Source organism: Amphibalanus amphitrite, unplaced genomic scaffold (assembly GCF_019059575.1).
Source record: "Amphibalanus amphitrite isolate SeventyFive unplaced genomic scaffold, NRLGWU_Aamphi_draft 000420F_arrow, whole genome shotgun sequence".
Taxonomy (NCBI): domain Eukaryota; kingdom Metazoa; phylum Arthropoda; class Thecostraca; order Balanomorpha; family Balanidae; genus Amphibalanus; species Amphibalanus amphitrite.
The window spans coordinates 110,418-251,685 of NW_024881914.1; the positions used below are offsets into that span (position 1 = coordinate 110,418).

Here is a 141,268-nt window from a genome sequence, read left to right on the forward strand (position 1 = left end):
TGCACAAGTCAGCTGGAGGTACCCCCTCGAAATTTCGCACGTACAAGGCTCACCCTCTCGCTCGCTCCGTTAGTCGCCACAAAAGGCGTTATACTGGTTTTAGTGCTTTCGTGACATGCTACGACGCCGTCAGTGGTAGTTGACACCTACTATGGATAGCCGGTAGGACGCCTAGTAGTAGTAGTAGTTTATTAAAGAGCCATCCACAAGACAAGTGGCTATTATGGCCTTCACGTCAATAAAATCGGATCATAACATGCAGGGTAAAATACACACTCACGATGTTACACAACCTAAAATATACATATAGCTCAGGATAAAAAAAAAAAACACCACCTGCACGGCATCATGATAAAAAACGCGTTCATTACGTGTCTCGTCTCGAGAGTAGGTGGGCCTTCAGGGCTCGCCTGAACCGCGGACCTCGCTGGTTCCGCACCGACATGGGCAGATCGTTCATGAGGTGGGGCGAGCGGTATACAAACCGTCGCCGGCCCGCCTCCGAGCGGATGGGTGGCACGTGCAGGAGATCGTCCTGTCTGGTGTGCCGGACATGGCCATGATGGTCCCGGCTGAGGCAGACCTGACGGGCAATGCATTCGGGCTGGCTAGAGGCCTAATGGTTGACCTGACCTGACCTGACCCGATCTGGCCTAAATGCATGAAGAAATCATCTGTGATCAAAACTAACATCAGATATTTGTGATCAGCACCCCGAAAAACCCGATAACAGCTTCACTTTACGCAGCGCTAGCAGGTCCCGATTTTCCCGACTTTTGGAATATTGACCTGACCTGGAAGGTCAACCAATGAAGTAGGACCTTAAAATTGGGTATCATCGGCTTCCTCTCGTCACGGGCAACACCCTCGTTTTTTCCGCGAAGCTCTAGCTCGATCAGGGGCCGAACGGCAGGGGGTCCGACCGACCCCCTCCCCCTACCTACACATTAGAAGCTGGAAAACGCTGCACACATTCGAGGGCTAATATTGTCAATATTGACTACCGCAAAAAGTAAAAGCGGCCAACTTAGCCATTTTCGAAGATATCGGGCTAAAATGTTTGACAGTGGGTCATCGGTTCGGTATGTGTTCAATCACATGCTCCATTTCCCTTTTTTCAGCACAAATGTAAGTTTTGAAGACCATCACTGATCACAGTAGCAAATGCTTCGAAAGATGGATAGTAGGCAACATATCCTGAATTTGCCGTGCTGCATGGGAAGTAGTGTTGATGAAAAAGGGGTTTTTGGTTCAGATTATTGTGGGTGCAGAATACATTGTCTGCACCCACTGGATAAATATTGTGGGTGCAGCTGCACCCTTGCACCCATGGTTCCTACGCTTATGAGAAGCGTGGTGCAAAGATGGAACCGTCCCGCGCCGGCACAGTCTACCATTCAGGCGGCAACGGCCGGCGCCGGCCGCCGAGCCGCTCCGACAGGAATGTTTGACTTTATACCGCTATTACTAGAAAAGTTGTCGACCGATTTACCTATTTCTTGCACGGGAGGATTTGCAATTCGATTCTAGACAGATACTGAAAGTTTAACGTTAATATAATAATTATGGCGTGAGTTATTGGCGATAAACAGGTGGGGTTAGCGAAATCGGCCCCTTCCACCGCCCGTGCTACGTTGCACTACTTGTTGCTATATCATCCAAAGTCATCGTTGGCCCACTCTAATTTTCTCAGCACCTGTGCCCCACGTGTAGTGGAAGACAATATCTAAATTTGAGCAAAATCGAAGTGTACCCATTTTTCACAAATTACATTTTAAGAAATTAATTCAAAATAAAATAAATTCAAAATCACCAAAAAATGTAAAAATTGTCAAATTTTACTGGCATTACTCCTTATGTACACGTTTCAGTTTGTTTGAAATTAATAACTTCAAAAATGTTGAAGCTATAGATCTTTCAAGATTGCAATACACGTCCAATTCTGCTCAAAAAGCAGAAGTTTAGCGACTTGTATCTCTGTAGCTCGATGGCATAAGACAAAATCCTTTCACTCTCAGAGGTTTCACCCAATAGCCAATAAGTATACCAAGTTTGAACAAAATCGCAGAGGTGGCCGATTTTGGCTGTCCCGGTTGACATGGAATGCCCCTATTGCATCTGTGTTCGATTTCAAACGCGAGCGTGACCATTCGAACGGCTTGCCCTAGACGACCGTTCGAGATAGAAGAAATGCCAAACAAGGCAATTTTGTATACCTACCGTAAGTGCGAAATCTGATAATTTTATGACCTGTGAGCTGTGACTTTTAAGTGATTAACTCCTTAGTCCTTATATGTGTGGAACAGACAATAATTTAGATGAGTTATATTTATTCTAACGGGCGCTTCATGCCGGGCAATCCAACAATTAGCAACAATGCATAGCTGTGTTCGAATACATGGTTCCCAACATAAAAACGGCTTTCGGTGCCAACTACGAACACTTGTTTACTACTGTTGATAACAAATTACACTTGTTTTATTGTCACTTTATTTAGATGCGGCATTGATATTGCGCTGTCAGTCCCCTCTAAGCTTACGACAGAGTTAGATGCGGGTGAGCCCATTAATTAATTGCCGTATCGAGATCCCGTATCAGCTCTGATGACGAAAGTCTGGGGTGGCCTCACCCTGTAGCTCGCCTGTCGCTGATTGGGCCGATTGTGCCGCATCGCTTGCTTCTTATGGTTCACCGGCGGCACTTCATCGCACCATGAAAGACGCAACACTCAACAGACCAGCAGAAAAACACCGTGTCTGAGAGTGGGGCTAAACAATTTATATGATCGTGTTCTGCTCACAAGTAGCTAGCATATTTTATCGAAATTGAACAATCCAACATGACGATAATTTTTCGATGCACTATTTGCGACATTTGAAAAGCTCACCCTCCGTGACTTGAGCAGCATATTGCTTGTAGTCCTTAATGAGCTGCGCCACATAAACATTATCCACAAGCATATCGTGCTCAATGGCTCCTAAATAATTTACGCTCTTGCTATAACATCCAAGGGAACTCCGAATCGTCCTCTAGGTAAGAAATGCATTAGATGCACCTGGTCCCGTGGAGCGCATGAAAAGCACATCGCTTATGACGTTGGCTGGGCCCTTTGTTTTCAATCCCGTCTCGTTCTGTCTGTCCTGTGTCCTGTCCTGTCTGTCCTGTGTCTGTGTGTCCGTCCGTCTGGCCGTCTGTCTGTCCAGTCTGTCCGTCCTGTCCTGTCCGGCCGACTCTCTCGGTATTTATGTGTTCACGCGTGACCGCTCCTGCGATCCGGGCCGTCTGTATACACGCGGTATGTTCGCCTCCGGTGGCCCGGCTGCCGGCTGCGGTGGGTCCACATCACTCAGATGGTGTCATGTCACGGCTGATGTGGCCGGAAACCATCAGTTTCGGCGTCACTTCTGTGAGCCGGCCGATAGAACGCAGTTAGTAGCGCATTGAACTCTGCTTAACAATGGTTTGCAATGAAGTTCATGGGTGAATTTAATGTGATTATTTTATGTTTGAATTTGATGTATTTATACGTTTGAATTTGATGTTTTACATAAGTGTATAGCATGCCAGGCCATGTTACATGTTACCATGTTAGTCCATGTTACATACATTTGTGAAAAAGCCACGAACTACCTACTAGCTTGCCACGGGATACCTAAAAAACATTCCCGCATTGGACACCCACAGCTCTGGCCCTGAACCCCAATGGTCTCCCAAGGTCCCCGCGCTGAGAGGGGCGGAGCCGTTCCCACAGGGGCGCGACCCGACCGGCTAATGGGGTCCGTGTTTATATTGGAGCCCAGCCGCGACCGCTTGGGCGCAAAAAGCGATATGATTATAGCTTCTGGAGAAGTACGGGTGTAATCAAAAACGCGTCGGCGCCTCGGCGGGAGGCAGACGCGGTAATCAAAATGAACCGTACCTGGCGTGCGCCGGGTTCGTCTGTTCGACAGCCATCAGCGAAAGCAGTGTTTGGTGCGATCGGCATGATTTGATGACGCATTCGATCGTGAGTTGTCAGGGCGTAGCGACAAACTCGGGACGGATATCAGCGAAACGTGCACCGTGTTGCTGGAAAGGCACACGTGGCATTATGTGCTGATTGGAATAGAGTTGGCATTTGTGGGTGGTCCGTCGCTGTTACACGTTTCCGTTAGCTCATGCAGTTTAGAAACTTCCTTGCTGTGCCGCTTCCAGCAACCACTCCATCCCATCGCCCCGGTCCACATTGGTGACCCGGCGCGCGGCGCACTTTGATCCCTTTCCATCCCCCGGGGGATGGGGTCGGGGTCGGGGTCACATCCGGCGGAGCAGTGGCGGCCATTCGCCGCTGTCGGCGCGTCAAGTGTTTGTTTTCGGCCGGTGGCATGCTATCTCACTTGACCCCTCAGTGTGGCGCCGCCGGGGCGCGTTTGCTTATTTCACGGCTGGCTGTTTTGCACGCCGCTCTGGCGTGCGCAGGAGACGGAGAACAGGACGACTGGGTCTGCAGCAGCGAGGTGCCACGTGATGGCGCACTAACGGTGATTGATTTTTAATTGCCGAGGGCCGCATGCCTAATCCATAGTCTCACCATTGCTCGGTGGTCTGAGGAGGATGTCAGGCTGGGCTACAGCATGAGAACAGCCCGGTGGTCACCGCGGGACCATGTCTCTTTGCTGCTCAAAGTACTTTTCTTTTTCGTGGTATCTGCAGTTAGCATAAAATGTGCAAGGTTGGTTTTAGTAGCATGGCCGTTTTCGTGGACTGAAGACTGCGCCAGGTGGTTTTCTCATCGGCTGCTGTGCGCAGGCTGTGGTCTGCGTTGGGATGTTTTATAATTTACCACGCTGGCAGGCCCACTCGCAACCTGCACATTACATAAAGGAACTGAATTTTCTCCTTGAAGTTTGCAAACTTTGAGCTATATGCATGAAAATTGTCACCACTACAGCGGACTCCCTTGGCAGGGCTGCTTTTTCTGTTCAGTTTTGCAGCAAATTGCTGCGTCGTTGCATATTGCGTTGAATATCGTTTGCGGTTTTCGAGCATGATTTCTAACAAAAATGTTGATTCCTGGGCTTCACATGCCGGTGTTAACATTTTAAGCGTTCACATTATTACACCATAATACCCTTACGATGGAAATATTTCGATTTTACTTGCGTTCGATTATTAATATCGCGGACACATTGATTGAACACTATCACTGCTCCACCAGCACTATCAACAGACTTCCCCTGAGCCTCAATCTCTAACTTGTCCCGTTTCTCCTTCCACAGCTGATGAAGCCGCTGATGGAGCGAAAGCGGCGCGCCCGGATGAACCTCTGCATTGAGGAGATCCGGGACCTGATCTCGGGTCAACTGAGCGGCCCGGGACCGCGCGCGCCCAGGGACGACGATCTCGTCTCGCGCATGGACAAGGCGGAGGTGCTGGAGCTGGCCGTGAAGCACATTCACAAGCAACTGATGTAAGTCGGAAGTTCGGGACGCCTGGGTGGGGCAGTTTCCCACGGCGCGCGCGTGCCAGATTGGACTTACACGGGGTGTCGGTGGTGCTGTGGAACAAACGTGTGGGTCGCCGGGTTTGTTATTCTCAGCGGGAGTGACGCGGTGTTGGGCTGGAAGTGAAGTTGTTGCATGGTTGGCTGATCTCTGCAGGGAAATGTACTGCGGTCGGCGGCGGTTTCCCACGTTTTACCAACGGCCGCGCAGCACAAGTGGAGGTCAATTCGGCCACCTGTTCGTAGGAATTGGTAGTATCTTTTCGGAATATTTATCTCAAGGTTGTTGGGTCATGTTTATTGGGAATTGAGCGCTGGACGCTGATAACCAGTCCCTGCAGCGTCAGAACTCAATGTTCTTAAATAATGCAGCTGACGAAGAGACATGTCATTTGACTTGTCGCTACCGGACATTTGTGTGAAGCAGCAATCTTGGGTATCACCGGTTGCAGAGTGTAGACCACTCCATGAGGTCGATACTGATATTTTGGACTCCACATTTCGGCAAATCCTGGCGGATTTCAAAATAGTAGGTCCTCATGTCTCCTTTTCAAAGTGCAGCCGATTTTGAACGGCTTAGCGGCCGAATCAAGACGACTTATAAATAACAGTCGTCTTCTAACCGCCGACGAACGCGTATCCTCTGTCCTCACGCACGGGCTGTTACCAACGGCCGGTCACGCTCCCTTCCGCCCGTTCCCACTGTAGCCGTTGGCTTGAACCCACCGTCCCACGCCTGCCCTGGGTTAGAGCCCATCACAGTCCCATACCACCCGTGACGTGTCACGTGACCGCGGCGCCGCCGCGTTGACGTGACGCCGAGGTGATGACGCCCCGGTTACCGGTGTCATCACCCCGGCGCAACCGTCATCAGGCGTCAGCGCCGCCGGTCCGTCGCTACATGTGGGAACGCCCGGCGGCATTCCGGTGGACGAGAGCGCCCGTTCCCATGGCGAGGTGGCGAGGCCACCGGACCGCCGGACCACGCGGTTCCGGCGGCGGCGCGTGCACAGTCAAATGGTCCCGAGACCGAGGGCAGAGGTTCCGGTAGCCTGGGGGCAAGAGCTGAGAGCAGAGCCGTGGGCGCTGGCAGAGCCCCGCGAAAGGCGACAAAGGTCCGAGAGCTGGGAAGAGCAAGCGGGAAGAGGCCCGGAAAATTGAGATAGGGCGCACGGCCGAGGGTGAGCAGGACTGAAGCCTGTGAATGGCGCCCTGAGGAGAACCCGCCGGCAGATGAGCAGATTAGTGGGGCCGTCGGACGTTTGAGTGGCTTCCGTCCCTCAACACTGAGCAGCCCGGCTGGACCCATGTGGCAGGTCCCCAGGGCTGGGTTCCATGAGCGGGCTCCTGCTGGGAAGGCCATCACTACCGTGATTGATACTAGAAATAGATGTTGTCTTCTTGGGTCTGAAAATTGCATTCCAAACTTGTTATTGATAATATTCAATTTTAAAAGCTGAACCTTTCATTCAGCCATTCACTGAAGCAATGCGGGGATCGCGGTCTTCATTCACTGCCGATGGGAATGTGTCAACGCCCATTTTGTGGTGCATAGCTGAGTGCTGACAACGGGGCGTCACCCTACTACATCAACTGACTATGTGCAGTTGCACACTGCACATTGGTGGAGCGGATGGGAACGAAACAATGAGTGGAATCTAGAGGGACACGGTCATGGATTGCAGTCGGACAGAGTTCAGAGACACGAACACTGTTGGAAGGAAAGTCACAGTCGAGACATCGCTGCTCGATCCGCCCTGTGACTGTCATCGTGACAGTCTGCGATATGACAGTCCGCCACTGTGACAGCCAGATATGACAGTCGGCCACTGTGACAGCCAGAGATATGACAGTCGGCCACTGTGACAGCCATGGCAATGTGACAGTCCGCCACTGTCACAGCCAGATGCCCCCGGTGGGCGGGGCGGCAGAGCGTGACGAGACACCGAGCTCGCCCGTGGGAACGGGAAATGGCACCGCCCGGCACGTCCACCGCCGCCCACATCGCTACACTGATCGGGAGGGGATGTATTTTTATTGATTATATTTGCAAATGAGGTGGGCATTAATTTAAATACCTAGCAGATGACATGGATCGGAACAATGCGCATATAAGTGATAAACGATGACTAGGTATTCTCAATGACACATATCATTCAAAAACCGCCGATGATCGCTGATTTAAAACATTTGGTAACTTCCCGATGTGATTCCCTGTAAGACTACCGGCTCAGTTTCCGGAATCCGTTGTGGCCTTTCGTTCTCTTCCCATCCACGTGGTGTCCGCCACTAACCGCCGCGCCGGCCCGGCCAGTCCCCGGTGAGAGCGCTACCACGGCCCGGGCCTAATTGGTCGCAGATACGGCCATCACGACTCTGTACTGCCGCTAATGAGATTAGCGCAAAAACCTACGCCCGTTCAGCGCGATAGCCGGTGTCAGCAGGAGCGGTGGCCGTCCGGTGGGCGGCGTTATGATAGGGGAAAGGAGATAAGCAGGGTTCATAAGCTGTGCAGGCTCATGACGGGAAATGGAGACGTTTCTGGTTTTCCTAGAAAAATGGATTTTAATGGATTTTGAAGCCGTCCTGAGCAGCTGTATGTAAGGATCATATCGTAATGTGGATTATCAGTGAAGTCCTTTCACGTTTACTTGGATTCATTTTAAGATTCCTTTTTCGCATTTTCGGAAAAATGGTGGAAGTATTCTGGGAAGATACAGCGCCGGCTGGAACACGAGCCATGACCTCGTGTTGCTGTCCATTTCTATGGAGAAATTGAGAAATTCTTCCGTTTAACTCAAAATCTACGTAATGTGCCGATCTCCCTTTTCTTTTATGACCTTCGGCGATTTCTTTGTACTTAGGCACAATGGCTTCATTGATAACAGGTATTAATGGAACGCGAAGACTCCAAGAAATCCGTCAGTCCCACCGTCCCGTGTTGAGCAATATCGCTCGAACGGGGAACAGAGCCCACCGCGCGGTGCGGGCCGGTCCAGGGTAGCGCATTGTCTCCTGTTCGGCCTGTGTTCTGCAATTGATCCACAGTATCCCTGCGTAAAAATGCTCTACCGACGGCAGCACTGATCAACACCGATGCCGCCCGTTCACAGGGGTCCAGTGATGCGGTGTGCGGTTTTTAAACACAGCTGAGGCCAAAGTTATTTAGGAGTTTGTTCGACAACGGCACCGGAAAAATGTCGCCCGCTGTCGGTTGGGATCCCTGGGAACGGTGGCTGACGGCGCGGGAGCGTCTGCAGACTGCTGAAATGTCCTTGCCGACATGACAGCAGCGCTCACCTGCATGGGATCGTGCGGCGCCAGACACCCGAGCGCGGACCGGGGGCCGTCTTTAGAGCCTTCAGGCGCCCTTGCTGGCGAGAGGTGCTGGTAGCGCGCGGGGTGCTCCGCGCGCCTCTCTTCTGGGTCGTTATTTGCAGCGATTCTGGCGTTTTTCGCTGCAACACACCGGCTCCTGACCACCCATATTTTCGCTCTGCTTGCTTGCCGTAAATCGCCATGTCCCCGAAGGTGTACCATAAATATTGCACCGGCCCCTGGGCCTGCCGCTGCCCCAAAGTTGCGGCTCGAATCGTCCGAATCTCGGCACATGCCCTGCGGATTCCGCCGACGTTTCATTACCACGATTAGAGCCTGCAGTTTTGTGCAGTAAATGCACATTATCATTCAGCCCGTAAAGTCAGCTACTGCAGCGTGCCTCTTGAGGCGAAACCTCCGGCAGAAACCACGTGATAATGACCCCTATGGCTTCCACCGCGCCTTCCGTGCCGCATAGCTTACTCGTGAGAACGGGCGGGTGAATCGTTTGAATGTTAAACGTTCAACGACTAAATTATGTGGCGTGCTACGGTGGATTTGAAAGCTTCTGGGTTACGCGCTATACCCACGTGTTGTTTTTTGGTAGTTATTTTTGTTAAGTTTTCGTGCGGGGCTGGTGTACTATAGCGGTAATTTTGATATACGTGCTCATATCGCGTGCTTTCATGCGAAATTCATCTAGATGCCGCGATTTCCTTTGTTGGCTTCTGAGGTAACGGCGGAAACACTCTGATCAAGAAACTCGACTTGTCCCCTTGGCTGTCTATTACTTTGACTGGTGTCTCCGTATGATTTTCGCCATCACACCTGTCAAAAGATATCTGAATCGATCATCAGATCAGGCGACACCGTGATTGATTTACAGTCATTTGGTCACACTCGGCTTTGATTTTCCGCCGTGTAAGCCTCTGAAAGTTCCTGGAAAAATATCCCAAAATATGAGCCGGCATGTTGCGTGCTCCTTGTCATGAAATGGACCGAAAAACGTGTGCACCCGGAGAATAGAGCTCACATACGCCACGGATCGGCTTCAACGAAGTACACACGTGTTATGCCCAACATTTTGAGCAATAGTGATATGAATGCCGAGATTTCATTGTCAGTAGCGGAAATCGAAATATGTCAACTCATTTCCTTGCAGGGCACGATCTGTGCCGTTAAGGGTTCCCAATTCCCCACTTGCGTATGAATATCCCAGTAGACCAGTCGAATCAGATGCGTGCACAGGCAAACCAATATATTCCTGCCCGGGGCCGGGATAATTCAATAAATGTCACCGAGGTTTTTTAGCGAAAACTCCGAGGGCCGTTAGGCCCGAGGTGCTTTTCGCTAAAAAAGCGAGGTGACATTTATTGAATTCCCGGCCTTAGGGCTGGAAGGTGTTTCCCATACCTGCCAAAAAGCTCACAACTATAATTGATAGCGACGTCAGCAGCCGTGTGGTTCAACGCGTTTAACCACACCCCTTGAACCACACGGCTGGCAATATTAAAGCACTGCATTAAACTTTGAAAAGTGTGGTACAGTGCACGTGCCATTAAAATGCCTGGATGTCTCGATTTAATCATGCAATGTAGCAGGTATGGGAAAACAACTAACCCACTTCCAGCCGTCAGTAGTTTTCGCCTCATTTCCACCGCTTTTCATATTTCGCGACACAATTTTCGCTGTCACCATCCCAGTCATTTTAGATAACATCACAGTGAACTGACGACACTCGAGACTGTTTCGTGACGTTGCATCAGAGGCTCTGACGTAGGAGCGCCCACGTCCTGAAAAGACCAAAATGCCCTTGACAGTTGACACCATGAAGCTTGTTTCGAATGTTGGTCGATTCAGATGTGACCCATTGGGATTCCTATTTGCTTATCGTGATCCAGCTCGAATTACATTGGCTGGCCCGTCATCTGTCCAGCAATCTCCTATGTTCACCGCGTTCTCACTGGCTCGTCTCTCCTCAGGTCGAGCCGGCGCCCGGACCCCTACACGGAGGTGAAGATGTTTCACCAGGGCTACATGTCGGCGCGCGCCGTCATCAATGATTACCTGCAGTCCAGCCAGGAGACCGACCCGGCCGTCCTGCACCGTCTCAACTCACACCTGGACCGGCTGGTGGCCGGGCCGACGATGGCCCCGCTGGCGGCGCCGCTGCGCGTGCTGCCTCCCGTACCTGCTCCGCTGGCTCCGCCCCTGGTCGGACCGCTCGCCGCTCCGCCGCCGCGGCCGCCCGTCCCTCCTCCCGCCGCTGCTGCCGCCGCTGCTGCCGATACGAGCTCCTCGTCGAGCGGTAGTGACCAGGAGGAGCCAGCCGGGCCGTCCGACGGGCCCATCAACCTCTCCAAGTCGGCGTCGGCATCGGCGTTCCGCCCGGTCGTCAGCAAGGCGGCGGCCGCTGCCGATCCCAACTCCTGGAGGCCCTGGTGATTGTGCGCGATCGACGCGACATCTGACGGGCCAACACGAGCGCAGCCTGTCGGAGTTCGGGTGAAACGGCGTCGGCTGTTGGCGAGACATGATCTCACCGTCTTGGGCGTTTGTGTGTGCGTTTGAGACAGGTTAATGCTGTAAGTGTGTGTCTGTGTGCGCCATGGGTCGCGATTAGCTTAATGTGTGCTCAAAATAGAGACATGAGTGCTCAGGCGCTTTCGCGTCTCAACAACAAATCAAATGTCTTCCATTTGCATGATTCGCTCGCAAACACAGTGTTCTGATCAAATGAACACGCGAGTTCTGAATCTCGTCTTTAACGTGTGACCTGCCTACCGATCTGACCGTAGTCACGTGAGCGCTTGTATACGGGGTAGCACGTTGTTTGGTCGTAGTCACTGCATATTTGGGTAGCAACGTAGCCTGGTTTAGGGGAGATTCGCGTAGAAAGAGCAGTGCCGAGCGTCTCGCCGCACTCCCTCGCGCAGGGCTCCAATCTTCAGAGAATTCCAGTGTGGCGCCCGAGTCTCCGTCTGCCCCGGTGCGCCGGTGAGCTCGGGTTGGCCGGTCTTTCATTGTAGCGTGATATCCAGATGGCTGCCGAGTCGGGTCACAGTGGAACATCGGTGGAAAATACACTCGAGTTCAGCAAACGGCGCTGTTTGAACACACGGTACAAAGAGCCACTGGCGTTCGGCCATAGATTGGTGTGTCAGATCAAACGCCCTTCCTGCGGCGAGGCGTGCCCGCCGGCAGAGAGGCTGGTCAGGCGTGCAGTGACGTCACGGGCTGAGTAAACGCCGCGCGAGCTTCAAAGGACGGCTGGTGTCGGCGCGTGTCACTGTGGTCTGTGGGTGCTTTCAACTGCGCCTTGAGCTATGATGTAAATGAGTTTCTATATAATACTGGGAATATCGCACGGAGGCCACATGGTCGATACTTAGAATATCAGCCTTAGCCGAGCAGCAGAAGTGCAAGAGATCAAAACAATGCCGACTAGTTTCTGTAATGGCTCGGTGAGGAGCCAGGCCACACCTATCCGCAGAACGATTCACAATCCGACGGTCACTGGATCCGATTCTGATACAAATGTGCGATTCTTGCTAAGGTGATATTCCAGTTGCACACTTAGTTGTTTCGTTAGTTCACCAGAAACCACGTAACGCGCGCGCCCCACCATCTCTCATCACTTGGCAGTCGCACACGAGTATGAGCTGTATTCTCGTGATGCCTCTGTTCACCGGCCGCCGCCGACGACTATTTGCGGTCAGCACGTGCTGTTTGGATTGCACTAGAATTTTGTGCACCGTGTACACGCTCGTAGGCGATACGGCGTATCTGGCGCGGGCCGCGCCAACATATGTCGACGATACGGGGTAGCTGCACCAGCAGAGGCAGCGAGAACACTGGGACAGGGAAACGGTGACGTGTAGGCAGTTATTTTTTTCTTTGTGCAGAACGGAGCACGGAGCGGAATAAGATTCGCAATGAAAGTGTCACCAGTATATGCAAATTGCAAATTACCTACGCTTACCGTCTCAATTCTCATCTGCAGTAAGCGGTAATTGCATTCTTCCGGCTAATTCTTGTTGGTGTGAGAGGAGGGGAGGTGTCCGAGCCGGACACCCCTGCATTTCTAATGGACAACATCTACACAACATATTTGCATCAATTTTTTCCGGTTCGATAGAATAAGATATGTTACAACATTTCCGCTTAGATGATATGATTCACGTGTACGGACACATTGATTCCATTTAAAGGGACCCTCCCACCTTCAAAAAAGTTAATGAATTGGCATGAAAGTGATGTCGCTCGGTTCAGAAAGAGCAAAAATGAATATCTACCAAATTTCATCGAAAAATATTCACCGGTTTTCAAGATATTAGACTTTTACTATTGTTTACTTTTTGGGATCTCCGCTGTTCCTAGCGACTTTATTTGAAAGTGCGGCATTTGTTGCGCGCAAAGCAGCATATACCATCGCGTGCTGCCAAACGTTTTAGTAAAAGATTTAAAAATCGTTAGATCTCCGCTGACGTCACAAATTCTAAGGGGGCATACCAATGCATTAGCCCCTTAGAATCCGAAAACTGCAAGTTTGAAATTCCATATCTCCGAATTAAAGCATTTTTCGATGTTGTGAATGCCCAAACCGGTATTTTCAGGCCATGGCCACCAATTTGGCTATCTCAACTCAAAACTTATGTTAAGGTGGGAGGGTCCCTTTAATTTACGGGTTATGAGACCAAAGCATGTTTTTGCATTTGGTAGTTGACTCAGAAGTGGAACGGTCCATATTAAGGCTCCTCTATGCATTGCAATTTGCAAAGGCCCATACAAGGAATGCAATTTGTTCCAGAGATCTCACTCTCAGATCTGACATCATTCAATAGGCTTACAGGGTCTGCTACAGGTCCAGTCGGAATTGGGTCGAAGTTTGAGCATTGGATTTGTTTCGTTCGACAGGCCAAGATGCCGTTTGTAGCCATCATTGGTCCTAATGTTTTCCAAACAGCGAGATGAGGGCGATTCTCTCAGTAAACTATCGCGTGGCGACAGTTTCCTGCACATCTTCTGAACCTCTGCCTACCGTCTGCCTCCCCCGGCCTTCTGTCGGACACCCAGCAGCCGTGCGGGTGTTTCTGTCCGCATCTGACCTCCCTGCGGTCATCGTACTCCATTCCTCTCGAGCCGGGGCGACGCCAGCCGCGTCGGCCTCTCTGCCGACGGCGGGTTAATTTTATCCGCCGAGCTGCGGTGTGGGGCAGCGGCAGCCAACTGCCGCCCAGTCGCCGCCCCGTCAATTGGCGTCCGATAGTTGCTTCCTTGCCCCGCCGGCGGTACCGCGACGCGCGGACGCTCCGACGCGACGGTAACGACGCGTCGGTTCCGACGCGGCGGTGGCGACGGTGTTCGGCGGTAGTGACCGACGACGCGTCGGCCGTGACGGGCGGACGCGTGGGCCAGAACGGACACTGCTATCCGACGCGTCGGTGGAGAAAGTGTGAGGAGAGGAGTGGCTGGCAGCGACCTGAAAGTCCGTAGCGGATTGGTGGTTCTAGTGTCGTGATGTTGAGCTAAGCGTGATGCAGATGCTGACGTGAGAAGTGTCTACTTTTCGACATTTAGCGTGCCGCATGGTGACAGAGTGACAAGTACGGGCGACAGAGTGACGAATTGTGACAGGACGACCGGAGTAGCCATCCATTACTGAAGTCGCCAGGAGAATGACTGCAGTGCCACCGTCTGGCAAAGTTTGACGCTAAAGAGTTTGTTAATTAGACGTTATCGCCACAAACTTTGGCAATAAGACGTAAACAGCCATCGCAATGCTGAGATCGTCGAAAATCAGCAAGGCCTTCTCGAATAAGAATCGATGACGGCATTGATTACCGTATCAGTAACCCTTCGGTAACGGATTTCGTGACCCTATTGGAAACCATTTCGGAGGTCCCATCGGCGGCCGCTCCGGTGACATAGCCGTCCTACGACTGGTGACCTGTGGTGACCTCAGCGGTGACCTGCGGTGACCTCAGCAGTGACCTCAGCGGTCCGCCCACCTCTCCACCATGACCGTGTCCTACCAGAACGAGGTGGCGTCCTCCACCAGCGGCGGGTTCACGCGTCTCCTCCTCAAGTGGCGCGGCTCGCTCTACAAGCTCATCTACCGCGAGCTGGCGCTGTTCTGTCTGGCCTACGCGGCCGTCAGTTTGGTCTACTTCAAACTGCTCACCGAGGACCAGCAGCGGTCAGTGTGCTGGGGATACGGGTGGCTTTGGGAGGGTAGAGGCATGACTTCGGGCCCCATGGCAGATTTCAGATTTTTGGTACCAGGGGACGGTGAGTGTCGAATGGCTGGGGTCGTGTGTGTCTCATCACACTGTAAGATAGGTACGGATCTGGGTTCGTTGTTTGGCTGTTGAACTTTCATGAACTTTGTTTGCAATGGCATGATGCACATGCAAAAAGAATAAACGTGCAGCCACTCGCAGGCATCTGAGATTGAACTTGATTTAGTGTAAAAGGCAATACAACCTTTTTTACTTAACTGAACATGACAGCAAACTGTATAAAAGCTTCGGTCAATTTTGATGATTTAGAAGCGAATACTTCATGAAACGGTCATACTTCAGATAAATCTCAGGTACCGCGAATCAAATAAAGTTTATGTGGGCTGTGAACTCGGCTGCTGTTCCATGAGTTGCGCGCCATTCTATCCTAAATCCCGCCTCTTTCATTAAGTACATGTACGAAAATAACTGCCTCAATGTAAGGAAGTCAGCTCTGCCAAGCCTGAGAGGAACATTTCTTTGAGAAGATGAATGACTCTCAGTTCGGGGCTAGAGTAAAACATCTTTAATGAGCGGGAAACAGCTCGGACAGGGGAAATGGAAAAGGCCGCTTAAAGCATGCTGACAAGGGATGCTTTGTCAAAGGACAGAACTTTGGCTCTGGGAACCGAGACGGGGAATAGAGCGCCCTTGGCCTGAGGAAGAGAGCAGACTTGAACACTATTCTCTTAAAATTATTTACGTCCTTTTTACTGTTCGCCTGTTCTTCAACCATTACCTGGCGACCTGATAAGTGAACAATGAACAATGAACATGCATCTTTGGCTCACGTGTTTCCGTCTATAATGTGATCATTTAAATTGGCATTTTATTCAAGATCACTTGTTCACTTTCTCAATATCGACTGACCAATTACTGGTAACCAGACAAACAACAGCTTGATTCAATTATCTTTGATTACAGCGTGAATAATTGCAACTTATTAACCAATAACTAGATCACTGCAGCCACAGTTGGAATGAAACCAATCAGCGTAAGTCTCAACATACAGAACAAAGCCCGAATTCAGAGTCGATTGGTGTCTGTTTAAGTCAAACTTCACTGCTATCTGAAATTGTGCTCACTATAATAGTCAATCACTAGGAATAGGATTCGAGTCGCACAGAGTTTAGTCATTATGTCACCCTATCTCTACAGCATATGATCGAAACAGGAACTGCCAAATGTATGAGTCCCCATTCATTCGACCAGCCTTTCGCTAATAAAAATTAAAATATAGAGTCAGATAGGGCAGATATATTTTGTGACTGTATGGACTGTAATGTGAGGGCATTTATCATGTCGCTGTTTTGAAAAACCAGCCTTGAATATGGTTGATATTGGAGACATCACCCTGCAAAGCCGTCTATTTAACAACACATCGCAAGTGGTTTTCTTCTCTCATATACCAATCTCTTATTACCAATATCTCATATACCGATAGCTTACGAAATGCGACTAAGAATGATGCAGTTATGCATATTGTTTTCAAAATATACTTCTCGTAGACATTTGTGTGAATTTTCATGAATGACAGCTTACGTGCAGCGTTTTTTCGAATCAGTAGAGTACAAAATTAATAAAAACGACTTTCGCTCCGTTTCAAAAACACACTCTTTAGTGGGAAGCTACATAACGAACAGCGCTCGGGAAACGGTAACCAACTCCACTTGTACTCATTAGGTACAGTTTATCTTTAGCACATCACTGAATAGGAAATAGCTGTCAGCGCCTTTCACACGCGCAAATGGGTGACCTTTGGCGGTTCAGCCCACAAATAATTATTAATTAGTAGCCCGCCAGCACAGTCAGGTCAGACCTTTGTCCGGACACAAATGGAGGACACCCTCCCCCCTCCCACCATGGTGACCCCTTACCTGTCCCATGGTTCGCCCTCTGTCGACCGTAACAATCACATACATGCGCCGGGGCGTGGGAAAACCAGCGAAAACGCCCCGATGCAAAGATCCCAGCCCGCTCGCGGGGTCGGGAGGGGAGGGGAGGGGTGGGGTGCACCGCGACCGGAACTCGTGAGGGGTCAGAGGTTGGCGTGTGCGGCCGGGTGGAGCCGTGCTCAGCACGTTCCCACGCACGAGCTGCAGCCCTCTGCACAGAGCTGTGTCACGTCACGGCACGGCCGCGGTCGGCGCCGCCTTTTTCCGGGGCGGCCGCGGCGCTCAGCTCGGGTGCAAGCAGAGGACCACGTGCGATTGTGGCGATAGCGCCGCCGCCGTGAGACGGCCCGATTGGGTCGGCTCAGCGCCGGTCATTTCACAGCAGGGAAAGCTCCTTCATGTGCCGGTACAGGCTGGTCATCACGCTCCGAACTCACGTCCTCTGCAGTACTTTTGCGGAAACCCAGGCCGCCGGTACCGTGGGAGGATCATGATCGTGTCGACAGCGAGGCCGTCCCGGTGCCATCCGGCGCCCGCACTTTTTGACAGCTCCGCGAGGCCGACCGACGGGCGGCACCAAGCCGCCGCGCACGGCTGCCTTGGTAGGAAGGATGCGCCCCAGGAAAGGCGTGCGATGCCGATCGCTAGATCAGCGGGTGTGCTCGGATTTTCCGCGTGCGCTATATGCGGCATCAGGGGTGCTTCTTTGACCCCAGAGATCACGATTGCTAGATGAGATATGATTTCGGAAAGGCGTCTTGACTCGTGGTGCATGATGACGACATTCAGGAAAAGTATCATGCCAGGCACCTGCTTCCGACAGGAGAAGTGGGAAGAATTGAGAACTTAAAATTACCCAGTGTCTGGACCTTTTGCCCGCGAACATGAGGCAGAGATGTGGGTATGTACATTTTCTTAAACGGAGGATTTATTTGTTTATGACACCACAGAGGCTGCTATACCCCTTAACGGCCTTTTGATCGCCGACAGAAGTGAAATGTCATGATGTATAGGGTTCTGAGCTGCCATTTTTTTTTTCTTCAGTACCCTTTGACTGAATTGACAGATTTTTGTCTCCGCTGTTGGTCTTGCAAATTTTTGCGAGTCTCAAAGTTATTTAATGAATTCATTTAACTGCGTCGCATGATTAGTTTAGTGCCACAACTTCGGGAAGCTGGCCCATCTCGCATGATATGAGTAAAACTTTTAATGGACAATACTTTCTGTCTAGTTAATAAAGAAGTTTTCACAGTTGCACGAAGCAGAAAGAAGTAAAGAAAATGCGCAATCATAACGCCAAATTTCCATTTATTTTAGAGTTCCAGCAAGGTGATATGAATAACCCTCTTATATAGGTACTCATTGCGAAAATTGTCTGCAGTGTGATTGAACATTTCACTTGCAGGCAACAAGTGACAAGCCACGAAAAATGCTACAATTATGCCAATCTATTTTGAGTTCATGTATGCATGCATTGCTCACCAAGCCTGACCTGCTATAAAAACAACACGCGGTGCCTCGTCCAACGCGGGCCGGTTGCAGTAGAGGTCTCGACACTCCTGTTTGCACAACGGAACTCCCATGGGAACGTGCTGCCGGCGCAGTACTTTTTGCCTATAGGTCGTCCGATTGCCCAAGCTGTATCACTTTCCGGTTTCAGCACCAAGGGTTCACTGCACCCCTCGTGATGTCGGCCGAATTTTATCGTGCTGCATTGATTGCGATGGCTACGAACGGCGATTTCCCATTTCAAGAATTGTGTTAATCGTGAAGACAAAATAATAATTTATGTAATACTTGGTACTGGTGCAATGGATCATGGATAAGAACACCGAATCGTGACGCATCCTTGATATAATTAATATCATAGATGTCGATGCTTGAAATCGAGAAAAGGCACAGCAATATGGTTGATCAAATAAAGAAAGCCTGTAAAAGAAATATATGCATTCACGTCACCCAACTTCGTGTCCCTCTGAAAACTCAGATATATCACCTATCAAACTTTCAGCTTGCCGTCTTACCATTCGGTACTGCAACGCTTGACCTATTGTAGTTAATAGTTATGCCTACTGTCGTGCGTATTGCTGACGTTGTCGAGCTGATTTCCACCGGCCCCGGGTCAGCGGTCAGCTGGCTGACCCGACCCCGACGAGCGGTGCACCCGCGGCGACCGGTCACGGTCGGTGCTGAGAGCCGCGAGCACGGGTTGGCAGCCGTCCAAAATAATTCACGCGTCCAGACAAAGCCATTATGAACACGAGGTAAATCACAGGCGGATCCAGATGGATTAAAAGTGGGCCAGATTCTATCAGCATGTTACTTCATTGATAAAGTTTAATAAAACCATTAATTTTGCCTTTCCTCTTGAAGAATTGAATTACCTTCTTTGTATGCAAGCAATTTTTTCAACCTCGGTCATGAGCGCACCTGGATGTTCATAGATGATTTATGTCCAAAACAATGTGGGGAGGAGAGAAACCCCACCTGGAGGAGAGAAAAACGCAACCTTACCTATCCTATAACCTTGAACATGAGGCCATTACAATTACGTATGTGTTGAATGGTCGATGGACGACGATTTGTCACTGATCAATATGTCAACCTAAATTCAATTAATTTTTAAACACTGAATCAGCCCACTTGGATCCGCCTTTAAATGCATGTAAATAAATAATATACGACAAAAATGAAATACCGTTCCACTCTGGAACGGACTGACCGTTCAGGATCCGAAGCTCCATGGAGGATGCTGGGACGAGCAGCCGTGAGTCAGTCCATGGTCTTCTTCCCCGGCGATCGACGCTCACAGTGTTTTCACTAATCTCACCCAACCAACTCACCCACCAAAACTCACTGCCAGTTCAATCACTCATCGGTTATGGTACTCACGAGTCTCCGATCCGAGCACAATGTCCTCAAGCTTGCACAAAATGTACCTTTATAACGACCGGAGCTCGTAATCGCGCACTGTGAGGCACAGACACTGCTGAAACTTCTTCCACTCACCAAAGCACATCGCGAGCAACACCGATCACCTAAAACCTCACCATCGCGTCGGCATGTCTTCACCACGAGAGGTTACACACAACACCCCCCGCAGGTCTACTGGAAGTTTACTGCGCACAAGCCCCTCTAGTTCGTCAGGTCGCCGGTAGGAGCAGTTCGTTGACAAATATAGCAATGTAAATTGTTTTTCTATCACAGTCAAATAATTCTACGAATAATTGCGTTATTCGTGCTTTTTTTAGATAAGGAATAGAGACGCTCTTGAGTCTCCGTCTGCTTTAGAGAATATCATGCAAAGGACCTAATTGTAAACAAACCAAGCTCCGCTTCTCATCTCCCGTCACCATGGAAACTCGTCGCCTACAGCCGAAGAGGTCAAAGGTGAGCCGGCGCGGGTGGGACTAAATGCTTACTTCGAAATCTAAGCTACGTTGCGGCATTGGCGGTTATGTGCGGCGTGTATGCCGCATTATTAGTAAGAGGCGACCACTAAATTAAAGACTCAAACGCTCCGACCGGTTCTCAATGAATAACACTGCATACCAAAAATGCCAACCGCTCTCGTCATAAGATATTCAGCTTTAAATAACTAGGTTATCTACATCATCATTTTGAACCAAATTAATACTTTCAACTTAACTCACTCATTCCTTCCTTTGTTGTCTCCAAACAGTCGTTCGATTGTCTGGAAATCGTATGCTAAATCCCGTACCTGTATGCGACTGGTGCATATAAAGGCCGATAAAAGAATTTGAATGGGCTCTGGCATGCGATTTCCTGGCTACCCAAAAAAGTCTGTTTCAGTCTTGCTATCAAAACATGACCTCGCCCGCACAGGGGGGGGGGGGGTGGATGCAACCCCCCTAAGGTTTTTCGCGAATAACTCGCTTAAAAAGCGGCTGATCGCGACGAAACTTTCAGTACCCTCGCATTGATCAATTCAACACCCATCCTGAAAATTTCATGACCCTGACCCAAATGACCTTTGACCTGTGACCTACTTTTCGAGACCATGTTTGGCCGGAACCGCGATTCAGCGTATGTCGGCTCGCATTAGCAGCGCGTTTGCAGTCTTTTCGTGGTTTCAAGCGTTCAAACATGTGATATGATGTTGCCCCCATGCATTAGGGTTGGTGTCAAGGTCACCTGAAGGTCAGGTCAGGTCATTGACCTTTGGTGACCTCGGTTCACTTTTTCGAGTTTGACATGTTTCTAGGTCAGTTTTTTCGAGCTGAATTCGAATTAAGCAACCACATGAACGTTAGTACAAAGTAGTTTTGGTGCCTTCGTAACATGTTACGAGGCTGTCAGAGGCGGTTGACACCTACTACAAATACCTGGCAGGACCTCTACTGGTTGACCTGACCTGACCTAACCCGACCTGGCCTAAATGAATGAAGACATCATCTGTGATCAAAACTAGCATGATATTCGTGATCAGCACCCCGAAAAACCCCATAGCAGCCACACTACGACGTTCTAACAGGTCCCAATTTTCCCGCCTTTTGGGTCATTGACCTGACCTGGAAGGTCAACCGATAACCTAGGACCTTAAAATTGGGTATCATCGGCTTTCTCTCGTCACGGGCAACACGCTCGTTTTTTCCGCGAAGCTCTAGCTTGATCAGGAGCGAAACGGCAAGGGGTTATACCTTATACGTTCGCGGCTGAGTATTAATTTGGTTCAAAACAATGATGTAGATAAGTTAGTTATTTAAATCTAAATATCCTATGACGAGAGCGATGGACATTTTTGGTATGCAGTGTTATCCATTGAAAACAGGTCGAAGCTATTGAATTTTTAATTTAGTGGTCGCCGCTTACTAATCATGCGGCATACACGCCGCACATAACCGCCAATGCCGCAACGCAGCTTAGATTTCGAAGTAAGCATTTAGTCTCACCCAGCCGGCGCGTGCGGCCGACGCGTCGCCCGGCGGCCGGCGAGCCTTTGACAATAAGGTCGATTTTACTGTGAATCGCAATGCATAGAACGGCGTGGGGTGAGGGCACTATCTCATGCAGCAGCAGCGGATTGGGTGAGCATGAAGTGCTGATTGTTTATGTGTGAGCATGCGGGGTGTGGATTGATGAATATATCTTTGATTTGTACGTAGGTCATGCATTCGGACTGCAAGGCCAATGACTTCTCGCAGTAGGAAAAGGCGATAGACGTTTCCTGTTTTATATTATTTCCTGTCAAGAACAATATGTGTAATTGTTTTTGACCAGCAAATTAGGTCCAACGTTATTAGACAAGTACGGGGAGCACGCGAATATAACTTAAAAGCCTCATTTTATACTTCACAGTCATGAAATAATTTCGTTTAAAGATGAGCTGCTAATTTGTGAAGTTGAAAGCTAATTAAATTCAAATTTAAATGCTGACAGAAGTAGCAAATATACCTCTGAAAGTTCCGGGGACCGGGGTAATTAATTTGAGATATAGAGCAGCCGTTTGACATCCTGATGTTCACAATTGAGGATCTAAGGGAAGGCATATTGAACCAAGCACAGTGAGGTGGTAAACAAGCCCTCCTTCCTGATATACTGACAGCCTATAACGGAGTCGCGACGTTCCGGCGCAAAGCTGCTGGATGCTGCAACGCTGGTATGAATGATAACTGTACCGATAAAATATGGCATATATCGATGAGATATGAAATCCAAAATGTTATAATGCCTACCTACGTATATGCTTAGCTGAGCCATGCATGAGAGCACCTTTACGCATGCATAAACGGCGCCTCCACTCATAATTATGAGCTTTGTAGTGATGAATAGAAAAATGGCCCCATGATTGCTATGAATGAAGGCACAAGTAATGGAGCCACGCCATGACATTTCGTCTATTTAAAAGGAGCCTACCAAGCGCTGTCGACAAGAAGATGCATGGCGGCTGCCTCCCCGTTTTAGCTCCGTCAAATCTCGCAAGTTTAATTAGAAGCAACCTGCCGAAGCTCATCTGAGCAGTCTTCGCTCGATCGGATCAATAGTGCTCAGGGCAGGCGGAACAGGCCCAAATATATATTTCTGCCCCGTTGGTAGGTAACTGAGCAACCAACGTACAGATACGGCACCGTAGGCTAAACGAGAGAGACGTTATTTGGCGCCTATTTACAGAGACGGAAATTGTCTCGGTGTATTCTTGGAACAATACTTCTGAAAGTGGATGTTTTTAGGAGCATCCCTGCAATAGTAGGTACGGTCGACGTTGAAAAAAACGTCTCGTTTAGCGGCATTCTGCCAGGTGGAAACTGAAATCCCTAAAAGAGACAGCTGCAGAGCAGAGACATGTAAAACTATAGGTCATTTTATAGACAGTGACATGAAGGAGTGAAAAAACTTCTCTACTTCTAGACCGCTAGAATTAACTTGTTCTCAAGCTTGTCATTTCTTTGTGAAATGAGGCTGCACTGCAGTGAGCGTAGTTGGTAAGCAGCGAAACTGAGTTAAGTTTACACCATTAATCTCACTGAGAGGGTAACGTGTTCAGGAATCTGAACACGTTACCCTCTCACCATTAGCCATTAGCCTACAAGCACGTCACCTTCACGAACAGCAGTTCACGAGTCTCGTGCCGCTCCCCGGAGACTCCCCGCTCCCCAGTCTTCACCTTGTCCCACATCTCCACACGGCACCGCTCTGAACCTGCCGCAGGAAATCGACTGTGACGACCGCACAACTGCCCCGCCCTGTCGCCCGGAACGAGCCCCCATGAGGAGCTGCGCTCTTAGTTTGACCTTATCTGTCCCGCGGGCCTGCCGGCCGCCGGCAGACCGACCCATCAGTCAGTCGGTGAACTGCGACGAGCTTCCGACGAGCTGCGGCGGCTCGGGGCTCGATTTAGCTGAGGGCCTATAGTGGAGCACAGGATCAGCCGCGCATGCTTAGTGTCCGCCCGAGAGATATACTGCAAATAGCTGAAATGGTGGTTTGTTGGTTGCCAATGCTGACGCATCTATATATTTTGGTTGCATGGGTTGAACGGTGCAACCTATAACATTTTAACCCTCGCCGGCCGAGGGGGGGCGGGTGCCGCCCCCCCCCCCATAGGGTTTTTTCGCGATAGCTCCGAACACGCTGGCGATAGAGAGCTGAAACTTGGCATACCTGATCTTTGATCCAAGCCGCATCTTTTGACACCAACCGCATTTTTGGGTCAGGTCAGGTCACTGACCTATGACGTCATAAGTGAACCTCTGCACGGTCTTCAGATGTCGCAACTTCGCAACGCCCTCACTGCCAGAGGAGATGTCACAGGGAAATGAAACTTGCAGGATCTAGTATCCATTATGAGTCTCACAACTTGTATATCTCGGATTTTTCCTAAAGGTCATATGAGGTCAGGTCATTTTCGTGACCTCACCATTATAAGTCAATGGGGAAAAATGAAAACTGCTATTCTGGCGCCGGGAACGATCTCCAACTATCTCAAGCACACAGAATCGTGATTTGATGCACTCCTTGCAAGGTTAGATGCGTCAATTTTGCAATGTTGACCTTGCGTGACGTCATTTATGACGTCATCAAGGTCATATGAGTTTTCGCCAATAACTCTTGATTAAATTGAGCTAGCGAGTCGAGAAAGCCACCAATGGACTCAGGAAGACCTGCTGAATCGAATGATATGCGACATGACCTCTTTCGACCAACTTCGTGACCTGGGGGTGCTGACCTGACCTTGACCTGAGGTCAACACCCCAAGTTGACCTGACCCGGACAAAAAGTATATCATTCGACGCGCCTGAGCGAGGCGAACACGATGCTGCCAAAATCGCGGCTCTGTGGCCGTTTTTTTGCGAAGTTATTCACCAAAAACTGAACCGTACCTTGGGGCACTTGACCTGACCTCAGAGGTCACCGGTTGACCTAGGACCTTAAAATCGGGTACCAATCTCTGCGTCTCGTAACGGCGCACACGCTCATTTTTTCCGCGACGCGCTAGCTCCACCAGGGGCGAAACGGCGAGGGGGGGTCGTACCCGCCCCCCCCCCCCCTCGGCCGGCGCGTATGTAGAAAACCAATAGGTCCGGCGAGGGTTAACATACCTATTTGCAGTAACATTTAGCTAAGAAGTTGCCTGGTAAAGGTCTGAACAATTTGAATCGGTGTCGATCTGATTTTTCCTTTATTGATATTTCTGAGTGCGTCAAAACTAAGCAATACGCAATACGCATGCCCTTGACAAAAAAAAAAAACTCCAAGCAGCCATCAGCGCAATTCAATAATACCATGAACAATGGAACATACAGAGGATACTCAGCTTATTGAAGTTCTGCATACATACACGTTGGAAAAAGGAACATGCAGAGATTGTTTGGACAGCTCTGAAGTAGAATAATCAATAAGCTCTTATTCTGAAACACTTCTGGCGTTTCTGGCAGCTTCAGATGGAGACGTCAATTTAGCCAAGAAAGTCTGACATGAGCTCTTCAGACGTCTTTTCAGAGCATAGACACAAGCTCGTTTCGATTCTTATCTCAATGGCCTCGTGAATCGTGATGCTAGCGCTATCTCTTGAAAAGTAACGATGCCCAATTAAAATGATTTCTTATTGTGAAAGAAATTGAAATGTATTGTACTTTTACGATTTAAAACCATTTGCTGTAGGTACTCCCTGCCCTGTATGTACACAAATACCATGAGGATGAAATGACTGCGGGCTCCTTTATACACCACGAACAGCTATCGTGACTCGTGTTTTCCGTTTTCTCCCGTCTCCCATAGCATCTCTGTAGCCCCTCCCCGTCTCCTCTGCCGCCAGGGTGTTTGAGCAGATCCGCGACTACTGCAACCAGTTCATCAGCCTCATCCCGCTGTCGTTCGTGCTCGGCTTCTACGTCACCTTCGTGGCCCAGCGCTGGTGGCAGCAGTACACGGCCATACCGTGGCCCGACAAGTAAGTGACGTCAGACGCCGTGATCACCTGATAATGACGTAATGATGCGCGCTGATGTGATGATGATAGCCGTGCTGATGTGATGATGAAGTGGAATAACCTGCGGCGCCGGCCGAGAGTGGCGTCTCAGCTGGGACGTCCCAGACCGGGGTTTGGGAGTGGCGTGTTATTATGTGGGAAATCTAACTGTTTGGACGTGCAGCGAGGTGGACTCGAAGTCAGATGGCCATGTGCCAATGGAAGCAATGCGAAGAGGCGGACTCTCGGGACATGCCGCTCGCTCGGATCGCATTATTCATTCAGGGGAAAGCCGGGGACATGTCTCGCCATGGGCTAGCTTGTTGGTTGCTTCTCAGCAAATTAGCTAATGAGACTAATTCCATTAGTGGCCCGATCGTGGGCCTCATGGGAGACGCAAAAATAGTTTTCGCTGGTGGGGACATACACACAGGGCTAGCTCAGTTGGGGATTTCTATAGGTATACAGAATATAGCATCCATATGATCCGGATATGATAAAAAAGATGTTGGTATTGTGACCGACGCACGGCTGCCAATGTAAAGACGAGAGCCTCAGAGACATCACTCACCACTATAGTTCGTTTTTCTTAAGTTTGCCCCTCACTGTAAACGTCTATTTGAACACAGCACGAGAATTGCTAGCTGAATTACTGAGAAAACTGGTTAGCGCACATTGTATTGTAGATATGAATAATATTTTCAAAAATAAGTTTTGAACACAGACGATTTAACGTTATGTTAAGCGCCGTGCAATTTATTTGTTAGTTCAGACATAATTCCTGAGAAATCGTCTATCCCTGTGGGGCTGTAGGTATTGGCAAATACGATTTACGAGTCTGTGAAATAGTAAATAAATTTGATGAAATTGATCGTCTGTGAAATCTTGTCAAATCAGTGTGCGCCAACCAGTTTTCTCAGTAATTCAGCTAGCAATTCTCGTGCAATGTTCAAAAAGACGTTTACAGTGAGGGGCAAACTTAAGAAAAACGAACTATAACACTGATGTAACGACCGGTCTGATAGTAAGGCCAAGTTCAGAGTTCAAGGTCGCTGGCTGTGACGTCACGAGGTGGGCGGAGCTTGGCCTGGGTCATGTCACGGTGCAGCCTGCAGGACGCGGACGGGGTGCAGTTACAGAGAGCACCGTCCGGTTACAGACTCCTTTCGCTCGTAGTTGAATGCAGTAAGGCTTCTGGTGAGGTGCCAAACGAAAGGTCACAGGCCGCGCTCTGTCACGAGGCTCGTTACAGAAATAGCGCCAGACGTTGCCGCAGCGGACGGGTGTTGAATAAAACAAAACACCATCATTCATTGTAATGCTTAGCTAACAATTGCCATTCACTATGATTCATTTATTCAGATGTTAAGTGACGAATAAGACGTGAGATAAACAGTAGCCCAGTTTTACTTCGGCACAGACGTTCAATGCTGAGTAATAGACGTTTCTCCTCTTTCGTCCCACGTTCCAACTTTCACAGCTGCTCCGGACACCCCTGGGCCCGCTCTGCCGCAGAATTCTGCACGCCATTGCGCTGTACGTGCGCGGAGCCGACGAGAACTCTCGGATGATCCGGCGGACGATGGTGCGGTACCTGAACCTGTCGCTGATCCTGCTGTTACGTTCCATCTCCTCGGCGGTGAAACGGCGGCTGCCCACCCTGGACCACCTGGTGGAGTCAGGTGAGAGAGGATAGACTGTCTGGTGAGTCAGACGAGGGAAGACCAAGAGATATACTTTCTGGTAGTCAGGCGAGAGGAAAGAGATCATTTGCTGAACGACATACGAACGTGAAAGAAGACTAGGGAGAGGAGACTCCCTAAGTACAGTATCAGATGACTATCGGGGCAGCTGGTGATTGGTGATTTTATGATGTCGGTTATGTGTTGTAACTGACGCCCGATTGTCGCATTGCTAGTTGAATGAATGATCACTGAGGAAAAGAAGTCATCTGATACATTGGCATTATTCACTCAGCGATATGTAATGGTAAGAAATTTATTTATCTGACTCAATGAAATCGTAAAAACGTCCAGTGTTTCTGATTCAAACTGGAATTATTTTTGACACCCTATGACTGTTTTGATAGAAATCGTTTGCACTGCTGCGTTCGATCACCTTTGCCCCAGGGTTGATCGCCCTCCGCTGGCCCGATTCACGACCGATATCCATGGGCCACCGCTTCCGCAATCTTCATTCTGCAACTTCCCACGACGCCCCGCTACTGCAGCTGGCACCGGCTCACACCGGACCAGAAATTAATGATGTTTTTACCTGTCTCGTCCGTCTTTTCTGGATGATGCTGTCGACGCCTTCTGTGAGCCCTGTCACCTCTGTGGTGGCCATGACAGGTCATGTGACGGGTGATGTGCGCACAAATTCACCCGGTGTGAATCAGTGCAAACGGACCATCAACCACCACACGTACTACGTCAGAGAAATCAGAACCAGTTTTGTGTGTGAACTCGGTCAAAATGTTGACTGAGACTGCGTGAGAAGCCGGGATCACGACCTATGATTGGGACATGTCATGGAGCGTGGGTGACCCGATTCAGGACTTGTTTCTCTGGGAACCCACTCCGTTGCAATACCGATATACCTAAAAAGAAAAATAAACAACGTGCTGCATACGAAGTTATAGAGCAAAGTAGATACTACTGGCCAACAGCTTTTGTTTGGAGGGGTAGCTGAAACCGAACACAAATAAGTTTAGGTTTCATCGTTGGTCAAAACGTGCAGGGACATATCCAATCAAAACGGCTTGCTACCTGATCCTGAAAGCTGAAACCATTTAGGAACCACCCACCTGCTCTGACAGGAAAATGATGAGCTTAAAATCCATTTAAAACCAGTGTAATATGACTCACTGCCTTGGACATTTTGGGCTTAAACCTGCATTCCGAAACCGGCATATTTCATTTGTTCCGCTCGGTAAATCAAAACTCACAGATCCGGACAGCTTTGGACGTCAGCCGTACCGGTGTGGTATACCATTCGTCACCTGGGCAGACGGTCTTATTATCCTCCATCATCCCCGGCGGCCTCGGCTTTCTCCGTTTTCGGTTCTCTGACGGACACCTCTCCTTTCTGCCCTTCCTGGTATTCACTGTCTGTCTGCCTCTCGGTGTCTCTGTCTTTGTCTGTGTCTTTGTCTGTTCATTTGTTTTTCGGCCTCTATTTTCTTTCTTTCTTTCTTTCTTTCTTTCTTTCTTTCTTTCTTTCTTTCTTTCTTTCTTTCTTTCTTTCTTTCTTTCTTTCTTTCTTTCTTTCTTTCTTTCTTTCTTTCTTTCTTTCTTTCTTTTATTTCTTTCTTCCTTTCTTCCTCTCTATATCTCTTTCTCCCTCTCTCTTTTCCCCTCTCTCCACCCAAGACTCACCACTCGAACATCTCCAGACCAACCTCACCCTCCCTCTCTGCAGGCTTCATGACGGCTCAGGAGCTGGAGGAATTCACCAGCGTACCGCGGAAGGAGTTCAACACGTACTGGATCCCGTGCTGCTGGTTCGTCTCCCTGCTGAGGGAGGCTCGCACCACCAATCACGTGGTCGACTCGATGGGACTCAAACTCATCGTCGAGGTGTGAGTCGCTTTGTGATGTCCATTGTGATGTCCATTGTGATGTCTAATGTCCATTGTGATGCAAGGCCATATATAGGTTGTGATGTCTTATTATGTTCACTGTGCTGCCTTTCATTACGATATATGTGGTGGTCACGAATAATGGCGGGGATACGAATTCACTCGGAGGTATTCATTGTGATGTTTTCTCACGGATAAGTCGCTCTACAATGTCCACTGTGGAATAACAATAAGCCGCTCTGTGCTGTCCCGTAGACCGTCCTCTGGTGACTTTGTCGTGGCTGCTTCAACCAGTTCAACGGATATCCGCCGCGTATAGCATTGGTGCTAAAGGTGCTAAATCACCCTTTTGGCTCCGCGTTCCGTTTGGTTTTCAGTTCGTGACTCACCCTCTGGCGCTCCTCGCTTTCCTTCGCTTTCAATAATCACATCTGTTTCTGTCTCTGAATGACCCCCAGTGTGCTCCCGCTCTCCCCACTCTGCAGTCCATCTATCGCTCTCTCCCTCCTCTGTCTCTGTTTGTTTGTCTCAATTTGCGGTTGTGTATGTTTGGATGCCAGTGACCTGAATGTGCTAATAGTGGAACACATGTGCCGTTCTTGTCGGGCAAACAAGCGGGACGAGCCGCGGAGATCTATTGAGATAGCCGTGGGCTTGACGACGCATTAGCAAGCCGCTTTTGAGATGGCTTTGAACATTCAAACGCTGTTAGACGAAAATGGGGAATGCAAGCTGTTGCGGAAACTTTACTTGCATCGCCGGAAACGTAATATGCTACGATGGGTACGAGATGGTATGGCATGGCTTTTCCGGTTAATCGGGAGCTGACTTTCAACACAATGGTTGGGATAGTGGATTGTTGCATTGTAAAACTCGGATGAAAATCGTCTTACATGGAACGTTTTTGAATCCAAATGTGGCTTCGTTTCAGACGTTTAACGAGTACCGTGCCAACTGCGGCTTGTTGTGGAGTTACGACTGGGTCAGCATTCCTCTGGTCTACACCCAGGTAAGCGGCTCAATCAGTTAGCCGTAGGGTCTCAATGAATGATAGCTATCCATCTCTTTTCCATTAATATTTGATTAATATGAGTATATTCAATCTCAGTGCGTTATGCTTAGGTAACTAAAGCCTGCGATCTGCTCTTGCCTTTCCATTTGGTACACTGGACCACTTCTGATCAAACATGCATGGTCTAACCACATATCGGTCTCCGTATAGGTGGTCACCATCGCCACATACACGTTCTTCGTGGCCTGCCTGGTGGGCCGCCAGCAGGAGATCATCCAGCTGGCCGACAGCGAGGGGAAGCCAGCCGTCCAGCTGGATCTCTACCTGCCGTTCTTCACCATCCTGCAGTTCCTCTTCTACATGGGCCTGCTGAAGGTGAGGAAGCAACAGCCCATGCGGCCCCGTCGGACTAAAAAGCCCGATTGAACGCTATGCCATCTGTCTAGCAGATTGTTGTCCAAAGTCCAACAACACGTCATATTGCTGATTAATGCCTGATGCTTTGTTGATTGCTTATAGATTCTGCGCCTACAAAGGTCGGGGAATGTCAGGGAAGCACTGAATTTAGGTCACTCCTTTCGGAGACGTTATTGTCGTTTCCAGGGATAACGAGGTTAAGTTCAAGTTTATGGGTCCGAGTTGAGCACTAACTCCAGTCTGGGGAGTTAATTGGAGCGTCAGGGCTGATGGATTCATGCTTGGTCCAGCGATGCTCTGGGCAATTTTGGGCTAAAAAAGATGACGTATTCAACAATGAACCGATGTAAATAAATATTTTTGTTTTTGACTAGGTTTGAGGTCTAGTCGTCTGGGAAGCTAGGATAATTGTAGCTAAAAATTCTAGCAAGGATTGACCATTTTTTCCGCCTAACTAAAAGTGTTAACAAGCCTGCACTTAATTCTTATATCTTACAACTGTTTGATCATGAACTTGTGTATAATAGAAATAGTCATTCAAATTCCTCCCTTTATGCATTCAACTTCTCATAAGCGGCATTCTCGGAGCGATCTCCGTTGGATGCCCGGCGGCCCTCGCGCTCCGCCCGTCAGAGCGAGTGACAGACGCTGTGACCGAGACGGTAACCGGAGCCCTCTCCCATTACACTTCCATTACCTGGCCGCGTGACCGGGGGTGACGTCTGGGTGACAGCGGGCTGTGTAACGGGGCACCTCTCCCGCGCGGCGCGTGGGCCCGCAGCTCCGGCTCAGGACGGGGTAGGGCTGTGCAATGTGCGCTGTGCACGCCTGTGCCTGCAGAGAAGCCTGCAGTGGGCGCGCCGTTGTGATTTGTACCGGGTTGGGTGTCGTGAGTGGTGTAGGTGTGTGGTATGACGTCGTTAGCCTTCTTGAGACCCGGTGCATGCTGCAGAGTTTCATGTGCGTGGAGGTAATAGGTTGCGTTGGGAGGTGTTGAGCTTAAAAACAACGACTGACATTCACACAGGCTTACTGTTTACAGCTCGCTTTGTGAAGTCATCTTCCACAATACAGACGTTTTGAGAATTGAGTTTTCTCACAACTTCATCGCAGGCCGTCAATGAAAGACACAGAGTCCGTGGTTTTCGTTGTTGATGTTTGTTGAATTTCAAACAAATGCTTTCGTATCTATTCCACCGATTCGCCTGAACCCTTTGTATTGATCATTTCTCATGACTCGCTGATGTATTCAAAGCAAACGATGCGAAATGAACCGGCAGTCAGACAATATGCCTAATTCTAGCCTACTTCACTTCAGTGATGGGAGCAGCTGCCATCTGTAAATCATATTTTCTTCGGCGCCTGGTGGGCAGAGAAGGACGTTCGTCGACGACTCAGCAAGTGCTCTCACTGGACAGAGAGCTGTCCGACTGGAACAGCTGATACAGCTGGCAGCTCGCCAGCAGACAAAGGGTGTTCCTGATTCAATATGCTCCGCTCGTGCCGTGTTGTGGTTGGCCGCAGTCGTGCTCCAGAAACACAGCGGAACTAAATCACCCGCGGCCTCGCTCGGTGGTCGATCGTGATCGAAAGGATTCGATTCCTCCGGGATAGTTTTGGTTCCATGTGTGATTAATTTTTAAGTTGATGCTAAGAAAATGCCACTTTCTTTTTAATACGCCATTTTTAACATTATTTCCATTTGGAAAATATTAAATCGGCCACAGCATTGGAGTGTAACGGGAAGCATTAAAGCTGCTTTCTGTTTCTGTTCCTAGATGGCGTTAGAGGTTGACGCCTGAAGGTAGGCTGTACCGCAAGGCATATAGCGAGTAACGCAACGCAGCATAAGCAGAGATCGGACGTCCATTCCCCTGGAACACATCGATACAGTAGCCATGTAATTGTTTTCGTTTGTGACTTTTCCCGTTTGCTCTAAACACACAAAGCATTACTTAGTCACTCATAAGAGCTGGCAGGTGTACGAACCAGATTCATTCCCAGATTACCTACCTACACAAGCCAGCGGCTGAATCATTTAGGACCCGGCACCTGTACCCCGGATGAGGAACAAGACCAAGGCCCCTTTTATTAATGAGTGTCACGAGCGAGGTCAGAGTGATGTTCTTTGGGCCGTGCATCAACGGCGCAGGGCAGCAATCGAAGTTAGCGAAGGCGGAAGGTTCGCTGTTGCGTCGCGAAGTTGAGCATGAGGTTGCGGAAAGGGCATGCTGCTAACTTGTGAATCTAATTAAGTCTTCTCTCGCTGACGGGAATAAGCTGAGATTATCACCAGACGGTATATTATTGAACAAAGTCATCAAATCAATCCTCATCTGAATAGCGCGTGGAAAGTATTTTGCACAGAGAAGCAGCGCGGCGGAAAAACAGCATCGGATTCCCTCTGGCTGCCACGTTGGGATCTGTTGTCAATAAACGGGCGATAAATCTTTCGTCATAGCTGTAAAGTTGGCTTTGTGAGGCCATTATAAGCGAAGCTGGCACAGAACGGTGTCGGTCTTACAAAGCTAAAACATCCCTTCACCACGATATATCGAGCCAGACTTCACCAATCACCAACACAAGGCTTCAGTATACATACTTTTACTTCAACTTCTCCAGCAGCCAAACAATTTTACAGGCAGTCACACAGTCATCAATCGACAGAGTTTCTTTGTGTTGGAATTTCAAGCTGATCATATTGCATTTGACAGTCCTGTATCGCATTTTTCAGGTTGCCGAGCAGTTAATCAATCCTTTCGGCGACGACGACGAAGATTTCGAACTCAACTGGATCATTGACAGACACGTCAAGGTGGGGACTGAGGATAGCTTTGACGATTTTACTCGAGCACATACCATTGCGTCATAAAGATCGCGACTTTACCTCCCCAGTAATGGCTAATCTTTCTAAGCCCAACTTTTCCCAAATATTTCTTGTGGAGAGACATTTGCAGCCGGAAACGGCGACTCAGCACGCGGTGTCTTTAGGTGCCAGCAGTGCGCCCTTTCTCTCGTCCTGTCCTCGATTCAAGCTCGCTCGGTGTACGCTGTGTCAGTTGCTGCAGTATTGGGGGAGCCCGGGGAGGGAGGGAGGGAGGGAGGGGAGGTCAGGTCCCGTGCCAACAGACGATCGCACCGCTATCGGCGACAGAGGGAGCGAGGGGAGGGGAGGGGAGAAGGGAGGGAGGGGAACTGTCGGTAGAGACAGCGGGGGCGGGGTCCGTGAACACGGGGGCGGGAGCTGTCACGGGGTGATAGGGGAGAGCCGGGACTGCCCGATATGTGGCCCTGGAACCACACTGGACTGTGTCATCAGATAGCGCCAGTTCCATTAGAGCCAACCATCATCCTACACACCTTTTGTGTTCGAATTTAGGACCTTTAAAACACAGCTGAGCAGCGGACCGGGCCAAACAACTTGACTTATCAGTCACACATACCGCGTCTCAAAAGTCAAATCTCCATACTCGGCGTGATTGCCGGTGACATTTGGACGGTCTCTGGAGGCTGGAAGTCGTCTGGAACAATCGCCTCCCAGCGAAACAATAGCAGGGGCGGTGCTGGTGTCCTACATTCCAGATGACTTCTTCGCTGGCGGCTTATCAACAATGGATATATGCAGATAATATACCACTGAAAATCAATCTTTATTTTTCTTCTCTGCATTATATTGTAGTTTTTGAAACCTCCGGGTCATTTGCATTTTGTTGTGCCTTCCTCCTAGTTCAAAGGCCCGTTCCATTTCTTCTTCCTCTTCTTATCGATAAGCTGAACTCCACTATACCTTTTATTCATTTCTACCTGCCTGTTCTTTTTCATAAGTCTCGGAATAAATTACTTAAAATTAAATTTGACAATCTTTTTGAGCATTTTAAGTTGAATTGGATGACACAATTTTGGCGTGATGTCTGTCGATTCCAATTGTTACTTATTGGTTCAGCTGTTTTCGATGCGTGCTTAGATTTGCATGATTAAAAAACTAAAAAGCTACTTTTATGACACCCAGAAGTTTACATGCCAGCTTCCTATAGTCAATTGCATGGCCTGGATTTAGAAATACATAACAGAAAACTTCAGCATTATTCAAGCCTGGTGTTTCGCTACCGGTAAATGCATGAAATGACTCGTTATATTGTCGCAGCCACCGTAAAACGATGTTAATGTATGCACTATGTACCGTGCGTTGGACTCCTGGATTGCATTCCAAAGACATTCCAGAGCTAGCTTCTGAATAATTATCACTATGTGTAAAATTGAGCGCGGTGGTGAAATGTCCAAATAAATTACTAGCAATGCTACATTTCTCAGGAACCCTTACTAGCAGGAAGGAGACGCACGCGCACACGCACGTATGTCACGCACTGTTACGTTTATGATCGTGAAGGAGGTTTCCCCATATGTTTTCACACGGTCCGAGTCGTGTTTGTCGCAGTGCTGGGCACGGAACACCCACCCAGCGGCGGCTCAGCGCTTGGACGGCATCCAGGCAGGAAACCGCCTGTTGAGACCCGAGACCGACGCCCATGGTTCTCTAAACAAAACAAAAACATGTGCGGAATGTCCCCACCCGCCCCGGTTTTGTCACCCCCTGTGCCGCTTCCCTCAAGGTCATGCCCAGCCCCCGGAGTCGGTTAAAGGTCAGGGGTCAACAAGGGCGGGTGCCAGAGGGTCCTCGCTATGGTGCTCGGCCTCCAAACGTTTGGGATGCTTGAGTCAGCTCTCACATGTTTGCAGAAAGGCCGTCTCAAAAGTCGCATATGACTGGTGTTTGTGGAAACGGTCTCCTGTCTAGCCAAAATTATTGTGACAAGAAGAGAAGAGCCTTTCTTCTATTTTATCAGTCGCATTAGTACCGTGTTTACTGTTTAGTGCTGAATTTAGTTGTATAATAATGTTTGAAATGTGACCGTGGATTGGATTTATTTCCTGGCCCTCACCACATTCGAAATATCACGCGAAGCGCCATAATTTCTCACCTATTGTCACCCGTTCCCATTTCCTCAGGTGTCGTACCTGATCGTGGACACACTCAACATCCGGCGGCCGCCGCTGGTGAAGGACATGTACTTTGACGACCCGGGACTCACGCTGCCCTACACGGAGGCATCCGTGCAGTACAAGATTCCCACCTACCGCGGCTCCGTGGACAATATGAAGTGAGTCAGCGCCCCCCCCCCCCCCCGACCGGCACAGCCCGGGAAGGAAGCGGGACACATGAGAGAGAATGTTAATGATGAGAGTTGTGTTTGTTCGGTGAGTTGGTATGCGCTATTTCACGAAGAGTCGGCAAAGCTAAGAAAGAAGTTTAGAAAAGTGGTTCAAGTTAGAGCTGCACGGGACAGTTTGTCCTGAATTCGTTCGTTAAATAACGCTGGAAATCAAATTACATAAATGCTGAGAGAGCAGAGTTTACGTGGATTTAAGTCAGTGATGAATGCTTTCTAATAGAGTTTTTTATTCAAATTTATTGGGTCCATCATGCTGATGTGCCATCGACTATCGAGCCATGTAGTATCCTTACCAAATCAAACGACCATTCACAGTTATTCTAGCGTTTGGACTTGATTTTTTTCACCTGTAGCCACTCCGTTAACCTACCAGATTTATCTGGTGAATATACAACTGATTGCACATTTCAAAAGTCACCCAGCATCCGGCACCGTCCGATGGCAGTCCCACGGTTATACCACAGGGGTTGGGCAGGAGTGGGGTTCCGGTCAGGGGCCGGGGGTGGGGTGTAGGTCCGGTCAGGGCCCGGTCCTCTCGTGGCCGGTACGGCTCTCACGACACGGCGAAAACGTGCCGCGGATTTTTGGTCGGCGCCGCCGCCGGTAGCCAGAGGACGCCAGGTCGGCCCGTGCAGCCGCTGCAGAGATGACCGCTCCCACGGCTCTCCCGTGCAGCGGCGCCGCGCCGATACTATCCCACGTGAACCCCGGCTTCTTTTTCCTGCAGCGGCCCCGTGCGCTGTTGTATGTGGAAGGAAGACATACAGCTTTCTAGACGAGAAATGAGCTGAAAGCTGTCAGACGGAAATGCTCACGATTTATTCGAGAAAACCAATCAGTATGCTTTGTGCAGAGATCAGAAGTAAAAGTTCGGCCAGAAGGCCACACAACATTTAGGACCGACGTGTAGTTCTAGTTTGACGACAGGATTCTACGCTTTTTATGCATACAATTCATGGCTTTATGACGGATGGTGGCTAAGACTCTTATAGGCACCTACCAATTCGTCGCCTATAAGTCAAATAACTATTCTGACAGCTCTCTTGTTCTAAAACATATTTTGCTTTATGTTACTTAACTTAGATACCGTTATAAGCCCTGCCCATGTCCTGTGTCCAGTTGTATTACCAATTTGTGTTCATTTTATCCTAAGCCGGATGAAATTGAGCAGCCGCTAGCCATGATCCCAAAGCTGGACGTGTTTTATAAATGTTTGTGTTCGTTGGATATTTTGCACTACACAACGAACAAAAACAGCACGTCAATTAGCAACACCTGCGTGGTGTAGATTAAATCTCGCTGCAAACTCAGGTGGACCACCTTTCTGATTGTCCGTTTTTCATTCCGCTGCTAATGAGAACAGTAATTTCCCTCCGACAGCAATGTTAACACACTTCTCAGATTTCGTCGCAGATTTTCCTCTCAGTGGAGCACGTGTGAGCACTGCGTGCTCGTGCTGGCATGCAGACCGCTGTGTTCTCCTCCCGCTGTTCCGATCTAGTTCCTAGAACACGAGTGCTCTATGTTCCACTTACATCACTCGCTAGGTAATTATATCAGGGATATTTCGTTGTATCTGTCTTGCACATGCGTTTGCAAACGGTTGGTGTTGTGGAGGAAGAAATTGAATAATGCTGCGTCTGCGTGGGTAGGTACTGAAACAGCCGGAAAGACCGTATTGGCTCACGCAGTTCCAATGTATCAACTTAATAAGTGTTTGTTGCTGGGAAATTCAGCTGCTGGGGTCGGACATTTCGTGAGCACCGCGTATCATTCGGCCTGGATTGATATGCTCGGAGTTTTTCAAAATTTATGTGTGAATTTATTTTTAACCTAGGGCTTAACACTCAGACATGCTAGTTGCTACGAAGACACTAACCTCCTTTGGGGGTCATGTGTAGCATGTACCTACGGCATCCACATACCCCTTTAATTCATTCCGCACCATAAATCTCAATGGTTTCTGCCGTCATTTTTATATCAACGCCGACGCCATGACAGACCAAGGCTGGCGATAACGTGGCAAATTAGCCGGCTGCCGCAGCACTGACAAGCTGAAATTCCTCCAAGCTAGCGTTTAGTGACGGGTCGGAGCTCCGGATCCGACTGGATAAATAATGTCAATCCATATCGCCGTCTGAATTTCATTGTCCGTTTTTGGAGTCGCCGACGAGGACAGGAGACCGAACCTCTGTCTGTCCACAGTTAATTTCCCAGCTCAGCTGCTGTTTAACATATGTATTTTAATGTATTGCAGGCTTGGGCTCATGAATACCATACGAGCTAGTAGCCGGTGACACTGTATTTTTGATTGTTGTCATGCAGAGCAGCATCTGCAAAATGTATTAAAATAAAAAACACTGAAACTCATTTGATCTAAAATAAATCTCACCTAAGACCTATTAATTCATTGATGTAATTGTCGGTTTTTCGATTCTCGCCTGTTGAGAACCAAGAGTGTCGTCTGAGTGAACGTCCGACTCAGACTTATAAGTCTGAGTGAAATGCTACTTATAAGTTGCATTTTATCACTAGATTAGGAACCATGAAATATGCTAATCAAATTTAATCTGCCGTACCACATAAAACAGCGCCTCAAATCGTGTGGCACATGATACGCTTTGCTGCACGCCATTATCCTATAGAATCAAATCAAGGATGCCGAAAGTACCGCCGAAAGATAAAGCTGGTGGGTGGGCTGTGCCATACTCCTTCATCACCCCAACATTACCGGCAAGCTAGCGCAAATTGTTTAGGGAGAGAATCTTCGGGTGGACTTTCTGACCAGGAAGAGGTCGCCAGTGGCACCCACCGGAAAGGCTGACGGGCTTCCCGACTGGGGCACGATTTGGCGCCGAGCCGCCACGGCTAACCTTTGAGCGGCGTCACCGTCGCTAAATTTCCGGGATATACGATTGGGAAGGAGCGCCGGCAGAAAATCCCAACGGCTCAGAGAAAATCCCCAATAGCCAGACCCACAGCGATACGCCTTCTCGCGTCACCGGAGAAGACCGTGGGCATTTACAGGAAGCCGTCTCCGGAGACAAGGGGCGATTTAAACAGCGCACGGAGACAAGGGCGGTCTCTGGAGGGACGGCGGTGTCTGGCTGCCGAGCCAGCGCATGTCAGGGCATTGCGCCTGTCCTGGGACCGGGCCGCGGTGCTGTTTGGGTTGGCCGTGGGAGGGACGCGCAGACCGTCTCCAAAGGCCGGCCGTGTCTGGCGGGCCGCTCGTACCCCCGCGGCCGTCCCCAACTTGGCCGGCTGGTGCATGACGGCACAGAATGACTCTTTAGCTCTTACTCTTGGCTGAAAGGGCAGGCAGTAATGCAGCCGGCATGCAGGCACTGTTAATTTATGTTCTTTTTTTTTACGTAAGCTTAGGTAATCTATCGCAGTAATGTTGCAGAAATACCTCGTTATCTCGCCAAGAGCCTTTTATAGGTATTGAATGCGTCTCAGTGAACGTCCCTCCCCTTCCTGTACAAATGTTCGTCGCTCTCCTGTGCCGCTCAAGATTACTTGCCGTTAACCGTCCCCCTCTCCCCTTTGCACAGGGTGCCGGTGAAAGAGCACACCATGGTGCTGCCGGAGATAAAAGAGGAGCAGGATGACGACGAGAGCGAACACTTTTTCGGCTCCACTTCGCTGGGCAGCATCGCCGCAGAGAACGGCCTCATCGACGGTAAATACCGGAAAACGGACAGAAGTCCGATGACAAAACGGTCGTGTTGATAGTGGATGGTTGAAAGACGTGCCTTATATAACTATATCCACAGAATGATACGCTAATCCAATGAGCAGGAATGAAAAGGAACCACAAATTAGATATTCTGTTTGTTTATGTTTCTTTTATGTTAGCCTAAATTGAAAGAATAAAGGAAAAAACTCACAACAACGAATTAATTAATGCGCGGTCTATACAAATAAACGCTGGCGCCGCTGCATGCACCAGCTTTCGAATATCGTGCTGGCAGACTTCAGCCATTCAATGTCCGTTGACCGTTCGTCTTTTGTCGAGCACGACCCAGTCCGATCACGACCCACAACAAACGCTCCTACACCGCAGTAGGTTACGAACAGGTTACATTCCGCCCGACGTAACAGCTTGGAGTGTCCACCATCGCCAAGTGCCTCTGCGGCGCTCGGAGTGCCCGTGACCCGGTCACGCTCGTAGCCGGGCTAATTTTCTGTCACCGCGCGCCGCGCCGCTCCGTTCACGAGACGCCGAGCGGCGCCGGCTGGTTTATTTTACTCCGGCGCTATTGACCGGGTGCCGGCCGTTTGTTCCGATCGCCGGCCGCGCTGACACGGGACGGCCACGGAGCGACTCGGTCAGCGTACGTGACCGGCGCTGACGTTCAGGTGTTCATTATCGCCTGTCGGCGGCAGACAGTGATGCAGGCGGTGATACGGACCAATGGGCGGCGACGGGCCGGGTCTGAACGGGCCGCCGCGCGGCGGTCGGCGCAAATCACGCCGGCCGATGTCGCTGGTGACGGGTGAAAAGGCGCCCGGACAGAGTACGAGCTCGTGACGCGCTAACTAGCTCCGTTCGTCCAGAGGCGCTGAAAGCTGACGCAATGCCAGGGTGTTCCCGCCGAGACGCCTTTCGTTGCGCTCGGTATATCCTGATCTACGGTATGGGACGCTCCAACTAGGCAAATCGATTACGGTTACAGTAATACGCTCTGAAGAGGGGAGCAAACGGATGAGCAGCTGTCCAGCCGACGTTCGTATAAATTGTTTTAAGGGTTATCTACTGGGAGAAAGGATTGGGCGATAACAATAATTCTGGAGAACATTTAGGACGCATAGACCCTGCGAACGTCTTATTTCGGAATATATTTGTGCGAGCCGCGGAGTCTGAAACCTTTTCAACCATGGGTGACATATGACACAAATCTTCATGGGAATCGTTGCTTGTCATTCGTTGATGAACTATATCCGTTAGCCCTGCTGGTGGGACCCCACTTGATCAGCCGATCAATGACTTGTAAAAAATCCTGTTAATATTTTAGCAAGCACATTCTGCTCGATTTCTGCAGGACTTAAGCATTAAGGATTTGAAGAGGTTGTTTTATCCCGTTTACTGAAATAAACGTTCACTTATGCGGTAGTTATCGATAAGACACCGTAAGACTTAGTGTCTTCTTTGTCATTACTAAATAAGCTAATTTTTGGAGCTTGGATACCTTAAAACGGAGTGTTGTGACCCAAAACGTTACAAAATCTCTATTTTATCTTTGTTTGTGACAAGAGTTGGGAATCTTTGATCACCTCTTTCCATCTATCCAGCCTGAACAGTGTTCCGCCTCCGTGCTCCCACCTACACCCGTGTCGACCCGCCGTCTGACCCGTGGTGACCTCCGGCAGGTCGTGACCCGCGCGTGGGCGCCATGAGTGTGCCCGACGAGGCACTGCTGGCCAGCAGAAACCACGCGTCACCGAACGGCGGCCGCGTCCGTCCCAAGAACCGATCCGAGTCCGCAGGTAGCTGTGGGTAAGACGAGCCACCCCGCCCTGACTTGCCCTGACCTCAACCCGTTCCGACCCAGGCACAACCACCCAACTAGTTATCGATGTGAAAACTTTGACGGCATTCTCCAGGTCGGTTGCTTTTAAAATCATTTCAGTCAATATATTGTTGATACCATGGTTTAACTAAAATAACCACTGCTGCTTTGACTTATTCAATGAGTTGTATAAGCATGAAGCTTCTGACTGAACTGTTGGAAAGCAAAAGCCCACAAATCAGTCGTATTGCGCATTCTTGCCCCCCTTTGAGGCCAGTCTCTCCGCAGCAGCTGCTCAGTTATTTTCGACTCGGCGGATATATTTGTGCTGCGAATTCGAGCCCCAGCCCAGCGTTCCGAACTTCCAAAGCATATCGCATTGCCAAACGGCTGTTTGCCGTCTAAACAGTGACATCCTGTGTTTCCTCAGATCAGTGTTCCGCCGACCACTGGATCACTCGAGCGCTGAGGCTACTCCGCAAGCTGACCGGACGGCCACCTGGCGGCCCAAACTAGACACTCAGTTTTCGGTGACGTCCAGCGGTGTCTCTGACGACGCGGCGCTGCGCCGCGCGGCCGACGGGGAGGGTGTCGTCACCCGACACCCTTCGCTGTCGTTCCCGACCCGGATGGACCGTCAGCTGCCGAAGCGCTCCTCGACCCACTCGGGTCACCTGATCCCGGCGCGGTGGCGGCGCAGGAAGAAGGCAGAGGTCATCTGGCACCCCTACGTGCCGCCTGCCACCAGCGACCAGAGCCTTACCGACAGCGTACGACCCGAGGTCACCTGCCTGATCTCTGAGCTCGACGAGCGACGCACGACTGACGCCTCTCCCCAGGGCAGCCAACATCGGTTCTCTGTGCCGAGTGTGTTTGTCCAGGCGCCCAGTTTCCGACGCGAGTCGCCGGGCGGCTCTCGGAGTCGCAAGACGTGGGCGGACGCAGCGCCTTTCAGCCGCTCCTGGGACGATCGGAACGGCTGCTGGACGGACCTGAGCCCCAGTCCGACGGAGCGCGTCCATGAGCCGACGCCGGCCGACCACAGCCCGGCGCTCACCGACCCCGGCCCCCTGTTCACCGATAGGGGACTGTCCGACCCGGGCCCGAGTCTGACGCGGTCCGGGTCTGCCGCCCAACTTCTGCACCACGTCCCGGTAGACCTAGACCCGTGCGACACGGACGGGGAGCTCTTCGCCTCGGCTCACCAGCTGGAGGACACCTCCTGCGCTGAGGCGTCTGATGAGGACCAGTTTCCTCTCCATCCTCTCCCAGCAGTCAGCAGCCTACCGGACTTTCAGCGAGTGGCTCAGTCGGGATCAGCCACCTCCAGTCTCGAGCGGAAGCACAGTCTGCCCGCCTCGGCCAACAAGCGCGTCCAGATCCTCGAGCCGAGTGAGGTCGAACAGCTGGCACACCGAGCGGTGGCGGCGACGGCGGCGACGGCGGCGACGTCAGCGACGAGCAATGAAACTCCGACGGCGTCTACAGGAACTCGGGACACCACGCTGGGCACGGCAGGGACGCAGGAGTCCCCAGGGACCTCAGGACGCAGGGAACCTCAGACACCTGAATCACCTGGAACATCAGAGCCCTTAGGAACGTCAAGACCCTCAGGAGCGTCGGTGTCAGGGTCATCGGGAACACGAGGTCCTTCAGAGAAGCCAGGCTCCTCTGGGGCGTTATGGTCATTAGGGGCACCGGGCACTTCAGAAATTCAAGGGCCCTCAGAAACATCAGGACACACAGGGGCCTCAGGGCCTTCGGGAGCGCCAGGACCCGCGGAGGCGCTAAGGCCCCCGAGGGCACAAGGTCCTTCAGGAGCACCAGGACCCCCGGGGGCACAAGGACCCTGCGGAGCGCCAGGGCCCCCTGTTCGGACGGCCAGTCTAGGCGCGGGGGAACCACCTGGACCACCGTCCGCCTCTGTCTCTCCCAGTCTTCGGAGGATCGAGGCGCAGCGGGGAACGCGGAGAAAGCGCCAGTAGAGACCCGACGGCTCGGGGCCGGGGTCGGACCGCCCACGCGGTTGTTTTGTGTGATATGCCGTCAGGGCTGTCCTCTAGTCAGCTGGGGTCCGGTGGACTCTCACCGGCGCCAGAGTCGTGGTGATAGACGAGACTAGCCTCCAGCTGGCCATGTCCAGTGGATAAACTGTGTGAGCGGTAGGAGTCAAAGGCTTGCTGTGCTTCATATATGCCTGCATGCGTTGCTACTTTTGTCTTTCAGTTGTATCCGTTCGCGCCCGATTCCGTGCATTGATATTATGAATTATCCGTTTTGAGTTTGGCGAAATGGTAGAATAAAAAGGAGACACTAGAAAATATAGGTAATACGTGACATAGTTAGTCCCGAAAGGCGGCTTCTTCATTCGTCGCGACCGGGCACGACGCGTGAAAGTGTGTGGAGAACGAGAAAGGAGAGCCCCGCATCGACTAGGCTCCATCTGTGTTGTCGCTATCATTATGGTGACGAAGTCATAGGACCTATATCGTAATGTCCGTTGCTGTGCATTTTGTAGCGCCATTTCATTATGAGGATGCCGACTCTATGAGGTACCTCAGCAGTCACCAATGTTTCAGAATATGTTCCGCACTGATTTTGACGCACCTAGTGATTGCAGTGAGGTGTGACCGAGTGTACACCAAAAAGGCTGATTATATACCAAATATACCGATTATCCGCCATAACCGCTGAATACACACCAAATATAGGTACCCCGTATTCACCAAAACCGCTGCGTTTACACCAACGATACCGAGTGTTCATCAGATAAATGAACAGCAGGGGCCAATTGCTAATACTACCGCCTAAATGAAACGATTGTCCGCGGTTCTGAAGTCACCATATATTAGCCATCACTCCTGGATAGTACAGTGGAAGCGTCCTTTTACTGCCGGCCCGTCGTCATCACATCGGGCTTGGTAACAGTGTGCCCAGTGACGACGCCTCACCGGTCGCAGCAGTATCGGGGCCGACAGCTGACCTCAGATCGTCTCAGTCACGATAGTGAGCCTCCCCTGGACGCCCATATGACCCGCTGACTGCACTCACATCCCCTGAATCCCAGCTCCAGACACGGAGAGGGGCAGCACCCGCCCCAGCTTAGGGTCACCCTTATTACCGGAGAGAGCAGCCGATACCATTCCGCTCTCTGTGACCACCTTACACGACTTGCATAAAACGGCTCCGAACAATATTGAAAATATACTGCCTGGCGACATCCGCGCAAGGCTGACTCGTCACCAAGCTGATACAAAACAGCTGAAAAACTCTGCCCTCTGTGCTCAGGGGACACTCCAGGACCCAGCCTGGACCGCCCCGCCCCATTCCATAGTACCTAGATGTGCGGCGTTCATCAGCCGTTGGCGTTTGCGGCTTCGATCTCCTTCCTGACGATGGCCTTGTACTCGTCAAAGCCACCCTCCAGTGCCTTCACAGTGCCGCCGGAGCAGACCCACAGCTCCTTGCAGACCATCCGGATCAGACGCTCGTCGTGGGAGACCAGGATCACGCCGCCCTGAGGGGGAGGAGGCGTCAGATGGGTATGGGGTACTGAGGTCACACCGTGTTATGTGTTTGTGGTGGGATGTGAGGGGGAGGGGACAGCGGGGCGTTAGTGGGTTTCTATGATTACGACGCCCTGTCTATGGTGGCGGCAATGAGAAGCGGGGGGAGAGAATGAGGTTCAGGGGGATAGTACGGGCACATACGTGTAGTATGGAAATAAGATAGAGAAAGCAATGGTTCATAAACACAACTACAAGCTCAGCATAAGAGAACTACAGCATAATATCGAATTCAGGAACTGGTTGAAGGACTAAGACAAACTGTCGCATGATCATAACAATGTGTTTATCAATGGATGGAAACCATTCGCCTCACAAGCAGCACCCAGTGCATAACTCACATTGAACCGGTTGATGGCGTGTCCGAGCGCCTCGATGGTCTCAATGTCCAGGTGGTTGGTAGGCTCGTCAAGGATGAAGAAGTTGGGCCGCGCCATGCAGATGGCTGCGAACGCCACTCTGGACTTCTGACCTCCCGACAGACTGCCCACCTGCGCGGAACAGAGCACGGAAGGAGTTAGCGGATGCGAACGCCATCCTAGACTTTCGACTTCCAGAGAAACTGCTAACCTGAACGGCACAGAACGGCGCAGGAACGGTCAGCTGTGACGAAAACAGAGACATACATAGGCGGAGTGAGCAGCTGCGCTGGAGCGAGGTGATGGCCTGAGGCTATGGACAGAGCCAGCCAGCCGCTCTCGACAAGTGGCGTATAATTGCGAAGACGTGTTCCGTGACATTTCAACGACAGGCGTAACACGGGCAAGATATACCGGACAACATAAAAGCGTGACATAAAACTATAAACATAAGGCATTGACGACTGAAACAATGTATGACATTACACTAGCTCGTGAAAACAGACCGCTGATCTCGGACCAAGCTTTGAGCTGTTTGAGATGTAGCTGAGAAGATTGGTCGCCCGATCCCGCACCGACCTCCTGCACCCCACACCTCGAATCCTGCACCCGCTAGCACCCAGTCAGGTCGGAGAGACAGGACGTTTGGTCCCGTACGTCTAGCTCACCTGTTGTGTGGCCAGGTCTCCGCTGACACCGAAGCTACCCAACTGCTGGCGGTACTCCTCGACGATGCGACCTGAGAATAGAGCCTTGCGTAGGTTAGATACATCAGAGCTTTGAAAAATGGCGTGGCGGATTGAAAATTACACAGGGATCTCACCCTTCCCAGTGAAATCTAGCATTGCTTGATGTACTCTCACACTTGGATATCATTCAAACTACACATTGCCAGCAGTAACCAATGTAGCGGTAACCCTGTAGCGGTAACCCTGTTAGAACAATGTTTTTTCACGGTCATAGCTCCATTATTTTTGTCTAAGACGAGCACAATCGTTCATATCTTTTTTCTGAACATTTGGGTCTACCAGAAATAAATGATAGTGTTCCAGCATTCATTTTAGGCTCAGTGACCTGACACATTCGGTCTAAGCTCAGTGGCCGCGCTCCCAGTGCACCCATCACCCTCCTCTCCTCTCTTACCGGGGAACCGGGCTGCCAGCAGCTGTATCGAGTTGACAGTCATGTCCAGCTGATCCACGTGATGCTGAGAGAAGAAGGCGATCTTCAGGTTGCGGTGCGCGTGTCGGATACCCGAGGTGGGCGTCAGCTCGTCCATCAGAATCTTCAGCAGCGTCGTCTTACCGGCGCCGTTCTCTCCCACCTGTGGGAGCGGGCAGGGAGGGGAGTCTGAGCTCACTGTCCTGCTCGGGAAGGGAAGAGAATACTAAGGGGCAAAAGTCTGGGAATAAGCTGTACATTTGTTGGATATCACAGAAATTGATCCGAAGCTTGAAGTCTGCCGATAGATCATTACCAAAAGTAGTTTAGAAGACCAGTCAAAAATCCAATCCCGGTGTAAAATCGTCCCAGTATCATGTCAATACTACCCATCCACATGTCTGACACAAAACGCATATACTCGAACAATATAAAAATATAGACGATACAGCAAATACTGTCGCGTACCGTTTTCTGCTCCCCATCGCCCCTCTCCCGCTGCCGCCCCGCCGACTCACAATACAGATGCGCGACTCCATGGCGGTGCTGAGGTCCACCTTGCGGAAGATGTACTTGTCGCCGGTCGGGTAGCGGAAGTCCACCTCGTCCAGCTGTAGGATCGGTGGGTGGAGCGGCTCCGTGGGCGGGAATTTCAGCACCACCTCACTCTCTGCCACCACAGGCACCAGCTCGGGGCTGTGAGGGGGGGGGGGAGGGGGAGGTCAGAGAAGGTTTCCTATCTGCCTTCCTGTAGGTCAGAGACCAGAGTAGGCCATCATGGGCTGTGAGGGGAAACACAAGGCCGCAGAGGACTGGCCAGATATTTAGCCAGTGTTGCTTTAACCATAAAGAGACAGCTCACCACGAGACAATCACAACTTGCAATCCGCGGCTATGAGTGGGTTTCGTTTCAGTCAAGGGGCACTCACAGTTTCTCCAGCATCTTGATCTTGCTCTGTACGAGCGAGGCCCGCTTGGCGTTGTAGCGGAACTTGTCGATAAACTCCTGTGCGTGTGCTCTGAACGCCATCTGTCGAACAGAACGAAAATAGGTGTAGAGCTCGGTGATGGCAGATAATAAGCGAAATACGAGAATACTCGTACGAAATACTCGAAATACGAAATACTCGTATATAGCGATCGAGTAACGGATCCAAAGCAACTGACAGGCATGAATGGAGGACATGTTCTAAATTGAATTCAAGGAAAAACTGAGCAGAGAATGAGTGACCTGAAGAAAAGCTACGGCTACGGACAAAGGCCACGGACAGAACATGGTTCAGAATTCAAGGTTACATGAGCACTGACAAGATACGAACATTCAAGAAAATGACTCGAGAATACGACTGGTATAATCATCGTTCACCACATTACCGCGCAGATATCATCACAGTAAATTACCAGCAAATCACCTCTCACTGAAATGAAAGTAATGAAATTGTCTACATAATAAGAGGCTCGCCGGAGTCTTCATGTAAAATTCAGAGTGATTACTCAGAGACCATATTATACCAGTCGACACCGTCTTACCTGAGCCTCATACTCCCTCTGCTGGTTTTTCATCTTCTCGGCCTTGGCCTTCACAAAATGGCCGTAATTGCCCCTGGAAGGAAGCGTGGGAGCATGATAATGGCGAAAGGAAACACAAGAAGCTTTGACACGGTGCACCAAACAGCCACAATTTCCATTCAAGCATCCGTGGAAGGCATTTAGCCGCAATAAGTTAGGGGTATTCTACAAAATTGAAAGCAGCTGGAGGATCAAAATGTTTTTGTTCCTGTCTATCGGTTACATACGGGAGCCATTGTATAAGTTATGTGTATTGTGTGTACTAGAATACGAATCTTACACAATCTGAAAATCCAATTACATTATTACTATGACTGCCAAGCCCCCACATTATACGAAACCCCTCCCTCCCACGACGCGTCTCACTTGTAGCAGTCGATTTTCTGTGTGTGCAGGAAGAGGATGTCGGTGGGCACCACCTCCAGGAACTGCCGGTCGTGCGATACCACCAGCAGCGTGCTCGGCCACGTCTGCAGGTAATCCTCCAGCCAGATGATGGCCTTCATGTCCAACATGTTCGTCGGCTCGTCAAGCAGCAGCAGGTCCGGCCTGAGGGAGGAGGCGGGGTAAAGTGTGTGTACATATATGTGAGTAGATCGAGCGGGGAGCAGAGTAGACTGGAGTAGACGAAATGCGAGAAATTTCGGAGCATACTGCTGATCATCTGCTGAGGCTGCGGCTGTTGCGGATACGTTGGCAAGGAACCAATTATGCTTTTATCTGCCACGCACATCATAATACAAAGGAGAATAGCAATTAAGCAGAGTTGCAAGCAACAAACCTAAACCTATTAATTGTATCATTGTTTACGAAATAGCTGAGTTAATGCAGTCACATAACGTCCCATCGTGGATGGAAAAAATTATATTGTACAGCAATGCATAATTAAATCTTCACGAACCCACAAGCCCACACATACAGTGCGCCCTCCACCGCCACTCACTGAGAGAACAGGGCGCGCGCCAGTGCCAGTCGCATCCTCCAGCCGCCGGAGAACTCCTTGGTGGGCCGTTTCTGCATGGCCGGGGTGAAGCCCAGACCTCGCAGGATGACGGCGGCCCGCGCCGGCGCCCGGTCGGCGTCCGACGCCTGGAGCTGGGCGTACACGGCCGACAGACGCTCTGACAGACCGGCGTCCTGGTGACTGGCGGTGGCGGGGAAAGGGGGAGGTTAGCTGTGCGGTTGGTGGAGGGAGGGGGGAACACTGACCTCACTTCCTTCATACCGTTGGCATATAAAAGGACTAGTGTGAAATATAGTTTACAATTTATGGTTTACAAGTACGGTTGAAATTGCATACGCACGTTAACTGGTTGGTAGAAGACACGGTTCCACCAGGCGTTTACCTCAATCCTTGATTTATGTACTTCGGGGAGAAAACTCATCACTATCAATGTCAAACTACAGGGACAGGTACCATAACAAACGGTAACATTGACTATAATTGTATTATAATCATAATTGCACACAACTTATCTCCGTATATCCCTCCCGGGCTCCCTCTCTCCCAGCCCACCACGCCCACCACCGCTCTCACCCGGAGTTGATTTTCGCTGTGAGCTCCTTCTCCTCCGTGAGCAGCGACTCTCGTGCCGTGTCACACTCGAGTACCGACTGGAGTGCCTCCGTGTCGTCTCCCGTCACCTCCTGCTCCACGTGTAGCACGCTGACGTGCGATGGGATCACCAGCTGACCGCTGAGGAGGGCAAGAAACGGGGAGGGCATGTCAGAGGTGCATCCGACTAAGTAAGTCGCGACTAACAGACGCGAGTAACAGCCTACGAGCTAACAGAGTAACGACTAACATATTTCCCCTAGCAGACGCGAGGGATGGTCTACTGGTCTGCTTTTACAAATATGAATAACAACATCGGTGGCGTTCTGTATCCAGATCGCGATCCCCGATCCCCCTCAATGATGATCACTTCCAGTAGTCATAGTGTCTGTTGGATTTCCCCTGAAGTTACAGTCTGAAGCACCACCGTGTCTGGCGATCCTCCCTCTCACGGGACTAGGCCGTCCGCCGGCCACTCACCTGGAGATCATACGCAGCATGGTGGTCTTCCCGAGTCCGTTCCGTCCGACGAACCCGTACCGGCGGCCGTACACCAGCGTGACGTCCGCTCCCGAGATGAGCACCCTGACGGCGAGGCGTGTGAATCAACCGGGGAGTCACCAAGGGAGTCAGCAGTCAGCATGAAGACAAATAAACAGGCACCAGGGTTGGCGCAACAATAACGAAAGGAAGCGTATTGTTGTATCCAAAAGCCGCTGAGTGACTTAATATGACGAGATGTGGGTAAAATGGCTTGAAATGCACAATGTATTAAGCTCAAACTTGCTACACCGATACTACGCCGGCCGCCTATCACAATTTCACAAATGTCTTATGGTTAGTTGAAATGTAAATGATTGCAAGACATGTTGCACGCGCTCCCTTGCACACATCGCTAACAAACAACTAGCCAGAACATGGCCAGAACACGAATCGCTCCCTCCACTCGAGGAACCGTCACACTTACACCAGGTGCCAATGTAGCCAGCACCTGCTCACGTTACTCACTTGTCTCCGATGGAGATGTCGAAGTTCTCGATGCGGATGTCCTTGCACATGTTGGCGCCGCGCGCCTCGGCCCGCACGTCACGCTTGGAGATGACCTGCGAGGCCGAGGCCGTCTTCTCGGCCAGCACGGCCGCCGGCGCCGGCGTGGCGTTCTGCTTCTCCAGCTTCTTCTTCCGCATCTCCTCCGCCTTCTCCAGCTTCTTGGTGTCGACACGCTGGAAGGGAAGGATGTGGAGGAGGGGGTGGTGAGATTAGCGGCACACGCATTCAGATTTCAGTGTGAGAGTGGTAAGAACCAGAACGATCAAGTTACCAATCAATATCACAGAACTAGTGTTGCTCTGTCTGCTGATTTTCTCATAGCTCTCATGAGTCTCAAACAAATGATTCGCGCAGGTGATGGCTGGTTATATAAAAAATAATTGTAAATGGGCAAAACACATATCCTGATCAGTGATCACATTTTTTCACTCTTCCCATCTGTACCGTCCTCCCCGTTCCGTACCGAGGCGACCTCCTTCTGTGCTAGCCAGATGCTGGGCATCTCGCCGGGTCCCTGGTCCCCGGCCATCGAGCCCAGGTGCACGGGCGCATCCAGGCGGCGCCGGTCGCCGTTCGCAGCGCCGCCCTGGTGGCCGTCGGGCGAACTGAGCTGCAGCTCGGCCATCACACGGTGGCACAGCCGCCTGTCGGAAGTGGTACGAGGGAAGAGTTATACAGAGAGGAAAGGGAGAGAAGTCGATAAGAGAACTGAGATGGGTTACTAACAAAAGGAGGGACTGTAGAACCTGAATGACTGGACAGTGATGGAGGTGAGGGGCAACGAGAAGGTACTGGAAATGTAGCGACAGGACTGTATGTTGTAACACCATCATTTCATTTACAATAGCTTTTACAATGTAAAGCTAAGCTCATGACATACTGTAATGACAGTCATCGGTTTTGGAAAATGGAAAGAAAATTAGCACTCCTGATAAATAGTGTTTGCTTTTTCAGCTTGATCCACTCAAATCCTATTCACTCTTTTGCCACTAGCTGTTTAAACGGTGATCATTTCCATTTCATTTTGGCACAACATATCATTCAGCCGTTTATGTGCTTGATGGACACACTATCAGAGAGGAGACCGCAGGGAGGGCGTCATTGATTCAGCTGGATTGTTCAGTGTTCACTCACCTGACGTCATCCTCGCTGTCATCGCCCGCCACCTGTTCCACAATGCCTCCAATGGCGTCATAGACGTCATCGCCTGTCTGGAACTCCTCAGCGGACTCCAGCACTCCTGGAGTGACATACGGGAAGGTGAGGGACTACCTAGTATCTGTACATAGTGCTACTCTTATCAGTTGCTGAAGTTCAAAGCACTCATTCAGTCAATGTAGCTATGGTGACTGGCCAGCATTAAACAGCATTAAAACTTTTCCTGAGGTAAGGTTATTAGACGTGAATTGTTGGCCTGATCTTGAGTGACCTGGGTCTGCAATTTTCGCGTGTGCAGATAAGATGCATGACCAGATTTCATAAAGTTCAAAAACTCGAACTTTATGGAGTGAACACTGAGTGGTTCCAAAGTTATCTTTCGGATCATTTTCAATACGTTCGGATGAGCTCGCCACAGAACGAACAGGTGACCTCCAAACCGATGAGAAACCCGATTGGAGTGTACCAAGGTACCTCGCTCGGACCTTTGTTGTACACCGTGTACTCGAACGACATCAGTTTGTACGTAGAGAGCGAGGTGACCATCGTTCAATACGCTGATGATACTCAGCTCCTCGTTACGGGCAGAAAAAGTGACATCGCATCACTGGTCCATCGCATGGAGTGTGCACTTAACACCCTGCATCGCTGGTTTATGCAAAACTCCTTGAAACTGAACTCCAGCAAGACGCAGCTTATAGTATTGGGTACGCGCCAAATGTTACGAGGTGTTCCGCCTGTTACCCTTACCGTGAGCGGCAGTACCATCCACGAGAGTGATCGCGTCAAAAACTTGGGCGTGGTAATGGACCGCACGCTGTCTTACGAGTACCATATAGATCAGCTTGTCGGACGATGTACTGGCCTTCTCATAGGTCTTAGTCATGCCAGATATAGAGTACCGAAAGAGACTCTCATCACTATTGTCAACGCATTGGTTCTGTCAACCGTGAGATATTGTATCAGTGTCTATGGTACTGCGGTCGCCAAAAACATGTCTCGTGTTCAAAAGGTGATTAACTTCGGTGCACGAGTTATTACGGGGCGGCGCAAGCATGACCGCGTGAGTGACGCACTCAGAACTCTCACCTGGCTCCCGGCTCGTGAACTGGTCACTTACCACACTCTGTGCCTACTCAAGCGCATGTTGGTGACCGGCGCTCCTCAGGATATCGCCGAGCAGCTCTCCACAGTAGGAGAGGGGAGAGAGCGCAACACACGGCAGGACGCAGACCTCGCTCTTCCACGGATAAGATCCGAGTCCGGCTGAAGGAGATTTTTGTACCGTGCTGTGTCGGCTTTCAATGCCCTGCCTCTCGCTGTCAGGGAGCAACCACCGGGCGCTTTTAAAAGGAATGTGAAACGGCGTCTGGGCCAATTTTAGAAAGTATGCGTGCTTGTGGGCTATGTATTTTTTTATGTGTGCTTGATTGCGTCACCATCCCCTTGTATTTACTTTTTCACCTCCTATGACACGAACTCAAGAATAGCCATGTTGTATGGATGGGTTCTTAAGTGTTCAATAAACAATAAACAATAAACAGATGTGCATAAAATGGCAGCACTCCGACCCCCCCCCAGACTGGAAAACATCCATACACTACGCCGGACGCACGTGAAACCCTCTTGCGCCGAAATTCAGCGTCAGCGATTTTGCGCAGAAGTTTCTGCATAATTTGCACTATTTTTTTGTGCGCCAAAATTAAAGGGACCCTCCCAACTTAACATTAGATTTGAGTTGAGATAGCCAAAATGGGGTCCCTGGCTCACAATTACCGGTTTCGGCACTCACAACATCGAGAAATGCCTTAAATCGGAAATATTGAATTTCAAAATTGCAGCATTTTGATTCAGAGGGGCTAATGCTTAGGAATACCCCTCTGAATGTGTGACGTCAGCGCAGATATCTAACGATTTTTAAATGTTTGACTAAAACGTTTTGTAGCACGCGGTGGTATATGCTGCTTTGCGCGCAAGAAATGCCGCACTTTCAAATAAAGTCGCTAGAAACAGCGGAGATCCCAAAAAAGTAAACAAAAGTAAAAGTCTAATATCTTGAAAACCGGTGAATATTTTTCGGTGAAATTTGGTAGATATTCGTTTTCGCTCTTTCTGAACCGAGCGACATCACTTTCATGCCAATTCATAAACTTTTTTGAAGGTGGGAGGGTCCCTTTAAGCCACTGGTACATAAAACATGATAAAGCACATGTGCACATCTACCGAACAAGGCTATATCAACCAGACAGAGCGTTCCGGGGCCTTGGATCCCCTCCCATGTTTGAGCGTCCGAATAAGTTTTTTAATTCCACCGAAACCCAATACTTCAATACGCGGTACGCTTAGCGCACTGTAGCGTCGTGCCGTGGAACAAGGTCGGAGCCGGAAATTTCGGAGCCACAAAAATCGACGGAGCGGTGTGTTCGAGGGTGGCGGGAGCCAGCGAGGGCCGGGCAGTGGAGCAGCACATGCTCCGGCAGCCGGCACATTAGACTCTTCTCGGCACAAAGGCAGAGCGCCGCGGGGCACCGCTTATCTGGGCACTGCTGGCACGCCGCGGAGTGGAGACAGCCGATTCAGTGCACATACTGGAGCGAGCGGCCCCAGTGACCCGCCCTAATCTGGTGCACCGAAACGGCATCCACTCGGTCCTCTCCGGGGATAGGGAGCGGCGGCGTGCTCCCGAGGAGTGGCTTGAACAGTGACTTGGACCAGTTGTCGCGCCATTGATGCGAGGCCGCACAACGAACCGCCCTGGTCAGCGAGCGGGCGTTTGAGGGCAGGGCGGCCGAGGCAGCCGCTTGTTTCGCCAGGTCGTCCGCGCTCTGCTCTCATTTCCCTCGATACCGCACCCACTGCAGTAGTTAACGACGCTCGGCGATGAACGATGTTCAACAAGGCTTTCCATGCCTATCTCCACGCCAAGGGTTAAGGCCTCACCAAGGCGACCGCTGCTCTACCGAGTAGGATCAGGGTGGCTCGCAATTCAGAGCACACAACAACTGGGTCGGAGACGTCTCGTCCTGAAACAAAACCTTTCAATAGCCAACCGCAGGGCAAATCTGCTGCTAGATTGACCAGCGCACAGACCCAATTCAGTGACCGTCTTTCAACCAAAAATTATGAGGCCCCCCTGCACCAAAAATTCAGCCACTGCCATGCACTGAATTCTGCACATGCGAGGTAACTCCGGACATGCACTGAATTTTTCAGAGTGATCCCACCACTACACCAGACATTTTCGAGCATATGTATTTTTCAGTCTGCCTGCCTGGTGGTCAGTCTGCCTTGGTGGAAGTTGAAAAATCATCATTAGCAATGAGATTAGGAACACCCCAATAAAACAAAATAAATTAACTAGGTACCTTACCACCTCTGGCCACAAGCTCGCTGAACCAGCTGTTTCTAATTGTTACCGTAACTTTCCGCAAACATGCCCCACATGTGCATGCATATTTGTATTCATACATACCTTCCACATACTGGAAGAGATCATCATCCATGTGCGGGAATGCATCCCGAACAAGTTGGGCAGCCATCACTCCTGAAAATAAAAAAATCTTGTTTTAACACATTATGTACAAACCATGGTACAAACTGCACGCGCCGTAACAAAAAAGGTCAGCCCTTTGCACCAGGGCTGCGGAGTCGGAGTCGGAGTCGGTCGGAGTCGACAGTTGTGACCGGAGTCGGAGTCGGAGTCGATTTTAGAAACCCGAGCCGGAGTCGGAGTCGGAGCCACCGAAAATCTGTCGACTCCGCAGCCCTGCTAGGTCTGCGGAGTCGGAGTCGGGAGTTGGAGTCGGTCGGAGTCGACAATTCTGCCCGGAGTCGGAGTCGGAGTCGGAGCTGGTTTTTGAAAGCCGGAGTCGGAGTCGGAGTCGGAGTCGCCGAAAATCCATCGACTCCGCAGCCCTGCTTTGCACAGCTCAAAACCAATTATTGTTGTCATGATGTCTATGTACCTGTTAGCCAGTCGCCAGTTGTTTAAGGACCTGCGTATTGAACGAAGAATCGCCCCAGAAAAATGACCAAGCGGATAAAAGGGCGCACAATGAACAATGCCTTGTGGCTAAGCCCACCGCCGAGGCTGGAGCGCGACTTCTCACAGCGCTTACAGCTCTGACGAATCTCGCACTCAGCGGCCGGATCCCGGAATTCGCTCTGCGGGCCTTCTTCGGTGCCTCCTTGGTAGCGCTGCGGAAGAAAACGGGAGGCCTGCGGCCGATTGCCATCGGTAGCGTCTTCAGGCGAATTGCTGCTAAAGTGGCAGCCAACAGTGTGTCCAGACGCATCGGGACCGAGCTGAGACCCATCCAACTTGGGGTTGCAACGCGCAATGGGTGCGAAGCTGCTGTTCACGCTGTTCGAGCCTTTGTGAAGCACGCCGTAAGCTCAGCCCAGCCCACGGCCATCATCAAACTTGACGTCAGCAACGCCTTCAACTCCGTAAGGCGGGACACCATGCTCGAAACCGCCCGCGCCAGAGTACCTTCCATCTACCCGCTCATCTGGCAAGCATATGCAACTGCGTCACCGCTATACATCGGAGATTCGAAGGTCTGGTCCCGCACTGGAATCCAGCAAGGAGACCCTCTGAGCTCTCTTCTCTTCTCCATGGCCATTGACGACATATCACAGGGTATCGACTCTGACCTGAACGTATGGTACCTGGATGACGGCACAGTGGGAGGACCACTCGATCAGGTTACCAGCAACATTGGACGCATCAAGGAACAACTTGCCGATAAAGGACTGCAGGTCAATGGCAGTAAGTGCGAGCTGGTTCTGCTGGGAGCCGACAGAGAGGTTTGGCAGCCAGATGCGCTGCTCAGACTAACAGAGCTATTGCCTGACATCCGTCTGACGCGTCCCGAGGAACTACAGCTCCTTGGCGCACCAATCTGCGACGATCAAGTGAAGGCACAGCTCTTGACCGGGAAGCAGCTCGTCAACAAACTCGTGAGCCGAGTGCAGTGTCTCGAAGAAGCGCATCATGCATTCTATCTCCTGAAAAATTATGTGTGCGCACCACGTCTCCTGTACCTTCTCCGCAGCGCTCCTGCATTTCGTAGTGCAACAATCCTCTCAGAAATTGACGAGCTTGTTCGGCAAGGCATCACGGCTGTCACAAACGTGGCACTGCAAGGTGAATCATGGCGACAGGCTACTCTACCTGTGAGTCTGGGTGGACTTGGAATCCGGAGGGTCTCTGACTTAGCTCTTCCAGCATATATTGCATCGCTAAGATCCTCCGCTCCCCTGATCATGGACATCATCCCCAGCATGGCAGAGAGCATCGATCGGCTCGAGACATCGTTGCACCAACGGTGGAAAGTGGAGACTGGGCTCGAGCTCCCGGACGCCTCCGAACAGGGACGGCAGCGCGTTTGGGATCTAACCGCGGCAGCCGCTGAAGCTGCGAAGCTGCTCGAGGCTAGTCCCGATGACAGACACCGTGCCCGACTTCACGCAGCAGCGCAGTCGCACTCCGGTGCATGGCTGAACGCACTGCCTGTGCCCAGTCTCGGAACACTTCTCGACCATGAAACTCTCAGAGTAGCTGTTGCTCTTCGAGTCGGCGCTCCGGTATGTGCTCCTCACCGCTGCCGGTGCGGATCCACCGTCGACACCCTGGGGCTGCACTCGCTGTCTTGCCAACTGAGTGCGGGCCGTCTGCCGCGACACTCCGCGCTGAATGATGTCATAAAACGCGCCCTGCACAGCGCAGGCATGCCATCAGTGCTGGAACCAACAGGCCTTGATCGCGGCGACGGCCGGCGCCCGGATGGGATGACCACCTTCCCCTTCACCGAAGGCAAGTGCCTTATATGGGATAGCACCTGCGTCGATACATACGCCAGCTACATCATCGGTAAATCGGCGGTCCATGCAGGAGCTGCAGCAGAAGCCGCCGAAAGCCGGAAGAGGCGCCGCTATGGAGCGCTGGAAAGGCGTTTCAAGTTCCAGCCCATCGCCGTCGAAACGAGTGGCTCACTGGGACAGTCCACTGTCCAGTTCTTGAAGGACGTAGGTCGGCGAATAGCACGTGAAAGCGGCGACAGGAGGGCTACAGAGTACCTCTTTCAGCGAGTGTCGCTTGCCGTGCTCCGTGGTAACGCCACGTCACTTCTCATGGGAGCAGCCCACACAACTGGAAGCAGCATTGAACCCAACGACAAGGACGACACCAATTGGCAAGCTGGGGGCAGTGAAAACTCGTGTGAATCGAGAAACAGGAACGACCACGAATGCTTACTCGATACGCATGACGACAAAGGCTCCGATATTGCTGTGAACGACCTCGCCACGATCCAAACAGATACCGAAACCCCTTCTCTGATGATAGAGACGGAGCAGCTTCCTAGGTCGACAGACCTTCTGAAAAAGTATCGCGAGCTCTATCAGGAAATGCGGGCACAGTTTATTGCCCAGGGCCTGGACCGTGACCCTATGTCTGACCCTGAACTAGCGAGATACCTGTCTCGTGGGGGCAAAGGGAGCAAATAGGGGAATGGATATGGGAGCGTTTTTTTTTTTTTACTGCACTGTGTACAATGCGTGACCTGTCAAGTATGTGTTTGAATATAACATTTAAAGCGGATAAAAAGGAAATAAATATAAAATACCTATCCTCCCCACACTGCGCCTCTCGCTTAGCCGGCGTGAAAACCAAACAACGTTTACTTGACACATAAAATGTTTTAAGTCGCAAATGACGTCATAAATATCATACAGATAAATTTTTTTAATGCAAGGTCAGTTTTTAACAGCAGAAATCTTATACTTATCATAGGCTTAATTCATTTTTTGAATTTCATTCATGAAAATAAAAGCTTTCCGTAGTTATTTCAAAATGAAAATGTCCTGAAGGCTTGAAGTTTTCATTTGTTTTAAGAACGTCACTGTAGAATCCCCATACAATAACGTTCATAAAGTTGGCTTCAAATTCGGATTCGGATTCCAGCACCACATTCGTGGAAAAAATGACAAAAACGGACCCCTCAGAATCGATTTAAATTAACAGGGTAGATAGAGCAGGACATGCTTATTATGAAAATAAATCACCTAGGCTTGGCACCCCCTAAGAACTGAGGAATCTTAGGTCAAAGTTCAAGGTCATTCTCGGCGGACCCTTTGGATTCTCGTAAAAATTGGTACAACTATAGTCCATGAAGAGCTGATTTCAAAAATATCAGTTTCTTACTTTGGCAAGCAGCACGAACTGATATATAGTAGGTCAAAGGTCAGAATCAAGGTCACGTATGTGTAATACAGGAAGTGGAAGTGACCACGTGGCCAGGTGAGAAAGGAGGACCCCTTAGATTTCAATAGTTTTTTGCTCAATGATGCAACCAATGTTGGAGATGCTACTGCTGGTTTTTCTTGTTTTGGCAAGGTCAAACTACGGAGAAATGACGGGTCAAAGGTCAAGGTCATTTTTAGCGGACCCTTTCGATTCACATATAACTTTGTTTGCCAATAAAGTTTTTAATGCTGGTTATTATTCTGCGTATTGTTAGGTTTGGCAGGTCTTAAATTATTTTAAAATATTTAAATAATTTAACATTTAATTCACCTATCCCAACATGGCTACCGTGCGAGCACCTATCAAAACCTTGATGAAAATAACAAACCGAAAGTCGGAGAAACGCGATTTGACCTTGGACGTGCTCCGTGTCAGTGCACTGGCCTAAGGCGTGCTGAAGAACTTGATTTGGTAGGTACAGTGTGTTTTGGTGTGGGTTATTGTAATTCTAATCTATTGCACGTTGCCTGATTTATGACACAACTTACAAAATTGAAATTGCAGTCGTAAGTAGTGTCATTGTCGCAAGTTGACCTTGCCTTGGGGAAGAGGTCACAGGTCATTCGGGTCATTGTCTCGAAATTTACGTGGTACGTGTAAAATTGTTTGAACTTGAGATCCTGAAAATTGTGTTGCAATCCGTTGATGCTAATGCAAGTTATAGAGCTTGAACTGACAGGTTGTCTATGAAGCCTCCATCCATGCCAGCGAGAGTGTTGAAAATGGTGCATAATATGTTTCCAAAAACGTGTCCCAGATGACCCCCATGACATCCAATGACTTCTGTGATGACCCCAAGTTGACCTATTTGACCTGACCTGTCCCAGATGACCTCTGTGACCTCCAGTAAAGCTCTGATAACTCCAAGCTGACCTCTGTGACCTGGCATGTCCCATATGACCTCTGGACTGTACCGTAAACCAGTCCAATTGAGCTCTCTGATAACCCGAAGTTAACCTCTGTGACCTGACATGTCCCATATGACCTCTGTGACCTCTAAGTGACCTCTCTCATGACCCCAAGCTGAACTGTGTGACCTGACGTGTCCCAGATGACCTCCGTGACCTCCAATTGAGCTCTGATAACTCCAAGCTGACCTCTGTGACCTGATATGTGCCAGATGACCTGTAATTGAGCTCACTGACGACCCTAAGTTGACCTTTGTGACCTGACGTGTCCCATATGACCTCTGCGATCTCTAAGTGACCTCTCTGTTGACCTTAAGCTGACCTCTGTGACCTGACGTGCCCCAGATGACCTTCGTGACCTCCAATTGAGCTCTGATGACTCCAAGCTGACCTCTGTGACCTGATATGTCCCAGATGACCTCCAATTGAGCTCACTGATGACCCCGAGTTGACCTCTGTGACCTGACGTGTCCCATATGACCTCTGCGACCTCTGAGTGACCTCTCTGATGACCCCAAGTTGACCTCTGTGACTTGACGTGTCCCATATGACCTCTGTGACCTCAAGTGACCTCTCTGATGACTCCAAGCTGATCTCTGTGACTTGAGATGTCCCAGATGACCTCCAATTGAGCTCTGTGATGACCCAAGTTGACCTCTGTGACTTGACATGTCCCAGATGACCTCCGTAACCTCCAATTGTGCTCTTTGATGACCCCAAGCTGACCTCTGTGACCTGATGTATCCCAAATGACTTCTGTGACCTCTAAATGATCTCTCTGATGACCCCAAGCTGACCTGTGTGACCTGACGTGTCCAAGATGACCTCCGTGACCTCCAATTGAGCTCTGATGACTCCAAGCTGACCTCTGTGACCTGATATGTCCCAGATGACCTCTAATTGAGCTCACTGATGACCCCAAGTTGACCTCTGTGGCCGGACGTGTCCCATATGCCCTCTGCAGCCTCTAAATGACCTCTCTGTTGACCTTAAGCTGACCTCTGTGACCTGACGTGTCCCAGATGAACTCCGTGGCCTCCAATTGAGCTCTGATTACTCCAAGCTGACCTCTGTGACCTGATATGTCCTAGATGACCTCCAATTGAGCTCACTGATGACCCCAAGTTGATCTCTGTGACCTGACGTGTCCCATATGACCTCTGCGACCTCTAAGTGACCTCTCCGATGACCCCAAGCTGACCTCTGTGACCTGACGTGTCCCATATGACCTCCACGACCTCTAAGTGACCTCTCTGATGACCCCAAGCTGACCTTTGTGACCTGACGTGTCCAAGATGACCCCCATGACCTTCAATCGAGCTCTGTGTTGACCTTAAGTTGACCTTTTTGACCTGACGTGTCCCAGATGACCTCCATGACCTCCAGTTTAGCTCTGATAACTCCAAGCTGACCTCTGTGACCTGATATGTCCCAGATGACCTGTAATTGAGCTCACTGATGACCCTAAGTTGACCTCTGTGACCTGACGTGTCCCATATGACCTCTGCGATCTCTAAGTGACCTTCTGTTGACCTTAAGCTGACCTCTGTGACCTGACGTGTCCCAGATGACCTTCGTGACCTCCAATTGAGCTCTGATGACTCCAAGCTGACCTCTGTGACCTGATATGTCCCAGATGACCTCCAATTGAGCTCACTGATGACCCCAAGTTGACCTCTGTGACCTGACGTGTCCCATATGACCTCTGCGACCTCTAAGTGACCTCTCTGATGACCTCAAGTTGACCTCTGTGACTTGACGTGTCCCATATGACCTCTGTGACCTCAAGTGACCTCTCTGATGACTCCAAGCTGATCTCTGTGACTTGAGATGTCCCAGATGACCTCCAGTTGAGCTCTGTGACGACCCAAGTTGACCTCTGTGACTTGACATGTCCCAGATGACCTCCGTAACCTCCAATTGTGCTCTATGATGACCCCAAGCTGACCTCTGTGACCTGACGTATTCCAAATGACCTATGTGACCTCTAAATGATCTCTCTGATGACCCCAAGCTGACCTGTGTGACCTGACGTGTCCAAGATGACCTCTGCGACCTCTAAATGACCTCTCTGTTGACCTTAAGCTGACCTCTGTGACCTGACGTGTCCCAGATGAACTCCGTGACCTCCAATTGAGCTCTGATTACTCCAAGCTGACCTCTGTGACCTGATATGTCCTAGATGACCTCCAATTGAGCTCACTGATGACCCCAAGTTGATCTCTGTGACTTGACGTGTCCCATATGACCTCTGCGACCTCTAAGTGACCTCTCCGATGACCCCAAGCTGACCTCTGTGACCTGACGTGTCCCATATGACCTCCACGACCTCTAAGTGACCTCTCTGATGACCCCAAGCTGACCTTTGTGACCTGACGTGTCCAAGATGACCCACATGACCTTCAATCGAGCTCTGTGTTGACCCCAAGTTGACCTTTTTGACCTGACGTGTCCCAGATGACCTCCATGACCTCCAGTTTAGCTCTGATAACTCCAAGCTGACCTCTGTGACCTGACGTGTCCCATATGACCTCTGTGACGTCTAAGTGACTTCTCTGATGACCCCAAGCTGACCTCTTCGACCTGACGTGTCCCAGATGACCCCCATGACCCTCAATTGAACTCTGTGTTGACCCCAAGTTGACCTCTGTGACTTGACGTGTCCCATATGACCTCTATGACCTCAAGTGACCTCTCTGATGATTCCAAGCTAATCTCTGTGACCTGACATGTCCCAATAGGTAACCCCAAATTAACCTCTGTGACCTGACATGTCCCATATGACCTCTGTGACATTTAAGTGACCTCTCTCATGACCCCAAGCTGACCTGTGTGACCTGAGGTGTCCCAGATGACCTCTGTGACTTCCAATTGAGCTCTGATGACTCCAAGCTGACCTCTGTGACCTGATATGTCCCAGATGACCTCCAATTGAGCTCTCTGCTAACCGCAAGTTGACTTCTGTGACCGGACGTGTCCCATATGACCTCTGTGACCTCTAAGTGATTTCTCTGATGACCCCAAGCTGACCTCTGTGACCTGACGTGTCCCAGATGACCCCCATGACCTTCAATCGAGCTCTGTGATGACCCAAGTTGACCTCTGTGACTTGACGTGTCCGAGATGACCTCCGTAACCTCCAATTGAGCTCTTTGATGATCCTAAGCTGATTTCTGTGACCTGACGTGTCCCAGATGACCCTCAATTGAGCTCTATGATGACCCCAAGTTGACCTCTGTGACTTGACGTGTCCCATATGACCTCGGTGACCTCAAGTGACCTCTCTGATGACTCCAAGCTGATCTCTGTGACCTGACATGTGCCAGAGGACCTCCAATTGAGCTCTCTGATAACCCCAAGTTGACCTCTGTGACCTGACATGTCCCATATGACCTATGTGACCTCTAAGTGACCTCTCTCATGACCCCAAGCTGACCTGTGTGACCTGACGTGTCCCAGATGACCTCCGTGACCTCCAATTGAGCTCTGGTGACTCCAGGCTGACCTCTGTGACCTGATATGTCCCAGATGACCTCCAATTGAGCTCACTGATGACCCCAAGTTGACCTCTGCGACCTGACGTGTCCCATATGACCTCTGCGACCTCTACGTGACCTCTCTGATGACCCCAAGCTGACCTCTGTGACCTGACGTGTCCAAGATGACCCCCATGACCTTCAATCGAGCTCTATGATGACCCAAGTTGACCTCTGTGACTACTTGTCCGAGATGACCTCCGTAACCTCCAATTGAGCTCTTTGATGATCTTAAGCTGACCTCTGTGACCTGACATGTCCCAGATGACCTCCAATTGAGCTCTCTGATGACCCCAAGTTGACCTATGTGACCTGACATGTCCCACATGACCTCTGTGACCTCTAAGTGACCTCTCTCATGACCCCAAGCTGACCTGTGTGACCTGACGTGTCCCAGATGACCTCCGGGACCTCCAATTGAGCTCTGATGACTCCAAGCTGACCTCTGTGACCTGATATGTCCTAGATGACCTCCAATTGAGCTCACTGATGACCCCAAGTTGATCTCTGTGAACTGACGTGTCCCATATGACCTCTGCGACCTCTAACTGACCTCTCCGATGACCCCAAGCTGACCTCTGTGACCTGACGTGTCCCATATGACCTCCACGACCTCTAAGTGACCTCTCTGATGACTGCAAGCTGACCTCTGTGACCTGACGTGTCCAAGATGACCCCCATGATCTCCAACAGAGCTCTGTGATGACCTTAAGTTGATCTATGTTACCTGACGTGTCCCAGATGACCTCCGTAACCTCCAATCGTTCCCTTTCGAACAGCCAGGACTCCCACGACCACGACCATGGCTCCAACTGGTGGTGGTGGACGACCCCCTCTTGCTGAAAACACGCCTTCTGTCTCCAGCCTGGCACCGGTAAGACATTTCAGTAACACTGAATCATGAATAGGTTCTGAATAGCTTATGCGTATGCCTCCTTGATGTACCACATAGCTGCATTTGATCTATGAATAATCAGCAGATGATTCAGGCTGTCATCTGTAACTTTTTTGGGTTAAGTGGTTATTTTGGTCTCAGACATACCCATCGTTCTATGCAACTACACTTCTACTTTGAAAAATGGAAAAATTGTTGTTTTATAATAGTTATATAATCAAAAAAGTAAGAGTTGTTTGAGCCTTTACCTTTTGACTGCTCGTTGTCATGTGTGGATATGATTGACCCCTTTGTGCCCTCACTTCAACACTGTAAATGTTTTGTCCCTTTCGAACAGCCAGGACTGAGCTCACCTTTTGCATTTTTACTACTTGAATCATGTTTTCTTTTCACCTGTAGGGCATTTTGGAGGCATCCAGAGGAGGGCATTCGCCAGCGAAAAATATCTTCTGGCTATCTTCACTTTTACACCTGGAGGGAAAGCCAAAGAACCAAAAACAGCGTTTGGCAGCTGCAGCAAGGGCGAGTGCTCTCCGACGAAGTTTCATCAGAGGCGGGACTTTCCAAAGGTATGTTTTCAATACCTATGCAGTTTATGTTTTCCGTTGCTTGTTTTATGTATTGCCTACTTCAGTTTAAACGATTTTTTAACAGAAGTTTGTTTTAAAGCGAAGTTATGAAACGACGTTAATATTAACGTCGCTACAAACGTCCTTTTATGTTTTTTTTTTAATGTCTTCCTTTTCCTGGTTCCTAGGCAAGTGATGAAGCTCTTCGCGCCTGAGCCTTCGTCCAACCTACCAGCCATATCCACCAATCCAACCACTCCGATCCCGAGGTTCTGTGTTCTGCCGACCGGACTGGTTGTGGCGGAACCAGGCATAGAACTAGACTTTGCGCCGGAGTTTTGTCAGAAGCTGCGCCCGGAGCCGTGCCCGGAGTCGTGCCCGGAGTCGCGCATGGAACCGAGACCGGATCTGCACCCGGAGCCGCGCATGGAACCGAGACCGGAGCCGCGCCCGGAGCCGCGCATGGAGATGGGACCGAATCCGGAGCCGTGCTCGGAGTCGGAACCGAGACTGGAGACGCGCCCGGAGCTGCGCCCGGAGACACGTCCGGAGACGCGCCCGGAGCCGCCCGAGGAGCTACGCATGGAGCTGGGACCGGATCCCGAGCCGTGTTCGGAGCCGGAACCGAGACTGGAGACGCGCCCGGAGCCGCGTCCGGAGCCGCGCCCGGAGTCGCGCACGGAGCCGCGCCCGAAGTCGCGCACGGAGCCGCGCCCGGAGTCGCGCACGGAGCCGCCCGAGGAGCTACGCATGGAGCTGGGACCGGATCCCGAGCCGTGTTCGGAGCCGGAACCGAGACTGGAGACGCGCCCGGAGCCGCGTCCGGAACCGCGCCCGGAGTTGCGCACGGAGCCGCGCCCGGAGTCGCGCACGGAGCCGCGCCCGGAGTCGCGTCCGGAGCCGCCCGAGGAGCTACGCATGGAGCTGGGACCGGATCCCGAGCCGTGTTCGGAGCCGGAACCGAGACTGGAGACGCGCCCGGAGCCGCGTCCGGAGCCGGAGCCGCGACTGAAGACGCTACAGGAGACGCCGATTGAGACGGAGACGTCGGCATTCGAATTTTCGCTCACAGAGGAAGAAGTGCCACAAGTCTTTTCCGGACACTCACTGAAGAAGGGATGGACGACTATGTTTGCCGCAGCATTTATTCGGTCCACGCCTGGGCCGAAATGCGTGCTGGCAATTCGCAGACGGCACCTCAAGAAAGATGGGTCCCGGAAGAACAAAACGCCGTTCCTCACGACTTTCGCTACCTGTCGATTCCCCGGCTGCCATCGGTACCGTTTCGTGGTCCGCCACCCGCCGGCGCCGGGGAGCCAAACCACCATCCACTGCCAGGTGTTCGGGTCTGCCAGCGCGGCTCATCAGAAATATTTTGCACACCGCCACCTGAGCGGAGAGCGCCGCCATGCCACCGCCGCTCTCGTCGACCAACAGGGAGCCTATCTCATAAGGCAAAAGATGTTGCAGCAGACACCCGATGCGCACCTGCTCGACGGAAATGTGACACAAGCACCGCCGGCTGCAGTTCTGCGCCAAGCTGCCTACGAGCGCCGCGCGACCGAGCGCTATTCTGCCGACTGGTCAGAGGACGTGGCCTCGACAATGGACGTGTCTCGATCCGAGGACGGGACAAGCAAGATCCTGAAGGGCGGCGTCCAGCTAATCGGCAAAGTGCCGCTGGTGGTACACTTGTACCGAGAACACTTCCTAAGGAAGTACCACCGAGCACCGACACCGCTCCACCTGGACGCCACCGGCTCCGTGACCCGCCAGGTCGGCGAGAAACAACCATTTCTCTATGCCCTCATCGCCGAGAGCCCCGAGGCAGAGACCAGAAGTTACCCGCTGGCACACCTCCTCGCGGAGAGCCATACTGTTCCCACAGTCGCACACTTCCTCTCCCAGCTGGCGCACGGCTACTGGCTGGTGACGAGAGCGACCCTGGAGCCTCCCCGCATCGTGACCGACTTCAGCTGGGCGCTGATACACGCCGTGGCGGAGGGTCTTATGAAAACGACGACCCTGGCCTACCTCGAGACGTGTTGGAAAGCCGTCAGCAACTCGGACCCGCGACCGGCCTCTCTCATCAGCCTGTGTGGAGCCCACATCTCTCACAGCTTTTCCAGCACGCTTAAGGGCAAGGGAGTCGAGGGAGCCGCAAAAATGGGCTACATGTGGCTGTTCGCCAAGATGCAGCAGGCGTCGTCCCTCCCGGCCCTAGACCAGTGCTTCAGGAAGTTGTGCATCCTGGCGATGTCAACTGAGTGCGTGGACCAGCTGGACCTGTCAGACTTGAACTCGGCGGCGGCGGCAGGGTCTGACGGTGATGCCGACGACGGTGAGATCGAGAAAGATCCCGTTCCCGAAGACGAGCACGCGAAGACTTACCGGGCACGGACGTCATTCGGGCGGTACTTTGAGGATGTCGCCAGACGTGCCCGAGAGGAGGACGTGAAGGCCTCGGTCAAACAAGTCACAAACCCGTACTTCTGTCCGGAGTTGGTGGAGTACCTGCTGCGAGCGGTCATGCCGCTAGCCCCACTGTGGAGCCAGATTCTTACAGACTGTGTGATCAGCAACGCAGCCGTAGAATCACACATGCGGGTCCTGAAAAAGCAGCTCCTGGTGGGACGAACACGTCTTCGGCCTGGCGATTTCGTGCGCCTCCTTATCAAGGACACCGCCTCCAAGATGAAGGACGACTTGGTGCCCACCCGGCCCGTCCCCAAGGGGAAAAAACGCAAAGCTCTCGACGCTCTGACGCACCCGGAGGCTCAGGAAGAAAACTGGGCGAAGCGAGACCACTCGAAGAGACCTACGTGGTACGCACGGGCAAGACCGCCGCAAAGCTGTTTGCCGGCGAATCTGCAGCCGAAGAAAACGCCACCGCTACCTCGACAGTGGCCTACCGGACAAGCGCGGCCAGCCACAGACCAGCTGCAGCGAGCGCGGCCAGCTACAGAGCAGCTGCAGCGAGCGCGGCCAGCCACAGACCAGCTGCAGCGAGCGCGGCCAGCTACAGAGCAGCTGCAGCGAGCGCGGTCAGCCACAGACCAGCTGCAGCGAGCGCGGCCAGCCACCGACCAGCTGCAACGAGCGCGGCCAGCTACAGAGCAGCTTCAGCGAGCGCGGCCAGCCACAGACCAGCTGCAGCGAGCGCGGCCAGCCACAGACCAGCTGCAGCGAGCGCCTCTACCAGGAAAGAAGACACCAGTCTCCAGGAAGTGGCTAACCGACGAGGATCTGGACCTGTTCAGCGAGTCGGTATCCTCTCCGCCGGTGCTGGCGCTGTCCGTGTTCTGGCGTCAGTGCATCGCGGCAGCATGTACACGCTGCACGGCGGTATTCTTCAGGCGGTTCGCCACACTGGACACCTGGCTGCTGCCGCTGAATGTCGGCAACCATTGGGTGTTGTTCGTGGTGAGCTGGCGCCACCAAGTAGTGGTGTTCTGTAACTCGATGGGCTGTTCGCCGGCTCAGAGCGACACCGAGGCGGTGCAGCTCCTCATGGAGGCGGCGGTGCCCCAGCTCAAGTGGGCCAGTTGGCGTCTCGTCGTCCCGGATACGCCGCAACAGGCTGACGGGTGGAGCTGCGGCTACCGAGTGTGCTGGCTGGTACACGCGACCGCGACCGGCAGCACTGCACCGTATTCCGCCGATTTTGAAGACAGCATCCTCATTCGGATACAGGTGTCAATTGATCATGACTTTAACCGAAGTAGTCCATATCGAGTCCCCACTCGTTCGTGTTACTCAAATATTCACCCATACACCCAATTCCGTACATCATAACGCACTTGTGTTGCATCAAAAGGCTTAACTAAAACTCTTGCTTTTAATCAGGGTATTTCCGTTTCCATGATCGGCTTATTGAATTCTGATTTTTATGCAGCTGTTGTTTTTTATTTTAATGGGCGTCGTTTGTATTAACAGAACAGTTAAAAGCAAACAGACACGTTCCCATAATTTGATGCTGTTTGGCCTTAACCGCTAGTTCATTTGTGTGTGTGTGTGTTCTCTGAACTGTTTTATTTTTTTTGTTACAGAAGGCGACAAAGCGGCCTGTAGCGCCGTTGCCTCTGTGCCGGTGCATGGAGATGGCCGAGCCTGCCTCTGGGCCGCCGGCAGTGCTGAGACTGCAGAGGGTGCCAACGCCGGCCAACCTATACCTGGCTGCTCTCCGCTAATACGGTATGACTGAATTTGAATTTTAATAATAAAAGTAGTCATAGTACTTACGACTTACTGAATATGACCGGTGCATATCAAAATCATCTTCAATGGCGGACGCGCGCGTTGCCATGCTTTGCTTTGTTTGAATGACTGGTTGAATATAACTTACGAAGGATTAATGACTTGACCTGGGAGTATTTCACGGATTTCACAACGTGAGACTATAAGAAGACTTAATGAAATTTGATATCACCATATCACGCTACACATTAGTTGAATAGTCTGCTTGTGGGTTGACTTCAACCTCACTGACGTCAATATCATCGAAAAGGGCGAACGGGAGGTGGGGGAAGCCTGGTATGCCCACGATGATGCATCGTCATTTCTCTCACCTTTTGTGCAGAAATTATTTGAGGGTTTGCACGAACAAGCTACGGATGACGAAAGTGATTGACGATATTAAATATTGTTGACAGTGACGGTCTTCTGCTGTGGACAGATGTCGCGGATTTTATGCCTGGCCTGGCCGACTCGCCCAGCTACGGCGGCACGCTGTCTCTTTGCGGCCCGCTGCGGCGGCTGCTGCGCGCCGCGGACGATGCGCGCGCGGCTGCGGCGGCTGGCCGCCCGGTGGCTGCCGTTTGAACCTACGTGCGTGCGCCGACTGGACAGGAGCTGGGACCGGCGGCTCACCACTCTGCACATGGCCGAACTGTGCACTGCCACCGACCGAGGGCTTGGTAACATATTGTTTCTGGAATGTTCACGGGTTCCACCCCTGCTCAAAGACTTAATAAGTGCGCCGAAACTCGTCAGCATCTTGGGAACTACACCGGAGTGCACCTGCTGCGGCTGCTGCTCGGACCGCCGTGCACTCTGAACGTCCGTAACCTGGTGTGGCACGGCTTTCTGGTGCTGGGGCTCGCTACGCGCCCTCTGCGGGGACGCCGTGCTCTGTCAGCTCTGCGACCTGCTCGTGTGGCCGGCCGGGCCGCGGCTGCGCGACCGGCTGGCGCACGGCGAGGTGGAGCCGGCGCGACTGCCGGCGCCGCTGGCGCACCAGCTGCTCTGGCTGGTCGGTCAGCTGCTGGTCACCACCGCTGACTGGGCGGAGCGGCAGCCGGCGCCGGCCGGCGGCACAGCGCAGCACTCTGGGGACGGGGCCGAGCAGCTCTAGACTAGCAGCGGCTCGTGGTTAACTGGTCCGACCTGGAGCCAGCCGGCCATCAGAGAGCTGGAGGCAGCTGATGATTGTGAAATGAGTGAGTTGGACAGCTGTGCCACGCTGTCAGACTCCCGTCGACTGCGACGAGTGTGGGACTCGCACGGGCTGTGTCACTGACCAAAATACTCTTTTTATGTGTGGTGACCGGTCAGACTATTTGACACAGACTAGCCAGGGTGTGTCACGAACTTCTGACAGTGAACGCCAGTCAGTGCTTAGATGTGGGGACGCGTCCATCGAATCGAGCGACGCTGATGCACCGTGTGACAGTGTGCGTTTTCCGGGCGAGTTCGTTGCGCTGTGTGCCGGTCGTGCGCGGGACTGGTACCACCCGTCGTTCCACCAGTTCTCAGTGCTGCAGCGCGCCGTGCGCGATCTCAGTGCCGCCGCCGAGGAGACTGTGCGCCGCGAGGTGCCGCCCGAGGACCGGCCGGCGCTGACCCGGCTGGAGCCGCTGGCTGACGGCGCGCTGTCGCTGCGTCCGCCGACCCTGCGCCGGCCGCGCCGGGAGGCCGAGCTGCAGCAGCTGGTGGTGGCCCTGGACGGCGCCTGCCCCCTGGTGGCGGGTGGCAGCTGCGGGAGCCACGTGACGCCGTCTGCGCTCTCGGCAGCGCGCCATCTGGGGCCGCATGCAGACCGCGTTGCCAGAGCTGCGTCGTCTGACGTCGGGTCTGCTGCGACTGGTGACGCGCCAGAGGACGCGCTGGTCACCGCCGCGAGCCCGGATCGAGACGGACACGGAGACAGTTCCGAACGGAGCCTCCCTCACCAGGTGGGTCCTGCGGCGCCAATACTCGTCCGCAGGTGGGGCGAGATGGATAGGTATCTGAGCACTTGGGAGGGCAGTTGTCGGGTGATGACCCACGAGGTCACGCAAAGTAAGGGGAAGTAACATGAGTATGGAAGTGAAACCGCTTTATTGCGATGACCTCATGTGACCTCACCTAACTTTCGTGTGACCTCTCCGACCGTAGGACAATGCGTGATCTTGTTTTGTTTGTTTTGTTTGCTCGGTTTTATTGAATGTTTTCACATGTGTAGACATCATACACTACAGTCTGGGATCGGTGCAAAAGCCTTTCAGCTTATTTCATGGCACATCTCCCTCACACATACTAGCTCATCCACACGTCATTCACGACAAGAAAAAAAACTTGTTTGACTTTGTGGGGCGTCGCCAGACTTATTATAAGCTCATCTGACCTCTACTGATTCCTTGTGATCTCATATGACCTCTAGAGACTTCGCATGACCACGTGAGCTTTCCTCAACCTTTTATCTCGCTGAGCTTTGAGTGGCTTCTCCCACCCTCGCCTGACTTCCTGTGACCTCGTAGGACCCGTCGTCTTCGTGTGACTTCTTGTGACATTCGTTTGTTTTCCTGTGACCTATACCGACTTTTGTGACTTCGCCTAGCTGTAACCTCGCTCCTGTCAGCTTGTCAGCTCCCGTAAGCTCATTGCAGCTCCCGTAAGCTCCTGTTTTGCTCCTGTCAACTTCCGTGGACCTCTTGCAGCTCCCGTAAGTTCCTTTTAGCTCCTGGCAGCTCATGACAGCTCATGACAGCTGCCGTAGGCTCCTGGCAGCTCCTGTCAGCTCCCGTAAGTTGTATATCTGATCCCACCCTGACCATATTCCTGCCCTCACTTTCTTTGACCGTCCATTGTTCGTCGGTCGCCAGGAGAGCTTGACGCTGCTGCGAGCACTACCGGGCTACTAGCGGTACGTCACGTGCTGCTGGTTTTCTAGAGACGGATGTTTGCTGATATTAGGCTGTTAAGACTGAGCTGTGATGCTGTGGCCGGTGGAAGTGCCGGCGCCGTGGACCCGACGCCCAGCGCTCCGCTTCGCGCTGCTACCACACAGGTAGGGTTCGGCACACCGACTCCCGATGGCTACGTGGACAGTGAAAATATTGCAATGTTATGGTACAGGTAGAGTGACCGATCCGTTCTTTGTCAGGTCTCTGAATGGAGCTGCGTTCCGGTGGGCGGCTGGCTGCGCTCTCTCGGTCTGGCCCAGTACGCCGACGCGTTCGTCGCCCGCTCTGTGGATGGCGCCCGGCTTCTGGGGCTCACCGAACAGGCTATGGAAGACGAGCCCGACGTCGGTGAGAGATTCACATTGCTAGCTGAGAAGGTGGATGTGACTTGAATTATTCAGTTCATAGCCTGATTTACTTTGCTTAATCTATTTATATGAATCGCATTGCCACCATTAACCTGACTCCTGACTCGTGATTGTGGTTGCCTCAGTTGTAGGCCTAAGTGCACCGCATTTTGACAGGTCTCGACGTGGCGACCTCGAAGCCAGCGTGTTGGGTCTCGGCTTCCCGCCACTCACCGGCGGACCTTTCCGCTTCGTGGACCGCATCGGTCCCGCACAGCTAGTCAAGGACATGGAGCGCTTCGCCGTCGTCAGTGGCGTCGGCTTCGAGCCGTGCCTGACCGTGCACTACCAGGCCGCTAGCGGCACCAAGTTCTGTTCGGCCGGGCCTCGTGTAATGTCCACATGTGATGACCGAGAGTATACGCATGTGAAGCCGCTCCGCGCGTGTGCCAGCGCTGGGCGTGTTCAGTTTCACAGTTAATATATAACCCTGGTGATCAAGCTACAGTTTTTGAAGAGAAATAGAGTGAGACCATCTTGAAAGCGATCAGACGGTAGCGCCGCCGTTCTTTGGCACGCCTTAGCATGCATCTGTGCGACACTAAAAGTTAAGGCTCAAGTCTTTCAAGGTCAGCAGGGTGAGGGCACCAGGCAAGTGGCCTCGTCTCAGGTGGAGTTCTAATACTCGTTCTAATACTACCAACACACGTATCTAGTCAAGGAGCTGAGTTGGAATCGAGGGGATGGGGGGGGGGGCTGTTCAGCCCCTTCACTGGGGGGTTCACGGTTCAGCCCCTCCCCCATCAGGCGCGAAAATCTAGGAGCCCCAGCGTGGAGTGAGATAGCCTTTTCGACGGCATGTGATGGGGCATCGCATCGAATGACACTGGGCGATTGAAAGATATTTCAACTCGCTTGTCAAGGCAAACATTTATTCACAACGAAAACAGACATAGGCACATGTGGATTGCTAATGGATAATGGATAATGGCAACGGGTAACACCCAGGTCGTGCGCCGTCTGCCGGAGAGCCAGCGGCTGGTGCGTCCCGAGCGGGGTCGCCACAGACGCCGTCCGTCACCCAGACAGCCGGAGACCGGCGGACCGGCCGGGACGCCTAACGACAGACACACCGACCCCTCATGGCTATGTAGCGGGCTACCAGTGAGAGGTCACGGAAAGGTCAGCTCATAATGTGCACGGCGTGACATACAGTGTTGTTAATGTCATCCCGCGGTCGCCGGTCAGTGAAAAATTGGACAATGACATTTCGCCGTCAAGACGAGCTCTACTGTCTACAAGACACAAGTAGTCTACATACTGTCTGCTACCGAAACTACTGTCGAGCTAACAGTAAGAAATTACACAGGTCTAGATGCAATTTTCAGCGATGAACTTCGGTAGTACATCGCTGTGCAATTGCAATCACAAGATATTCTTGTTCATACATATCGTATTATCGGCATGGCACTCGCTCGTTATCACGCTTACGTGGGCATACGGTAGCTCAAGGAAAATATGGATAATCGTAGAGGCCGGTATCAAAGAAATCCAGTGAGCACGAACACGCAGTACACGTGGGTGCTTTCTAGTTTCCTGGACGGTCACGCTTAGTGTAGCTTAGCTCGGCCTTAAAAGATCATCACGGACACCGGGCTACGCGGCATTACATATATACCACCAGCAGACAGGATTTGATCTCCGGCAGACAAGCTTCTATCGGTGCCCCGCGCCGTCTCTCAACAATCGTCCACAGGTAGTCCTGTGCACTGAGACGCTGTCACGACCGCGTCGTATCGCGACTGGAAGCCAGCCCACTGCCCGGTCTCTGCCGCGTCTCCGGCGGTTGGGACCTGTGCCGGGGGCGCCTCCTCCAACAGATTAGTGGCCATGGCCACCTGTAGCAAACCGCGGCAGCGGCGGTCGCCCACGGGTCGCCGTGTCCACCTCCATAGAGATGTGCGCCGGCGCACTGTCGTCGCCGCCGCCGGCATCCTGCGGGAAGGATAAATACATGTCCGGTCAGAGACTGGGGATCAACACTGGTATGTACAAAATTTGCCTATAGGACCCGCGACACCGGCACGTGAAGAGAGAGAGAAAGAGAGAGAGAGAGAGGAGAGAGAGAGATGGGGGTCGTCTGGGACACGTCAGGTCACAAAGGTCAACTTATGGTCATCGCAGAGCTCAATTGGGGCCCTTCTGGGACACGTCAGGTCACAGAGGTCAGCTTGGGGTCATCAGAGAGGTCACTTAGAGGTCGCAGAGGTCATATGGGACACGTCACGTCACAGAGGTCAACTTGGGGTCATCAGTGAGCTCAATTGGAGGTCATCTGGGACATAACAGGTCACAGAGGTCAGCTTGGAGTCATCAGAGCTCAATTGGAGGTCACGGAGGTCATCTGGGACACGTCAGGTCACACAGAACAGCTTGGGGTCATGAGAGAGGTCACTTAGAGGTCACAGAGGTCATATGGGACATGTCAGGTCACAGAGGTCAACTTGGGGTTATCAGACAGCTCAATTGGAGGTCATCTGGGACATATCAGGTTACAGAGGTCAGCTTGGAGTCATCAGAGGTCACGGAGGTCATCTGGGACACGTCAGGTTACAGAGGTCAGCTTAAGGTCATCAAAGAGGTCACTTAGAGGTCGCAGAGGTCATATGGGACACGTCAGGTCACAGAGGTCAATTTGGGGTCATCAGTGAGCTCAATTGGAGGTCATCTGGGACATATCAGGTTACAGAGGTCAGCTTGGAGTTATCAGAGCTCAATTGGAGGTCACGGAGGTCATCTGGGACACGTCAGGTCACAGAGGGCAGCTTAAGGTCATCATAGAGGTCACTTAGAGGTCGCAGAGGTCATATGGGACACGTCACGTCACAGAGGTCAACTTGGGGTCATCAGTGAGCTCAATTGGAGGTCATCTGGGACATATCAGGTCACAGAGGTCAGCTTGGAGTCATCAGAGCTCAGTTGGAGGTCACGGAAGTCATCTTGGACACGTCAAGTCACAGAGGTCAGCTTAGGGTCATCAGACCGGTCACGTAGAGGTCGCAGAGGTCATATGGGACACATCAAGTCACAGAGGTCAACTTGGGGTCATCAGTGAGCTCAATTGGAGGTCATCTGGGACATATCAGGTTACAGAGGTCAGCTTGGAGTCATCAGAGGTCACGGAGGTCATCTGGGACACGTCAGGTTACAGAGGTCAGCTTCAGGTCATCAGAGAGGTCACTTAGAGGTCGCAGAGGTCATATGGGACACGTCAGGTCACAGAGGTTAATTTGGGGTCATCATTGGAGGTCATATGGGACACGTGAGGTCACAGAGGTCAGCTTGGAGTCATCATAGCTCAATTGGAGGTCACGGAGGTCATCTTGGACACGTCAAGTCACAGAGGTCAACTTAGGGTCATCAGACCGGTCACGTAGAGGTCGCAGAGGTCATATGGGACACATCACGTCACAGAGGTCAACTTGGGGTCATCAGTGAGCTCAATTGGAGGTCATCTGGGACATATCAGGTTACAGAGGTCAGCTTGGAGTCATCAGAGGCCACGGAGGTCATCTGGGACACGTCAGGTTACAGAAGTCAGCTTAAGGTCATCAGAGAGGTCACTTAGAGGTCGCAGAGGTCATATGGGACACGTCAGGTCACAGAGGTCAATTTGGGGTCATCAGTGAGCACAATTGGAGGTCATATGGGACACGTGAGGTCACAGAGGTCAGCTTGGAGTCATCAGAGCTCAAGTGGAGGTCACTGAGGTCATCTGGGACACGTCAGGTCACAAAGGTCAGCTTGGGGTCATGAGAGAGGTCACTTAAAGGTCAGAGAGGTCATATGGGACATGTCAGGTAACAGAGGTCAACTTGGGGTTATCAGAGAGCTCAATTGGAGGTCATCTTGGACACGCCAGGTCAGAGGTCAGCTTGGGGTCATCAGAGAGGTCACTTAGAGGTCGCAGAGGTCATATGGGACACGTCAGGTCACAGACGTCAATTTGGGGTCATCAGTGAGCTCAATTGGAGGTCATCTGGGACATATCAGGTTACAGAGGTCAGCTTGGAGTTATCAGAGCTCAATTGGAGGTCACGGAGGTCATCTGGGACACGTCAGGTCACAGAGGTCAACTTAAGGTCATCATAGAGGTCACTTAGAGGTCGCAGAGGTCATATGGGACACGTCACGTCACAGAGGTCAACTTGGGGTCATCAGTGAGCTCAATTGGAGGTCATCTGGGACATATCAGGTCACAGAGGTCAGCTTGGAGTCATCAGAGCTCAGTTGGAGGTCACGGAAGTCATCTTGGACACGTCAAGTCACAGAGGTCAGCTTAGGGTCATCAGACCGGTCACGTAGAGGTCGCAGAGGTCATATGGGACACATCACGTCACAGAGGTCAACTTGGGGTCATCAGTGAGCTCAATTGGAGGTCATCTGGGACATATCAGGTTACAGAGGTCAGCTCGGAGTCATCAGAGGTCACGGAGGTCATCTGGGACACGTCAGGTTACAGAGGTCAGCTTAAGGTCATCAGAGAGGTCACTTAGAGGTCGCAGAGGTCATATGGGACACGTCAGGTCACAGAGGTTAATTTGGGGTCATCAGTGGAGGTCATATGGGACACGTGAGGTCACAGAGGTCAGCTTGGAGTCATCATAGCTCAATTGGAGGTCACGGAGGTCATCTTGGACACGTCAAGTCACAGAGGTCAACTTAGGGTCATCAGACCAGTCACGTTGAGGTCGCAGAGGTCATATGGGACACATCACGTCACAGAGGTCAGCTTGGGGTCATCAGTGAGCTCAATTGGAGGTCATCTGGAACATATCAGGTTACAGAGGTCAGCTTGGAGTCATCAGAGGCCACGGAGGTCATCTGGGACACGTCAGGTTACAGAAGTCAGCTTAAGGTCATCAGAGAGGTCACTTTGAGGTCGCAGAGGTCATATGGGACACGTGAGGTCACAGAGGTCAGCTTGGAGTCATCAGAGCTCAAGTGGAGGTCACTGAGGTCATCTGGGACACGTCAGGTCACAAAGGTCAGCTTGGGGTCATGAGAGAGGTCACTTAAAGGTCAGAGAGGTCAGATGGGACATGTCAGGTAACAGAGGTCAACTTGGGGTTATCAGAGAGCTCAATTGGAGGTCATCTTGGACACACCAGGTCACAGAGGTCAGCTTGGGGTCATCAGAGAGGTCACGTAGAGGTCGCAGAGGTCATATGGGACACGTCACGTCACAGAGGTCAACTTGGGGTCATCAGTGAGCTCAATTGGAGGTCATCTGGGACATAACAGGTCACAGAGGTCAGCTTGGAGTCATCAGAGCTCAATTGGAGGTCACCGAGGTCATCTGGGAGACGTCAGGTCACACAGGTCAGCTTGGGGTCATGAGAGAGGTCACTTAGAGGTCACAGAGGTCATATGGGACATGTCAGGTCACAGAGGTCAACTTGGGGTTATCAGAGAGCTCAATTGGAGGTCATCTGGGACATGTCAGGTCACAGGGGTATGCTTGGAGTCATCAGAGAGGTCACTTGAGGCCACAGAGGTCATATAGGACACATCAAGTCACAGAGGTCAACTTGGGGTCATCACAGAGCTCAATTGAGGGTCATCTGGGACACGTCAGGTCACAGAGGTCAGCTTGTGGTCATCAGAGAGGTCACTTAGAGGTCGCAGAGGTCATATGGGACACGTCACGCCACAGAGGTCAACTTGGGGTCATCATTGAGCTCAATTGGAGGTCATCTGGGACATATCAGGTTACATAGGTCAGCTTGGAGTTATCAGAGCTCAATTGGAGGTCACGGAGGTCATCTGGGACACGTCAGGTCACAGAGGGCAGCTTAAGGTCATCATAGAGGTCACTTAGAGGTCGCAGAGGTCATATGGGACACGTCACGTCACAGAGGTCAACTTGGGGTCATCAGTGAGCTCAATTGGAGGTCATCTGGGACATATCAGGTCACAGAGGTCAGCTTGGAGTCATCAGAGCTCAATTGGAGGTCACGGAGGTCATCTTGGACATGTCAAGTCACAGAGGTCAGCTTAGGGTCATCAGACCGGTCACGTAGAGGTCACAGAGGTCATATAGGACACGTCAAGTCACAGAGGTCAACTTGGGGTCATCAGTGAGCTCAATTGAGGGTCATCTGGAACATGTCAGGTCACAGAGGTCAGCTTAGGATCATCAAAGAGCTCAATTGGAGGTTACGGAGGTCATCTCGGACACATCAAATCACAGAGGTCAACTTGGGTCATCACAGAGCTCGATTGAAGGTCATGGGGGTCATCTGGGACACGTCAGGTCACAGAGGTCAGTTTGGGGTCATCAGAGAAGTCACTTAGAGGTCACAGAGGTCATATGGGACATGTCAGGTCACAGAGGTCAACTTGGGGTTATTAGAGAGCTCAATTGGAGGTCATCTGGAACACCTAAGGTCACAGAGGTCAGATTGGATTGGAGTCATCAGAGTCGAGAGCTCAATTGGAGGTCACTGAGGTCATCTGGGACACATCAGGTAACAGAGGTCAACTTGGGGTCATCACAGAGCTCTGTTGGAGATCATGGGGGTCATCTGGGACACATCAGGTAACAGAGGTCAACTTGGAGTCATCAGAGAGGTCACTTAGAGGTCACAGAGGTCATATTGGACATGTCAGGTCACAGAGGTCAACTTGGGGTTATCAGAGAGCTCAATTGGAGGTCATCTGGGACACCTAAGGTCACAGAGGTCAGATTGGAGTCATCAGAGAGCTCAATTGGAGGTCACTGAGGTCATCTGGGACACATCAGGTAACAGAGGTCAACTTGGGGTCATCACAGAGCTCTGTTGGAGATCATGGGGGTCATCTGGGACACATCAGCTCACAGAGGTCAACGTGGGGTCATCATAGAGGTCATGTAGAGGTTACAGAGGTCATATGGGACACGTCAGGTCACAGATGTCAACTTGGGGTAATCACAGAGCTCAATTGGAGACCACGGAGGCAGCTGAGACACGTCGGTCACAAAGGGCAACTTGGGGGCATGTCAGGTCACAGAGGTCAACTTATGGTCATCACAGAGCTCAAATGGGGGTCTTCTGGGACATGTCAGGTCACAGAGTTCAGCTTGGGGTCATCAGAGAGATCACTTAAAGGTTACAGTCCAGAGGTCATATGGGACATGCCAGGTCACAGAGGACAGCTTGGAGTTATCAGAGCTTTACTGGAGGTCACAGAGGACAGCTTGGAGTTATCAGAGCTTTACTGGAGGTCACAGAGGTCATCTGGGACACGTCAGGTCAAATAGGTCAACTTGGGGTCATCACAGAGGTCATTGGATGTCATGGGGGTCATCTGGGACACGTTTTTGGAATCGGGAGAATTTTTGTGAAATAACATATTATGCACCATTTTCAACACTCTCGCTGGCATGGATGGAGGCTTCATAGACAACCTGTCAGTTCAAGCTCTATAACTTGCATTAGCATCAACGGATTGCAACACAATTTTCAGGATCTCAAGTTCAAACAATTTTACACGTACCACGTAAATTTCGAGACAATGACCCGAATGACCTGTGACCTCTTCCCCAAGGCAAGGTCAACTTGCGACAATGACACTACTTACGACTGCAATTTCAATTTTGTAAGTTGTGTCGTAAATCAGGCAACGTGCAATAGATTAGAATTACAATAACCCACACCAAAACACACTGTACCTACCAAATCAAGTTCTTCAGCACGCCTTAGGCCAGTGCACTGACACGGAGCACGTCCAAGGTCAAATCGCGTTTCTCCGACTTTCGGTTTGTTATTTTCATCAAGGTTTTGATAGGTGCTCGCACGGTAGCCATGTTGGGATAGGTGAATTAAATGTTAAATTATTTAAATATTTTAAAATAATTTAAGACCTGCCAAACTTAACAATACGCAGAATAATAACCAGCATTAAAAACTGTATTGGCAAACAAAGTTATATGTGAATCGAAAGGGTCCGCTAAAAATGACCTTGACCTTTGACCCGTCATTTCTCCTTAGTTTGACCTTGCCAAAACAAGAAAAACCAGCAGTAGCATCTCCAACATTGGTTGCATCATTGAGCAAAAAATTATTGAAATCTAAGGGGTCCTCCTTTCTCACCTGGCCACGTGGTCACTTCCACTTCCTGTATTACACATACGTGACCTTGATTCTGACCTTTGACCTACTATATCAGTTCGTGCTGCTTGCCAAAGTAAGAAACTGATATTTTTGAAATCAGCTCTTCATGGACTATAGTTGTACCAATTTTTACGAGAATCCAAAGGGTCCGCCGAGAATGACCTTGAACTTTGACCTAAGATTCCTCAGTTCTTAGGGGGTGCCAAGCCTAGGTGATTTATTTTCGTAATAAGCATGTCCTGCTCTATCTATCCTGTTAATTTAAATCGATTCTGAGGGGTCCGTTTTTGTCATTTTTTCCACGAATGTGGTGCTGGAATCCGAATCCGAATTTGAAGCCAACTTTATGAACGTCATACAATATCAAATACTGTGCACTAAATTTGTCTAAGCAAGGCTGGAAATGTAGACGACATTAGCTACCATATCTGATATCTCAGCTACCATATCCAAAATGATTTATGAAGTAAAGTAAAGGAATCTTGGATTTATGTATTTGACTCAGACTCACGCGTTTGTGCTTTGTAGAATGTGCCATGAAAAAAGATCCAAAAGATCTCTATATACCGTGAAAAAAGACAGGTCCTCGCGAGAAGCTCGGACGATTTATCTTTTTCTTTATTTCATCGGAGTCCGACTGTCTCCTATATACGGCCTTGGACTGTCTTGAAGAATCTTGAGTCAGACAAAATGTGGACATGCCTAAGAGCTGGACTTTTTGCACGCGTTCCCCGCCAGGGGGCGCCACTGAGGAAGCACCCTCTGACGTCACGATAAAACTGCGCGCACTGTGCGCACGGTTCTGTAAGCAAGTAATATAGTGGTGGTTTCATGGTGGAAATTGGAATAAGTATTTTGACGTTGTAAAATTTCAAGCCGTTTTTGTGAAATTAATTTGTAAATGCATTCCAAAAGTATTTATTTAAAGTGTGAAAGGAGAATAATTAGAAGAACATCGATATTTTTGTTCCAATAGCTTATTATGTGAGACATGATCGGTACTAACGGGTACTTCTAAGAAGTAGTGAAGAAGTACCAAACAGCCTGCTCGGCTACGATCGTCAGCTGTCCTTTGGAGCTGGACTTCAACGCTGTAAAAAAAATATGTGCTGAATTAATTTTTAGTTTCACCAAAATATAAGCAATTTATCATTTCTTTTTCACTTTTGTAATTATTGTTGAGTGAAGAGACATGTTGCTAGTTCTGACAATATAAATTATTAATTAAAAAAACGAAATGCGACGGTAAGTATCTGCTACTAAATTATCACTTTAGCCAAATACACGGAGAATCTTGCTACCATTGCTTATAAAACGTGCTTATCAATACACAAATGTCTTATTTCAGACAAGAATGATTTATTTGCCTGAAGTCTTGCGTCATGAGCTACTGCTTTGATTCCAAAGACGCTCTCCGGGTCGGGGTAATTTAGTTCTTCATCGATCGATAAGAGATTTTGATTCCATTGATATCCAAATTGATAAGCTCGGCACCATGGAGTAAGGGCGTCCCCACAGGGGTGACGCAGGAAATATGAATGGCGTTTACACCGACAGTAGTTTCCCACAGCCGGCAATGGGAATCTCCTGTCGGTGTAAACGCCACTATAGTCCCATCCAACTCAAACACTGGGGAATATCCCCCGCACTTTTGAGGACGGAAATCTATGGACCTGCTCGAAAAATAGTGGATAAAATACGGCGAGCTTTCAGTTTTATGGTTGGGTCTCCCTTCCGAGACACATATTTACGGGGGATATTGGGTCATATTCCCCCGGCGTCCTGATGATCGGCGCCCAGCTCAACGTCGAAGGCGCCCTGATACGCGGCACTGCTATCTGTGAAGGTGCCCAGGTTGCTGCCGCTCGAATTTTGGTCGCCTACTTAACAAAACCTCCGTTGGTGCCATCTCAGTTTCCTCGAGGTCAGGCAACCTTCACACGCCGTTGGCTACCTTGGCTGGCCGGCGACTCGTTCCCCTCGTGGCGACGCTCTTGACATCCAGTCAAAAGTTGGAGTGGCTGGCGCCCCCAGTGGGGGCCGGGGAAGGGGCAGTGGGCCTCCACGTTGCTCTCTTCCCGAGCCTATGGTGACTTGGCTCAACTCTCCTCAATAGAATCTGGATTCTGCACGCTGTATTAACATGGGCGTAGACACCACTACGGACAATACGGACAGTGGGTGTGACAATCAGTAGTGCCATTCATATAGAGGTGTCATATATGAGCGGAGAGGTAACTGTACAGCTGAGCGGAGAGACAACATTAAAACAACAGTACAGCTGGCGTTGCATGGAGCTGCAGGCAACCGGACAGCGGAGGCTTGCGAAAAATAAACAATTCGTCACTTCAACGTATAAACAATAGTAAAAGCAACATAAACACATATTCTCATGGTCGAACCCATGCACTAGCGGCTCACAGCGGGCACAGGCACGCAGTGCGGTAACGGTACCGGATCACACGTCATGGGCGTTGTCTCAGCATAGGTTGTTCGCAATCTAGTTGAAGCCTAAGAAGACGGCCAGTGGGGTCTCACTGCTGCTGAGGCGACCTCGGAGACGATGCGTCGCCCCTCCTGTCGGCGACCTGCGGTGAGCAGGACTCCAGATAGCTGGCTGGCACGTTGCTGACACTGCCAGACGCTGTCAGCAGGCCTCACTGCTGCAAGTGATGTGCAGATGGACGCCAGGTGACTTCGTCTGCAGGCGATTCCGGAGACCGCGGCCTCACCAGGCAGTACCACCTGCATCGCCATGTCGGTGTTTCTAGAAATGGAAAAATAACAGTATCGGTGAAGGACAAGCAATACAATGTATTCTGTTTCCTCTCTTGCAGGTATACGTAACCTACAATTATCATTGTTCCTATTTCATTCAACTGAACCTGAAAATTCCATATTGGCACATTGTTTGACTAAATTTGTGTAGTTGGGAACAGGGGCGACGCCACGGTGCGACGACTGGAGGGGACATTACCATTTTGGAGGGGACGAGGACCATTTCAAGTCGATTCTTTCCATGCAACGCCATAGGCGTAATGTTAAAATTTTAAAAAGTGGAGGGGACGAGATCCCCTCCGTCCCCCCCCCCTGTGGCGACGCCCTTGGTTGGGAAGCAGATTGTTTGAAATACATGTTTGGCTGAACACTGCGGAAAATATTTCATTGATCACTATAGCTGCAACAAAAATACTGGGACAGAAAACATTTGCGCTTACCTGGCTCCTTAGTCAGTCCCGCACAACGGAAGTGGCACCATTTATCGCAGCCGTCGTATCCGACCATCGGTGCTGCACTGATGCTGCTGCACTCCCCACATTCCCAGTAGCTTAGGAGCGTCTTGGCTGTGAAAAGATTACATGAGTCATGGCGCATACATGAATAGTAAGATGTTTTATATGTTTAACATCGCATAGCAAAGACACAACAGCTGGGAGTCAAGTGTAAGCCAAAGTATAAGCCCTGCCATGTTTTGCAGACTGGATTTTAAGCAAGAAAAGCTTTGCTAAAAATGACGCTTGACGAAGCCTCATCCTACTGGGCTGTCTGACATGTCTCCCTGTAAAAAGCATGTGGCCCTTATATTGTATATATGATGAATATGTTAATAATGCAGAGAAAACACAGTATAAATTATACCCAACGTTTCATCTTAATCGACTTTGTCAAGGGTGTTTGAACAGCTTGAGATGAGTGAAGTGTAAGGAAGGGTACCTAGGTACATCTGAAAATAAACTGAATCTGCGTTCAATAAACATTGGTTTTGATAATACATTTCACAAATCAACTGCTAATAACAATCATACATGACAGATAACTAACAATCGCATGAAGAACTTCAACTTCTTGTTTCGTCCCTTGGTTTCGTCCGAACGAATGTTGTCTGAAGACTGAAGTTACACATTTGTCTTTTCTGCGCAGCATTTGTGTTTGCCATTTACCGCACCAATGTTCGCCAGCAGTGGTGACTTTCCCTTACCTGCTCACGAAACGTCACACACGACATGACGTCACCCGAAGACGTCATCAAAAAGTCCAGCTCTTAGGCGTGTCCCAAAATGTGACCGGATAGATTGATAACTCACAATAACAGAATCTGATTCATTGAAATTGAAATTAAGAATCAAGACATAGCTCAGTTGAAGTTGAAGTTTAATTGAAATGTCAATGTAGGAATCTTGGCAGTGTTAGCCATAGGTCACGCCATATTGATATTCACTTGATTCATTTGCTTTCGTCAGTGCACGTCCACGTCAGTGCATCAGCATACTGACATCGACATGGACTGTGGCACGGTATATAGAGAACTGACTGTGGTAGCCTTGCATTTTCTAGTTATTTCCAGACATGTGCACGGATCCCAGACAACCAATCACGGAAATCGAGATGGCCATTAGATTGACGGTCTTCAAGCATGAAATTATGGTGGAAAACATGGCTCATAAAAGCCTCTCAATGAACCAACTATTTTGCATTCCTTCAGGGTTAACAGTTCTGAGAAAATCCCTCAAGATCCATCTCGGATCCATGATTCGTGGGCATGGATCCGAGATGGATCTTACTGTGAACTCTGAGGGAATGCAAAATAGTTGGTTCGTTGAGAGGCATCTATTAGCCATGTTTTCCACCATAATTCCATGCTTAAAGTCCACTAATCTAGTGGCCATCTTGATTTTCGTGTTTGGTCGTCTGGGATCCGTGCCCATGTCTGGTTATTTCAATACAAAACAAGGATGTGAAACTAAAACTGTTAAGCATTTAGTAGAAACTGTTTTGGTAGATAAATTCTTCACATGAGGCCAGTTTTACCAACAGATAAATAGCTGTCTGCCAGAATTTTTCGCCTTAAGACCGCTTCACATTTGGAGTGCAAACAGTAAAGCCCTATCCGTTTATGTGCTCATCCCGCTTATGCTCCGTATGTGAAGCAAATAATTCCAGAGGTTGGCTATTTTTCTGTTGGTTAAACTGGCCTATGTGCCAGAATTTGGATGCCAAAGTCAAAAGCACCCATAGCCAGTTGCAGATACTGCTACTCAAGCTGCTATTCAACTTACTACAGCTGGCTGCGGCTCCCACCAGTTTTGCTGACCATCACCATCAGTTGGTGACCTTTGTGTTTGTGTTTGTTTTCCCAGTGAACTCTTCATGTAATGGATAATCACCAGTATAACGCCTTTTGGGGCGACTAACGGAGCGAGCGAGAGGGTGGGCCTTGCACGTGCGAAATTGCGAAGGGGTACCTCCAACTGACTTGTGCACGGCACCCTACTAACCAGTCTCTAGCGATGTGCCAAATTTGGGCACAATCCGCCCAGCCGTTCTCGAGATCTGGAAGCGGCACCCTGCACGTGCGCACGTGCAAAATGGGTCCCAACTGACTTGCGCACGGCACCCTACTAACTGGTCCCTAACTGTGTACCAAATTTGAGCGCAATCGGTGGAGCCGTTCTCGAGATCTGGAAACGACCCCTGCACGTGCGCACGTGCAGCAGCGCCCCAACTCTGGCACATGGATATGCAGTGCCTAGTGGGTGCCTACCTACATGCCAACTTTCAGCGCAATCGGCCAAGTAGTTACCGAGATATTGCAACAATTACAAAACGGACACCTCTTCGTTTTGCACGTGGCACGTGCATAAGGGGTCACCCACATGCATCGGGAATAGTCCAATACTTGGTAGAAGGAATCAGCTACCATACAAAAATTGCAGCGTGTAAATCGGTCAAGTGGTTGCTGAGATATAAGCCTCGCAAAAGCGTGACCACGGCCGGCCGGCCTGCCAGCCGGCCGGCCGCTCATACTCAGAAATTTCCGTTAATCTAAGGAAAGACTACGCTCGCTTCGCTCGCTCCGTAATCACCCAGCAATAGAAAGAGCTGACCTGAGGCTGCCTGGTAGGTATGCATATTGCATACATACACTGGTGGCAGGAGGTCAAAGCTCAGATCAATGTTGCATAGCTGCTTACCTGACATTATCTGTCACCTGCTTATATGCTTGGAGGAAAGAGTGTGCTAAATGATAACCAGTATAACGCCTTATGGGCGACTAACGGAGCGAGCGAGAGGGTGAGCCTTGCACGTGCGAAATTTCGAGGGGGTACCTCCAGCTGACTTGTGCACGGCACCCTACTAACCGGTCTCTAGTGATGTGCCAAATTTGAGCACAATCGGCCCAGCCGTTCTCGAGATCTGGAATCGGCACCCTGCACGTGCGCACGTGCAAAATGGGTCCCAACTGACTTTTGCACGGCACCCTACTAACCGGTCCCTAACCATGTGCCAAATTTGAGCGCCATCGGTCCAGCCGTTCTCGAGATTTGGAATCGACCCCTGCACGTGCGCACGTGCAGCAGCACCCCAACTCTGGCACATGGATATGCATTGCCTAGTGGGTGCCTACCTACATGCCAACTTTCAGCGCAATCGGCCAAGTAGTTACCGAGATATTGCAACGATTACAAAAGTGACACCTCTTCGTTTTGCACGTGGCACGTGCATAAGGGGTCACCCACATGCATCGGCAATAGTCCAATACTTGGTAGAAGGAATGAAGCTACCCTACAAAAATTACCGCGTGTAAATCGGTCACGTGGTTGCTGAGATATAAGCCTCGCAAAAGCGTGACCACGGCCGGCCGGCCGGCCGGCCGCTCATACTCAGAAATTTCCGTTAATCTAAGGAAAGACTACGCTCGCTTCGCTCGCTCCGTAATCACATTTTTTTTCTTTTTCAGGCTGTGCTAGAAAACCAGAAACGTCCAAAAAAGGGGCTCTGAAGTGAATCTGCATCTTGACATTCATTAAATCAGAGTTGCATTAGTAAACATTTCATTTATTCATTCCACTGAAGCAGGGTTTTCCTACACTGGCTACAGCAGTGGGCTGGGTTCATCAGGATTATCAACCAAAAATGAGTGGCAAATCTGGAAATCAATTTGAAGCGTGAGTACCTACCTACCTAATCATTTTCTGTGCTTATGAATGACTGACTAGTTAATATATTCTTTTTTATTGTCTTTTTAACCAACAAATTTGTTCTTTGATTTATTTTGGCTGTTGAAAGGTTTATTGTTTGCATAAGCATGGGTAGCTTTTACCTAAATATTAAGATGTGCTCATATTCTGCAAAATATTGCTGTGACTTATGTGGCTGCTTGAGTTTCCATCCATGTTTTATCTTTAATTGTTTAATTTATGTCTTGTAGGTGACTGTTGAGTTGACATTTGGATGTTTCAGGCTGAAAATGAGTGACGATAGTGGCGAGGAGGACAGAGAACTGAAAACTGGCCACAAACTGGTATGGCACATAAGTGTTTTTGTTCTCTTTCATCCTGTATTTTGGTTATTTTGTAGCCTCCTGCACTGTACCATTTTTGTTTTTCTGTTAAGCTATTAATCATTTTTTTTTGTTATGGTGCTCAGTGTCTCCTTCAGACAGTAGTAATGATTTTTTTATCAGATTGCGCTGATGCAGTTTTAATCAAACATGCTTATTGCTTATCTACTTGCCAGGCACTATGCACTTGTGCATTATGCAATGCATAGTGCTGTATTGTATTCACTGCTCTTGTCCATTCAACCTATTAGTCAGCTTCCAATCTACCTCACATCGCTGTGACTGACGCCTTTACATGCCCGTGCGTTCGTCGTGACTGGTGTTTGTGCGATTGACCGCTGACCCCTCTGACCCCTCGACAGCCGCCACTGGAGATCCCGTCACACCACCACAAGCTGGAGCACGTGCACTGTCTGTGGTTCACGCAGCGTACGCCCGGCAACAAGAACTCTGCCAGCTTCGACCAGAACCTCAAACTGGTCGGAAGGTCAGTGGGAGCTCGTGGTGGTGCACCACTGAGGGATGGGAATTGGGATGGCCCGTGGCATCGCCGGTGATGGAGTATAGATTGGTCTTGTGACACGTTTGGACCGAAAAAAGGTAGTTGCTGTTTCTTCGCTGATTTTCCGAAGTTGCTTGCATCTTCTAGTTGCGTGCTCTTATTTCGGTGAAATAACGATGGTGAAGTCCAACTGGCTGATCAGCTGTCAATGGCATTTTCACAAGCTGAGGTGTGAGGTACACCTGCGTGCCTGTAAAGCAATATGTTCATCTCCTACCGTCTGCTGTCCGATTCATCTCCACTATGACATTGCCAAACGCGGCTTTTATCACCCTCATCACCTAACCTGCCCTCTGTGTGCGCAGGTTCGGCTCTGTGGAGCAGTTCTGGTCGATCTACGGTCACTGCGTGCGTCCCCACGACATGAAGGTGCACAGCGACTACCACCTGTTCAAGGAGGGCATCAAGCCCATGTGGGAGGTGAGAATGAGACGGCACTGGTTTCTGGTGGATTGGAGCACGGCCAGGGTACCGTGTGTGGGGTTAGGTGTGACCGTAGGAAACGGCTGTCACTGGTAATGGCCGTTGATTTTTTTTTTAGTTCGATTGCCTGTAAATTTCCGTTTCTTGTAATCATTTTCTTTGGAGACCAGGTGAATTTATCGGCCCGGAATGGGGTTCTCCACTGCCCTGGGAAACGACTATCATCGCCACTGTATCAGCGGGTCTTCGATTATATACAAGTCCATGATTTCATCTCCGAATCTGTTTAACCCGTCTCTGACCGTCCTCTCCCTGTTCCTCAGGACGACGCCAACAGCCGCGGCGGCAAGTGGATCGTGCGCCTGCGGAAGGGCCTGGCGTCGCGCTGCTGGGAGAACCTCGTGCTGGCACTGCTCGGCGAGCAGTTCATGGTCGGCGACGAGATCTGCGGCGCCGTAGTCAGCGTGCGTCACATGGAGGACATCATTTCCGTGTGGAACCGGACGGCAGCCGACTCGACGACTACGGGCCGCATCCGGGACACGCTGAAACGGGTGCTCAACCTGCCGCTCAACACTATCATGGAGTACAAAACGCACACCGACAGTCTCAGGTGAGGGCGGAATGGGGGCGTAGCTGAGGGCAATCTATGGCCAGGGCGGTCGGTGATGTATGTGTGTGTGTGTGTGGGGGGGGGGGGGAGCTGGGAGACCGTACCAAAGGAAGAGAGTTAGGAGAGGTGGGACTTTTCACGGAACGGTGGCTGTGCTCATGTTAAGCTGTGATATGGACCCTGGTTCAGTGATGTCTCATTTTCACCGAATTGTGGGGCGCCTCCAGTCAATAACTCGTGCAGTTTCTGGTCGCTTTGGATGGACACTCACATCGCTTTTCTTCAGAAACCTCTATCTCAGTCGCTTGTCTCCGTTTTCAGAGACAACTCGAGTTTTCGGAACACGGACTTATTCGTCAAGTAGCGGCCGTTGCCGCAGTTTGGACGGCGGCCGGTGCGACATGCCATCTATTGGCGGGTGATAGAAACTCTCCGTGCGGCTCTTCATTGCCCTGGATCTGTTGATGGAACGGGGCGCTTGGTCAATCGGTGCTCTATGATACAATACATACTTGTTTTACGCATGCGCAGCAGAGCCGTGTTTTGGGGCCTAACTGATGAAGCTCTGATATTTTTCTTTTTAAAGGGACTATCCCACCTTCTAAAATGTTGTTAACACGCGCAGTGGAAGGGTTGCGAGTACTACGCCCAGTGGAAGGGGGGGCGGATGTCGCCCCCCCCCTAAGATCTCAGCTCCCACTGGAGCTAGAAAGACGAAATTTGGAGGGTAGGTGGGGGCCATGGGGAACTCTGTTGTGTGTGAATTTCATGACCCTAGGTCAATATCTTCAAGGTCAAATGAGGTCAAATGTGGTCAAATCTGCCATATTAGCGACTTTTTTGCGTTTACACGCCGATAGCTCAAAAAGTTACCGGCCGATTTTTTTAAATCTTTCACTATACGAAAGAACAAACATTTGTGAGTATGTATGGTGAATTTCTAGATAATCCAACAATAAATATGGCAGTTAGAAGCCTGCTAAGGATAAGATATTGCCGGCTGAAGCGGCATCGGCCGACGCGGGAAACGCGGCAATCACAATTTTGTGTTTACACACTCATAACTCAAGTTGTTACCGGCCGATTTTCAAAATTCTTTGACCATATGATTGCCTGTACATTTCTCAGTCTTCTCACCGAGTTTGACGCGAATCTAATATAATCAGCGGTAAGGAGCGCGATGTAAAGACGGAACCGTCCCGCCCCGGCACAGTCTACAATTCAGGCGGCGCGTAACGGCTAGCGCCGGCCGCCGCGCCGCCGCGCCGCCGCGGCGGCAGGATGTTTGACTTTACACCGCTATTACTAGAAAAGTTGTGAACCGATTTTCTTACTTTTTGCACGAGAAGATCCGCAATTCAATTCTGGACAGGTAGCCGAAATTTCACATTGATATTATGCTTGCGGCGCGAGTTATTGGCGAAAAACAGGAGGGGTGGGCGAAATCCGCCCCCCCCCCCCTTCCACTGCGCGTGTTAACCAGTTGAATTGTGCCCGACTTTATAGATTGGATGACCAGGAACACGGTTCTGGCATTTATTTTTCATTAAACATCTTAGGCTTCCCATATTCCAAACATCAACTTTCGAATATGTGACGTCACAGCCCAAAATTACCTCCTTCCCAAGGCCACATTACTGTCATAAAGCTGATTCTTTTTACTCTGTAGGCACCACAACAAAGTTCAGACGAAGTTTTAAGCGATTTTTCAACGAACAAACCCATTTAAATCAGAATGACTAAACGAGGTGACGTCACACTAACGGTCGCTCCATGTTGAAGATACGGCCTTGTACAAGGCCCATTTTCAAATGAAGGGAACGAATTTCTTCAACACCAAGAGGCCGCGGGGGTTGCAACCTAGATAGATAGTAGCTTCTGAACCTCGCCGCAAACTTGGCTATCTCAATTACTCAAACCCCATGTTAAATGTGGGATAGTCCCTTTAATGTGGTAGGTAGTATAGTACGGCATGATGAATAGTTTAAACATTTACCAAATCGCGCAGAACCGAGTCTGTATGCCGTTCTGAGCTCTCAGTAACACTCTGGATTGCTGGAAGCACTGCTTACCCCCATCGGAGCGGAGTCATTGTGTAACCATTCCACCGTGTTCTCCTGACGCCTTTTATTTGTTCGGTACATAGGTACTGGCCAGTGCCTCCGACACGGAAGCAGCCTGATTATATACAGAAGTCCCACATATCACAGACACGTGCTACATCTGGTAAAGCACGCCAACAATCCAATCACCATAGTCACCACAGCCACGGCGAAACAAACAAAGCGAAGGTAACACTAGTCGCGCTCGCATGAGGAAAAAAGCGAGGTACAACAAAACGGTTGAATCCTACGTAGATGTAGGTTCACAAATAATACTTTTCTACAGGGAACAGACTTAATAGAGAACTAATGCTATGTAAACTAAATATGTACCTAAGTGTAGACACACTGAACCTCAAATACACACCGTGACGAATCGAATGGCACCATTGACTATACGAGTAAACAGCTGAGGTGTATTATACTCCTCCAAGCGTCAGTAATGATCGTAAAACTAGGCTTACTTCAGCCGGCAAGCATAAGCATTATAAGCGCTAGATATTGTCTCCACTGGCGCTAGTGAAACACCACAAAGACCTCGCAGCGAACCCCGGCACGGGTCAGCGATAGAGGTGGGCCGCCTCAGTACTTTTCACAGTCGGCCGAAGAGTACTGAGTGCAGACGCTGTCGCTGGTATTCTCCGAGTACATCGGGTCGGCCTGGTCCAGCCCTGAGCCCACGATCAGGTTCTTCATGTTACAGAAGTTGGTGCCCTTGTCCAGGTAGGCGTACCAGGTCTTGGAGCGCGAGTAACCCTGGGGGACAGAATAAAACAAAGGTAGGCAAACATTTAGCAGCGAATTTCACCTGACATAGGGTAGAGCTGCGCTTAGTAAGCCGTACGTATGAATCGATGACTAACGGGAAGGGGGAGGGGTGGAGGCACTGGAGCCACGGCCCGTGACGTGTCATCTGTGGCAGTTTGTGGAAAGAAATGGATACACGATCAATTTGGTATCCGCCCCTTTCCGCCCGCCAGTCTCAATGCACGAGGCCAAAAAACGACGGTGGTTTCTAACAAACCTCGTAGTCATGAGAGCAGCCTCAAAGTTCCACTTGTTTCATTCATAACTTATCGTAGCACTAGCACTAGCTGCAATTCACGCATATCTTCAAACTTATTCCAAACAATGCTGTCAACGCATCAAGTTACATGTGTTATTTACATTCAGCAGTAAGAATCTGCAGCAAACCCGATCGATTCCTCGCCGTGGGCGGGGCGTCCTACCTGCATGCGGCACGCGCCGGTCGCCGAGCCGTTGACGAAGGTGAACGTCAGCTCGTCCACGTAGTGGGAGACGGGTGTGGTGTGGGTGCCCGTGACGGTGTCCCCGCTGGCGCTGATCAGCTGTGAGGAGGGGGGGGGGGGGGGGTGTCAGACCGGCACGGCACCCAAGGTGCAGTCAATGGCGGAGCACAGGCACTGGAGGCAGACACGGCTTTTAACCCGCGCGGGGCTGGGGGGGGGGGTAAATTTTACCCCCCCTCGCGAATTTTTGCAATATCTCAAAAACGGCGGCGCGCAGCGCCGCCAAACTTTCAGTACCTTTTCTTACATCAATTTGACATGTTCTAGGGTGACACTTATTTGTAGGGGGGAATCCCAAAATGAATGTTTCAACGCGCGAAAGCCTGCACATGGTGTGAAACCATGAGAAAACACCTCCTGTGAAGTTTCAGGTCAATCGGACATATTTAAGAGGTGCCCCAAAGCCAATATGGCGTCTGATGCCCTCTTCTGCTTCCTCCCCCCAACACGTCGCATAGCTCGAGCCTAGGCGGTGACCCCGCAGATTGCAGCTGCGCTCGATCGAACCAGAACATATAACCGGAGTGCTGTCCACATCCTCCACGCTGCTGCTGAGGCGTACAACCCAATCCCCCAGAACCTTGTAGTCAACCAGGAGTCGATCCAACGACACCGGAGCACAGTGGGCCAGGCGCTTCAAAAAAGCGGAATTAAATCAATGAGCACAGCTGCGGTGCCAAAAATGATTCGTTACAGGGTAAAATATCATGCTAAAGCCGAATCCGATATCCATTTTCAAATTTTATTGGTTACGCTAGGTCACTGAACTATGACGTCATTATTTAATTTCTGCGCTGCACAGTGCACATATGCCTGGGACAGGCGGGCACTATGCCGCATTGGCCGCGCGTTTGCAGTTTTTTTGTGGTTTTAAGCGTTCAAACATGTGATATGATGTTGGTCCCATGCATTAGGGTGGGTGTAAAGGTCACCTGAAGGTCAGGTTAGGTCATTGACCTTCGATGACCTCGGTTCACTTTTTCGAGTTTTACATGTTTCTGGGCTTGTTTTTGGAGCTGAATTCGAATTTAGGAACCATTTGAACATTTACGAAGTAGTTTTGGTGCCTTCGTAACATGTTACGAAGCTGTCAGAGGCGGGTTGACACCTACTACGAATACCCGGCAGGACCCATACTGGTTGACCTGACCTGAGCTGACCCGACCTGGCCTAAATGCATGAAGACATCATCTGTGATCAAAACTAAAATGATATTCGTGATCAGCATCCCGAAAAACCCCTTAGGAGCCACACTATACGACGTTCTAACAGGTCCCGACTTTCGGCCATTGACCTGACCTCAGAGGTCACCATTTGACCTATGACCTTAAAACCGGGTACCGTTGGCTTCGTCTCGTGACGACCTACACGATGGTTTTTTTCCGCAAGGCTCTAGCTCAATTAGGGGCCAAACGCGAGGAGGGTCGCATCCCCCTGTGCCGTCGAGGGATGCAAAACGGCCTATACCGGCGAGGGTTAAACCCTTATTTGTCCATTTCGCGCAAAAATGCGCAAAATATTTGCATTGGGTAGCAAGCTATACACCTTGAGGAAAGTCAGGCAGCAAATATCTTCGTGTTGTTCGGCGACGTTTTCTTTATATCCTTATATAAATTCATTGCGTCGTTGCACTACCACGGTTCCGAACAGGCACTGTAAACCCCACCGCTACTAGTAAGCATGAAATAGTTCCCGGGAACTTGAGTACGAGAAACATGCGCAGAAATACCGGCTGTTTTTTTAAAGCTATTTTGTACGGAATAACTTTAATGATTTTACGCTGAGAGCTTTTGAATCGGGGGAACGGAAAATGGTACACAGCAGTCATTTCCATCTCCAGTCGGTAAGTCCTACTTTGCGACGTTATAGCTTTATCTGCCTTGACATTGGGGAAAGGAAACTTGCTTATTCGGAAACTTTGGACATTTTTACAATACTCTTATCCCATAATTACAGGAATTTCACCGAAGTTGATTTTCGACTTAATTCCCCTTTTTTGATGCGCCTGGCCCACTGTGCGGAGGCGCGTCAGGGAGGATGTGGCGAAGGAGATCCGGAAGACGTTTGCTCCGGGCGTACCCCTCGTCGTCCATTGGGACGGAAAGATCGTCGACGATATCACCAGCACAAAGGCATCTGAGCGCCTTCCCATCCTCGTTTCTGGGGATGGCGTTAACAAGCTCCTGGGAGTCCCACGCTTGCCCAGCGGGAAGGGTGACGAATGACGATGTTGCCACCGCGGTTGTCAGCTGCCTTGGGTATTGGGGCGGCGCCGAACGCCTTGTGGGAATGTCTTTCGACACTACCGCTTCCAACACCGGCGTGCGCGGCGCAGCTTGTACTTACGTCCAACAGCGACTCGGGCGGAACCTCCACCTGGCCTGCCGGCACCATATTCTTGAGATCGTGGCCGACAAATCGTTCGGCGCCTGTCTCGCACCGTCGTCTGGGCCCGATATCCAGCTATTTAAACGCTTCAAAGCCGAATGGGAATGCATCGACCAGGCGATGTTCCAGCCAATCGAGCCGATCCCGTCCACCAGTGACGAAGTCATTATGTTCTGCAAGGAGAAACTTCAAAGTACGCAGCATCGGGATGACTATCGAGCACTCAACTTGACGATCGTTGTCTTGGGTGGCGTTCCCCCTGGAGGAATCAGGATGTCCAAGCCCGGAGCCTACCACCGCGCTGGATGGATGGGCAAACTGATATACGCATTGAAGATCTTCTTATTCCGCGGACAGTTCAAGCTCACTAAGGCGGTGGAGAAGAACTTGGCCCGCTTCGTCCTCTTCTTCGCGACGCTGTATGTACCGGCGTCGTACGAAGCCCCGCTGGCAGCCCGTGCTCCGGCCCAGGGCCTGTCTTTCTACCGCTCACTCTTATCCTACGAGGACGAGGAAATCGCAAGGGAAGCATCGAAGGCGCTTGGGTGTTATCTCTGGTACATCTTCGAGGAGCTGGTGTCGCTCGCTCTGTTCGACGTGAGGACCACGTTGGAGGAGAAGAGGCTGATCGTGGCTGCCTTTGGCCGCGACGGCGCAGAAGATCCGCCCAAGCGGATTTCACTGGAGCCTGACCTGACTGTACTGACGAGGAAGACGCTGCTTCGCTTCGTCAAGCTCCAAGTTTTTAACCCTATTTCGGACGGGGAGGCCTTTCAGGATTTTCTTGTACAATTGCCAAACGCCGCGAGACATTCAGCTCATATTTGGTGACTTTTCCTAAATGCTCATTGCGCACATCTCAGCAAAAAAAAAAAAAAAATGCCGGGTCAGGTCAGGTCAGGTAACCAGAGCGGGTTTGTTGACCCCACCTCAGAAAAGTTTGCAAACACGTCAGAGCTTGAGTTTTCACGAAGTTATTTCCTCTCATCAAGTCTTCAAAACAGTACCTGCAGTATGTGTCGTTTGTATATCTCAAAATTTTTGATCTGTGACCTGAGGTTAGGTCAGAGTCGTGACCTTTACATTGCAAGCCTATGGAAAAGTATTGAAATGCGACCTGCACCTCGAGTAAACGAGTCAAAACCACCCAATTCTTTAAGAATTATGACAAATTATCTTATCTGTAATGATCCAGGTGCCATTTACTGACAGGGACACCGGGGAGGGTTATCTGAGCCGAGATCATGTGAGGTGATATCTACCATACATCAATGCTCACAATACTTACAATATTGACAATGCTTTTGCTTACAACACTTACAATACTTACGATGAGACCAGCAAGCACTCTGCCGTTACAGTTCTAATTTCTGTTTCTAAAACCGACCTCGTGGACGCCCTTGGCCCGTCGGAATTCCTTGAGATGGACCCGGCCGAGTGGCCGGAACGCCAGGACTACCAGCTCGCCCGCCGCCGAGCCGAGTCCCTCAAGGTTGTCAACGATTTTGCCGAACGGGGCGTGGCTCTGATTCAGAGCTACTGCGCCATCCTCACGAAGGATGAGGAACAAAGACAGTTCCTTCTCCAGGTCGTCGAGGAACATCGACGTCGTTTCCGTGGCGTCCGCAAGTCGACACTAGATGAGTACCTGTGATTGGGATTTTGGTTCCTATGAGACCCCCCAGCGACGGTCGAATGTACGCAGGTCAGCATTGTGTGCTTTTTTGCGTGCCAGGTGTGCCTTTTTTACTTTTTGTCGAGACCCCATCGACGGTCTAATACACGCAGGTTAGCGTGGTGTACCTTTTTGTGTGTCAGTGTGTCTTTTTGACTTTTTGTCGGGGAACATCGGCGCTTCCCAGACGTGCGCTATTCGACGTTAGCTGAGCAGCAATGAGTGGGATTTAGGCTCCCATGAAACCCCCAGTCAGAGGCTAATACACGCCGGTCAGGGTGGTGTGCCTTCATGACAGCACATGCCAGGTGTATCTTTTTAACAAATTGCCATTGGTTGTTGGAGGGGTGGGAATTTTTTATCGACGTTTTACACCCCCAACGATTCGTTTAAAGCCAAATTGCATGTGTACTTTATCAAAAATTGAATTAAAAATGCGCTATCTATTTTTGGTGTACGTATCCAAATAAATTGGCTTTGGGGCACCTCTTAAATATGTTCGATCGATGTGAAAATTCACAGGAGGTATTTTCTCATGGTTTCACACCATACCCAGGCCTTCGCTCCTGAAAAATCAAAAGTTCAAAAATAAGTGTCACCCTAAATTGTTCCCTGAATATTTGAGCGAAATCCGTCGGAAAATATTTGAGAAATTGACGTTTTAGTGACGTCATGTTCGCCATTTTCGCCTCAAAAACGGCAAAAGTTCAAACGCCGCTAACATCTTCATTTTTAAAGGAATCAAGACGTAACAAAAAAGGATATACGTAATTCTACTTTGTCTATCAAATGGCTATCTCGGTTTTTTGAAAATTTTGGATTTTGGCCCAAATTTTTTCAAAAAACTGACTTTTTGGGGAAAATACCTATAAACCTATTCAAAATTTGACCTCACTTGACCTGACCTTGACCTGACCTCGACCTGAAATTCATCCAGAGGTGGTCCATATCACTTATTGAGTGTGCCTATTGAATTCTATAAGTAAAATGACCCATAAAACATGTGTCGCACATGCCCTTTTCTATATTTTGTTTTTGGTGACCTGACCTGACCTGACCTTGACCTTGACCTCTGAATGATATTGTATGCAACGAATATTGTCTTGGTAGCCTAAGAACACGTTTTGGGCGATCAGTCTCAGTCCATGACTCCATTCTTCGGCAACTACGGTGCAAGACCGATACTGTAGGAACTTGCAATTTGTACCCTTGACCTGACCTTGACCTTGACCTCAAACTTAAAATTAAGTACGTTTTTAGTTGTTCGTGATGAGATCTTTCGATTGACGTTTGAATTTTCCAAATCGGACCATTAGTTCGGGAGATAACAGGGGGGGGGGGGTAAAATTTACCCCCCCCCCCAGCCCCGCGCGTTCGGCTGGAGACCCCAGCCCCGCGCGGGTTAACTGACTGAGTTGTCAAGTGTCCGAGTGGTGTAACGTACTTCTTTACGGCTTCTTGGTGGGACTTTGTAGGGTATCTACTGAACAACACGTCGTGCGTCTGCGGAAGACAAGTTGAAAAACGGAAGTAAAATACTATGAATTTGATTAATTACGACCATTGACAGCGGATCATTGATATTAAACCTTATGGTCGCCTTATGTAATGCCTAATGGGAGATTCTCGATGTTGCACCACGGCTCTTGCCTCATCCCGCCTGTTTCTATTAAAGCCTTCGTATTTATACGTATCACACCATTCACACTTACATAGCGGTTTTTCACATGCACACACACGGCGTCTGGGGCTCACCTGGTAGAGGCACTTTTCGCCGCCGGCGGCGCAGCCGTCCTCGCCCTCCCAGGCGCGCATCTGATCCACGATCGACGTCATCACCTCCTGACACGGCTTGCCGAACGTCCTGCGGGCGCCAAAGTCCCAGCGTCAGCGGTCGGCGACGTCACCGGACGTGAAGGGTAGGAGTGTATCGGACATACGGGTCATAATAAGCAGCAATGCCACAAGTTAAAGGTCACGGCTGTGAGCGTCACGGACATAAACGTAACAGGTATGAGTGTCATGTCACGAACGTTATAGCACAAGTATGAAAGCCACATACACACAATATGAATATATTGTCAGAGTATGAGCGTCATGGGCACAAGCATCATTGCCATGCGGTGGACTATGAACCGGTAAGGGTAGCTAACAAACGGCGACAGTCTCTTATGAGGCTTCGCCAAGGTGAACAAGCTGGCACGGGACAGTGGGGCTTCACTGGCTCGGGGAATCAGTCCAATTACAAAGAGGTGGTAAGAAGATGCCAGACAGCGCATAAGCGGAGCTCAGTCGAAGCCGAGGCTCGACAGCAGACAGCTTATTTATGCCTGCTTGGCATACGCTTGGATTAATTATTATATTAGTTCAACCACAAATCGTTGCTAAAAGTTTCCACATTCACGTAAAATAAATAATCGTAGGTAATTCGTATGAGGTATACCAGAATAAGAATCTGGGACTAGCTTAATCGCTTATACAAAGGATTACGGTTGCGTTCCATCTAACATGGCGTGCTCACAATATAAGCCACAAAACGGCTGCATGACAATTCAGAACAGGTCAAGGCGAGATAAGCGATCGCTGGGGGCGATCAAACCGGTTATACACATGTGGAGTCCGGCTTAGCGGCGGCACACCCGTAAATGGCACACGTGCACACTGCATGAGCTGAGAACTCGGCTTTGACAGAGCTAGCACAGCAGGGGCTGGAGCAAACCTCTGAGGCCTGACTGGGGCCTGTTGTTTGGTACTCCCCGCTTCACCAGAATCCAATGCGATTGGGTTTTAGTTTCCTTGAACTTGAATAACCGTAATTGTATACCGAGAATCCGTGAAAAGCGACGGATTCCCGGTCCCGGTGCCTCTTCCCGTTCCGTTTCCCTGAACCTATAGGTACGTCTTGCTAAGCCCTCGTTCTACAGCCCTCCATCCAGCACTCCCACTTATCACACCCTCCGTCCCTCCGAACCCCCTCCTCACTCACCAGTCTGCCTGACAGGAGGCGTGCCTGACCCTCCCCAGCTCCACACCCATTCGTCCCTCTGAGCCCCCGTCTGACTCACCAGTCTGCCCGGCAGGAGGCGTGCCACGGGTAGTCCCACTCACCAGTCTGCCTGGCAGGAGGCGTGCCACGGGTAGTCTGACTCACCAGTCTGCCTGGCAGGAGGCGTGCCACGGGTAGTCTGACTCACCAGTCTGCCTGGCAGGAGGCGTGCCACGGGTAGCCGATGATGGAGAACGCCGAGACGACGGTGATGCCGGCGAGGACGACGACCACCACGCAGGCGGTGAGGAGGGCCAGCGCCAGCGACTGGCAGCAGCAGCAGCCTGCGCAGCACAGACACCGGCAGCAACGGCGCAGACACATCAGAACGACGGGACGGGGGTAAGGGGAGGGTAGGGGAGAATGAGGGTGGTAGGGAGATAGGATTTTGATGGACGGTGAACGGAGCTCTGAGGAGGAAGAATTAGTCAAAGAATTTGAAATTCAGTCTACAAAACGCGACTAGCAACGGCACAGGCAGCAACCTGCCGAGAATGAAGAACGGCGGAGTCCAATTGGAAGGAAGGAACGCACAGCTGCCGCGGAGGTCCAAGTCTGAATAGGCAGTGGCTGGGCGGAGTCGCCACAGGTGATATCTCTCACTCACAACGCACAAAGAGTCAGACTCCACCGCCCGAGAGACCCTCACACGGAGCGACACTACGAGAGTGTGCACTACAGTTACGATCACTACGCTGGAGCTACACAGCGAGCTCACAGCGCGAGAGCTCACAGCGCGAGATCTCACAGCGCGAGAGCTCACAGCGCGAGAGCTGGCAGCGCACGGTGTGTCTGCGGCGGCTGGGGAGGTCGGGTGTCCGGAAATCGATAGTCTCGGGAGAGGAGCACGGAGGATCTTGGCGCGCGGCGAATGACAGCGTAAACACAGAGGGAGGATTGCCGAGTGCGGAGGAAAGGGGGTCAGACTGGCGCAGTGCTCGGTGGCCACCGTGGGTCCAACTGGCAGATTTAGGGCGGACACAGCCGGTCAGCTCTGGACGTCACACAGGTGTTGGCAGCGGCGTAACCAGACAAAGAAAAGAGGGAAGCAGAAACACAAAGGAAAAGACAACATGCGGAACATCAACAACACGTAAGGACAGGGGCAAATGACTATGAAATAAACATTTGGTCAAAAAATGACCATAGGAATCATACAAATTCAGTACCTATCTAATAAGCCCCCCCCCCCCGATTATGAACGGAACACGTATTCACCCCGACTCCTGGGTGCGCCCCTGGTCGGGGGTGGTCAGGTGCACATCATTAGGCTCATTTCCTATAGCGCCGCAGCCATCCCCAGTCCCCACGTCAGCAGTTTGTGCGCGGTAGGTAGGCCAGCCGTATCCACTATGCATACAGGACGTTCGTTGTCGTGATAAGGTGAGTGCGCTCTTCGTCACAGTTACGTAAGATTGTGTATCAAGATGATAAAAACCTTCAATTATGCAAGTTCGAATTCAATATTTGTGCACTATACCGACTGAATTAAGCACAATCACAGGCTCCATTTAGCATATGTACATATAAATCACAATAAAGCGGGCTTAGTTGGCGGTGCATGCAATCCCATGGATGGAGAAGACTGAATCAGATCCGAGCACCAAGTATAATTCCAAGAAAATAGAGCTAACGGAGGTCACCAACGTGTGACGCCATAACATTGCGCCAGGAATCACTCAATCCCTCACCTGATTTCTTGGCCGATCCAGCTTTTTTAGTATCTTTCGACATCGCAACGTACTGAATGTCGGTCATCGTCCTAAAACAATATTGCTAGCAGTCACTCTTGCCTAGCTGATCTATAAACAACGAAGTCTGTATTGCAAGTCGCGCAGCCTTGTGGTGGGATCTGCAATATGACTTCTTCAGAACAAAGCGCAGAGCGCAGCCGGCCTCTCGGGCACTGACACCACCAACACTGCCCGTCGGACGCGGCTGGCGGCTGTCCGCGCCTATCAGTGATTCAGAACCACGCTGTCCCAGACTCCCACGGAGACCTTTGGACCTGAGCTGTGTTTTAGTCCACAGGAGACAAAACAGGACCGCTGAGTAACAACCGGGGGGGGGGGGGGGGGGGTTGGTGAATGACACCGATGTTTTTGTTCGGTTGTTAGGAAAGCACGTGCTCCTTCAACGAAACAGAACAGTCTAAAAAATATAATTGCCACACCGCTACATGACCTAGGGTCTAGGGATCCACCTAACAATAAAGATCATCTGGTAATGATGCGGTGCAAGGAAACACTTTCCCCAAAGCCCCTTCACCTACTACCGGCTCGGCGTTGGACCAACTCGACGGCCTATGCCTCAGATAGCGCACAACCTTTTCCCATAGGTTGCGTTAGCTCAATGCGCAGTTTTTCTTTCTAGTGCTCCTTCAGGTCAGAAAAAAGTCTCCATTTATTCGGGAGCTCCGTCAGCTCGGCGTGAAGCCTACAGTTCTCCAAGAGCTCCATCAGCTCGTGTTATAAAAGTATGCAGCTCCCAAAGAGTTCGGCCAGCTTGGTGAAGTCTGCACTCTGCAGCTCCACAGGAGCTCCGCCAGCTCGGTGTAGAGCCAACAGCTCTACACGAGCTCCGACAGCTCGGAATCGAGTCTGCAGCACCCCAAGAGCTCCGTAAGCCTCTCTGCACCGCCAACGACCCACCGGCGCGGTGGTCAATGGCCGCCGCCGCCGGCACTTCACGTCCTTGGAACTAGCTATTCCGGCCTATTACATATTACATAATCCGGGCTACCGAATGCATAATGCATGCCGGCCCCGCGAAAGGACTGAACGTTGGACACGCGAGTGGAGGAAGTCGGGCCCAGCCGTCCCGGTGTCAGAGAGGCATGCGATCGAAGGCACCAGTAGCCATGCTTTTGCAGCTTGTCATACTATTAACTATATCATTTTCGATTCAATTAATCAAAGTCGTGAGGCTAGCCAATAAAAATTATCTCCTTAGTTGCAAGACGGGGTCATCCCCGTCAGGAGCCAACTCCAAATTTCATCATCAGCGCATGAATGCTGATCAAGTGACTAGTGTAAGGGCCTTCAACCCTAGGAGTCCAACACTCGACCAACTCAGCCATGGGTTTCAAATCGATGTCGGTATGTGTGTATATTTGCATCATATTCACTTTCAGATACATGCATTCAATTCGTTCCGAATATCGCTGACCTTGATCTGATCGACATTCCAATTTCTATTCACATTCGGCACCAGTTTATTTGACAATGGTGCACATTGACATTCACAGTCAGATTCAAATAGGTATTTGCAGAGCATAATAAAACAGTACTAATGTTTAGTATTAAGGTGGGTCATAAATGTTTCTAGCATCAATAACATACAATTCCCATGTAAAATGCTTGAATTTGGAGGCCAAGGTCTGGTTAAAGATTGTCAATTTAGATTGAAACCAGGTCTGAAGCAGGGACTAAAGAGTCATCTGAAGATTTATGACCTTTCTGATTTGATCAGGATCTTGACCTTGAACAGCCTAGTTGGCATGAATTTGTACTTACTGAATTGTGCTTAATTTGAAAGATATTGTCTGATTCAGTATTAAGGTGGGTCATAAATGTTTCTAGCATCAATAACATACAATTCCCATGTAAAATGCTTGAATTTGGAGGCCAAGGTCTGGTTAAAGATTGTCAATTTAGATTGAAACCAGGTCTGAAGCAGGGACTAAAGAGTCATCTGAAGATTTATGACCTTTCTGATTTGATCAGGATCTTGACCTTGAACAAACAGCCTAGTTGGCATGAATTTGTACTTACTGAATTGTGCTTAATTTGAAAGATATTGTCTGATTCAGCCATTAGGAAACATATGTTCAATTTCAAGCTGTGCCTTGATCTTGATGTCATAATATCTCCAAAACACAGGCTACAAGAATGCTTCATATGCATTTCATTCAGACCTCTCCAGTACCTCCTTGTGCCAGTTGGTCTGGGTCGTATTCATTCAGTGTAATTTTTAAAGTTCAAACTGGATTCCCTATTACATGAACCATACAGCAAGAAGTTCACTCTTGCCAATCTTGTATTTGTGTGCTTATTTATCAAATTATCCCCCAACAGGCCATTGTTGCTCAATTGGGCAGGCTCTTTCTCTTTGCAAGGTTTCAATTTCTATTTGTCAATCTTCTCAGCATATTGTGTGTTAATACCTACTCACCATCAGATCTGTCTGATATTCGGAGAAGAGGTGTTGTCTCTTGAGGGATGGTTTCCTCCCCCTGAGGCATCTTTTCTCCAGCTGGCTTCCTGTGAGTCAACAGTTTAGTGCAATTTCACTCTGAAAACAATAGGGGAAGGAATTAAGGGGCCAAACAAAGCACACTGAAATAGGTACAGCCCTCAGCAGACTGCGTGGTAGGTATTCTTTTTTTGACAAAACCAATCATAACTCAAAGGCTATACTTTCAGTCAGTCGGAACTCATTGCAAATAGATGCTCCATCCTCCACTCCTTCGAATAGGTCTATAACTTAATGAAGTATGCGCCTTGTGTGGCAACAAAATGCAAAAGTTTCTTTGGGGGCAAATATAAACTTTTAGGCTTTGTTGCCAAACTAGATGAAAAATGAGTATGGTGATGATGCCAATCTAAGATGTGGAGTCTCGCGCATCTAATAAAGAAGTGAACAGTTCAAACGAAGGTCTTTGATCAGATTTCCGAATGACCGATAGCATAGTATTTGCGTCATTCTCGTTTTTGTCGAAAAAAGAATACCTACCACGCAGTCTGCAGAGGGCTGTACAAAAAAAAAACAGCGGAGAGGGGTCAGGGGGCTGGGGGCTGATACGGGAATCCCCACAAGTGCTCTGCAGTCTGCCGCGCGCCAGCTTTCGTCTGGCGGATGAATCAGCGAAAATCCAAGGAGAAATTTTGTTAAGTAAGGCCATGAGTGAATGCTAAGCGTTTTCAAGTTAACAAACATAAGCAAACCGCAACAACCTACCCAGAATCCACGATAAATGGTCCTCGATGAACAAAACGCGCACCCCAGCGCCACGGTCACTCAGCCACGTTTGTCGAAATGCGACAAAACAAAACAATGTGCAGCCATGGCTAGAGGTGACGGTTTCACAAACAAATCAACTGCTTTCTTTCTAAATGTTCTTTTAAATTTACCTTAATTTATAAGCTTATGTGATGTTCCTATTATTTTCAATATTTGAAAAATAGAATATACATTACTTGATGCATATAAAATTAAATAGATATGATGAGCCGGGACATAATTGGCATTACTAATTTAGCAAAAATATTGACATAAGTGACATCTAGCAGCAGCAGCTGAACCTCTGCTTTAGGCTCCTGTGCTAGAGGACATGACAGTCTTCACCAAGGCTGCTTGGGTGGGTAACCAGACAAAAGATCGTAAAGGACAGGCAAGGGCGCAGTGCGCACACAAGGGGGGGGGGGCACACGGGCCCGTGTCCCCTATTCGAGTTGGGGGGCCCAACTCGAAGGATTAGGGGCCCATTTGAGGCGGCCTTAAGACCGCCGAACTCGGCCGAAGACCGTGTAACAATGAGCTGACTGCTGAAATAATGATTGAAAAGACAAACTGCACGGGCGTAGGAACGTCATGAAAAGTGGGTGGGCCACCCTGTCAAGGGGCCTCCTTTTCCAGGGGGCCTCCTATTTTCAGGGGCCTCCAACTTTTGCCTCGTCTTGCTGGCTGCTTTCAAGTATGACCTCCAAATCTAGCTTCTGAGATCGGGCAGATGTACCCAGGGGCGTAACCGCTTAAGCGAACAGTGCGGAAAGTCCGCACCATTTTTAAAACTTATTCCCCTCCGATTTTTTTAAAAATCTTTTTGCCGCAAACGGCGCATGACCCCTGAAAACCCTTGCACAAATGTCTTCCTCGTTTCCCAGATGCCCCCATTAGCTTCATAGGCGTCCTCTTTGGCATATAAGCGCCCTATGTATAGTCATCATAATTCATAGACATCCCTATATGTCCCACAGTCGCCCCGTTGTCGCATACAATGTGCGCTTATCATAGGCGTCTGTCTCTCTTTTATGGACACTTGAAGGCGCCTCTCTTTGCCATGCCGGCGCGCCTGTTTCTTATGAATGCATTATGCACCCCCATGGCATTGATCAATTGCAGTCTGCAGACCTCTATTGCATGTGGACGCCCATAGGCGTAGGAACAGGGGGGGCCGGGGGGGCCATGGCCCCCCCACTTTCGGAGGTGGGGGGGCCAGCAATGTTAACTGGCCCCCCCCACTTTTTGCTGACCTGTACCTACCACTCGGTACCCTAAACACCAGAACTTGACAACTATTTAGCTTGCCCTTTAGTGAAGATTCCCTTTTGTTTCTACAGCGTTATTGACCGCAATTTCGTTCACTCAATGAAGAAAACCATATCAGAGACAAGACTGTGAGTCCTGGTGCCGCAGCATTTTGTTGATTACGATGCGCGGGACAGCGAGCACTGAAAAGGTATAAGACAATACTAGCACGGTGCAGGAGAATGCGTATACAAACGACCAACGCTTGACCAGATCTGCTTGGGGTCGGCATAGTTCGTCAAAGGCGTACTAGCTGGGGGCCAGGGTGACCGTGCCCCCGCCTCGGTTCAAACAGGCTGGGGGCCAGCAATGTCTGTATCTGCCCCTCCATTTGCCCCCCCCCCTCCCCAAACAAACAATGGGCCCCCATGGGCGTATGGGGCTCTGGCACTTATTCGATTGTCACGAGGCTCAAGAATCCAACGCCAGCTATTAACAGCTCCCAAACCAGTCTTTGAGGGTCCTACATTGATCTCAGAGGGCCCTTCAGTGGCGGTCAAGCGCCCACATTGACCACTGAGAACCCACATTGACCTCTGAGGTTCCTCCACTGGCATTTGAGGACCCCTAAACCGGCCTCAAGGGCCCAGCCGGCGTCTGAGGGCCTCACATCGGCGTCTGAGGGCCTCACATCGGCCTCTGGTGGCCTCATTTCTGTCTCTGGGGTCCCAAGATTAACCTTTAGGTGCCTCTGAGGCCCCCGTACTGAATTCTGGAGACCCGATGCCGGCCTCTAAGGGTACGCATCGGCCTCTGAGGGTCCATCTTGGCCTTAGGGGTCCAACGCCGGCCCATGCCGATCTGTTACGTCCCCACACTAACCTCTAAGGGCCCATGCTGGCCTGTAAGGACCCACATTAGCCTCTGAGGGCCTTGCACTGGATTCTGAAGACCGATGCTGGCCTCAGAGGCCCATCTTGGTTTTTGAGGGCCAGTACTTCTGCTGGCCTTTGGGGTCCAACGCCGGCCCATGCCGGCATTTTAGGGTCCCACACTGACCTCTGAGGGCCCAAGCTGGCCTGTAAGGACCCACATTAGCCTTTGATGGCCCAAGTCGGCATCTAAAGGTCTGAAACTGCTCTTTGCAGGCCCTGTACTGGTCTCTGAAGGCCTTAACCCTCGCCGGCCGAGGGGGGGGTGCCGCCCCTCCGTAGTTTTTTTTCGCGATAGCTCCGATTACGCCGGCGATAAAGAGCGGAAGCTTGGCATACCTGGCCTTTGAATCAAGCCGGATCTTTTGACACCAACCGCATTTTCGGGTCAGATCAGGTCACTGACCTATGAGGTCATAAGTGAACCTCTGCACGGTCTTCAGATGTCGCAACTTCGCAACGCCCTCACTGCCAGAGAAGATTTCACAGGGAAATGAACCTTGCAGGACCTAGTATCCATTAGGAGTCTCACAACTTGTACATCTTGGATTTTCCTAAAGGTCATATGAGGTCAGGTCATTTTCGTGACCTCACCATTAGGTATAAGTCAATGGGGATAAACTGAAAGCTTTTTTCTGGCGCCGGGAACGATCTCCAACTATCTCAAGCACACCGAATCGTGATTTCATGCACTCCTTGCAAGGTTCGATGCGTCACTTTTGCAATGTTGACCTTGCGCGACGTCATTTATGACGTTATAAGGGTCATATTAGTTTTTCGTCAATAACTACCGATCAAATTGAGCTAGCGAGTCGAGAAAGCCACCAATGGACTCAGGAAGACCTTCCGAATCGAATGATATGAGACAAGACCTCATTCGACCAATTTCGTGACCTGGGGGCGCTGACCTGACCGTGACCCGAGGTCAACACCCTAAGTTTACCTCACCCAAATAAAAAGTATATCATTCGACGCACCTGAGAGAGGCGAACACGATGCTGGCAAAATCGCGGCTCTGCGCCCTGCGGCCGTTTCTTGCGAAGTTATTCACCAAAAACGGAACTGTGCCTTGAGGCACTTGACTTGACCTCAGGTCACCGGTTGACCTAGGACCTTAACCCTATTAGTGGCAGGCTCCTGGTATACCCCTATTAGTGGCAGGGGGGGCTGTTTACGACCCCCCCTTGATATCTCGAGATCTAACGGGCCGATTTTCAAAATTCAAACGGCATTCGATTTCGCTCAACGTGATCTACATTTCTAAAAAATAAAAATTAAAATACCTATGTCAACAGGGGGGGGGGGGGGTAGAGGGGGGTAAAAACGGGCAAATTGCAGATACATTTTAGACTGTTTATCACGGCTAGGTTTCTGAACCAATCCTAACGCAACTTTTGCCGATCGATAGAGAATGAACCAGGAATTCACATGGATCCTAAAAATATGCATTTTCAAAAATCATAGGCGGATACAGATCATTGAGATTGGGGGTACACAAAAAGTATAGTAAATAAGGTTTTTGTTGGTACTGTTTCTAAAAAGGGTGGTAATGGTCTTGTTATGTTACAATTTTCTTATGAGAGAACGACTACAATTGTATTGGTCATGCATAGGCGGTGTCAGGGCACCTATGTTGGGAGGTAAAACATAACCCCCCTTTTTGGACGCCTGGATCCGCCTATTATAGCAAAAACGTGTCAAAAGAGGATGCACAATAACTGTATATGTTATCACATGTATACCTTTCATTCACTGTTCGTAAAACTGGTGCAGCATCGTGATCTTCGCCCAAATGACTCGCTTCACGAATAGGACCCCCAATTCCCAGTGCTCTGGAGCCGCCCCTGGTAAAGTTATGAACTTGAAATTTTCAGGGAATAAGCCCAATTTAGTTTTAGGAAAAGTCAGAAAATTTCAGCATCGTAGCTTCAGCGGTTTCGGAGATATTGCCGAAAAACCTGAGGGGTGGATAAAAACAACCCCCCCCCTGCCACTAATAGGGTTAAAATCGGGTATCGATCTCTGCGTCTCGTAACGGCGCACACGCTCGTTTTTTCCGCGACGCGCTAGCTCCACCTTGGGCGAAACGGCGAGGGGGGTCGTACCCGCCCGCCCCCCCCCCTCGGCCGGCGCGTATGTAGAAAACTTATAGGTCCGGGCCGGCGAGGGTTAAACTGGTCTCTGAGGGCCAACACCGGCCTCTGACAGTCAATCAGCCCAGTTGCAGTGGTCGCTAATATAAAACCTCTTAAAAACCTTACAGGCCTGGCTGAGCCTAGCTGGGCCGTTCATGCTGATTTTTATAGGTATATTGAAAAGACTCGCTTTGCACATTTCACGCTTGCTCGTAATGAAAAAGTTGCTGGATGCCTCTGGAATTTGCATGGGTGCCAACGGCTGCGGAGGACAGGGGAACGCGTCTATCAGTTTGACTTTATTGACGGGAGTCTCTCTGAAATTTAACCAATTTTATTTTTGTTTTTGTCTCGATTTTTTTTTACCTCTGAGCATGTTTGCGAAAACAAAGTGGCCGAAATCCGAGGAGAAATTAGATTTTGGGGGTAGGTTAGGTTTTAGACCTCTGGGAGCCTGGCCCCCCCACTTTCGAAAACGTTCCTACGCCTATGTGGACGCCCATATATGTAAGCCTCAGAGGCGCCCCTCTTTCGCATTGAGACGCCCCTATGGGCTTCATAGGCGCCCCTCTATTGCACGTAGGTGCCCTACTGTCTCAGAACCGCTCCCCTTTGGCATGCAGACGCCCATCTTTCGTACGGAGGAGCCGCTGTGGTTCTTAGAGACGGCATGGTGCTCCCAGACGCAGATGGGGCTCTCGGAGTCGACAGTGTGGGACCTTCAGTCGCTGATGGGTGCCCGCCAGATGTGGACCCTCGGAGAAGCCGGTATGGGGCCATCAGAGATGCTGGTATGTGGCCCTTAGAGACACCGGTGTGGAACCCTCAGATACTTCAGTGTGAAGCCCTTACAATTGCTGGTGTGGAGCTATGAATGCGCTGGCTTAAACCCCTCAGAGGCCGGTACATGGACATTAGAGCTCAGTGATAGCTTGTGTGGTGCCTTCAGTGGCCTTGTGGAGCCGTTAGACATCAACATGGTGCTCTCAGGAGCCGGTGAGTCCTCAGAGTCACCGGTGTGGGGCCTTCAGAGCTCCGAGATACTGGTGTGTGGCCCTCAGAGGTGTCGGTGTGGGTCCTTCAGATGTACCTATAGAGCCTTGAGATGCACAGGTGAGGTGGCCCACAGAGGCGCCGGTGTGGGGCCCCCAAGAGCCACCGATATAGGGCCCTAAGAGACACTAGTATGACCCTCAAAGGCGCCGCTGTGTGGCGCTCATAAACACTGGCGTGGAGCCATCACAGGCGGATGGAGCCGTTAGAGGCCGGAAAGGGCCCTTAGATGCCTACAAGGAGCCTTCAGAAGCCGGCGTGGCACCCTTAACCCTCGCCCGCACATGGGGGGGGGGGGGTGGTTGCCACCCCCCCAGGCAGTCTTTCTGCTCTGCACTCAACATTTTTAGAGCTAGAAGGCTGATTTTTCGTATAGCTGCTCGTTCATCCTTTCTTGATGTCCACTGAAAATTTCAAGTTTCTGTGATTTTTGGTTTCGGAGATATGACCTTGTTTTTCAGGTCATGTCATGACCCAAATGGCCAATTCTCAACATCTTGCGTTTGCCATGGGCTTTGTGAGCTTTTGACACCCTGATTTCGGCCTTTTTTGCCAGTCTTACCTCCCACCTATCATGGAACATGTTGTTCGACGATGTACAGGGGTCAAGGTCAGGGTCAAGGTCAACCTAGGTCATCTAAGATAATTGCGTTTTAGGCAAGCTGAATTTACTTTTTGTGAAGTTTTTTGACTGCATTTTTGGTAAAAGCTTCTCAGATCATGATTTCATGTGATATGGACCCAAAAACAATCGGTGCACACATCAGTATACACACAGACACACACAGACATACAAACACATATAATTGACCTTGACCTAACTTGACCTGAAATGACCTCAGCAGCAAAATTCTGGTCGGATAGTGTGACAAAGAGGTTCTAGCTGGCTTGGCACCAGAAAACAGCATCGTCATCGGTATCTGATAAGCAGCGCACTTGATATCCAACGGTGACCCAAAACAGCAACATTTTTTAGTTTGACCTGACCTGGAAGGTCAATGACTGACCTGAGAAGGTAAAACTGGGTATCATTGGATTCGTCTCTTCCCAAAGAATCTTTTTGGTCTTTACTGCTAAGCTCTATCTCCAACAGGAACGAAATGGCGCGGGGGGGGGGTGGCAACCACCCCCCCCCCATGTGCGTTCTAGGATGGGAAAATGGCATGTGCGGGCGAGGGTTAAGGGGATAAGCGTGTCTACTTAGGAGCCCTTGAGGTGCTCTCATGAGCTCTGTGGGGCCCTGTGGAGAAGTGACACAGCACCAGTACCGGACGCGTGACGCCGGCCGACATATATTACCGAGGATACGCACGGAGGCCGGGCGCCGGCGGCTGTGTTACAGCGCCGTGCGGGACTACGACCGTCTCCCGCTCGATGTCAGCGTACGCAGCTTTAGGCGTCAACTCAGGAAATACTTACTGCGGGAGCAGAATGGCAACTCGTAGGTCGCGTTACGTGGACTGCCTTGTACTGCCCCGAATCTCGTCTTTTTTTGTATCGTGTTTGACGTGAGGCAATGAAAACCCATGTTTTATGGATTTGTCGCGAATAAAGAATCTGAATCTGAATCTGAACCCTACCGAGCCGAAATATGGCCACGGCCAGTTGCCGCCGCATGGCTCTTCGGACTATCATTCTCAGGGGCCTCATCTGCCTAGTTTGAATATAAGGGCCTCTCAGACCATCAGTCTCATCCGGTGACGGAGGCCCTTAGATGCCCCATACCGGCTTCTCCTCTGGCTAGTATAAATAGAAGGGCCTGTTAGACCATCAATCCTAGGGGCCTCCTCTGGTTAGTATAAATAGAAGAGCCTCTCAGACCATTAATCTCAGGGGGCTCCTGTGGACAGTATAAATAAAAGGGCCTCTCAGACCATCAGTCTCGGGGGCCTCCCTAGAAAAGTGTAAATGTGGATAGAGGGCCCCCTCAGATGCATTAGGAGTGGACCTCTCTGACTATCAGTGTCAGGGGCCTCTTGTGGCCAGTATGAATATAAGAGCCTCTCAGACCATCGGTCTCAGGGGCCTCTTCTGACTAGTGTGGATAGAGGGCCCTCCCAGAACACCGGTTTCAGGGGCCTCCAGTGGCCAGTTATATGAACAGAAGGGCCTCACAACCATCAGCCTCGGGGCCTCTTCTGACTGGTGTGAATATGAGGGCCTCTCATACCATCAGTCTCAGGGGCCTCCTCTGCCTAGTTTGAATATAAGGGCTTCCCAGGCCATCAGTCTCATGGGCCTCTTCTGCCTGGTGTGATTATAAGGGCCTCTCAGGTCATCAGTCTCAGGGGCCTCCTCTGACTACAGTGTAGATGGATAGGCCTCCCAGACCATCAGTCTCAGTGGCCTCTTCTGACTATTGAGGATATAGGGGCCTCGTCTGATAGTGAGGGTAGGGGCCTCGGCTAGACCGCCAGTGTCAGGGGCCTATTCTGACTAGTGTGGATGGAGGGGCCTCCCAGACCACTGAGTCTCAGACCTCTGACTAGTGTGGATAGAGGGGCTTCCCAGACCGCCAGTGTCAGGGGCCTCCCCAGACCAGTGTGGATATTGGGGCCTCCTCAGATCCACTAGGGCCTCTCAGACCATCAGTCACAGGGGCTTCGACTGACAAGTATGAACAGAGGGCCTCCTTGGATCCATCACGGCCCCTTGGAGTCCGTGCGTGGGGATTCGTGGAGCTTATTTTTACCGAGTTTGTTTATTCTGGAATTGGTGACAACGTCCTCTCAAATCGAGACGAGGGGCCTCGAGTAAAAAGTGGGTGGGCCAAAACACATGGTTGGCCCCCCCACCTCGAAAAGTGGGTGGGCACTTGCCCACCTGGCCCCCCCTGTTCCTACGCCTATGACAGACTGGGAAGGCCCAGCTCACTCCCCAGCAGGACCATATAGTCCATCATATGCCCAGTAGCGCAGCCAGGGTCGTTGTGGTGAAATTTCAATGGCCCTTAAAATCAGGGCATATTTTAACAAATTTTTACTGCGTCCCAAAGTTGAGCAGAGGGCACGTGCTAGGTACGACTAAGAGCACAGGGCAAGGAACAGAATAGGGCACTAAGGAGGGCAGAAAGCAAGGCACGGCAGGTTACAGGGCATGGCACAGGACATTTTAGAGGGAAGGTTACAGGTCAGGGCACGCAGCAGGGCACAGGTCAGGGAACCGGACAGGGCACAGGGCAGGGACGCAGTGGGTCAAATCAGCAGGGGCTAGGTCCCAAGGCGAGGGGGCCGCGTCCCTCAGATGGCCTCACAGGGCCCTCATATGGCCTCAAGGGGCCCTCAGCTAACGTCAAACGGATCTCAGAGGGCCTTTAAGGGCGTCAAAGGGCTCTGAGCTGACCTCGCATCAAACGGCCCTCCGAAGGCCTTAAAGGGTCCTTAGTTGGTGTCAGAGGGCTCCAGCTGGTGTCAGAGGGCCCCCAGCTGGCGTCAGAGGGCTCTCAGCTGGCGCCAAATGACCATTAGAAGGCCTCAAACGGTCCTCAGCTGGAGTCCAACGGTCCTCAGCTGGCGTCGAGTGGCCCTCAAAAAGCCTCAAAGGGCCCTCATATGGCCTAAATGGGCCCTCAGCTGGCGCCAAACAGACCTCAGAAGGTCTTAAAGGGCGTCAAAGGGCCCTGAGCTGGCGTCAGAGGGCCCCCAGCTGATGTCAGAGGGCCCTGAGCTGGCGTCAAACTTTAAGGGCCCTTAACTGGTGTCAGAGGGCCCCATAGTTGGTGTCAGAGGGCCCCCAGTAATTGGCGATGGCGTCTAATGGCCATCAGACCAAACGGTCCTCAGCTGGCGTTCAACGGTCCTCAACTGACGTCAAGAGGCCCTCAAAGGGCCTCAAAGGCCCCTCAGCTGCTGAAAGGGCCCTTATAAGGCCTCAAAGGGAACGACTCCTGCAGTTACCCGAGTGGCCCCCAGTTACTGAGGGGGCCCTGGTTATTTAATTAAGGGGTTTCTGGTTAGTTAAGGGGCCCCTGATTATCAGATGGTCCCCTGGTCACCTGGTGGGCCCCTGATCAATTGAACACCCCTGGTCATCTGAGAGGCCCCTGATTCCCTGAATTTTTTCCTTTTTTTGAATTTTGAAGTGATTCCCTGATCACTTGGATTCAATGGCATAGCCAGGGAGCGAGGGGGTACGTGACCGTTCTCGGGTTTGGGGTTCCTTCGAACCCGGGGGCCCCAGCGGCGCCAGTTGGTGGCAGAGGGTTCGCGCTGGCCGCACTTTAACTCGGAAGGACACCACAGGCCTTTTGAGAGCACGTTATGGGCTCCTATGTAGCCACACTTATCTCCATAAAGGCCCAATGCCGATTTCTGAGAGACCTTGGCGGCCTTTGAGGGCCCTAGTAACGGCCAATGAGGGATCAGCTGCAATGGCTCCACACCCGTCTGTGATAGCTCCACGGCCCACACCAGTGTAGTTCTAAAAGCCACAACGGCACCTGCGAAGCCCCTCACGCCACCTCCAAGAGACCCACACCCGCGGATGACTCGCGGGCCTACATCGGCGGCTCTGAGAGTCCCCACACCGGCGCCTCTGAGGGACACGTACTAGTGACTCAGAGCCTCTTAACAGCTCCTGAGTGTCCTTGCCAGCCTATGAAGGGCCACTTTCCACTTTCAGGCCACTTTACAGGGTCACACACATGCCAATGATGGCCCCACCAGCGTCTCTGAGCCCTAAGACCCCGCAACAGCGCCTGTGAGGATGCAACAGCATCGCATCTGGCGGCCTTTTACCGGCACCTCTGAGCGCGCCACACACCGGTGATTCAGAGGAGCTCGCTCGCTTCGCTCGCTCGTAAAATACCATGCACATTAGGCACAATCCTCGGGCATAAATGATATTTTTACTTGCCAATTTTCCACATTTTCTCAGGGCAAAGACCATTTTTAAGAGGCCGGTCTGCCAGTGGACCGAACCCACCGTGCCCCCTCTCCCATCGAAAGGTTCTGGATACGTCCCTGCCTGGGCTGACCCCGGACCCCCGGGTGACTCGCGGGCCCCTTCAAGAGCAGGTGACCCCCTCTTGGGCGAAATCCTGGGTACGTGTCTAACGTACGTACATATATCGTACATAGTCCTGTTGATTTGATTCATCGGTTAAACATTGAATATAAGTTATGAGCTGGATCTCTGGTCTGTGATCTCGCATCGTATCAAATATAATGGCATTTCATGTCCATGTGCCTAAATGAATATGCGAATATTCGTGAAAAAGGAGTGCTGCTGCCTGCTCCCGCTCCCACACATCCGGGGCGAACGGTGACCGGCCCCTGCTTCTAACCACCCGGGGCCGGTCGGCCGGCCGGCAGTCAGTCGCTGCCCGGGGCTGATTTCCGAGGGACTTGCAAAAATGCTTAATTAACTGAATGTTTTACGTAAAGCTAAGATCATTAGGTATATGTACCGACTCTGAGTCACATTTGAATACAACATTACAGCGTAAAAAGTATCAAAAATGTTTTGAAAATTAAGCTAGTACCGAAATAATTGTTTTACCATGCATTGATAAAGCTCAAAGTTCAAACCAACCAAAATATAATCCCGTAGACCTTTTTTTTGGTGGTGGGGGGGGGGGGGGGCCCTTAGGCATGGAAGGGGGCCCAGTTCGCAGGTCGTGCCCCCCCCCCCATTCAAAAATCCTGTGTGCGCGCCTGACTGGGCAGGCAAAGCAGAAGATCGTATGGCAGAAGATCGTAGGAAGTTGATCGTATGCAAAAGATCGTAATGGATAAAGATCGTACGACATAATGCTTGTATGGACAAAAGATCGTATTCCCTAAAGATCGTCAAGGAAAATGATCGTCTGCCAAAAAGTCGTTATGGATAAAGATCGTACGACATTATGTTCGTATGGACAAAAGATCGTATTCGCAAAGGATCGTCAAGGAAAATGATCGTATGCCAAAAGATCGTATGAGATAAAGATCTTACAGTCAAAATATGGTATTCACATGGTGCAGCCCAACTCCAGCGCATACAAAGCTTATCAATTTCTGTGTTCGCGTAGTAGGTAAGTGGCCGTCGTAAGCTCGACCATACATTGATGTTATTTCAGCGCTTACTATAGATGGGTAATAGCTGAAGCTTAACCCGCGCCCCACTGGGGTCTGTGTACAACGCGCCCTACTGGGGGGGGGGGGGGGGCTATTCCTAGCCCGCCCCTCCCTCCTAACTCCGAAACTACTGGGCCGATCGTCAAAATTTAAACAACATCTGATAGCCCCGGAAAAGCTGTCGAACGAAACCTAATTTCATTGACCTCAAGGTCACCGATAACGTCACAGGTCAGGTCAAAGTAAAAATTATCGATGTTTGGCTTGTTCACATTTTGGGCTCTGGCTACCGTCTTACACGTCAGATCAATCTGATTTTTGGTTTACACACTCGTGAACAGATGCTTTAGATACCCTGAGGGTACCAAACTTGTACCTTGATTTTCAAGTCAGGGTCAGGTCATCACAGGTCACGGAAATCTTATATCATTAGTCGGTCACGTGACATATGTTTTATGGTCCATTTAGTCCATAGATTTCGAATTCGGTGTCGCCTGTGTCATTTGAGGCCATTTTCATCTGAATATAACTGAGGTTACTTTCACTTTCAGGCAGGGATGCGGAGCCGGAGCCGGAGTCGGAGCCGGAGCCGCCGGAGCCGACATATTTTGCCCGGAGCCGGAGCCGGAGCCGGAGCCGTGAAACAATATAGCCCGGAGCCGGAGCCGGAGCCGGAGCCGCCAAAAAAGGGGGCGACTCCGGCTCCTTTTTATTTTCTGAAGAGGAAAAAAAATAATTGACCTAGTTCGGTTTGACAGTACAAGGCAGTAAAACATATGGTACTTTACTTACGTCATGGGCCATCAAGTGAATGAAAAAAAGCCGAATATCCCCAGTATCCCACAGTACCTACGCAATCAACTTCTTGTCTGCTCCTCCCCCCCCCCCCACGTCTACTGCATCCCCAGAACATGAGGACCGGTCATCAGGTGACGGCCATTGTTTTCAAGCCAGTGGCAGTGGACTGCGACTCCCAGCACCGTCTCTTCCCCTCCCCCCCCCCACTCCCACCCCCCAATGCAGCCGAGACTGGTGTCAGTTTACGATGGTTCAGTGAACTCCAATTCGCGGCGACTGCGTTTCCAATGCCATCGCTTCCTAGTCCTTTGTTCTGCCAGTTCTCTCCGAGGTGCGTTTGCGCGGGGACGCGGTGAGCCGGTCATGGCAAAGAGTAACGCGTATAACCAATCCAATTTTTCTTCCACTCGTATTTAATTGATTGCATAGGGGATGTACTGAGTCGGAGCCGGAGCCGCCGGAGCCGGAGCCGCCGGAGCCGGACCATTTTACTCGGAGCCGGAGCCGGAGCCGGAGCCGCCACAACATTTCACCCGGAGCCGGAGCCGGAGCCGGAGTCGATTTTTTCCTCCGGAGCCGGAGCCGGAGCCGGAGCCGTCTGAAATTTCCACGGCTCCGCATCCCTGCTTTCAGGTAAATAGGTCAAATTTTAAAGTTGAAATTTTCAACAAAAAACATGTCTATCGGATGCAGTTTGAGCTCAGGAACACGATGGTGCTATTTATGTTGGTGTATGATGTCAAATTCGTACTGAAAAATTGATTGGAAAAATTTGAAATTGTAAAATTTTTGCTATAATGCGTATAACTTGGCCATTTTAGTAGATATGTGGCTAAAACTTGCTAAAGTAAGTCATAAGTCATAAGTCATATTTTTTTTCTCGAAAAGTCAAAAACTTTAAAAAAAGATAAAAATACAAATTTTGAATATTAATTATAGGGGAAAGTGGGGTAAGACGGGCAGGGTAGGTAGGACGGGAACCCCTTCTGCAGACCAAACCAATAGCCCTACGAGCGAGAAAAATTAGGACCAGAATTGCCTTTCTCACTACATACCACCATTGAAGTCTGGTGAATTTGTGTTCAGTCGATAATATCTTATTTTGATTTCTCTAAAACACTCATTTCATTGAAAACATCCACAATGTATTGTGCAAGCTTTTGTGTGCAGCACTATAGAGTTAAAAACTCGCAATCACTTGTGGTACACTCATGTGCCACCAGTGTTCATTTACCGCGTATTTGATATGTCTGCATCAAATTGTCCACAGAGAAAAATCGTGCTGAACTTCTGACATTGAGTTTGGGGTAAGACGGGCAACTATGAATCCAATGGGTCTGTAATGGTGAAAATATTTTTGTTGCTGTAGGAAAAAAGAAGCATTTCTAATAAGAATATCTTCGATTCCGATACTCACAGACATGTTAGCAATATTCCTCCGGCAGAGTTTATTCTCGAATAATGAATGTGAAAAACGGTTCACACTTCATGACTTCTGAACTAGGGCCTATATACGAGCATACGTCTTCTGCACGAATCTCGTATACTGCCATTTCCGAAGCACTTGAGACCAACGAGCGACTGTAACAATGCGGCTAATCTCGGGCATTTGTTGCGAGCTGTGGTGAAAGAAGCTGGCCGTCTTGCCCTACCCATGTGACCGTCTTACCCCATGGGGGTGGGGTAAGACGGGTTTTTGCAAGGTTTTGCAAAAATAGCTGCAGTTTATTTGTTGAATCAGGTCTAAGCCTCATCTTCTGGCAAATGGAAGTAAAATGTCTAAAAAAGGTTTTCACTCAGTTTCCCGTTTCAATGATGTTTCTAACCGGCCGAAAAATGGCTCCAAAGTTAAGTTGCCCGTCTTACCCCACTTTCCCCTATATAATTTTCAAAATTTTCAAAATTTTCAAAATTTTCAAAATCCAAGATTGCAGTTTGATAGCGTAGTCCATTCTGAGTCCTCTCAAGCAAAGAAATTGGATCTAGCTCAAAAACTGAGCTCTTGGGAGCGATTTCCGTGGTTCAATGTTTTGCGTCGAAATCGGCCGAACATGACGTCACTCTGACGTCATTTTCGGCCGACCTCTGATAGATGCAAAGTTCAAATTTAGACACGATGTGTCAAATTGATGAAGCCGAAGATACTGAATTTTTGGCGGTGATACGTCAAGCAGTTTAGAAGTTATTGCAGAAAAACGGGAGGGGGCTATGAATAGCCCCCCCCCCCGTTGGGGCGCGGGTTAAATTTCCACATTGACAGAAAGGACTCAGCTGTCCTGTTCCTTTCTTTGAGGCTCTAGCCTAGCACATGGGTGTGGATGTGTATTGTGTATGCATCCCCAATAATGCTTCTGCAACCCCAAAGGGGCACTCCAAAGCCCCCAGGTGCACAGTTGCCATCACCCGGCCCTCGTCTAACTCCAGCGACACGTCCGTAGGGCATCCTGACCGACGACTTTCGTAAAAAGCACCAGTCTCGACTCTCTTCAGTTTTCAGTGTCGGTGACACTGCCATAACCTCTTCACGTCAAACGATATTTTCTGCCCTCAATGATGAAGGGGCGTGTCTTTTAAGTTTCATTTCCAGCTATCACGCCTACACTTACCCAACTTTCCTGGATTTTTAGACTGATACCTACCCGAATACAATCAGGCCGTTGGTGGTCTATGGTATGTCTCTCTTGTCCTTAGTTGCTTCCAATACAGCTCCTAATAAACGGGCACAAAAAGTAAACATATGTTTGGAAACGACATAGTCTGTGGCTGTGCTCCTGCAAATTACACCTTTCTAAAAACGATAGCCACTGGATATTTGTTCCTAGTAAAATTACACTCCATAGTTTCATCATGTAGCCGCATTAAAGGCTACATCAATGCCTACAAACCCATCCATTCTCCACAAAGTAGATGTGATGCATGACAGTGACACGATAAAAAGGCATAGAAAACTTGTCAGGTCGACCTGTCCCAGGGAGATGGATGCCAGTGTGATAGCTTCTGACTTGGCGGGGTGTTCCGGTTTTAATGAGCCGTCTCTCCCTTCTCCAATAGGCTACATTCTTCCCGATAATGCGTTTCGAGTTATATCAGCCCGCACTGGCCTTTTTGACTCTGGTTAGGTCGCATTGGTGGCGGCGCGTGTTGAAAGGGACAAGAGGATCCTGGGGAGGGAGACTCGGGGAAGAGGGGATGGAGGGAGGGGTGGAGGGAGGTCGGACTCCCGGCTCCTTCCGCGGCGTCGCTGTCTGTTGGCTCGGACGTGACGGACGATCGCCACAAACGACCTCTTTATGGTGTCATCCATCACCGAGAGCAGCATGAGCTGTGGCGCTGCCAGATGCTGCCAGATCCACCGTCTGTGTGCCAACAAAATGGCGGTCTGTCTTCCGCCGAGGGCCTAATGATGCCGGCAGGGGGCCCGCGGGAGAAATATATCCTACAGACGCCGACACACAGCCGCCATTTCGGTGAATGCTGCACCATTTCTGCTTTTTCGGATGGCTGGTCTGAGAGGCTGCAGATCATAGAGGAGAACGTGTATCTTTTACCAGGGCTGTCAGGAAATGATCGACGGCTCTGTAGAAAAATATTGCGTAGTCATGCTAGTGGTTATACCGGCGAGAGAGAAAGGAAAGAGCAGTCGAGAACATAAGCATGCATATTATACAGTACACGCTACTTGCAGAATCTGGAGTCGCCGAAGAGTTGTATTGAATTTTATTGACAACAATCTTTGTTGTGCTCCCACTTTAAATTGATTGACTTTGAAGAAGAAGATGAGCTTCGGTAAGTCTTTCGATCCCACTTTTCATAAAATTAATGGCAAAACACTCAGGCATTCAAAAACAATAGTGTGCCCCTGGTTCGTCATCCATGTCTAGGTAAAAATGACGCAGTTGCAATGATAGTCCGGGACATCGTTACTGTACCGTTAGTCCGTCTTAAAAAATGAATACCTAGCAGAAAAGAGTGTTAATGGTATGTTTTGATACTCCTGAGACCAGAAATTAACACGGCTCATCGTCTCTGACAGCAAAAACTGACTGCTTTCAGACATCCTCCGCTCCTATACAAACGGACGCCAGTGCTAATCGGTCGCGCCTACCCAGTATTGCGCCACATTACGACAGACATATATGCGGCGCACGCGCCACCCAGGCGCCACAATAGTCGCATTGGCGGCCTGCCGCGCCGCGAGTGTCTCCGGGCCGGTGACGGGGTAGACGAAGGTGGCGCGGCGCCGCAGAATGCCTTTTAATTGGAACTGAAGCCAAGTGATGGACGAGCGACTGGTGCGATCGCCGCTGAATGGAGCGCGTCGCGATCGGCGCGCTGGCTCGGTTTTTATCGGCCGGTGAATGGGAACGTGCAGATCCGCTCTGTCAATCGCCCAACGACGTCTGACCGGCGGGGGTTAGTGAGCCAGCAACGGCGTCCGCGTCCGGGCGGGTGCTGGCGGATGGCAACAAAGTCACTCTTGTCTGTGCTGTTCATTTGTTTGTCGCTATTATTGCTTATCAATAATATTATATTACAAAAACCGGGAAATAGTTTCATTCATCAACGAAAAATTCATGCAAAAATCCGCATAGCCCTAACTGATTTTAACTCGTTGACTATGTGAAATAAAAATGCTTGAAAAATGGAACTTTCGACCGTTTTTTAATGTTTGGCTCCAACAGCATTTTTTTATTAAAACGCGCATAATTTTTCAATGTTTTTTTCTAGCGTAAGAGCAAAAACTGAAAATTTAAGACGAAAATTTAGCGTCTCCGTTTTTTCGTTTCTTTGTCATATTTTTTGCGTCATATTCGTTTATTGTGTCTTATTTCATGTGATCATTGTGTCTAGATGTGTGAATTAGGTATTCCCGAGTATTTCCACTTTGCGTGTTCGAGCCATGGACTGGAAAAACGCAGATAAGTTATAACGTATTTCTTCAAAACTGTCACCCGGTCCAATTAAACTTATCAGTCATCACAGTCACTCTTCCGTCACCCCACAGCCCCATTCCCTCTAGACATCCCTCTCGACAGAGCCTCCTGAAGCGCCGGCGGCCCTCCGCGGCTCTGACACCCCTCCCAGGCTGATCCTTTCTCCTCGTGGCGGCTCAATGACAGCCACAATACCCGCGGACCAGATCAATATGACGCAATCAGGTGTGGCTATAGTCGCGACCGCCCCGACTAACCCCCATAGACACAGGCGGGCCCATTTGCACCGCGCCCCGGAAACTACATCGATGTCACCCGCACAATGCGGCTCTCTTGTATAATTAATAAGGCTCATTTTGTCTTGTAAATTCGCCATAAAACGATCCATCTTGGCCGAGACAATGGTGACGAAGGGCAGCGGCGTTGCATTGTCTGTCTGCCTAATGCAGTGGGAGTGGGACAAAGGTAAACCAAACATACACGGAATGATAAACAGGACGGTGCGCCCGACAGCCGAGCGCGCTCCATTCTTTGCCATTCACCGAGTGCCAACCACCATCAATTATTGACTAAATCAATAGACGCCTTCACGGCTCGCAGCTCGAACCATTTCTGGAATTTAACTGCAGCGTCCACCCGTTGCAGTCGAGTCATGAGGTCGGAAGGTGACATGTTGTAAAATCACGGCGTCAGCGCATTCCGACGCCAGTGAAGGACCGTCGGGAGAGCCACACTGCACGCCCTCTCCTCCCCATTCCGAGGGCCCAGAGGCCACGGTCGTGACCTGCGGTCAAACACAGTCCTCTGTTTAACAACAGGGAGTGGTGCCGGGCCGCGCTGCAGGCGTTTGCACAGATGCACTGCACGTGCCGCGACCGGACGCGGGCCCCCGCGTCGCCACCGGCCAGACAGACACCCGGGCGTTATGTTGACTCAGCACTGCACAGGTGTGAGAAGGCGGCGACGGGCGTCTGCGGAGGGCCGCGGGACGAGCCGGGTGCACCGGTAGGCTGGCAGGTGGGGTAATTGCGCTTAAGGATGGGATTGGTAGGGTGACAAGCTATAACGTCTTAGCGCTCAGCAATTTCGAACGGTTGACTTTCCACATTTTACGTCACCTGACGCCGCAATCATCTATCGGTATATTCGTTCTTAAGTCAATTCAAGATTCTATCTCAAGTTTTTGTCTTTTTACCGGCGTCCTACATCAGGCATGTATGAAAATAAGCAAATTAATCGTTTGATGCTTGCAGAAGACTTTCACTGGTAAATTGAATGGCTACGTCAACGCATAAATTTATTGACCCTTAACACACTCACTTCGTTTAACTCAACCGTATCCCTCACTTTTCCAAATCAAACCAGATGCCGCCCAATTGATTATCTCTGGTGCGTTGACTAATCCCCCTCTGGTCGCGGCGGTGGGTCTCCTGCCGTCCCCTGCAGGGGTAACGGTCCCCCGTGCCGCCAATCACCCGTCCCTCTGGTGTAATCTCGGCACGTCAGATCCCCCCGGGGGATGTCTTTATTCACTCCGCCACTGCGGCCGTCTCACTCGGCCACTGCTTATGGGCTCCCTGGCACCGCTAACCGCATTATTCCAGTAACGCAGAACTCCATTTCGCGCCGCTGACAAAGATTTCTATGGTCCGGCTTTTCAGAGCAATCTTATCAAAGGGTGGAAAGATTCAATCAAAGCCGGCGCATTGTTGCCACACAAAACACATGAAGATCATATTGGCGCAGTGGTGTTGACATGCCTCGGGCTATTTTTATATGAGGTGCCGCTGTCAGCGCAGAAAGGGACACGACGCATTCGTATGCGGTGCGCCGCGTTCGGCTCAGAGTCGCGGCCACCAAATCGGCAACAGGGACACAGGGGGAGTTTGCTGACTGCCTCCGGGCAGTGCTGCCCCAGCCATGGACGCTGAATGAACTCTCTGGCTTCGTGGAACGGTGAGATGTTTGAGCTACGGTAAATAGAGGAAGCTGGTCCAACTGCACTGAATGACATTTATTCACCGGATATCATTCAGAAGCCCTGGAAACTCGGGGGGGGGGGGGCAGGTGAACAGGGAACTTGTTAACTTTCATGTGGGGTCTCTCCAAAGGGGCAATCATTGAAGGGTCAGGAGTATATGCAATGACATGAAACTGAATAAATAATTAAGTGAATAATGAATATATTTATATGCAATTATTCGTTTGACATAAGATGATGCCGCACTGCCCCGCGCTCAATGACATTGCATTAAGAGTCGTAAAGAAAACATCCTTCAATGCTTGAGTGTCCAAAAGCTGCTACTTGATTTCAGATTCCTAATAGTTCTGGGACGTCCAAGTTTTCCGAAACACCCAGTTTTCTACCGAAGTTCCTGCTCCACGCCTTCTTCTCACGGCCCCGTTCGACGGCGTACATCTGAGTCAACATCTCCAGTCCCGTCCCGAGATTTACGGTCAACAGATAGGCGTGATAGCCTGCCATTTGTCTACTTTGGATATTCATCTCACACAATGGCGCCGCGCCGCCGGCCGGCAAAGAGGGAGTCAAGCAAAATAATCGGTCTGTTTGTATTCTGGCTCTGTTATCTTTGAGGGAGTTTTCGTTTTTCTTTCCGAGCTTTGGGCGCGGCTTTGAGCCAACAATAACATGGCCGACGATCTCCCTCCTCTCTCTCCGAGACGCGTCGTTCACCCAAGTCGGCCCTAAGTCAACCGCGAGACACAGGCACACGACTTTTGAGGCGGCTCGAGGGTCGGATGCCATGGACGTTCCGGAATTTTCCCATGATGCAACGGTCACCACGAGGATGTTTTGCTCGCCTCCGACGACCTCCACAACACTTGAGAGCGTCACACCACCCTGCTCACGAGCTTCCAAAACATGAGCACCGGCATCGTCAGCCCGCCCCAGCGCTGGAACAATGCCGGAAGTACCTATGTCGAGCGGCCGGATCTTTACCGCTAGCACACACCGTCGGAACTCGTTGTGCGGGCCGGAACGGACCCCATCGGTGGCTCGGGGCCCGCCGGCGCCCCGCCGGGCCCACGGCGTGCCCGCTCACCCTCGACCAATGGTAGGACATCAATACTGGCCTTTTTGCGCAGATCAAAACAGACGGTGGGCCGATGGCTTTCTGATGCAGATCTGCCATCCTGCGCCGGGCGTCGGCCGCCGCTCGGCGCGATGTTTTAACGACGCTGACGAATGCGCCGGAAGCGTCTACGATGCGTCGCAGAGCGCCGCCGGCCGCCCCGGAAGCGACGCTACAAATGAGAATGGCGCGCGAATTCTGGAAAAACGCCCGGATCATTGTCGCAAAAAAGCTGCGCGCAGACAAGATGAGAGGGCAGCCGTTCGGATAATCAATCATGCTAATGGATTCCATTATTGTGCTGAGTAGACAGAGCACCGGAGAGCCGGAGGAGTGCCGCTCCCGCAGTGTGAGGAGCCCGCATTGCATCAAAGACCGACAAACCAGTAGGATATGCTATGCTAAAAAGATGACACAAATAACTAAAACCTGTTTTGATTCATGCTGACAAGTAGTAGTACAAAGTTTATTCCTCAATTATATTTATCTATTAACAGACCAAAACGCGTTTCGAATGCCTATTTCGTCTTCAGTTGGTCTGTGGCAGGAACTAAAAACTGCTTTGTTAGGCTTGCTGGGCTGTTAAGAAGAGCATTCGCTATTGAATTGAATGACGTAATTGTGTGTATGTATTTCGTATTTACAATCATTAGCGATCCACACACGGCGTGGCGATTACTGCCCACTTTGCGCCCATCATAAGATTTTGGTTTTCAACGCCTATCACAGGAAATAACCGCAGTGGTAAGTTTCTTTTGTTAATAAAGGTCCCCGCTGAACAAGGCACATAAACTTATGCCAACCATCTCAGCAGGGTAAACAGCAAGAGTCATTATTTGGAAATTGCTTCAGTAATGTCAATGCATAAAAAATAAGTGCTTCGTTTAAACGTTACCTGCCTGCGCTGAATAGTCTGATGAGCCAGTGATGTGTGTTTGTCAAAAAACGCAGATAAATGGCGCAAAACTCAAAGGATAAGACGTGTTGAAGATAGTCAGAAGACATCCTCAAACACTCTTCTCTCTTTACAATTAATCTCCATCCTATTCGGCAAAGGGCAAAACATTTTTTTCAGGCTGCAATTTTTTATTAAGAATGTCCCGACGAGAGCGGTTTCCTTGATCAAAGAACTTCATCAAAGAGGGAGCGGATAATAGTCTCATTCAGGATTATGTCTCAATGTTGTCTTCTTTCTTTCAGTCAGATTTGTTTAAAGCTCCCCGCTTTCCACGTCTCCTTGGTATTATGTCGCCATAGAGGCTGTGAAAATCCAATCTGCACCGCTGCTCGACCATTCTCTGCTCCCCTGGTAATTTTGGCCGCATTGTCGGTCGGCCGGCCTCCGTCGAGTTCGATTCTGCCTCGCCTCTGTCGAAGAATCGTCGGAGCCGATGATATACTTCCCCGGCTCAGAACCAGCGGCTATTGATGTGGGCCAACGCTGCAGAAAACGTGGGTTTGTGAGGACGGGGTTTCATTCGATGAAATGCTTCGTCATGTTGCATAAGTGCAGCAAATTTCTTCCTTCAATGTAGCCATGTCGCAATTTGTTTTCTCTAAAGACCATTGAAAGTCCTCTTCAGCATACGTTCCACTTACCGATGCAGCAACATTTTTTTTTTTTTTTGGTGGGGGGGATAAGAGTGTGACGAGGTAAGGGAGACATGTCTTGTGTCCTATTAAGTGCAGCATGACAACTTCTATCCAGAGTCATTCAGAGGCGTTTCGATTGTCACCGTCTCGTTTAAGTCTTACACACATAAACGAAAAGACCTTTGTGAGTGCAGTTTCTGTGTTATTTACATCCAGCCCCCTCTGAGCGCTCTGTGGTCGCCGGACCACACCAGCGGCTGCTGCGGATCGTCGTCCCTCGTCAGACTGCACACCCACCGATCGGTGTCGGCGGTATTATGCCCGCGGCTGTTTATCATAGTTGACGGGCGGCGGGAGGCGCACCACCCGGCCGCCGCTAATGGCGCGAAACGCGCCGATTGGCCACCGGCGGAAGTGGCGCGAGAGCCGCGCTAATTGCGACACCGATCGGCGTCGGCACGCGACCCCATCCGCCTCTGGTGTGCCACTCTGCGGACTGGAGGACCGCGGACCGCCCCGGGGCTGCCGGCTGAGCGATGTGCTCATTTTGACTGCTGACTTGGTCCTATGTCTTTGGAGAGTAGTGGCCAGCAGTTGGGAGAGTGGATCGTGGTGTCGGCGATCCGATCGATTACATGTTTGTCTATGTCGGTTCTCATCAAAAGATCTTATGGGGAAAGATGATCAGAGGGGGTGGCGAGAATCACATATGTAGCGGCGGTAGGAGAGCAAGAGAGACGGGGAGAGAGGGAGAGAGGGAGAGAGATAGAGAGAGAGAGAGAGAGAGAGAGAGAGAGAGAGAGAGAGAGGGAGAGAGAGAAAGAGAGACAGACAGACAGAAACACAGACAGACAGACAAACAGAGAGGAGACATACATGAACATTGAACGTTACCAAGCCGCTTTTTTCGCTAACTGATGTACGAGCATACATTTGTTGAATTTTATTCATCTTAGCACAATTGATACAAAACCAGAACCATTCACAGAAGACAAATCATCATAAGATTATGTCTAGATAGGAACTTCAGTTGGTAGCGATAAATATATAAAAATAGACGGCCACTTGACAAAATGGCTACGAAAAACGAAACCATTGCGGTCAAGAGGACTGAAACGTGTAGAGATACGCTCCATGACTGACATTGACTTAAAGCATCTATCGTAGAAGCCACACTATCAAGGAACTACAAAAACGAAATGCCTTGCTTTACTACAAGCTCTGAATAAAGATATGAAGTATATACAAAACGCATTCCTGAGCAGAGAACATCTCAATTTACCCTATGGCAAACCACATCACACAACATGGGACATTTTCCCAACAAGTGGGAAACACTCATCAATCGCAACAACGTTTCAGTCTTAGATCTAATCATATCACAGATGCACCTCGAAGGACAATTGGTCCACACGTTGCTCGGAGTCGAGCCGATCAGAAAGCTGCCGTACAGCTACGCAGTCGTCTTAGCTGTAAATTTACACTTTTCTTAGCAGAAACTCTAGAAAATGGAATATTATCTCAGCTTTAGCAAGTCCTAAGAATCTAAAGACAGGCTCCTTAGAAGCAAGGAGATATGCTAGGACGCGTAGGTGACATGGACAAAGACACGTCCGATTTGAATTTCTGTCTTAGTTTCTTTAACTCACGTTCTGCTCAGAAGAGTACAGACAGCGGTCTCCGGTACTCCCCGGACCCAGCCGCGGTACCGTACGCGGCGGTACCGTACCCCGCCTGCTGCCCGGCCGCTGGCGTCGCGTGGCTCGCCTGCAGGCCAGCGTACTGGTACGGGTTTGGCGTCTGCTGGTACAGACCTGCGAGGGCCTCGTTAGTGTACCCGAGGGGCAGCTGGGGCGCGGCCGGGACCGACTCGGGAGAGCGACTCGGTTCTGGTTTGACCTCGAAAGGACGGAACGCGTCGACACCGTATCCACGGCCCGCCTCCGGCTTGGCCTCGGCGTACTTGCTTAGGTCGGCGCTGTGGTATTTGGCGAGCTCGGAGCTCGGGTACTTGCTGAGCTCCGCGGTCTGGTACTTTCCGAGCTCGGAGGTCTGATACTTGGTAGGGTCGGGCGTCGGGTACTTGCTGGGCTCAGGGTACTTGGCGGGCTGCTCCGGGGAAGCACGCTGCTGGAAGTCTGCCGTGGCGGCACGCTGATACTCGGCGAGGCGCTGCTCGTACTGTTTGTTGAGAGCTGCTGCCGAGGTGGCGCTAGTGTAGGTGGGCTGAGACATCGCGCCAAGAGATGGCGCCAGCGTGGAGTACGCCGCTGGGTTGTTGTAATACATCGAGCTACCAGAGACCTGTGAATGAACAGAATGGGATTTAAGCTTTGAAGTAAAAAGATTGGATTCTGCAAAACAGTTGAAATGTTTGCTTCTTATTATGGTAGATTGTTAGGTATAGGCGAAAATGCTCGTTAATGTCATTGGGGCTGGTGAACTGGGACCAAAGACTGCCAAAAAACACATAAATATCAAGGACAAATTTGATTCCTCTTTCACTAGAACTAACAGTGACCCTTCATATCTAAGTCCTTTTGTCATCCAATGCAACCTACAGTCAGCTGTTGAGCATTCAAACCGTGCCCATAATGACCCATTCCGATCCCAGCATGTGCCGGCTTCACAACCGTGCACTGAGGCCGCGCCGCCGGCACTCCCAGCTCGTCTGAGCATCTCACCTGGGCAGTTTGAGCCGCTGCCGCAGCCGCCGCCGCTGCCATGTGAGCTGCCGCGAATGGGTTGTAGCCGTTACTGTAGTAAGACGACATTGCGCCGGGGAATCCTGCGAACAGAGAAAAAACGGTTGTTAGATTTAAGCGGAATTTTCAAGTACTTGACTGGACTGGACTGGACTAGATTACTAGAGGACTGGACTAGCTAGAAAGTTAATTAAAAACAGCATAGGTATGTGTTTTGTGCTGTGCTCTAGTGCTCTGAGTAGTGGGCTCTCCTTCGTGAAACAGAGAGCACGGCTACTGGTGAGGAGCGCTAAGTTGTAACTAATCTAAAAACCATCACCTCCAGTTATTTTTAGGTGTCGTCATAACACATCACACAAACAGGAACCACTTCTCAACCAGAACTCTCCAAGAGTGACTCTCATTCGGTCCACCACCTCCCAGCCACACCTCTCCTCTCAGCGCACAGTTTGGCCCGGACACTCCCCGCCGGGGGTCCGATTGGTCCGGCGTGATCAGCAGTTTGGCGTGATTCAAACGGACAGGAAACGAACAGCACAGTCGGAGCCAGCAGCTCTGAGTCACACTGCCACTGAGTCAGAGTAGGCGGAATGGAGAGTCACACTGAGTCAAACCAAGGTAGATTTAGTGCTAAAAATTCACCGGATTGCCGCATGAAATCGCTCCGTTGCATTTATTCTCATCACTATGATAACCAGAGGTAGTTGTGACCTGATTCAGACAGAGCCTGATCCGCAGTACCACCCAATTGAGCCAGGTGCTGCCCAGAATCAACCCCTCTGCATCCCAGCATGCAGCCGACCAGACCGCAGAGCGCACAGCGGTCGAGCTCGAATCGCCCACCGCTCACAGTTGGAAACAATTGGCACGGTCGCCTCCGACAACAAAGTGTCCATAAACTGCGCCGTTTAAGGCACGGAGCCGGTAATGGCGCACCAGTGGCGGTCGCTCCGCCCGCCCTCGAAGCGAATTGAACGACCGTAGGTCTGGAAGTGCTGAGTAGCAAAATGTGTTGATGTCACATTTTTCATGATGGGAAGCATGAAATGCAATTTACTTACAGCTACCTCGCAAACATTGCCAATGTTCCGAAATATAAGCATTTCAACGCACTTATGCCGATCGTGTGGGAAAATTTCATCATTCCTGGCCTGTCTGTGGGCACAAAGGCGACATCAGAGCCGCTGTGTCGGACGGTGAGTTGCAGGCGGACTCTGCTGCGGGCACGGCCGACAATACCGGTCAGACAATGCCACCAGATGAGACGGGGCGTCCCGCTGTCTGCTTTTGTTTCAGCCGCGCGCCGGGACTGCCGCGTCACCGCGCGCCGCGCCGCAAACGTCGACAGCGCGCAGCGTACACCTCGGGCGCCGCGCCGACTGGGCGGAGGCTGGGAGGGGAGAGCAGGGAGGGGCGGGTAGAACGGGAATAGAAAGTGGAGCGGAGTGGTGAGCTGGCTTTCATATGATAAGCTGCATAATGTTTACGATGTTAGGGGCTTAGATGATACTAGTGTGGTGATGCCATTGCTATTATCCCTGGTCTTATTCGGTACAATTTACATCATTAGAATTCAAAAAACATTTCTGTTTCAATAACAATTCAATGACCAAACTCTTGCAACATTGTGATTCGATCAAGATAAAGATCCAATAGTCTAAATGCTTTTTAAATAACCGATGCGCCAACTTTTCCAAACCCTTTTCTTGCCTACGTCGCGCCCCACAATTAAATCAGGCATTCCTCAATCTTCTCTGGGCTCGGCTTATCTCCGCGCGCACACATCGATCAGCGTTCAATCCGGCTCCGGTCCGTCACCTCCGAGGGATGGTCGGACGGAGGGACGGCCACCCCTGCGCGGTCCCTCCGTGGTCCCTCGGCAGCCCTCCGCTCCCCGCCGCCGCCGCCCTTCAGCTCACTAATCCTCCAGCAGCCTTGAGGCCCGTGGAGGAGCCGCTTAGCGCCGTGATTTACGCCGGGTAAATTGGCCCTGACTGCTATTGAGATATCGCTGGACGGACCCGGTTATAGAGCGCCATGGTCGGAGGTGGTCCCATGGCTGGCTCGTGCCGTGTTTCAGTGAGACGTTGGTGATGTGAAGAGGCCGATCAAATGACAGTCAGTGGTGTTTTTTTGTGAAACTAAGTGATTTCCGTCGACTGGAAATGTAATATTGTTGTGTTAAGAAAATATTTGTGCTTAACTTGATGCGATTTATCTTGACAATATGAAATGAAAGGTGATTGATGTCACACAATTCCTAGAATGTTTGTAAATACACTTAGTGAAGATCAATATTTAACAAGTGTCCTCTCTCTTCCCCCACAGCTTTTGAAACTCCTTTCAGCCTCCACTCTTCTCTAGCCGGCACGAACGCCTATGAGCCTGCGGCAGTTACAACAACCCCGGCTGAGCTGTCCCGTCCCACACAGTACACACACAATCCTCCCTTCACTGACCCGTAACTCCCGTACTGACCCCCTCCCTTCACTGACCTGTGGCTCCGCGGACCGGCTCCAGCGCCACGTGCGGGTACGGGTACGGGAACGGCTCGTTCTTCTTCATCGGCTTGGGTTTGCGGCGCGGTCGGTACTTGTAGTCCGGGTGGTCCTGCATGTGCTGCGCCCGAATCCGCTTCGCTTCGTCGATAAACGGTCGCTTCTCGGCCTCGGAGAGCACCTTCCATTGTGCACCTGAGGAAGAGTGCGGGTTGAAGATACGACGAGGGTGGTTGTGGCTTCTACGCTGCCCAACGCGGGTTGCCGTTGCGTGGCTGGGGGTAGTCCACTAGCCTTGGGTAATTTACAAACCGCGCAGTGGCGATAAATTTGCATAACTATCGCTCCGCGCCACTTTGGGGCAATACGGCACCTCCGGTGGCGGTGCCGGCGGACCACCTCAGAGCACGTCCTTCACCCGCACGAGTAACACACGCCGGCATCCAAACCACAGTTCAAAAGTACACCCAATCCCCAGCGACACATCACTCGCAGCGACGACCGAGCGCCTCAGCGCGCGCGGGTTGTGCCGGCTGGCCGGCGGCGGCCCGGAGACTGCGACGCGCGGGTTGTGCCGAGCCGGGAACTGCGACGCCGGCTAGGCGCCTAGCTCGGCGGTTACGGCGACTGCGCGGCGGCACAGGCCGCTAGCACCGCGCCGGCCGATTCGTCGCGGGTAGCCCGCGGGCGGCGACGGCGCCGTTGGAGAGTTGGAATTTAAATTTACTGCGGGCTGCCTTGCAGAGATATTATTCATTGCGCGCCATGAAAGGTTGGCAGAAGATGAATTCTGCCTGTCGAAACTACCAGTCGGTGTGAACGTTGGCAGAAGGTGAGTGATTCAATTATTCAATCATTCACTTTCTACTCAATTTCTTCACTTTCTGTCACCAGCACCGACCAATCGGTCGGTCGAGACAACAGCTGATAATTATCATCTGTTGTGACGAATAGGAAAGATCGTAGGAAGCTCTTTCTAATTTGGCCATGCTGATTTGGTAGTTTAAATAATACACATTTAACAGGAATATAACAACTAATTGCACTATTTTCATATTATAACCATACAAAAGTAGCTGAAACTGTCGCATGGATAAAAAAGTTATGAATTAACATTATCATCAAGCATATCCCAACGTTACTGAAAGATAAATCAACATCACATTGTTCGAAATTTGTGAACACTTCACCCTAGTTCAAAACAATTACGGTCTTTCGAGGACACTCAAAACTTCACGATCTCCAGGGGCTGTAGCCCCTACTCGCCAACTTGTGCTGAGATTCCATCACTCATCAGCCCCTGGCTTACCGAGCTGTTTGGAGATCTCGCTGTTGTGCAGCTTGGGGTTATCCTGCGCGATGCGCCGCCGCTGCATCCGCGACCACACCATGAACGCGTTCATCGGCCGCTTCACGTGCTCCGACTTCTCGGAACCAGCCGCCCCGGATCCGGACCCGGCGCTGGACCCGGATCCCACGCTGGATCCGATACTGGCCGGCGACGGGCTACCGCTCTCCATCTGTTGCATGGTAATCGAGTGTGGCGACTGGAATGGAACACAAACCAAGATGTCACCGTGATCCACATTCATTAGAAGTTTCGGAAAAATACAAAAGTGAGACCCATCGCAATAAAAGGCACACCGAACGTAGATTTCGCAGGCAGACTTCCAGCATTGCCAAAAAAGGTCCATCGAATCGTATCTTATGTGTCTTTCTGGAAGCCTGGGTTATTTCATGGGATTTGTGAATAAGCAGCATTGAGTATTGAATGCGTGGCGTAGCAATGATCAGTGCGTATCAGTTATCTGTGCTTTACATTGAAATGTTTGGGAACACCGAACATCCATAGCGCAGCCCGGCAGTGAGTTGGCACACTGCCAGCTTCGCTCATGCGCACTGTTGCAGCCCCGAAACCTCGAGCATGAGCGACTTCTGGCCCAGCAACCAACCCAGCTTACCTGGTAAACACTTGCAGATAATCGGAACACTTCTGCACACACACCAGCCAGATAATGACACTCCGACGCGGGGGTTTTTCTTCAATGCGCAAGAAACAGCCCGCTTGTGTCAAACTTTCCAAAAAACTGACCGGCCCCGGCCGCATTGTGCGGCGTCGGCACTTCAGCCGGGCCGGCCATGACGTCACCAGCGCCGACCAATCGATCGGCCGAGAACAATGTCAGGCTCCGCCCAGGAAGCGGACGGCGGCCTGCGATTGGCCGCCGCCACCGCCGGTTGAAAGGAATTGTAAATGACCACGCATTGTGCGCGTCTGAAAGGCTCCGTTCAAAAGTGTGAATGGCACAGAGACGGTACAATGGTCGAGCCAGCTGATTGATCTCCCTGAAACACCTGGTGGCGGCGCTGGAATTCGCGCCCTGCGCGACCGCCGCCGAAAATACCCGGTGCGACAAACAGGCGACCCTGTGCGCCCTGTTTGGTTTTGGGGCGGCGGCGGGGGCGGCTGGCGCGAGGGCGTCTGTTCGGCCCCCGCCGGAACCTGAGAACTGCCAGCAGACAGCATGGCGTGTCTACCGTCCTGGGACGCGTTTTGTTTGGAGTTTGCCGTCGCGGTCCAGCCGGGGGGGGGGGGAGGGTCCTGTGCACGTGCCTGCTGAGGAACGCTGCTTGATGTATTCACAGTGCACACATTGCTGTCACGGCCGTATGACAAGAGACTGCATGTTTGCCAAACGTGCTTCAAAGCGGCGCCACCCGTGGACACATCCGGAGACCATAGTCAGCCGCAGCTGGGTGTTTGTAGTGAGGCGGGGCATGATAATGGCGAAGTACCGTCTCTGGTGCTGCTTGACATAGCCTGATAATAGGCACACATTCGATATAAATTCTTATTGTCCTATGGCAATTACAAGATGTGAGTTTTACGAGCAAAAACCTACTTAGACACTTGCATGTAGGCTGTTTTTATTCTTCGAAGCAAACACAGAGTAAATTGCTGCTAGGATAACTATGCAAATAAATTACTTTTGTACATTGTAAGTTCGGGCAGTAAGTCCTTCCTTTGAAAGTTATGAAGCCCAATTCGATAAGAGGAATGTATGGCTGGATGGTTTAGTCGATCACATCGTCTATTGCACTCGAACTATAACAAACACCAATCCATCAAGCTCCTAGTCCTAACCCGGTCGGTCGGAATTCAACTCACACACGTAGTACCTACTGTGCTCCCTCTCCTCCTGCCGACCACCGCTACCACCACACCGACGACGCCAGGGGCAGCGAGCCGGACACCACCGGCGATATAATGGAATACCACCCGTGCAGGCATAACTCTCCGGTAAATCCAAATGATGATACCGGCGCATTACGTGTGACAAATGGGGTGCAGCGGGGGTGTGGTCTGGCTGATTTGTGGGACCCCCGGTGGTGGGTGCCAGAGCTGGGTGCAAATGATGACCGGTTGAGTCCCTGGCGGCGCTCAGATGTGGTGGACAGGGTGGGGCTCGGTGCAACATTGCATCGGTGCGGTAGTTAAGAAGGTGTTCGGGGTCATGGCTGGGCGCTAAATGCTCATGTCGTTGTGTGATAGGAGATAATTGTCATTGCGAGGGTTTTATATGACTTCATTCAGGAGCAAAGTATAACAAACGAATAGCGTCGGTACACATGTGTTTGGATTATGCACACATTGGCCGTTGGCGTCACTGAGGCATTCATATTTAAAATGCTTAGGTACTAGCTTTCATTCTCATACGAATAAAAAAGGCAAACGAAGTGGATCGGATCCCTTTGCTACCTGAGCGTAGACAGCTCTCTGAAGAGAAAACACAGATACTCCGCTGCTACTCATGCCAGAAAATTTGTCGTCAGCCTGTCACCTATTAGTCGCCGCGACACGCTAACAAGGGGGAAGGGGTGGAGAGGGTGGCACAAAGCGCTCCCTACGCGCTCAGCGATGTGACCCGAGCACTGGAACGATAACGCAAGTCCATCAAAACGTGCGTCCGCGCGTTACTCGTCCCGTGCCGAGTCACGTCACGCGGCGCACAGTTCCACGCCAGCTAACCGATTAGGGTGCGTCCACCCCTACCCACCCCGGGCCACCCCGCGCCCGGCTGCGCTGGTCGCAGATGATATCGGCTGTCGTTAGTCCCAGCCTGGCCCGCCGAGGACCTGATATGATTGTGTCGCGAGCCGGCCGCGTTTTTTAGCTAGCACAAACACTCAGAGATCGGAGATGCCAGGCGTCTGTTTGCCTCCGTGGCCTTTGTGGGGCTTCTTTTGACTATTTTTGTGGTCAGATATTGTCAGTTGGGAGGTCATTAGTCAAATCATATGCTGAAATGAGTTGGCGGTTTGGTGTTTCGACGGCGGTGTGGCAGGTGAAGTCTGTATCGGGTCAACTGGACTTTGTGTGGTGGCAACTTCTAGCTAAGACTTCTGTCGTGCCGCATTTGAAACGCGGCAGGTAGGTAGGTAGGTAGTAGGTGTAGTTTTCTGTAACGTCGATGCGTTATATTTAGAGCAAGACTGAGAAATAACCGTGCTGCTGATTATCAGTCGATAAAGTATCAAATTTCAGTTTGATTAAAAAACACTGGTGCACAAAATGTTCATAAACACGTTTGAACATTTTCGTCCCAAATAAGACGATGCATACAAATTGTGTGCTTTTAGTACAAATTAATGAAAGATTGATGACTTTGATTTTTTTATTACAAAGATTCAATTGGGCCTGGATTCCTATTTCTTTTTTCGATCAAGCAACACTGTCTACCGCAGACCGCTGATGCCTTTCACAAAACACTCACTTCTTCTCTCTTTCTTTCTGTCAGAGAGACCATCGCGATGATCTGCCACCCTTCTCATGGTCGCTCGTCCGTCTGACAGACCTCCTCCTCCTCTGTCGAGGCAGCTGACACGCTGCTCAGCATCTCCTGGCAATGCGGCGGGGGGCGGAGGACCCGGCCGACCCGGCCGCCGGGCCCTGTCGGACCCCCGGCGAGTTCCTCTCCGCCAATCAGTCCATCTTGCCGCGCCGAAATCGCGGATTAGTGTTCTTGTTTTCGTGCCGGCCCAGATGAAGCCTGGATAACGTCACCTCGCCCTGTATTCGATTAGTCACAACAATTATAATCCGCGGCGCTGTGGTCGTTAAAATCCGACTCAAAAACTCCCGTCGAGCCTAAAGCGCCGAGGAATGGAGGCGTGCGATGAAAGTTGGAAACAACGCCCCTCTGAAGGTTGTTGTGTTTTGAGGACAATGATACAATGGCTGAGGTGAATGGGTGTTTATGCTCTGAAAGATTTGAGATTGTGGTGTAGCTAATTTTCAGGAGGTGCTTATTTGTATTTGCGCCGTTCTTAAGACGCGATACCCATGATTGCGATACGATGCGATTCACTTTATTGATACGAACTGAGATTCAGAAACATAACTATGTTTTTTTTAGCAACTCTTGCTCAGCACTTACGCCTAACACAAATGAGGCATTGGGTGGTATTCATCCTAGACGTGTTATAGTGTCAGTATCGCAGCTTATTTTTAAACCGTATCGCTCCAATTTCACAGCACTTTACCGGGCCCGCCGCGGCGCGGTGGCTTGCTGTGATGAAAAATCGCACAAGTGGCCAGCCAAAGGCTTCGCTTCAGAAATATTCGCCTCTCTAAAGGGATTGATTACCGGCGGGTTTGTTGGCTCGCTACCTGTATCGCCGCTCATCAATGCGATACCGAGTCTTCCAAGTTTATGAGCCTCGATTATACAAGGGTCCATTGTGGTGCCGCCTGGCGGCTTCGATAAGGCTCCGGCGAGCTGTGAGCCGGACCCCAAATCCCTGAATGCGCCATTCAGCCCCGAACACCTGAGCGAATAGCGCGCAAAAGGCCGCGGAAGAAAGGTCTGAATCGAACGTCACAATTTATAAAGAATATTTAATGAAAGTACGGCGCGGAGTAGCGGCCGCGGCGCGAGAGGCTGTCGTGATTCGGCGCTCGCCATTCTCGGACCACAATGAAGAAATCGGGCGGCACAAAGCGCCGGCAACAATATGGCGGACCAAGAACGCCGCCAACTCGGCAGGCGACAATGGCGCTCCATGACGACAATACAAAACGGCCCGGCCGACAATGCATTACTTACGAAATATTCCTGGGAAGCCACAGTGGCATTGGGCTGCCGTACGACGGAATTCTGCGATAGTACAAAGTACGGTTATTGATCGAGTCAGCAGCGCGCAAAGGGGCTGAAAAGAGACGCGTCGGCGACCCATGGTTATTCACTGTTTCCTGAACAAACGTGACCAATGACTCGGAACTAACGCTGCCGGTTTATGTCCGTTTTATATAGATAGTCGATGAGCTGCAAAAAGTTGGCTGCTGGTCGCAGCCCTGAATGGCGGCATCAGTCTCGCTTTTTCTGTGGGGCCGCTGCCTCAATTAGAAAGAAATATGATGCCCTGTCGTGTTCGCTGCACGCCGCATTTGGCTTTGTCGTGGCCGACAAAACGCTACATATGCCCCTGTCAACATTGTTAGTCTACCCTTAATGGCTGTCTATAGGGAGCATCGAAAAGCGGCTATTGCCTTCAGAATTACTGGTAGCCATTCAGGGCATTGAGGGGTTATGTGTTGGATTCGTTGTTTACATGCTTGGCAAGTGTTGCTAACGCATGTAAAACATTTGTGGGTGAAAGAATTACCGTCGTTATCTTTGTACGCTGATGTTTGTCTATTGTAGTGTAAGGACGCTACGCTACCACGTATTTGCTCATGCTTGGTTCATTATACCGAGAGATATTGCGCAGCGAATGAATCACCCGTCCTTCCATTCTGTCCCACCAACAAAAGCACGACGCCTTTAGTCACAAAAGCCGAGTTCATATATCTTTTCTATGGTATGAGCCATGAATTCTCTTTCTTTGGTAGAACATAGCTATGTGAATTATCAAAAGCAGTGCATGTCTACTGTGCAATATTTATATTCTCCACCGCCCTGTCTACGTTGTATGTACATCTTTCTGATTTGAGCTTGATCCTTCCCCTGCCTTCATTCTCGCCCTATAAAACATAGCTTCTCTCTCTCTGTATCTCTCTCCTCTCTTCTCTCTCCCTCTCTATCTCTCTCTCCCTTCCTCCCTCCTCTCTCTCCCTCTTCCCCTCTCTCCCTCCTCTCTCTCTCTCTCTCTCTCTCTCTCTCTCTCTCTCTCTCTCTCTCTCTCTCTCTCTCTCCCTCTCTCTCTGTCGAGCTGCGCCGGCAAAAGCCGCCATTGTGTTGGCCGTCGGCATTGTGTCGCACTTCAAAACCATACGGCGCCGCGGTATCACTCGACTGTGCCGACACTGTAGAACGACGCCGGCAGCCCCGCCACGGAAAATTCCCAGATGAATGCAAAGCCTGCCGGCGATCGCTGAAGCTCGCCGGAGACGATGCGACGCAGCTCAGACGAGGTGGGGAGCTGGGGAGAAGGCGACAGGCGGAGCGGCGATGAGGGTGTGGGTGGAAGAGGATACAAGAGATCCTGTGGTGTCGATTGTGGAGATGAAAATGTGGTGAAGATTAATGAATTTGTGATGTTTTGATAATTGTGTCTACTTTAATAGGATGAAGGTTAATGAGCCGAGGTAAGACAGAAACGTTTGCGATGGTATAGACATTTTTACCAAGAACACCTTGGTTGTATTCATGAAGAATTAATCACATGGAAGGGGCACACGCATGGTCAGTTCCTAAGAAATATGAACGGATGTGGAGAGATTGTGCAGTGCGGTAACCAGGTCAGGAGCACTAAGCTGGTGAACGGAAGGATGTAGAGGTGTCCACTTCCAGAGTGACAGTCTGTACAGACACCACACCGGACCGAGACCAGACTAGACCAGACCGGACTGTGACCGGACCAGACCGGGACCAGCAGTCCGGTCCAGCTCAGCACGGCCCCCGCCTCCTCCTCCACCGTCCAATACTTCGGTACCCTTGTGGCGCGTGCTCCCCCGAACGAAGCAGACAAAGGCACGTGCGCGACACAGCGCATTCAGCTCTTTCACTCCTTAGCTAATCAATTACGCCGGCGGCAGTAAATCCGCCTATCATTCTGTGGCACACACTGTCCAATTACAGAGCACCCTTTGTTTGGCGCGAGTCGCTCTCATCTCGGCGCCGAACGCCTCGGGCGCGCCGCTTTTGTGTCAGAGCGCGCCGGCCGCGCGCCGGACACTGGTGCAGGAGGCGGGTGGAGAGTGTCTGGGGTGTCTATAGTCTATACTGTCGGCACGAGAGAGTGAGAACAGAGTGTCTAAGGTGCCTATGCTGTCTGCGTTTGGAGGGATGAGTAGCTACACTTAGCAATGTTCCACGCAGCGGATCTGCTAGGAAATAAAATATAAACACCAACTAATGAGATGTCATGAAGTAAGAATGGTTTGCTGAAATAATTTCAATGCCGTGCGATTTGGTGTGCAACATGCGAGATGTATTGTTTTATTACATGGTGTAATAAGAACAACAACTGGTATGGTAGTTGGCACGGCACAGTACGGCACAAAACGGCATGAAATAGCGCGGAAAAGACGGAACGGAGCGGTACGGCACCGTGCATACTCCGAACCACACGTATCTTCCTTTACCGGGCCTTTACCAACCGATGAGCATCTCACGAAGGTCGCCTGCGGTCATCGGGACGGCCGATGGCGGGTTAGCGCCGGGCTTGTGGCCACCTAACGACCCGGGCTCTATTCAGCCGGGCACATTTGCACAGTTTACAGCCGCGTGGCCTGCAAACCGGACAGGGCGAGTGAGCTGGCAGCTCCGTTCTCGGAGAGGTGTGACAACGACGA

General features: G+C 50.7%; 8 protein-coding genes and 1 long non-coding RNA gene across 23 annotated transcripts in view; 4 read left to right on the forward strand and 5 right to left on the reverse strand.

The window, feature by feature from the left end:
- Positions 1–11,901, forward strand: part of LOC122391074 (transcription factor HES-1-like) — an 18,883-nt gene extending 6,982 nt beyond the window's left edge. The window contains exons 2-3 of the mRNA XM_043384637.1: positions 5,259–5,449; positions 10,783–11,901. Of these exons, the coding sequence (XP_043240572.1) occupies positions 5,259–5,449; positions 10,783–11,245 (654 nt within the window). The 3' untranslated portion in view covers positions 11,246–11,901. The remainder of the gene's footprint in view (positions 1–5,258; positions 5,450–10,782) is intronic.
- A 2,302-nt stretch (positions 11,902–14,203) lies between these two features.
- LOC122391058 (bestrophin-1-like) lies at positions 14,204–44,348 on the forward strand. The gene is made up of 11 exons (XM_043384593.1): positions 14,204–14,999; positions 25,753–25,887; positions 27,421–27,587; positions 29,326–29,483; positions 30,417–30,494; positions 30,708–30,872; positions 33,649–33,729; positions 35,922–36,073; positions 39,703–39,830; positions 41,522–41,648; positions 42,092–44,348. Exons 1-11 carry the CDS (start codon positions 14,821–14,823, stop codon positions 43,644–43,646), a joined length of 2,925 nt encoding a protein of 974 aa, XP_043240528.1. The 5' UTR covers positions 14,204–14,820; the 3' UTR covers positions 43,647–44,348.
- Positions 44,349–44,486: 138 nt separating this feature from the next.
- On the reverse strand, positions 44,487–58,754 carry LOC122391059 (ATP-binding cassette sub-family F member 3-like). Of its 4 annotated transcripts, none has more exons than XM_043384596.1 (16): positions 58,709–58,754; positions 55,552–55,623; positions 52,056–52,161; positions 51,385–51,565; positions 50,880–51,094; positions 50,352–50,456; positions 49,854–50,012; positions 49,260–49,460; positions 48,683–48,865; positions 48,278–48,350; positions 47,677–47,777; positions 47,266–47,443; positions 46,730–46,910; positions 46,255–46,325; positions 45,569–45,718; positions 44,487–45,178 (listed from the first exon to the last, which is right to left on the reverse strand). In XM_043384596.1, the coding sequence occupies exons 2-16, from the start codon at positions 55,616–55,618 to the stop codon at positions 45,017–45,019; spliced, it is 2,133 nt and encodes a 710-aa protein (XP_043240531.1). In that variant the 5' UTR covers positions 55,619–55,623; positions 58,709–58,754; the 3' UTR covers positions 44,487–45,016. The 4 variants fall into 4 exon arrangements, with proteins under 4 accessions (XP_043240531.1, XP_043240530.1, XP_043240532.1 ...); XM_043384595.1 differs by lacking the exon at positions 58,709–58,754 and adding an exon at positions 58,339–58,539; XM_043384597.1 differs by lacking the exon at positions 58,709–58,754 and adding an exon at positions 58,458–58,462.
- Positions 58,755–59,005: 251 nt separating this feature from the next.
- On the forward strand, positions 59,006–73,307 carry LOC122391061. Of its 2 annotated transcripts, none has more exons than XM_043384599.1 (7): positions 59,006–59,799; positions 64,612–64,706; positions 65,127–65,296; positions 69,346–69,490; positions 69,972–71,469; positions 72,660–72,807; positions 72,984–73,307. In XM_043384599.1, the coding sequence occupies exons 5-7, from the start codon at positions 70,831–70,833 to the stop codon at positions 73,085–73,087; spliced, it is 891 nt and encodes a 296-aa protein (XP_043240534.1). In that variant the 5' UTR covers positions 59,006–59,799; positions 64,612–64,706; positions 65,127–65,296; positions 69,346–69,490; positions 69,972–70,830; the 3' UTR covers positions 73,088–73,307. The 2 variants fall into 2 exon arrangements, with proteins under 2 accessions (XP_043240534.1, XP_043240533.1); XM_043384598.1 differs by lacking the exon at positions 59,006–59,799 and adding an exon at positions 59,959–59,978.
- A 410-nt stretch (positions 73,308–73,717) lies between these two features.
- LOC122391062 lies at positions 73,718–80,782 on the reverse strand. The gene is made up of 2 exons (XR_006258267.1): positions 80,525–80,782; positions 73,718–74,801 (listed from the first exon to the last, which is right to left on the reverse strand). It is a non-coding gene; the product is annotated as an uncharacterized LOC122391062 (long non-coding RNA).
- A 691-nt stretch (positions 80,783–81,473) lies between these two features.
- Positions 81,474–90,435, forward strand: LOC122391063 (eukaryotic translation initiation factor 4E type 2-like). Of its 9 annotated transcripts, none has more exons than XM_043384606.1 (7): positions 81,474–81,493; positions 87,702–87,909; positions 88,205–88,265; positions 88,667–88,791; positions 89,172–89,286; positions 89,613–89,902; positions 90,224–90,435. In XM_043384606.1, exons 2-7 carry the CDS (start codon positions 87,878–87,880, stop codon positions 90,264–90,266), a joined length of 666 nt encoding a protein of 221 aa, XP_043240541.1. In that variant the 5' UTR covers positions 81,474–81,493; positions 87,702–87,877; the 3' UTR covers positions 90,267–90,435. The 9 variants fall into 9 exon arrangements, with proteins under 9 accessions (XP_043240541.1, XP_043240535.1, XP_043240536.1 ...); XM_043384600.1 differs by lacking the exon at positions 81,474–81,493 and adding an exon at positions 81,497–81,544; XM_043384601.1 differs by lacking the exon at positions 81,474–81,493 and adding an exon at positions 81,543–81,654.
- Positions 90,436–92,014: 1,579 nt separating this feature from the next.
- On the reverse strand, positions 92,015–105,480 carry LOC122391069. 3 transcript variants are annotated; one of them, XM_043384629.1, is made up of 6 exons: positions 105,383–105,480; positions 104,597–104,716; positions 100,572–100,707; positions 99,133–99,241; positions 93,234–93,353; positions 92,015–92,760 (listed from the first exon to the last, which is right to left on the reverse strand). In XM_043384629.1, the coding sequence occupies exons 2-6, from the start codon at positions 104,664–104,666 to the stop codon at positions 92,587–92,589; spliced, it is 609 nt and encodes a 202-aa protein (XP_043240564.1). In that variant the 5' UTR covers positions 104,667–104,716; positions 105,383–105,480; the 3' UTR covers positions 92,015–92,586. The 3 variants fall into 3 exon arrangements, with proteins under 3 accessions (XP_043240564.1, XP_043240567.1, XP_043240568.1); XM_043384632.1 differs by having other exon boundaries at positions 104,597–104,685; positions 105,383–105,467; XM_043384633.1 differs by lacking the exons at positions 104,597–104,716; positions 105,383–105,480 and adding an exon at positions 102,115–102,369.
- A 22,718-nt stretch (positions 105,481–128,198) lies between these two features.
- Positions 128,199–134,568, reverse strand: LOC122391073 (protein SOX-15-like). Its single transcript, XM_043384636.1, has 5 exons — positions 134,433–134,568; positions 133,781–134,018; positions 132,469–132,666; positions 129,953–130,056; positions 128,199–129,572 (listed from the first exon to the last, which is right to left on the reverse strand). The coding sequence occupies exons 2-5, from the start codon at positions 133,998–134,000 to the stop codon at positions 128,925–128,927; spliced, it is 1,170 nt and encodes a 389-aa protein (XP_043240571.1). The 5' UTR covers positions 134,001–134,018; positions 134,433–134,568; the 3' UTR covers positions 128,199–128,924.
- Positions 134,569–140,691: 6,123 nt separating this feature from the next.
- LOC122391068 (laminin subunit alpha-like) overlaps positions 140,692–141,268 on the reverse strand; it is an 11,154-nt gene continuing 10,577 nt past the window's right edge. The window contains exon 4 of the mRNA XM_043384628.1: positions 140,692–140,696. Within this exon, the coding sequence (XP_043240563.1) occupies positions 140,692–140,696 (5 nt within the window). The remainder of the gene's footprint in view (positions 140,697–141,268) is intronic.

Excerpts from the sequence above, each read along its gene's own strand:
- LOC122391058 (XM_043384593.1), top strand. The coding sequence starts at position 14,821 with ATGACCGTGTCCTACCAGAACGAGGTGGCGTCCTCCACCAGCGGCGGG. Across the intron at positions 27,588-29,325 it reads GGACCACCTGGTGGAGTCAG|GCTTCATGACGGCTCAGGAG; the intron begins GTGAGAGAGGAT and ends CCCTCTCTGCAG. Across the intron at positions 39,831-41,521 it reads AGAGAACGGCCTCATCGACG|GTCGTGACCCGCGCGTGGGC; the intron begins GTAAATACCGGA and ends GACCTCCGGCAG.
- LOC122391059 (XM_043384596.1), bottom strand. The coding sequence starts at position 55,618 with ATGGCTGCCCAACTTGTTCGGGATGCATTCCCGCACATGGATGATGAT. Across the intron at positions 46,911-47,265 it reads TGGAGTCGCGCATCTGTATT|GTGGGAGAGAACGGCGCCGG; the intron begins GTGAGTCGGCGG and ends CCGCTCCCACAG. Across the intron at positions 45,719-46,254 it reads GAGACCTGGCCACACAACAG|GTGGGCAGTCTGTCGGGAGG; the intron begins GTGAGCTAGACG and ends TGTTCCGCGCAG.
- LOC122391061 (XM_043384599.1), top strand. The coding sequence starts at position 70,831 with ATGTGTGGTGACCGGTCAGACTATTTGACACAGACTAGCCAGGGTGTG. Across the intron at positions 71,470-72,659 it reads AACGGAGCCTCCCTCACCAG|GTCTCTGAATGGAGCTGCGT; the intron begins GTGGGTCCTGCG and ends GTTCTTTGTCAG. Across the intron at positions 72,808-72,983 it reads GGAAGACGAGCCCGACGTCG|GTCTCGACGTGGCGACCTCG; the intron begins GTGAGAGATTCA and ends GCATTTTGACAG.
- LOC122391063 (XM_043384606.1), top strand. The coding sequence starts at position 87,878 with ATGAGTGGCAAATCTGGAAATCAATTTGAAGC. Across the intron at positions 88,792-89,171 it reads AACCTCAAACTGGTCGGAAG|GTTCGGCTCTGTGGAGCAGT; the intron begins GTCAGTGGGAGC and ends CTGTGTGCGCAG. Across the intron at positions 89,903-90,223 it reads ACGCACACCGACAGTCTCAG|AGACAACTCGAGTTTTCGGA; the intron begins GTGAGGGCGGAA and ends CTCCGTTTTCAG.
- LOC122391069 (XM_043384629.1), bottom strand. The coding sequence starts at position 104,666 with ATGCCTCAGGGGGAGGAAACCATCCCTCAAGAGACAACACCTCTTCTC. Across the intron at positions 99,242-100,571 it reads GCCTCCTGCCAGGCAGACTG|GACGTTCGGCAAGCCGTGTC; the intron begins GTGAGTCAGACT and ends TGGCGCCCGCAG. Across the intron at positions 92,761-93,233 it reads CCGGCGCGTGCCGCATGCAG|GGTTACTCGCGCTCCAAGAC; the intron begins GTAGGACGCCCC and ends TCTGTCCCCCAG.
- LOC122391073 (XM_043384636.1), bottom strand. The coding sequence starts at position 134,000 with ATGCAACAGATGGAGAGCGGTAGCCCGTCGCCGGCCAGTATCGGATCC. Across the intron at positions 132,667-133,780 it reads CGAGATCTCCAAACAGCTCG|GTGCACAATGGAAGGTGCTC; the intron begins GTAAGCCAGGGG and ends ACTCTTCCTCAG. Across the intron at positions 130,057-132,468 it reads GCCGGTCCGCGGAGCCACAG|GATTCCCCGGCGCAATGTCG; the intron begins GTCAGTGAAGGG and ends CTCTGTTCGCAG.